General features: G+C 39.3%; 6 protein-coding genes and 2 non-coding genes across 9 annotated transcripts; 6 read left to right on the forward strand and 2 right to left on the reverse strand.

Moving 5' to 3' along the window:
- Window positions 1-24436: 24436 nt before the first annotated feature.
- nppc (natriuretic peptide C) lies at window positions 24437-25879 on the forward strand. The gene is made up of 2 exons (XM_063496398.1): window positions 24437-24529; window positions 25607-25879. Exons 1-2 carry the CDS (start codon window positions 24437-24439, stop codon window positions 25877-25879), a joined length of 366 nt encoding a protein of 121 aa, XP_063352468.1.
- Window positions 25880-32881: 7002 nt separating this feature from the next.
- On the forward strand, window positions 32882-40177 carry ncl (nucleolin). Its single transcript, XM_063495794.1, has 16 exons — window positions 32882-33058; window positions 34126-34227; window positions 34337-34442; window positions 34568-34699; window positions 35064-35318; window positions 35535-35690; window positions 35926-36009; window positions 36166-36289; window positions 36702-36838; window positions 36929-37055; window positions 37327-37463; window positions 37673-37802; window positions 38141-38274; window positions 38479-38605; window positions 38939-39219; window positions 39423-40177. Exons 1-16 carry the CDS (start codon window positions 33041-33043, stop codon window positions 39485-39487), a joined length of 2115 nt encoding a protein of 704 aa, XP_063351864.1. The 5' UTR covers window positions 32882-33040; the 3' UTR covers window positions 39488-40177.
- Window positions 34836-34975, forward strand: LOC134643928 (small nucleolar RNA SNORA57). Its single transcript, XR_010096438.1, has one exon. It is a non-coding gene; the product is annotated as a small nucleolar RNA SNORA57 (small nucleolar RNA).
- Window positions 38647-38773, forward strand: LOC134643920 (small nucleolar RNA SNORA75). The gene has a single exon (XR_010096430.1). It is a non-coding gene; the product is annotated as a small nucleolar RNA SNORA75 (small nucleolar RNA).
- A 7319-nt stretch (window positions 40178-47496) lies between the features above and the next one.
- On the reverse strand, window positions 47497-50202 carry b3gnt7 (UDP-GlcNAc:betaGal beta-1,3-N-acetylglucosaminyltransferase 7). The gene is made up of 2 exons (XM_063495992.1): window positions 50035-50202; window positions 47497-48861 (listed from the first exon to the last, which is right to left on the reverse strand). Coding segments are annotated over exons 1-2 (1227 nt in total). The 5' UTR covers window positions 50037-50202; the 3' UTR covers window positions 47497-47636.
- A 6187-nt stretch (window positions 50203-56389) lies between these two features.
- LOC134643304 (lisH domain-containing protein ARMC9) lies at window positions 56390-91880 on the reverse strand. Its single transcript, XM_063495606.1, has 27 exons — window positions 91864-91880; window positions 88466-88647; window positions 88013-88176; window positions 87685-87810; window positions 87300-87470; window positions 86793-86948; window positions 86585-86677; window positions 83602-83626; window positions 82917-83074; window positions 82507-82605; window positions 81757-81792; window positions 77569-77603; window positions 77356-77467; window positions 76962-77054; window positions 75824-75914; window positions 75484-75607; window positions 75211-75350; window positions 73669-73745; window positions 73102-73176; window positions 72052-72142; window positions 71437-71489; window positions 70647-70745; window positions 69985-70100; window positions 69198-69358; window positions 68359-68464; window positions 65342-65529; window positions 56390-57558 (listed from the first exon to the last, which is right to left on the reverse strand). The coding sequence occupies exons 3-27, from the start codon at window positions 88085-88087 to the stop codon at window positions 57536-57538; spliced, it is 2523 nt and encodes an 840-aa protein (XP_063351676.1). The 5' UTR covers window positions 88088-88176; window positions 88466-88647; window positions 91864-91880; the 3' UTR covers window positions 56390-57535.
- polr2h (RNA polymerase II, I and III subunit H) lies at window positions 88996-91555 on the forward strand. Its single transcript, XM_063495547.1, has 6 exons — window positions 88996-89170; window positions 89577-89669; window positions 90099-90182; window positions 90634-90727; window positions 90890-90973; window positions 91196-91555. Exons 2-6 carry the CDS (start codon window positions 89597-89599, stop codon window positions 91311-91313), a joined length of 453 nt encoding a protein of 150 aa, XP_063351617.1. The 5' UTR covers window positions 88996-89170; window positions 89577-89596; the 3' UTR covers window positions 91314-91555.
- A 1502-nt stretch (window positions 91881-93382) lies between the features above and the next one.
- On the forward strand, window positions 93383-105742 carry mfsd8l1 (major facilitator superfamily domain containing 8-like 1). Of its 2 annotated transcripts, none has more exons than XM_063496151.1 (12): window positions 93383-93760; window positions 98181-98366; window positions 98547-98609; window positions 99776-99895; window positions 100006-100085; window positions 100199-100529; window positions 100834-100907; window positions 101065-101278; window positions 101549-101671; window positions 101842-101972; window positions 103547-103661; window positions 103855-105742. In XM_063496151.1, exons 1-11 carry the CDS (start codon window positions 93685-93687, stop codon window positions 103625-103627), a joined length of 1479 nt encoding a protein of 492 aa, XP_063352221.1. In that variant the 5' UTR covers window positions 93383-93684; the 3' UTR covers window positions 103628-103661; window positions 103855-105742. The 2 variants fall into 2 exon arrangements, with proteins under 2 accessions (XP_063352221.1, XP_063352222.1); XM_063496152.1 differs by having other exon boundaries at window positions 103860-105742.
- Window positions 105743-144179: the final 38437 nt, after the last annotated feature.

Consider the following 144179-nt stretch of genomic DNA (forward strand, 5'->3'; position numbering starts at 1 on the left):
ATTCAATTTTGGTCGCACCAAATGCAAAAATCAGTAAAACCGTTATGTTACCCAGAACTTTCTATGGATTGTCTTCAAACTTCACAACAATGCACGAGGCCTTGGTGGGCATGAACACCTAAGTCGGCAGAGTGTTTTTTATTCACCACCACTATTTGCGCCCAAGGTCAAAGTTGAGCTTGAAAAAAAGATTTAAGAAACTGTATTGAGTAATCTATGAAAGGTCAAGGGCATTTTTTCCAGGACGACGCCCTATGATGTCACAATGAAGTTTTGCATAATCACACACTACATGAATATATCTTAAAATGTCAAGTTTTTGCAGCTTATAGAAGCCAAAGTTTTCTTCTACTACTACTCCAATCATATGGGTAAATATAATAAAATTCACCATTTTAGAATGGAGGGTCATAGGTCAAAGGTCATGGCCACACGAATTAGGTAAACGCTTTTTTTATGCTGACATCAGCATAAAATGTCAAAGCTTTAATACTCTTGTTTGTAATGCATCCACATTTTTGTGGAATTGTTTTGTTTGTTTGTTTGCACTGAACTGCCCATACAAACATTTTATAGTTAATATTTCTCTTTGTTTTCAGATGAAAAAGTTTGAAATAAACTTTAGCCTTATTAAAGTCTAATTTCTTTGTCATTCATTTGTTTTATTTTCATAGCGACCATATGCCCATCATCTCGTGCTTTCATAAACTAAAGCGTACCATCTTTTTTCACTTTTTTGTTGCAAAAAAAAGAATAATTCAGTCATTTCATCTTCCACAGCGTGTTTTTTCTCTTTTCTCCCTCCCCTCACCCCCAACCAGTCACGGCAGATGGCCGCCCCTCCCTGAGCTTGGTTTTGCACGAGTTTTCTTCCTGTTAAAAGGGAGTTTTTACTTCCCACTGACACCAAGTGCTTGCTTATAGGTTTTCTCTGTATTATTGTATGGGCTTTACCATACACTATAAAGTACCTTGACGCGACTGTCGTTGTGATCTGACACTATATAAATAAAATTGAATTGAAACCTGAATTTAACATGAATTTAATATATATCAAAATCATTCCATCTTTCATTATTTCCCCTTTGCTAATGCCCTTCAAAATGGGTCCTGATGCAGAATAGTCCAGAAACAAATTATCACTCTTAATTTGACAAAGCCTTTTATTCATTCCTACACTGCAGAAGCCTTTTGGGTGTTTCTCCCAACTCGAGGCACCACTATTGGGTTTCAAGCCCTTTATTTAGTTCAAATCAACATCCACACCCAGAACAAATGGTCTACCTCAGATGACTTTGAAAACAGATTACACAGGATGAGCCTCGGACTCCAACCGTGTCTCCTATAATCTTTGATAACGCTCCAAGTAGCCGCTTCATATCATGCGCCACAGCAGATCAAAAGTTTTCTTTTCATTTATCTTTTTTTTTTTCTTCTTTTTTTGCTGTAGGTCTCCTGTCCAGTCATCTAAGCAAATGATGTAGAATCAAAATGAATAGAAATATAAAATGTATTAATGTGGTACTATAGAGGGCCTTGCAATCGAGATTTTAAGTGAATACAAGACATATGACCTCTAATTTTTAGAAGAGCTAGTAATATCAAATGCATGAGTTAGCTAGCTAATTAGAGGCTCAGGTTTTTTGTTAAGCATTTCTCTCTAGATGCCAGTGCACCTCTTTGGCTTGCACACTTTGTGTAGACTGAACTTTATATTAAAAGGCTTGTATTGTGTAAGTACAACTTGTATCCGAACAATGGTGATTGTGCAAAAGTGAGCCGCTCCAAGGGGCTGTCAGTCAGACACAGAGAGAGAAGAGGAGGAACGTGGAGGAGGAGAAGAATCACCCTCAGGGAGGATACAGCGCGGCAGGAGACAACATGGTAAAGGCAGCAGGAACACTCTAAAAACGTGGCCGACTGCCAGGAGAAGTTTAGCGGCTCTCGGCTGACACAGCACTTTACTGTTACGGCCACACAAGCACACAAGCTCTCTCTGGTTGTGGCTTACATGGCTTTGCACTGAAATAGGCTCTTCCAGCCTTGTGCATGTGCACTGTGCACAGACATCAAGATCAGATGCAGTCAGACTTGACACTATCCTTAAAAAAAACAATATGTGCGCACTTGAACTGTCTAAATAGAGCTTGTCAGGTACTATGCAAACAGCCAGTGTTAGACAGACAACACAAAAACCCCTATATGAATGTGTTGCATTCATATAAACATCCTCTTCCTTCTTAAGAGTGCATATATTGGATTGCAATTACCTGCCACACAAGTTCAAGCATATATGGCTCAACTCACTATGATTCTTTTGGTTTGTTTCAAAGTGTCATACCTTATACTTATACCTTTTATGTCATTTCTTCTGAGAGACATAAAAGGTATAAGCAAAAACAACAGCTTAGATAGCCTAAGTCGACATTCAACAGGCCTGCTAGCCTACAGGCCAACCCCATGAAATGGTTTATGAGTTGCCAGGGTATGGTTGGATGGAAATTGCATGTATAGTATGAATTGTTTATAGACTGTGATTGATTGATGATCTGGCAACTTTGGTAACAAACCTTTGATTAAGAAAGCAAAGAAAACTTAGGAATGTGGATAAAGATTACTGAAGAGTTCAAGGAGAAGTAGCAAAAGAAGAAGGGACCAGAAGATGACCTTAAATTACATCATTTCCTTAGGGATTATTAAAGTATTTTGATTCTGATTTTGATTAAAATTGATCAAAAACTGTAGAGTTGGCACATATGCAGGACTATCACAATGATTTATTTTTGTTTTTTCATATATAATGCAGTGAGTGACAACTGTAACACGTGGAGCTAGGAGCTGTCTGCTGATTCTGTGATTAGCATGTTGACCCCAGCAACTCCTGTAGTTAGCATTGTCCTGTCACAGCAAGAGTGCTTAGGCCTTTTTTGTGAGGATTCAATATTCGCCCTGTACCTGCACTGGATTTCCTCCCACAGTCCAAAAGCATGCATGCTAGCTTACCTGGTGATTCAGCAGGTGTGGAGGCAAGTGTGCAGTTTCTTTGTTAGCCTTTTGAAGGACTGTTGACGTGTCCATGGTGTACCCAGCCTTTGGCAGCTGGGATCACTTCCAGCCCCCTTGCCACCCAAAGATGGTTAAGTGATTATGAAAATGAATGGATGGAGTGATTATAGACACTTAACTCACTCAAATTTTGTAGAGTTGTTTTAAGACAACGCTAAAGTAAATACTAGCTTTCCAAGTAATTTATCACCAATCTGACAATGCTGACAAGAGTTTTAAATGAGCCGTCAAAAATACATCCGACGTTTCCAAATATGTTTTCCCTGGCTGCCTGAAGATCATATTTTCATTACCTTTTTTCAAATCATAATTGCAACATTAATAGCTTAAGGGTGAAAGCTACTGCTTCTTAGCAGGAGCATTCAGAGGATTTGGATTTCTGTAACTATGCCCAATTGTCTGATCACTACACAGAAATTGTCAGTTTTTAAACTCTGACTACAAAAGTTCAAAAGAATCACTTTTACCAAAGACCAGCGTCGACAACATCAAAACATACAGCACTGTGCAAAAGTCTTAAACCACCTTTGATTTCTTTATGTTAGAAAATAGTTGTAGTCATTTATTGAAATGTGCAAACGTACATGGAAATACATTATGTAAGGCACAAACAGTTTGTGCAATTAGCTTGAGATTCACTATTTGGTTTTACTACCTTTATCCTTCTACACAACTTGAACTCTGTTAGGCAAGCTTTAATGCAAGCTCCTGTCATTTCTTTAAGCGGACCTCAGAAATGGTTCCACAGGACATTCAAAGCTCTTCTTTGGATGTTGGCTGCTTTTTCTTCCCTTCTCTCTCTCTCGAGATTTTCCCACACTGCTTTATTAATACTGAGGTCCGGGCACTGGGGAGGCCAATCCATGACTGATGGTGTTTAATTGTATGTTTTTATATCCAGGTGTGATTTTACTGCACTGGCAGTGGGTTTATGAGACTAGGATTCTGAAAAATGAAGTTGCTAATCAAATGCTTTCCAGGTGATATTGCATGGTGGAACAAAATCTGATGGCATGTTCTGTGTTCATAAGTCTATTAATTTTGACAAACCATGACACTGCACTGTGTTTTAGACATTCACTGTTGTGTCTCTCCTGACCTTTGACATGGCTATTGATGATGATTTGCTTTTTCAATTCAGTCCTTGTGTAATTTGGCATACCTCAGCCTGTTTCCCTTAATTAAGAATGGCTTCTTGACATCTTTCTACTGAGAGCATTTTTAATGAGGCTCCAGTGAACAATACATGAATCGACAGAAAGGGCCCAAAGAATCTCTCAGGTTCTGTATCAAGTCTTTGCTGAATTTGTTAATTTGTTACAATTTCTTACAGACATGACTTTCACATACTGTTCATCTACTGTGCATAGATTTTTTTTTACATCTGCCACTTTTTCTTTTATCCTCCACTTGTCGAGTTTCCTTCATTTGTTTTAAGATCACTGTACATTACACACAGTGCTGAAATACGCTGAGTTTTTCCCTAGTAGATCTTTGGGAATCACCTCGTCTGTGCCAAAAAAACAATTTAATACCTGCCAAAATCTGTTATCTGTTCATGTATTTAACTGAAGAAAAGCAAACAAATTATGTGTTTTGGAAGTGGGTGCTAATAACAACATGGCTAAAAATTTTATTTAAAATTAGTTCTTTGCTAAGTTGTCTAATATGCGTAGATACAACACTGGTTTAACCCTTGAGTTAGAAAATTAGGTGAATGTTAAGTAGCTTAAAAGACCATTTTTTTAAAAAAAAACCTTTTCTCTGGTTAATAGTTGAGGACTGGACTGAAAATGAGTGAAAAAGCAGCAAATGTCCAAAGAAAAAAAGAGCAAGAGAGTCTGGTTCCTTGGAAACAAAATATAAAGAAATGAGGGGTGGCTCAAGACTTTTTCACAGTACTTCATTAGTTACTTCATATTTATTTTTGATGGAAATTGTCCACAGTGGCAAGTTAGTGTATAGAGGACGAATAGAGGAAGTGTCCTACTAGCCTATAACTTTAGAGTTCACGTAACCGAAGTTGCTACAGACTAACCTCATTCTAAAGTGAACTCAGTCAAAGGTGATATGGTTTTCTTGCCAGTGAGGTAACGTAAGCTAATATTAGCTTGGAGAGACAAAGGAGCAATACTGTCACATAACTGGCTGATTACATGCCAAAGAAACCTGACTTCCACAGTGCTTAGAACTACCATCCGGTGATGTACTGTTTTAGGAAAGTCTACTTCCAGTGCTCCCTGCCAGCTGCTGGTACAGGGACAATAATTTTAGGGAAAGCGTCTCACAAATGTGAGGGCAGCTTCAGGTCATATCAAGAAAAGAGGTCTTGCTTTTACAATCACACATTCAGCATCGACTAAAATGTTTCCCTTCCGCTCCACAAGTATAATACTTATTTGCAGAACCGAATAATGATGATTTAGGGCGACAGGGCGATCTTGTGGTTACAGTGACCTGCACATCATGTAAAGGACAAGGGTTCAATTGCACTAACAGCTGTACATCCTGGCCGAAAGCCCTCTGGTAAGATGGTGAAACCGCTCACTCAGTCACTGAAAGTCACTCTCAATATGACTGCTTGACACATGTTAGCGTGTTCTGAATTAAGTGTGGGCTTTTTAGCATTCTTACAGAAAATCTAAAATGTTGGTCCCTAAAGAAACATTGGGAATCACAGAGCTAAAAGAAATGCTGATAGAATTTATCACAATGCATTTGTTCACTAGTTGTAAATAGCACATCTCATTAGTGAGAAGGGTACATTTTGTACAATTGCTTAGTTGTGAAGTAGGTGAAGGGTGATGTGAAAGAAACTGGGATGGAGGGTGATGATGTCTCTGTGATAGGCCACACAGCTGAATGTCGCAGTGGAGCATAATGAAAACAGACATGGTCTTGCCTGACATTTAATGTAAATGCTTTCACCTTTGTTTCTGAATAAGATGATGAATCCAATTAAAATCAGTATAATCAAACAATCACTTCTGGCTAGAATTGCAGTGTAGTGTACAATGTACCAAATAATGAAAAGAAACTCCTGGAGCTACTTTGCAGATGTTAGGATTCATGCTCGAGCCATAAAGTTTTATTTTTACAATGATAAGTAGGATGTCCAAGTGGTCTGGCTGTTCTAATCTCCTGCAAGGCGCATGGTATGTAACTGCGGATGGGTATGTGTCTTGTCTAGTTATTAGTTGTGATAAAATGCTATGTGATAAATAACGTATCTTTAATATTATATCCTGTGTACGCTGTCATTTACCCCTATGACATCTATAGGCTCCAGCTCCCTGAAACCCTGAACTGAAGAGAATGAATGGGTGAATTGTTATGTGATGTTTCCAGGTCAAAGCGTCTTCTGCTTTAGATGAGGCTCTTTCTAACATGTCACAGTGATTCACCCATGTGTTCATTTTAGGTTCTTCTTCATAAGCAAGTTAACAGATATTTTATATACAGCCTGTCATTTTAACAAAATATTCTGTGCCCTCTGGCCAAGAGTTTGTGATCTTTACCTTTTCACCATTAATCCAAATACAGGAGCAACATATGTTGTGAGGGATCATGTCAGAAATTCTTGTGGATGAGGGTTTTCTTGTATTTTCTTTGTCTCTGTTGCTCACAAACACTCAGTGTTACAGCAAATATTTAAGCCTCATGTTACCGGTGCTAATTAGCGATAGCTTTGTAGCTAACTACAAGGCAACAGATCGTTATCTGGCCACTAGGCCAGCTTCATTAGCCTTACAAACATCACAGGTATTTAGTTTTCTGTCTCTGTTTATCAAAAGCTAAAGAAGTGCTGCATGTTTTTTGTTTCTTTATTTTTTTTTCTTTTAGAAACACAGTCAGTACAGTCAGTATTTGTCCCCTTTCAGATTTGTTAATTTTCACATATTCGTCACAAAAAAATGTTTCAGATGTTTCAGCTCATCAAACAAATGTATTTAATTCCGTTTTCAAATAATGAATGAAGAACTAATGTGAAAAAATTATTACCCCCCATGTTAAATTTTTGGGACAGCTGAGTTCCCTTTCACTGACCACACTGGGGGCAATTTGGATAGGTTTGTTCCCTTAATGAATTAAATCATAATTTCAAAACTGCAATTTGTAATAACCCAAGTTATCTCTGTCTAATATTAAAATTTGTTTGATGATCTGAAACACAAGGAGGCAAATACTTTTTTTATTATTGTTTATTTTTTATAACTTAACATCACTTAAAAAAGATTTTTTTTTTAAACTGTCATCATTATAAAGATGTCTGGAAACTTAAGGTATTCTAACAAAATAACTGATTTGCTTGTACCTTTGCTGAGCAATGTCTGGAGAATTTGATTTTTATTTACATTTTTACATTTTCTATGTTTGATTTCCATGTGCCAATTCATGCAAAACAAAACACAAAGAAAAGCAAAAGCCAGGAAGAACTTGATCAGCTTAAACTGTTCTGAAATCACAGTGATTTCTTTAAAGCAACAATGTAACAAATCAGGCCGATGTGTAACATTCTGAAAGAATTAACTATAAGACACAGTTTTGAGCCTTTAAATTATTTTAAAGCTTTAAAATTGTGTCTTATTTTAAAACTTTAAAAGAATTTCATCATTAACATGTTTATGAATTGCTTAATGAGAGTGATATAAGAGCAGCGTCCCAGAAGATTTTGAAAGACTGTTTGATTGAAGTAATACCTTAAGAAAGGCATGTACGAGCAGATATACTGACTCAGCTATAGCAAAATAAACAGAGATCATATCTGTTTTTACTTCCAACCGATTTCTGCAAGTCAGAATATGCAGGAAGCTAAACTAGATTGGCAGATGTTGCACAACAAGGTAATCATTACTGTACTGATCTTACACATCAAAAGCCAAGCAAAGAGTGGGGAATAGATTTTTTAAGATGCAAGATTGATATCTACCTGTTATCACCGCGCCAGCAAAATGCCACATTTTAATTTCAAGGCCTAGGGGTCCTGCGAAGGAGAAAAAAAATTATATATAAAAAGTAATGATAACAAGAGTGGAGTCTGGAAGCAGTTCAAAGGATGCTGGCACTTTTTTTAATGTGTTATTTAAAGCAAACAATAAGTTAGTGTTCACATGCCCACGGAAGAGTTTACGTGAGGCTAAAAGTAACCAACAATAGCCACAGTCAAAAGCTAGTAATTAGTTATAGCATGTTAGCTACTGTTTACATATTTAAACTGTTTTGAATAGCAAGTGTCTGTGTTATTAGGAGAGAAAACCATTGTATGTTTTTGGTACAGTGACGAAAGCTTTGAAGTGGGTAAATGCTGTAGTATTCCAGTATCTGCTGAAACACACACACACACATGACTAAGTACCATTGCACCTTGAACACACAATCATGTACTGTATTTATAAGCAACACCAAAACATGGGAACTGCTCATGAAAGAAGAAGCATGATGTATAAGTTGGCCGAGAACAATTGTTAATTTTTGGAACTCCACCCACTGCTATTGATTTGTGCCTTTTGATTATCTGTTTGGTGTTTTATTAACAAATCCTTCAGATTAGCTGGTAATGAAACAAAGATGAATCACGAAAGGAATGAAAAGGAAATGTGGACGGGAAATGTGAGGTGGGCCAACGCCCTTGAGTATTATGCGTGGACTTTATGGCCATTACTAGTCCCTAATTTGATTCTGCCTTATGGAACAATCAGGACCGGGCTTGACTCTAAGGATGGCGGCTAAGGCCCAGCCAAAGGAAAAGTTCGTCTGCATAGCAACAGGTCGACCATGCAAAAACAAGCTCACCCAGACCCCTCACAGACCAGCTGACACATCGAGAGGAAAGAGATGTAAAAATTATCCTCCAGTTTCTTGGACAGATCAGACAATAAAGGGGTCTATATAAAAATACAGTATGGTAATCTTTTAGCGTTAACAGCTCTAACTTGTTAGAACATGATGGAAACCAAACTGAGCAAAATCATGAGACACGGTGTCTTTGAGAGAGATGGCCAAGAACTGATGCTCACTGTGGCGAAGCCCCAGAGATGTTGCAGATTTCTGCCACAGTAGAGAAGGGAGAAATGACACATCAGTGCAACTTCATGGTATTCAAAAGAGCTATGAAATATGTTATGTTGACAATGTTTCTCATCACTACCCTGGCCAGTTTAACAGCTTTTCCATGAAAATGGTTTTGCAGTATACCCTAGCTGCTGGAAGGCAGTCATGAGTTGCAGGGATTGAGTGTGGGCTAGGGCAAAGCACCATAAACTGCTAAACTTGTGATCCCAGTATGGTGATAAACCTTGGTGTGCTTCACTCCTTCCTACTGTAAAAGCCTGGTTAGGGTGTTACACCCAGCCAGGCAAAGACGGTGCTCTGCCCCTTCTCGAGCAATTATAGTACCTCCATTCGGACAAACCTTTTTTTTTATCGTATATTATACTACTGGTGTTTTTGACAATGCTTAAGAAAATATTTTTAACCAAAGATAGCTTGTATATGGCAGAGTTCAGATCCCTTTTACTTTTTTCATAAATACCTCATACAGACATAAAGTTTGATCATCTTTAAGATATTTTCAGACCTGATAGGATTGCACTTGAGGATAATTCAACTGATTTGATTTCACAGAAAATTGTGGTCAGAAGTTTGTCTACACTCAACATGGGCATGAGTGTATCACCATAATTTGGGGCTTTTAATGGTTTCTTTTGAACTGTTCTTTTTCCAGGGTGAAGTGATTGTACGGCCATCTGTAATGACTTTAAAAAGCAAAAACTGTGTGCACAAGTTTGACACAAAGTCAAAAGTATATATACAGACTCACATTTATACACATACTCCCACTAATATTTGATTAAATCCCCCTTAGCCAGTTGCACCTTGTAATAGCAATCAACAAGCTTCTGGCATAATTCTATTGTCGTTCATCTGTAGCGAGTGTAAGCTGTTCCACCGCTGTGTACCTCAACTGTTGTCCATTTTCTGGAGGCGGCCGTAAAATTTGTAAAGCAACTGATATGACTAATGGAAGCAATGCTGGGGTGAGTTGTTGAGGATATCCTGAACTTAGTTGTCGGTAAGGGCTGCTGTTTCTGTCACTGTTAGCTGCTGTTAGCCTCTGTTAGCTGCTGATTTTGCTGCTGTTAGCTGGCTTTAGTGCAACTTTCTTTGAAGAGAATCTAACATTTAATAAACACTTAATAAACTCTCACACGATATGAGAATGTAATCAACCTGTTTATCATGGGGAAAGTAATGTGTGTTTTTTTAGGACACTCAAGCCCAATGTTCCCTCTAATTTTTCATGTGTCTGAACGAACACACAAACTCCCTGAGCAGTCCCTTGGACCACTGTGAGCAACAGCAGACGTGTGCACTGTGGTCACGCCAGCATCGAATCCATCCAAGTTACATGGTTTATTAAAATAATCAAATTACAGCATTTATGTTAGACTACTTTTAATTAACTGGTTTAGCCCACTTACAATGAAAATTTTAAAAAATCCTGTTCATGACCTGTGTAGTATGTTAACACTATTGGAAGTAAAAAATAACTTGAACTCCAATTTTGAAAATACTTTTTTTCTTTCTTTCTTTTTTTTTTTTTAAGGTCTGACTTGTATTATGAGTATGAGTCTGTGGTCTGGGAGAGAGTCCTGTAACTCTCTGTCTGCAAAATACAGTATATAATGACCAATGTTGGGCAATTAATTATATAGTTACTTCTTCAAAAAAGTAACTGAGTTATGCAAACAACAAAGTTTTTTGCAGCTGTTTACCTAAAAATGCAGCCAAGGCGGGGTTTTTTAAAATAAACATTTAAAATTATTTACAGAACAATCAGCTGTTCTGCATCAAATTTGATGCCACACAAATTATTTGTGCCACTCCAAAAAATAATTTCTGTCCACTATGAGATAAAGGAGAACAACAGCCTGATACCTGCAGGCCTGACAACAGGAGATGTATCACTCCTGTAACACCTGTAACATTCAGCAGTCGCCTCATTGTTCTGACACACACAACAAAACTATTGACTACACTACACACTAACTACACAAGATTTGCGCTAAACGTCGAAAATCTCTCACATCTCAAAACACCACCGTCACCCCTAAAACTTCCCCCCTTTCCTAAACAACTAAATGCCATGTTGCCATATCATTTTTTGATTGGTCGACATGGTACATTTGTCAACCAATAGGAAAGGCTGGGGGGGGGGGTGTTTGGTGGTGTTTTTGCTCACAGGCGGAGAGTGGAGAGTGCTTTTGAGCGTTTTCCTTATAAAACGCCGTTTTTACCGTTTCTTCCCGCAGTAAATATAGACAACGATAGTATTCAGGAAGAAAACCAAACATTGCATATATTTTTATCATAGCTCTGGTTTTACGTGGCCTATCAACATAATTTAAAAACTGGTATAAAGTCCACACTTTTTCCGTCAATTGTTCCGTCTGTCCTGCTCACATCTCCAATGGTTGTACACGTTGTCATTAACGTGGCTTCACTCCACATCAGCCACGCCGCTTTGCCAGCTAAAACACCGGTGTCGGCACATAAGGACGCTGTCATAGCCTGTCAACGACGTTGATTAGCTGCGTATATACGAATGTGAATCGCATCATTGGCTGGACTATGGGATAAGGTGGCATCGTTCTAATCCCATACGGGAGCAGCCAGTCACTTACTGACAGTGTTGGGAAGGTTACTTTTAAAATGTATTCCATTACAGAATACTGAATACATGCCCCAAAATGTATTCTGTAACGTATTCCGTTACGTTACTCAATGAGGGTAACGTATTCTGAATACTTTGGATTACTTAATATATTATCATGCTGTTTACAACTACGTGAATGTACTATTGCTGTGATTTATTACTGTTACTGAAGGTCCGCGGCTCCGAACCGTAGTAAAGGGACATCTGGCTAATACGGTGGGTTCCGTGTTGGGCTCGTAGCTGAAAACTAGCTTTACTTTGTTGTCTGGGTCACTTTGCTAGCGAGAGACAGAGAGAGGCGTTGAAAGGCTGCTCCAACGGAACTTATTTTTTCCGGAGGAAAACACGAACACAGTGTACAGTTGAGTCTTAATAGCGTACTTACAAATGGGCTCGTCAGGCACTCTTCTTGGCTGCTGTGGTTATTATTATATTTACATGCTTCCAGCTCCCGTTTTTGCTCCGTGACAGCTCGGACATTTCCATTCTCTCCCTCCCTCGCTCACAGACACATAACGTGTATGGTAGTCCATTCTCGCTGCAGCACGGACTACACTGCCCATGAGGCTACATTCTTTAGGGCCATGCCTGTAGCATTCTGCCTTTTAGCTTAGCACAACAACAACAACAAAAAAGCGCTCTCTCACCCAGGAAACACGCAGAGAGAGAGAGCGTCACCCTGTAACCATGGCAACCGTAACGCTGCCGCCTGGAACAACAGAACGTAGCTGTCAAACAAACCCAAACAGTCCTGGCCCGCGACAATATGAAACAGGAAAGTACCGCCGTGTAATCCATTTATTTCAACAAAGTAACTGTATTCCGAATACCACCTTTTTAAACGGTAACTGTAACGGAATACAGTTACTCATATTTTGTATTCTAAATACGTAACGGCGGTACATGTATTCCGTTACTCCCCAACACTGCTTACTGACTAACACTGCAAAACAGAATTGTTAAAGTTTTCATTTTAATTTCAATTCAGGTTAGATTTTTTTTTTTTTTTTTGTGCGCAACGCAGATTTTCTGTGCGCAGAGACCGTGCGCAATTGCGCACGCGCGCAGCTTAGAGGGAACATTGCGTCAAGCCTAACATTAGCTGGCATAACGTTAGCTTATAACCAGCTGTTGTTGTTTAGCTCATTCATTGTCAGCTGTCTGAAGACAAGAAGGCCACATGTCTAATCTGCTGAGAATAAGCAAGTGGGACAATATTTGGAATATATATAAGCATTTCTATCCACATTTTCATATAACAGAGCCCTGACTTCTGTTCAGGAGATACTTTGCCTGTGAAGATTGGTTTAACTACTGCTGAATTGAGAAAGAAACTTTATAAATTAACAATATGAATTCAGCGACCTTCAAATGCCTTTGCTTCTGGATCAACTATCAGTTTACCTCAAGGCAGAATTAAATACCAAAACTTCAGTTTAGTAAAGTCGACCGTGTTGTATTTCGGTCACTGAAATAAGTCATTTTTTTTCTGGTGCTATGCAACTTCATGATGTAACTTTACTTGCAAGTGCTTTGATTCTACTTACCGTTTAATGATTTTGGGGGAGGGCAACACCCATAAGGCTCTATAAATTTTTGAGCTAAGCATGATATTTCATTCATGTAATTTTGCATGCTGACATGCCAGCAACTCCTAAAAAATCAAAACAAATTGTTACGCGTTCTATATTTTAACACTGACAACTTCTCTACTCCAGTTTAATTATAATTCTTGGGATTTTTTAACATATATAGTGCTTATGGCTAATCTGGATATGGAAAAACTGATGATTCAGTTCCAGTCAGACATAATGTTCAAAACTGTGTTTGACTTTTAATACAGAGGAAAAGGGTATCCAAAGGTCACGGCGCGACTCACTCATGGCCAGTCTAGTACGTGACCAGGGTTTGAGAGAAGATTGTTTAACACTGTTTGACGGCAGTCTGAGTATGCCTTTAATGTGGCAGGTCAGACACCCTTTCCCAGCTCTTGGGTTACTGTCTTCCCATCCGCTCTCATTTTAGGCTCAGCTATAGAGTACTGGATGAAAAAGATCTTTATTGAATTAGCTCCTCACTGTAAAGTTAACTGCCGTCAGACTAGGAACTTTTTCTCAGGTCTTTGGCCAACAGCTTTCTCTTGATGGATAAGGATCGCAGACCTCACTGCCTTCTCTTTTCAGCAGTATACAGTCATTCAAGGGTCGGTCATGTAATTAAATAAAGTATACAAGATCAAACAAGATTATATCTAGCAGGTCATACATATGCATTTTAAATGAACAGTGAGGCAAAGCAAGTTTATAAGCCAGATCCAGACTCCTAAACACACTGAATGTGTTGCGTTCACCAAGGCATTCACACTTACTCTTCCAAAGAACACAGAAGTCACTCTAGATGCAAATCAGACACATACTGTAAATATAAAGAGCCTGTATTTTGCTCTACATTATATTTCTCATTATAGACTTGTGTGGCCTCTGCGCAGGTCTATCTAACTTGACGTCAGAGATCACCAACTGAATAGACGACACATGAAAGGTAGGAGCGAAGGTTATTTTGAAAACCCCACTGCCAGACTGGCTTTGGTTTGTCTGATTTGGGCTGGACCTCACATGGTCACCACGTCACTTGTCAAATGTTTCATCTGGTTTGAAATTGGTCTGGTGTGCAAGTGGCTATAACAGCTCCAAGCTGCAGCTAGACTTGTAAATGCAGGTTTCAGTGAAAAGCAAAGCCATAATGGCACCTCATTTCCAGTCAGCCAGAACATTCTCTCACTTTTCCAGCTGAGTTTTTCACTGGAATCTGGCAATCTAGGTTAACATGGAAAGAAGTTCAGTGGTATGATCGATGAAAAGCAAAAACAAGCTCTTTGGCTTTTGACATATTTGTACAGAGAACATATTTCTGAGAACTGAGGACTTACAAGAAATATTTAATTTTTTACAGTATATAACAAGAAAAATCCATGCTGATAAATCTCTGCGAAACCCATGAAATCCAGCTGTATCGGGGGCAACGTAATCTAAGCTAATGCCCGTTTTATCTGCAGGTCTTAAGTAAATGCTTTTCACTCAGTTTGTGGATACTGATCAGCACACCCAAGTTATACATCAGCAATCCACATAATTGATCCCTTCAGCTTTTTTAAGACTCCATCACACTCAAGTGTTGTACTCTGCAGTAGCAGCCACAAAGCTTAGGTTATTGTTTAAGGATATGTATGCCAAAATGGCCACCGATAGGTAATTAAACCTGCTGCCAGATTCTGGACCATTAAAGCAAAAACCGACTGAAATCAGTGAAAACACTGTCTGAGCTTCTTACGTCAAACTAGGATTGATGTAAGACTTTCAGTATTTAATTTTTTAATAAATACCGTAAAAGAGAGCAAATTACTAGTTTTCGAAGTTCATTTTGCAAATTGAAATAATTACAGCATAGCTTTGGGCCAAGTTTACGCAGAAGCCTTTAACATCTCAGCAAATGCATTATTAATAATAGGACTGGCACAATAATCAAATATAAATGCTAATCTTTTTTGTAGATTTCCCTTTAGACACTAATGAGGTTATTCTACTGTTACCCTAGCATTTTTAAAACAGAGGACAGAATGGTTTGTGAAAGCTTTTAAGACCGTTTTGGAGTCTGATAGGCTTTTATGCTCATTTTCTTATTTTATTCAACCTTTATTTACACAGGCTTTATTTATCCCATTGACACCTGTTCATTGACCTATGGCTTTGAAAATGGCCATTAAGTAATTTCTGCACATTCCTATACATCTGGACATTATGGAGGAGAATTAGGGCCGCTGAAAAAAAAGTACTTTGGAGGTATGACATTTCTGTTCAGGATTCTGGGAGCAAAAGTCTGAATTCTGACTTTAATAAAGTAAGAATTCAAACTTTCAGGTCAACTTTTGTTTATTCTTACATTAGTTTATGAGGATACCTGTCATTCTATTATCCTGTGAAATCACTGGCAAATTGTGCAGTTTGAGAGTCTTTGACAAATCATTTAAAGTGGTAAAAAACATCCTCTAGATGTCGTAAAATGTTTTTCCAAGCCTTTGAATTTTCCTTTGCGGTTATCCCGAAACACATTCCTTGTTGTTTTTCAAGTAGGGTAAAGTAGTGATCTCACGTGAAGCTTCTGCAGATGTGGATTTTTAATTTAGCTGATGTTCAGTGACATCACCCCAGGGATGTGTTATGGTCTTTTAGAATAATTGATATATTTATTTTGTTGTTTGTTTTTTAGTTGTACATGAGTTCAACACTTTTTTTTGGTCCTTTTTTTGTCATCAAGTGAGCAGTGTTGAACAATCAGTCCAAAGTTTATATTACTGATCGAGATTTTACAGATTCCCTTTCCTTAATTCCACCAAAATCATCAAGGTAGGTAGTACACAGATGGATCCAACACATTACTGCACAAAAACAAATAATGGCTTGTAAATTGGGTTTTTGTTAACAAAGCACTGGATTTTGTGGTTGATGTTTCACCTGGACATTTTATTTTGAAAGTTTAGAAAATCAGTATTCTAGGATGTTTCCAGAAGTGTGTAGCACTTACTAATGGTGTAAGCAGCAGTTATTTTGCTTATGCAACATAATGATGCTAATGTGTGTACGCTGCTTGCACCCTTTTATTTGTATTAAGCTGCAGCCCTTCAATAAGGTGTCCTGTGTCCTGTGACAGCTTCAATAGGTTCCAGCCCCACCTGTGACCCTGATAAGCAGTTCTGAAAATGAATGGATGGTGTGGTGCAGCTGAGCACTGCAGCAACATGTTCTGTTGGGTTAAGAAAAAAAAAGGCTGTTAATGCTTTAAAAACCATATTCCTCATGACTCACTACAAGTTTTAAAAGCAATCACTAATAAATGAGATATTTGGGAAATATTGGTCTCTAATAAAAAAAAAAATTAATTAGGGAAACAGTGTTTTTGTGCAGTGGCATTTGTCTGGCAATAGGCAAGTCCATTTACAGTCAAGCAAAAGAAATTGTAACGTCGAGCCAAGATTATATATCTGTTTTAAAATGCCCTGTTTCCATGTGGTTTTGTCGCAGCTTGTGCAACCCAAACCCCAAACACGTATTTTTCCACATGGTTTGAAAAAGTGACACACCAGAGCTTTGAAATAACATGTCCGCCACCAAGTATGTGTGGTAATGCTGTGAACACTGGAATAAATGCTTCTCAAACAGCCTGTATATTATTCACTTTTATGGTTTTAATGGTAATAGTGACTTTGGCGATGGCATTAATAATAATAAGGGGATTATAAAACGTTAATAATTATTGAATTATGATTGTAGCCACTTATAACACGATGCCATGAGAATTTACATCTTTCCACGCTGAAATCACTGGCTCAGTATCTGGCCATGTTAGCAATTTGTGCATGTCCATTTACAGACTTTTCAACGGCTAAACACAAACCCAGTAAATTAAAACCCAGACAGCATCTTTTGTGGTCCAGAAAACAAAAATCTGGGTAAGAATAGCTTTTGACCTAAGAGCATTTTCATATGTTCTGTCTTCTTGCCTCCAGATTGGAATGTTTTTCTGACTGAGGCAATATGCCATGAGAGCAAAAAATTACACACAGTATTTTTGGCACACAACTTAAATATATGAATAGTAGGCCAAATGGCTGGCAGCGTCATTCTGTTACAAGAACTGCACTATTTCTGCATTTAAATCTTCACAAGGAACTTGACCTGTGTCTCTTGGGAATGCTTGGAATTGAGCGAAAATCTAAATTATAATGCCACGGTGGCTTCCCTGTGATATCACGAGATGCTAAATCCGAATCTAAAGTGACTGAAATTTTTTCCCCTTTTAGTCACCTCAATGTCTGCTCAAAACTCATCAGTATATTTTGGTTATGGAATTGCAATAAAGTAAAAGCACAAGTGCATGCTTTGGAATAGGCAATAAAACTCTATTGTTCATATGACTGTATTCCACTTGTGGTTTCTTTATGCCTTGTGTTTGGCTTCATGCATGAACAGCATTACACAATATGATGGAGGGCTTCCACCATTCTCTGGAAAACTCATCTCACATGCTGTGACACCTGTATTAGCTTACAAAAAGTTTGTTTTTGGTTGGGACATATAATGTACATGTTGATGTGACTGCTAAGGGTGCATTTTTACATTTTTATTTAGGTTATAAGTTTTCCACAAAAATATCAGGACTAAACAAATATTCCATGCAGCAAATTCACCTGATCCAGCCACAAATATAAGTTTTATCAAACAAAAGAGTTTCAAGTTTAAAGTACAGTGTGGCTCTGTCTGCTGAACCCAAACTGGGAGTTGGTTCCAAAGCACAGAGGTCTAACAGCTGATGTCACCACCTTCCACTGCACTTTTCAGAAGTAAAGCCCTTTTACTCAGATTCTCTACTGGGATAGTGTCGTTACCTTCTATAAGGTCTTCAGGCTATGATGATTTGGGTGCCATGTCATCTGCCGGCAAAGGTGGCGGTTGGTCTGACCGTTCATCAAGTCCAAAGCAGCTGTCATCTAAGAGTATTTCATGCTTCCATCTGCTGACAAGCTTTAGTGGAGATGCTGACTTCCTTTCCCAGCAGAATTCATCACCTGCCCACAGAGCCAATACTGCCAAATACTTGGCTGATCATGCTACTACTATGACTGACCAGCCAGCCAATCCATGCGACCCAAACCCCACAGACTGTCAAGAAGAAGACAATAAACACCTGACCCAAAAATACAGACGAACTGGAGGCTAAGAAAGCGACCTGATCACCTGCATGCCACGCCGCACTGATGGAGTATTTTGCATATTAGTAGTATAGTTTTGAGTATATAAAGTAACACACTTTTGATCATTACAGACGGACATTTTTACTCTAATCATTTGAGAAACTGGGTTTCTGATTTGATGAGCTATAGGCTATAGTCAATTTACACTTTACTTGTACTGAAGTACAAAAATGTACTTTTTCACAGTATTCAGATATTTATGATGATGCACTAGTGAGTGTGCTCCACAGTAAAACAAGTGTTAACATTTCTGAAATTATTACATACCCCTATAATATCAAAAACATCAAGCCAGGAGTCAGGAGACCCTACCTCCTGAAAAACTAGTTCATTCCAAAACATGTGTGTTTACACAGTCATCTTACGCATTTTGTGTACATTAGTCAAGTAGCCCTGTGTTGCCAATAAAGGCAAGCGTGTTTGTTGGCACATGCAAAAGGCTTCAGAGCACTTGTGTAAAAAGCATTAAAATTCCACACGCAATAAAACCGTTATTTATAGGACCATAACAGCCTTGTAGTTTGTCTTACACAAACCCAGAGGAGGAATCAAGACACCCAACCCTCCCATAGACACTCAGTGCAAAGGCTACTGCAACACATGGTCTCTCCATACGTTTGCCTAGCTTCCTGGTGCAAGTAAGTTAGGCTGCTTCATTTTCATTCAGCCACATCAAAGCTTAAAAATTTACTGAAAATTGAGCGGATAAGAGTTTGTGGGAAAGGCAGGGAGAAAAAGGGGGAAGTACAAAAGGACATAGCAAAATAGGTGCTCTCACTAACCCGTGTGATGTCATTGGGAAAAGTGTGTAACATTGTTAAACTGTACAAAAAAAGGCAAACTTGTGACACAACACTTGCGACATGAAGAAAGAATGTGTCATTCACTTGTTAAAATTCAAAATAAAGGGATTAGCAATCACTGAAAAATGTTTTGCGAAACCCAAAGATGTCATCATGGACACAAGGTCAGCAGAGTTCAGCTTCTCCATATTGCTGTTGTAAAAGTGGATTAGTAAAATAGTTTTCCATGCAATTGAACATCTTTACTGCAGTTACCTTGGAGTGTGAGTGGCCTTTTTAGCAGCAGTAGCTGCTAAAAACATATTTTTACCCTAGCGCCACTCGCATATAAGTATGCTATCACATATGCAATGTGATGTGATGCATGTGTGTTGATTAGTTTCAGCTTAAATTATTTTTTGCACTAAAGAGTAACATGTTTCAATATAAATGCCATCAACACTGTGAAAAAAACTAAAACAAAAAAAAAACTAGCAATAAAAGTTCAGATGTAACAGTATGAGTCATGTCAGAAAAGTACATCCTGTTGATGATTTAAAAAGCCTTCTTTATTTCAACATTTTTTTATAAGAAAGGAACTACCTTCTACTCTTTTAGTTTGTTTTTGGACTACATGAGTACAAATGTTGTGATGACAAATTTCATCTACATTTTTTTCTGTTACTCTTACTAACTTATTTTATTCAACATGGACCAGCAGTAAAACAAGTTGTGGGCAGGGTGCAAGGGGTGACCTGTGATGACATAGGTTTTCCTGATACAGCAGGATCTGGCAGTGGCCTCCAGGGGTGGTGTTAATAACCCTCTACACATTTTTCTGTGAAAAATAAAATAATCGCAAAACTAAGAACACCCTGTAATTTTAATAACTTGTAGAACCACCTTCAGCAACAATAACTTAAGGAACAGAAGTTTTCTGTAGGTCTTTATCAGCCTTTTACATTTTTGTGGAAGTGTTTTTGTCTCACTCTTCTTTACAACATTACATTAGTTCGTTTAGGTTTTTTGGGATTCATTTATGCACAGGTCTCTTAAGGTCTCGCCGCAGCATCTCAATCAGGTTGAGATCTGGATTTTGACCATGGCAAAGTCCAAACCTCAACCTGATGCCTTTCTTTTTAAGCCATTCTGTTATAGATTTGCTGCTGTGCTTGGGATCATTGTCCTGTTCCAAACCCCAATTTGGCCCAAGCCTTAGCTGTCAAACAGATGGCATCACTTTTGATTAGAACACTTTGGTATACAGAGGAGCTCGACTCTAATGACTCCAAGGTGCCCAACTCCTGTGGCTGCAAAACAAGCCCAAATCATCACCCCTTCACCACCATGCTTGACAGTTGGTATAAGGTTTTTGTGTTGATATGCTGTGTGCTGCCAAGTGTGATGCTGTGCATTATGGTCAGACATCTGCACTTTGGTCTCATCTGTCCAAAAGACATTGTTCCTGAAGTCTTGTGGTTTGTTCAGATGCAGCTTTGCAAACCTAAGCTGTGCTGGCATGTGCCTTTTAGAGAGAAGAAGTTTTCTCCCATCAGCTCTTCCAAACTTGTCTCTACTCTTTTTCTAATTGTACTATCGTGAACTTGAAGTCTACAGAGTCTGATATTTAGCTCTTGTTTTTTAATTTTTATTTATTTTAATTTTTTGCACTGCTCCGACTTCAGAGTCCTATAAAAACTTTCATTATATTTTTCTTTTTATAGCTTTATATAGCCAAAACAAGTCCATTACTTTCATTTCAAGCAATTAAGAGAACTTCTGCATGTAGTCAAGTGATGAGTGTAGGAAGTTTGTTAGATTGAAGGAAAATGTGACATTGTAATGTTTTTGTCCTGTCTTCGAAGAGAAGCAAAGTCTGGATGCATGTTGCTCTGTTATTACATCATATATCACTGGCCAGTCATCTTGTTCATCTGTTCAGTTTATCAACATCTCTGTTTTATGAGTTTATAGGGCAAAACCATATACTTTATATGCCTTATCAGAGTAACGTTGTCTAATTATACACACAGTATTTTATTTAGCCTTCATAGTCATAATCTTTAACACACACCATAAGTGATTATTATTATTAACGATCATTTTTTATGGTGTGCAACCAAAAAGAAAGCAGAGTATTCAGCAAAGGTTGAAACATGGACACCTAATGATGACACTGCTGCTGGCTGCCATACAAACATCGTTTTTGCTGCATGATTCAATGCAAATCCAACACACGTTCTGATTGACATTTTTTGGCAGGTATGCCAGCACTGCTACAATAAATATGACATATGTTCTGCAAAAAAATGCAGGTATACACTTTCCATATGCCAAATCTGCTCTAAAAAGCCTTTATAGGACTTTCAAATGCTGACGATCTGCTGATTAATGACTTTGTTTTACAGTATAGTATTGATCCAGTAACATGTGACTTTGAGGGGTATTCGCTTTTCGGCATAGCAAATACTGCCACTCTGTGTTCCAAAACAGATGGTGCTGCCTGAGATTTCTGCTCCACTATGTGGGGCCTCGACTGCTCCAGAAACACTCCACACTGCAAAAAGTATCCTTTTATTCACAAGGGTTTTTGTATTGTCTCAAAATGTGCATATATTCTTTAAATCGGTAAATTATTTCCAGTGGGGTGACTTTCCAGCTTAAACTTCCCTTGACAACATGCCGTTTAAGTTGTATAGTGATTGATTGCAACATATTTAAAACATTTTTAGATCATCATTGTTCTAACTGCATATCACCAATTAATAGTGACAGTTCTATGTATATCTTAAAGCAGGTCACACGGCATATGTAACCAACCGTGGGTGAGCTTACGAGTGTTAGGCAACTATACATCAATGTCAGGCTGTTTGCGGTTTACACTGTTTGAAACATGTATGGTCAAACTTTTAGATTTAACAAGGAACTACTCTCTCAACCCTGGAACTGAAGCAACTCGTGTATGTGTCACACTTCTACAGAAGGGTCACTCTCTCACAGAGTTCCTTTTTTTAAAATCCTGAGCATCAGAAACTTTTCTTGGACACTTCTAAGGTGTTTCCACCATATTCCCAGCCCCTATAGCCATCTCCTTTACTCAGTTCTGGCAAACCAGTCATTGCTGGTTGACATAAAACAGGTGCAGCAGTGCTGGACACTAAATTAAAAACTCTGGTTTTCTGCCAAAAGTAGACAAACCTGGTGCACATTGCTTAAATACAACTGCATTCATTTATATGTTAAAAAAAAAATCCCCAGCTGCAGATTAAAGCTAAATTTTTTACACATTTTAGTGCTACAGTAGTTTTTTCCGGTAAGACTTACTTGTAACACTTTAAACATGAAAAAGCATTCATTTATAGATATGATGTATAGAAGAATATAGCTTGAGAGTGCTCTTTGTTGATTGGCATTCTCTAAACCAATAAGAGGGGTTGAAAGGCTGCGAGCCATAAAGGCTTTATACCGACACCCATTCAACTGTTCTTCTCTGGACTTGTGGTAAAGTAACATAGTCTGTATGAAAACCCATTGTCACTCATTGGTTGAAGTCAGCGGCTAATGCCAATTCTTAAGCCTAAAGTAAGTATAGACATATTGACTTCTGTACAGTTTCACTCATTTGTGCAGAGTCACCCTCCTCCTGGTTTATAGAAGTATCGCTGGTTTAATACCCTGCATATTGACTACAATATGCAGACTCACAGGCTAAAATTTAAGAAAGCAGCAGCTTTTCTTAGTGACATGCCAACTTTGATTCAAGAACAGTATAACAGCATAAATTATGGCAGGACACTGATGTGGTAATCATTGCTTAGGGTTCATGTCTGTGCTTCTGTATGGTGCTTGGACACTGTACAGTTATGCTACTGAACAATCAGCCTCCTTTCTGAGTTGGGGGTGACTGTCTGAACAGCCCCACACATCCAGTGTGTATCGGAGTAGCCACAGTAGTTCTGAGATTCTTCTCTGTAAGTGGGCTACCTGATCTAAAGACAGAAAACAAATTGTAAGATACCGCCATGAAACACAAAACCATCTAATTAAAAGGTTTATGGGGAATTGCCATTACCATCCAGACACATGACATGACTTATAATGAGTGTCTCTGTTTTTTTATGAATCAGCATGAACCGTCTGAAGTTTTTTCGGTGTGAATCCCCCTTAGCTGATGTCATGCTCTGATGTAAATAACGTCGAGCAAATGACTTAAACTGGGTTGTTTAATAATTCCATCTCTGTATGTTTGCATTCCTCTGTATAATAATAATAATAATAATAATAATAATAATAATAATAATAATAATAATAATAATAATAAATAATGAAGTTTTACCCTTTAAAAAAATTTATGAAAAACGCGGGTCTTGAGTGGCGCAGTAACACATCAAATTATTTCTGGTAAAATTCCGCTTGGTGCCTTCCAAAAAAGTGATTAGATGAAGAAAATCACATTTGAATTTCTGGAAGGTATCTAAAAAATGACCTAATTCCTTTAATTCCAGTAGCAGACTCTGAATTTTCGCTTCGTTAAAGAAAACAGGATATGTCATCCACGCGCAGCATATTGTATGTCTTTTTAAGATGTTCCGCAGGACAGGCGGTTGGCATCCTAGAATTCATTTCACTGCCAAAGTCGCTCTTCAGCTCTTGACGCGCAGCCTTTGAAACCACCTTTGGTTTCAGCTGTTGCATCTCAGCCAGAAGTCTAAAAGCTTAAAGTCTGTGCCTTTTGATAGCTTATAGCCTATATCATTTTCTCTAACACAGCGATGACCGGAGCTTGTGTCATTCAATTAATCCCTGGCATGACGTGCTTAGAGGCAGGTACAAAAAACAGTGAATAGGCGAGGAAGGAGAACCATTACGCAGGTTTTCATGACATCACCATGGGCTGGCTATAAAGCGGCGAGGATTAATACACAGAGTTAGAGAAGCACTTGAGGAGCTTTGGAGTAAAAAACGGACTCTCCTTGTGTTTAGAAGCTGATTGGCTGAAGCTAACGTCCTTCGATCTGAACTGCAGCGCAGAGGAATCCCCGAACAACTGCTAGACTTGTCAAAATGAACTTGTCATACTTTGTAGCGTGTGGACTTATGGTCACCTTACTTTCAGTGAGGATGGGGGCAAAACCTTTAACTCAAGCGCAGCAGAAGGTAAGAAAAAGTCACTTGTATTGTTATTACTGACTAGGAGAACCTTTTGATTGGTTTGGACTGTAGCTGCTGGAAGCTGAATACTGAATAAGCAGCTGTTCTGTGGCACAGGTCCTCCAGGACAGTAGCTTTGCGCATCATATTTCACAATTTGGTTCTTGTTAAGCTGTTGGGGAAAACCTCTCTTTTTCCACACAGAGTAACACCCCTGTCCACTTGCACTTTATTTACAAACAGACGGCATGTTCAGTGACATGCAACCGAAACAGCCGGTGAAAGTTTGTTTCCGAGCATCCCTTTGATATTTTTAGACTTTAAATCGCCCATATGCGATTTTTTAAATGAAACCACATATGGGGAAAACATTAGAATTTTTAGTTTATAATAACTCTGAAAAGCTATTATACTGACTATCAACATCATTTTTGGAATTTTATGTATTTATTAATTGTTCTCAAAATAAGATTTACCAAACCAAAACAAAATTGTGCGTAAAATCGCAATTACGCATAGAATTGGCCAGAATGAATAAAGCTGACCCTTTAAAAAATACTCGTTTGAAATAATGTTGTAATTATTTGCTAAGCTCACTAAAACTTGGGAATGTTGGAGGTCTTCGTTACAGTCTACTTTACGAACAGATAAGTAAGCTACAGGCACCTGTTTTAAGTCTGTTTATTTTTTTTCTTCACTTTGAGAGCGAGGTGTCAGAGTCGGTAACTTAATAAAACAGAAGTACTGCACCCTTCTTCAGGGGTTTCCTTCGAGGTTTGTACCTCATGACTGGAGCGTCTCGTGGATCTTTTCCAAAGTTGTTTTTGGTTAGATGATACAAGTTAATGAATTCTTGAGTGCCGTGCTGTGAGAAAAATGCCAACGCGTCCCCCCACGGCCATTACGTTTGTGAAAGCGTTAGAATATATGCCAAGCTGAGGTTTACCTCAAACATTTAGCATATAATGACTGCTCTGTTGAAACGGGCACAAACCATAGATTTCACTTTGATCAAAAGCATTTGTCTTTGCACAATTTATTTGCCTGAGGGAGAGATTGTTTATTTATTTTCTTATCTTTCAGTCTCTTAGAAGTTTGCTGGGCGAGGAGCTGGCGGAGTTTCTGGAGTCGGAGGAGAGAGAGAAACGGCTCGACGCTGTGCGCACTCGGATACGGTTACTGCGCGATTTACGGATGGACACCCGGGCCAGAGGCATGTGGGCTCGTCTCCTCAACGATCAACCCCCAAACAGGAAACACAAATCGGGAAGCAAGAAGGCTGGCTCCTCGTCACGGAGTGGCTGCTTCGGACACAAGATGGACAGGATAGGCACCATCAGCGGCATGGGATGCTAGGGTTGGAGCAGCGCTGCAATGAATGGTGAGTGGTCGCACATACCAGTCCTACTTTAACATTATGCAACATTAACTGTAGCAGCAAACAGGGACATGTAAACAGAGCCCAAAAGCAACAGGGTGAAATGAAATGAAAGAGTGAATGCTGAAAGATAAGACGGAGACAAATTACAATCAGGGATTTTAAAAAAGAATGGCCTAGTTAATTAAATGGGCATAATAATCTATTTTTTAATATTGTATTTATTATAATTTCCTGTTGGTACTCCTCACAGTTAAATGATGATTTTACAGGATTATCTGTCATATACATAAGACACATGTATTTATGCAGCATTGCATGGTTCAGCTACATGGAAAATATTGTGGTTCACTAACCGCCTTTGACTTAGAAATATTCAATCTAGGGAAATAATCAAGCCTAAACCTTGTAGCATTACCTCCTAGAACAGGATAGTCTTAGGATAGTTTAAGTGGATAGCCCACTTAAGCTGATGTATGGGAAAGAAACCAGTGAGCATTTAGGAAGTCCACTCTTGTATCTGTGCACATCATTATGAATGATCCCATCTGCTTCTATAACACAAGAACAATATATCACATTTAAGAAAAAGGGCAGGGAGATATCGAGGACGGAAGTGGGGTTGCAGAGACACATTCACACACATATTTGGTTGTCAAGATCTTTCTTGGAAATGCATTTGTTTCACTAAGTGTTTTTAATATAAACTGAAAAGGGGGCTGTGTGGGTTAATTAAGTATTGGGGAATCTAAGTGACACATGATTAGTCCTGAGGCTTCACACCTTTTTTCGATTTTATGGTAAACTCTGACATCCCTATGGGGGAGTGTTAGTGACTAACAATGGGTGAGTGTGTTTTTCATTGGTTAACACCATACGGGTGAGTTAATCTAAAGTAAAGTGGTTAGATGAGAAGTGAGTTAATGAGTAAAGAACCAACAAGTAAATTTGGAGATTCCCTGACTGATACATGTATTACATTAACAAAAGATCGAATAAATGAACATGTGTTCATGAGGCTGACCTTGAAAGACTCTGTCTAACCTTTTGCGTTTGTTTTCCTCTCTTTTTCTAGTTCTCTGGACGACGTGTTTGTTTGGATGACAAAAGTTGAGTTTGTTCTTACCAGAAGGGGAAAATAAAGAAAAACTCATCATGATTGTTCTATGGTACGAAAGTCACCATGACCAGCATAAACAAAGACTTGGATGACAATACTACAAAATCCTAATATAGATATATATATATATATATATATATATACAATAAATATGCAGGTATATATACATATATACAGTACATATATGTATAACATACAACATGGTCAACAGATACAAACACAGATGCGTAGTACAACATGGCGGACAATGGTGTAAAAAAAACTACATACCGCAAAGCTGTATATTGTTGCTGCTGCTGCTGTACATTCATGTACTTCATCTTTCCCTGCATAAATGTATTTATGTTTAAAATCTATTTATATGTTTATAAAAAAAAGAGATATTTATAAATATGGATTTTATTTATGTAACATTTTGGAAATGGATGCAAACTGTAGGTCAATTCTGTTTGTTGCCTTTTTTTCCCATTTGTCTCAAATAGTTGTAAATGTTTTCGAAAACGATAAAACGGACATTCCATGTGCACTTACATCTTTGATCTGTGTGTCTTTGTGTGTTCCGTGAAACTAGTCAATTCTAGTTTGTGAGCATTTTCTGCCTGGCTTCTGGAGGTTTTGTCAGAAGAGAAACAAAGACTGCCCTGCTGTTAGATGGAGCGCCATTCATTTTTATTCAGTTCAATTCAGTTTCATTTCTATGGCGCCAATTCACAAAAAACAGTGACCTCGAAGCGGTTTATCTTGTAAAGACCCTACAATATTAGAAAGAAAAGAAAAACCAAGCAATCATTCGACCCCCTTTGAGCAAGCTCTTGTTGATGGTGGGAAGAAAAAACTCCCTTTTAATAGGAAGAAACCTCCCAGAACCAGGCTCAAGGAGGGGCAGCCATCTGCTGTAGCCGGTTGGGTTGGTGTTACAAAAGGCACACTTTGGTACAGAGAGCCAGAGTTTAACATTTACTAAAGATTTTATCCTGCTTGGATTTTGAAAAAAATGTTTCAAACATTAGCAAATATCTGAAACTCTGTGTTATCAGATAACATGTTTATATGAAACAATAAGGATTTGTTGGGTGCTGCATCTATACTCCTGCATTCAACCTGGCATGATTGTGCCCACACCGTCGAAAGCTCTTGCACAAATTTGCTGCACAAATAGAAGAAAACACTGAAAACTTAAATTTTGACTTAAAGTGATCTTTAGAATTCAGGCAATAACGCTGTAATCCCAAAATAACTCATCATGTTGACCACTAATTAAAAAGATGATAGGAAGTCACTTCCTCCTAATGTTCCTCTAATTCTTCCACACATTACATCCAGTTACCAGTTGGTAAATTTAAGAGTGATATTATTTAAAATAAGCAGTAAAATCACCTTATAATTATCCATCCATCCATTCTCTTATGCTTCTCCAATTCATCATGGGGAGGAGGGAACAGGATACATCCTCCACAGACAGCCAAACTGTTGCAGGAATAACATACTTTAGCATTATATAAAGATGATATAAGCAAAATGGCTTTTTTATCTCGTAGTTTCCAAACTAAAAGGCTTAAAACAAGACAAGCATATAGAGAAAAGCCCATATATGTGCGATATTAAAAAGGAAAACAAACACACCCAGATTATAATAAAGAAGCATAAAAAAGACAACAAATTGTGGTCAGTTGTGAAACCGTAAAAAGGTCCATTGCTCAAAGGTTTCATGGTGTAATTACACTAAAGGGGGTGAGAGCCAGAAAAATACAGAGAGAACACTTTACAAGCTAATTAATACAGTGAAGTCAATGTAAAAGTCTTTTCAAGGATTTCCTTTCCAATACCATGAAACATGATATTTATGGTGTGAGTGCTGTGAATGTGTGCATCTGACTTTGAGGTTGATACCGATTTGCAAACTGGAGAGATGTACAGCTGACAGAAGCAAACTGAGAGTACACGTGTACTGTGAAAACACATTTGCAATCATAAATTAGATGTGCTTGTCTCTTTTTTGTGAACCTATATTATTGACTGTAGGAAGGTCATATCCATAGTAATACAACTTTAAACACACACACATACAAAACAGGCTATGAGGTGGCCGGTGCTATAGAACTAAAGCCGAATTAAAGTCAATAATTAATTCACTGAAAAGAAAAGAACGTAATATCCAGTACTTGTTCAGAACAGCCTGCCTACCTAGCTGTTACACTACACACTAAGTGTAAACGCTACTCTGGAAAACACAAAGGCAACATGCCCACCTCATGTACCTGGTGTTCAAGAAACATGAGTCACATAAGTCTAAAAAAAAATAAAGGATAAAATAAAATAATAAAATGGAAGTAGTGTTTGGGGATCGTTATAACACCTGTCAAACAAAGATAAAAGCTTTTTGCACCCACCAACAACAAAAAAGAACATACACTGAACAACAGCAAGAAATATATCAACACTGCTGTGTTAAATTCAGTGTGTTCTGTGGAAGAGCTTCCAGTTAATAAAAGCTTTCATCAAAGGCCAGCATACAGCCCTACACGGTCACATTGCTATGTGAATTTGTTTACTAGTTTCAATGTTGTTATATTTGATCTTTAACCATTCTAAAATACAGCCACTGAATTAGACACACGTGTTCAGCTGCACGATTAAGCAATTAATTTACTGGTCCAATGACATGACATCAACTGAGTGCATTCAAGCATGTAGATATGTTAAAGACGTTCTGCTGAAATTCAAAGTGAGCATCAGAATGAGAAAGAAAGGTGGTTTAAGTGACTTTGAATGAGACATGGCTGCCAGTGCCAGACAGGTCTGAGTATTTCAGACACTGTTGATCTGCTGGGGTTATCCCACAACACCATTTCTAGGGTTTAAAGAGAAGTCTCTAAAAAAAACCATCCAGTGAGCAGCAGTTCTCTAGATGAAAATGTCTTCTTGGTGACAAGGGTCAAAGCAGAATTGGAGACTGTTTTGACCTGACAGGAAGGGAACAGTACCTCCAATAAACATTTGTTACAACTAGGGTATGCAGAAGAGTATGCACAACATATTGAACCTTGAAGAAGATGTGCTGCAGCAGCAGAAGACCGCAAAAGCTGCCACTCTTGTCAGCTAAGAACACGAAACTGAGGCTATAGTTCACACAGGCTCAACAAAAATGGACGACAGCAGACTGAAAAAATGTAAACTGGTCTGATCGGTCATCATTTGGATGGTAGGATCAAAATCTGGCATGCAAGCATGCATCCATCGTGCTTTGTATCAGTGATTCAGATTGCTGCAATGGTGAGAGGGATATTTTCTTGGAACATTTCGGGCCCCTTGTGTCCACCTGTGTATTGTTGCTGACCATGTGCATTCCTTTATGACCATCTTCTGAAGGTTGCTTCTAAGAGGATAACAAGTCACAAAGCTCAAATCACCCAAATCTGTTTTTCTCAACATGAGTTCATCGTATTGAGATAGTCTGTGCATTCACCAAATCTCAGCCCAGTAGAACACATTTGGGATGTGATGGATTGGAAAATTCACATCATGGATGTGATGCTGACAAGCTGCAACAACTGTGTGACGCTATCGTGTCAATATGGACCAAAATCTCTGAAGAATGTTTCCAGCACCTTGTTGAATCTATATCATGAACAATTAAAAGCAAAAAGGGCTCCGGTCCAACCTTGTACTGGCAAGGCATAACTAATGAAGTGGCATTGATGCAGAGGGATTGAATCTTCCCATTTCCTGAACATAGGGAGCCAGGGATACTCCTTCATGGAAAACATAACTAAGAAAGAAAATGAAAGGGCTGTAAAGTTTTTGTATTCTTTTAGTACCATATCACCCCATTAGGACTCTTCGCTCTCAGACTGCTGGTTTACTTGTTGTTCCTAGAGTATTTAAAAGTAGAATGGGAGGCAGAGCCTTCAGCTTTCAGGCCCTTCTTCAGCTTCCAATTTGGATTTGGAAGACAGACACTATCTCTGCTTTTAAGATTAGGCTTCAAACTTTCCTTTTGATAAAGCAAATCAGGTGGATCAGGTGACCCTGAATCCTCCCTTAGTTATGCTGCAATAGGTGTAGGCTGCTGGGGGATTCCCATGATGCACTGAGTGTTTCTTCTTCAGTCACCTTTTTCACTCACTGTGTTTAAACACATCTTTCTATTCAATTATTATTAATCTCTGGCTCTTTTCCACATCATGTCTTTGTCCTGTCTTCATCCATTTACCCTCAACCGGCCGCAGCAGATTGCACCCCTCCTTGAGCATGGTTCTACTGGAGGTTTCTTCCTGATAAAAGGGAGTGCCAAAGCACTTGCTCATAGGGGGTCATATGATTGTTGCTGAAAGACACTAGTGAATAATTGAACAAGAGTCAGAGTGACAGGAGGGTTTTTGCAAAGAGGCATACCTATTCATTCTGCAAATTCAGCACAGACACTGCTGTGTAGTTGTATGTACCTTTGTTATTTCAATATGGCAATTTCAGTAGCTCTTTTTCTTTTGTTGTTGTTGTTTTTTGTGGGGGTTTTTTTTTTTACACAAAACAGTTTTTTCAGTTATACTGATATGCTTTAAAACCACCAACAGTGGGACGACTGTAATAATTAAACACAGTCAACTACAGTTGTGATCACAAGTCCAGAATGTCACAGCACGACTAAGAAAAGGGGCAAAAGTTGGACAGAATGCAACATTTTGTACAGGTAGACAGGTAGAACAATGGCTACTCTGTGAGCTTTCTGACTACAAAAGATATTGAAGTTCAAGAGAATGGTTAGATTATCATTATTATCATTATTATTACAAAGAAGAAGGGACCAATAAAGTTACATTATCTTTCTCAAATCAAAGGTAGTTGTAATTCACTGAGACTAGTCTGTAAGACCGAGTGATGTTAAATCCAATGCTGCCTCTGTGTGGTGTTGAGGGTTAATTACTCAAATGTGCTCTTCATGTTGCCCTGGGAATCAGCCGGTTGGCTCCAGGATTCAACTGTGCAACAGAAAAACAATGTATGAATATTTATATTTAAAATTATCTACAATGTAAAAGTAACTTAATGGCAATTAAAAAGAGGTTCCTTCACTGAGGAAAAAAAAAGCCTAAATATTATTATTATCATTTTAAATGCACACATCTACCAAAAAGGCAACAAATATCTATTGCTTACATCCTTCCTGTGTGTAGTCATCCTTGCAAAGGCAAACTCTGAGCATGAAAAACCCCTGTGTAGAGGGTTTTTTTATTTTTAAGTACAGTTACAGTTACATGAAATACATGTACGAAAACTGGACTGAACTACTATGTATACCCCACTTTGAAGTAGTTAGATTATACTATACTATACTAGTTGGGAACTATCACTGTTTAATAGTGTAGCGTGTACCTCGTGGTGGACTACACGTGGTTGATAGTTTGGCAACCGTGCCAAACCACGTGGCCATGTAAACAGCTGCATGGGATATGTGACAATAAGCTGTATATGGTTTATGTAGCGTTTAGTCCGGGAACTTGCCGAAAATAGTTTTCTTTAAAATTTTAACTGTAAACATCTATAACTATACGTATATTAAAAACAAAACCATGATAATAATAATAATGATATAATAGCAATGTAAATAATACATGTTCATGTTAAATACAGACTGTCATAACATTGACTTTAAAGGTTAAACACGGTAGATTTGACAGTGCTGCCTCGTATTTTTGTCATGTATTTAGTGATATAGTGAGACGAGAATAGTTATACAGTATTTCCTTAGAGTAGTAAAATTCAATGTTTCCTGTATGTGGGGTGAGGCGCGGGCACGACGCAAATACATTAGCTTGTGATTGGTAGAGATAGTCATGTGGGCGGGTCGGCGAGAGCGCGCGAAGAAGGGGAGTACCGAGCGCGTCTTCGTCGTCTCTGTCTTTCCTGTCCAATGTCCCATCGAGTAGGCAGGTCCACGTGCATACATTAGCTATTCTTTTTTTAAATTCATCTTCAGACGTCCAGCTTCTCGTGTTTTATTGAAACACACAACAGCACAATGGTGAAGTTAGCAAAGGTAAGATTACGTCATTCTATTTTAAAATAGTGCGTGCGTTTGTGATAGAAAGAGGGCTTGTGTTTACGCACGAGGCCTTTAAGCAGAAGTTGGTGCGTTTGTTAAAAAAAAAGGGGGTGAACTCGCGGAAAAAGAAAATGTCCGCTCAGGTAAAGCAGCGATTGTCGCCTCTTTTTTTTTTTTTTTTAAATGAATCAACATGGTGGTGGTGTTGCCGCATTTACTACGCCTTTTTCCGTGTGCGATCAGCCATGTTTGTGCCTCGCTTTTGGCTTTCTGGCCTGCTAAGCTAAACCGCTGCTTAGTGTGGATTTCGTGCGCGCTCTCGACTTAAGTATGGCGTATAGAAAGACTAAAACAAAATCAATTTATGGCCAGCCTGCCAACCTGTACCAACATTTGTTAGAAAACTGTTGTAAAAACCGAAAATTTGAGCACGCGGCTAGCTTAACAACTAGCATTAGCGCATTCATACCCGGACTTGATTCTAATTTACTTCATTTTGTGGAAATATTGGTAGTTCTCGGTGTGAAGTTTAAATTGCCCCACTTAAACACTTTCTGTCATGTAACGGACTTTCTAGATAACTGTTCGGGATATATGTTTATATATATATATATATATATATATATAATTCTTTCTTTAATGCTTGTCAGCAAATGGTAAAATTACCCAGCATGCTAGCTGACCGACCTCTAGAGCTCCACGTGGGTTCTGCGCCTGCTCTGAGTGACACACGAGGCAAGCAACCAAAACCGAGAAACCCCATCGGCGCGCACAGTTATCATTTGAGTGGCTTATTTTAAACCCACGTGACCGTTTGCCGTTGATGATTTAATTATTGAACCAGCAGCACGGCTCTCCTGTTTTATATTTTAACCGTGGAATTCCACGTGGCCTAAAGCCCCCTCATGTTTGCGGACATGCTGCAGCGGGTGCCATGATTGTTAGACCCTCTTCTTTACCGGAATCTATGCTTGGCTACTTTTGTTCCATTTGATCCATTATTGTTGGGTTTCAAAAACATTGGTAATAACAATTTTTGCATTCCGGGATTTCTTTTGAAGGCAGCAAATAAGCAAGCAGCTCAGAAGAAAAAAGCCCCTCCACCCCCTAAAGAAGTGGAGGAGGAATCCAGCGAAGAGGACAGCAGTGATGAGGAAGAAGAGGTACGTAGACTTTGTCTCAAGTATTTTATGGCTAGAAAATAAAATGTAAAATGTGGTATTAACTGTTTTTTATTATTATTATTTTTTTTTTTTTTTTTAAACACTGCAGGCTCCTCCACCTAAAGCGGTGAAGAAAGCCACACCAGCCAAAGGCACCAAAGTTGTTGGAAATGGCACTCCTGCCAAAAAAGCAGAAAGTGAAGATGATGATTCTGGTAAGTAATAAAGGACCAGAATGAAACTAATTGAATGATACTCATATCTCACATAACCAGTATGTAGGTGTAATTTAGTCTGGACTTTAATATATAGAGATTGACCTACTATTTATTATATATAGACGAATCATCAGAGGAGGAGGCCCCCCCACCAAAGAAGACACCTGCAAAAGCAACTCCAGCTAAAAAAGCACCAGCCAAGGCAGCTGCTGCAAAAGCAGAGGAGTCAGATGATGATGATGAGGAGGAGGATGGTAAGGCTTTTGGTATTGTGTGACTGATAGTAATTGCCGTTGTACTGTGTTTTTAACAAAACTGTCGATGGCTTCATTTTAATCTGATCCAAGTATTTGTGCTAACAGTCTGGTGATGTAATGCATCGCAAAACATCCTCCATTTCTTGGCATGCATGTGGTTGTTTAGTACTCATGTGTGTAATGTACGGAGGAAAAACAAAGACAGCGCTATGTCTTCGGTACCGGTGTGTATTTTGCTGTCTGCCGGTCCTATCCTCAATCGCTGTTACAACCTAATGCCCTTTTTTGAACTCTAAAGAGGTTTTGTTGAAAATTTCTGCAATTAAAACGAAACAAACGAACTCGTGTTTTTCTTGTCTAGATGAATCTGAAGAAGAGGCCCCACCACCCAAGAAGGCAGCCAAGCAAGCTGCTAAGCCTGCAGCAAAGCCCCCAGTAAAGGCTCAGCCTGCAAAGGAGTCCTCTGATGATGATGATGATGATGATGACGAGTCAGAAGAGGAAGCCCCTCCCCCCAAGAAGGCTACTCCAGCAAAGCCTGCAGCCAAGGCTGCAAAGGCTCAGCCTGCTAAAGAAGAGTCATCTGAAGAAGATGATGATGAAGATGATGATGATGGTAAGACTGATCCTCACATTTCTTTTTTGTTTTTAACAGGAGCCATTGTCTTTGAAATAGTTAACACTGTATGATGATCAACAAGGGACTTAATACTGATCACGTATGATGTCACCTTTTGAACTATCTGACACAGTAATACTCGTTTTCAATGCACTTGAATTCGGCCACAGTTACTGTGAGATTTACGTCTTCGGCATTGATTCTGCTTTTTAGACTCTGAAGAGGAAATGGACACTACTCCTGCTCCAGCAGCCACCAAGGCAAAGAAAGCAGGCATGGTTAAAGCCAAGGAAGAGTCTGAAGACGATGAGGAGGATGACGAAGAAGATGACGATGAGGAGGACGACGATGATGAGGAGGAAGAAGAAAGTAAGTTTGGGAGTTTAAAAAAAAATAAAAAATTTTAAATAAAAATTAAGTGAAAGTGTTATTCTCCCAGTTTTTATAAAGTCACTTAAAAGTGACCACCACCCTATATTAAAGATGTGTGTGTGCTGTAATATGGCTTATGTACTGTACTTTAGTCTTTGTTGATGATGTGGACAGTGAAGACTCACTGCTCCACTCACTTGCTGTTTTTGTCGTCATTCTCCTTTCTGACCAGAACCCACATCCACACCTGCGAAGAGGAAGGCTGAGAGCAAAAAGGACACTCCACCTGCCAAGAAAGCAAAGTCAGAAGGACAGGGTAAGAATAAATATATTCTGCCTGTTTTAATAAGCTTTCTTTACGTTTATCAACAAGAGGCTTAATGCTAATCATAAAATTCTCCTTTATGTCAGCATAAATATCAATAATGCATTTTTACACCAAAAGTAATTGAAGTGTTTTCCTGTTTGCCAGCGTTTTCTCTGTTTGTTGGAAACTTGAACTCAAGCAAAGATTTTGATGAGATCAAGGCTTCACTGAGGAAATTCTTCTCCAAGAACGGCCTTGAGATCACAGATGTCCGGTTAGGAGGAAACAAGTAAGAATTACATTTAAAACAAATCATAATAGTTAATTCCTTCTGGTTGGCTTATTCTTGCCTATCAAAATGCACTCGTTGGGTATAAGTGATTGATTTTGAGTGTATTGCAAATATCAGCTGTGTTTGACTTGTTCTGTTTGTATCACCATGACACAGTTGAGATTAACATCTGAAGACAGTTTGGCTGCCATAGCCGGTTGATAGAAACAAGTTAATGGTTTACTTAGTTTGTTAATATTTAACAGTTAACCAGCTAAATTTATGGTAAGATATTAAAGTATCCTGTCATTGTAAATGGCATGACAGCGCCCTTGTTTTATTGGTAAAGTTAAAAAAAGAAACTGGTCTGTGACACTTAAATTCATTGAAGGTGGCATGTCTGATGTTGCTTGCATTTTTAACTCTACAGGAAATTTGGCTATGTGGACTTTGCATCTGAGGAGGACCTGCAGAAGGGCCTGGAGCTCAATGGCAAAAAGGTCATGGGCCAGGAAGTGAAACTGGAAAAGGCCCGCAGCAAAGAAGGCTCGCAAGACAGCAAAAAAGGTAATGGATGTCATGAATTGAAACATTTCTTTGTGGGTGGAAAATAATTTTGTTCCTGTACTCGCACTGACACTGACATATGGCCCACAGAGAAGGACGCACGGACACTGTTTGTAAAGAACCTTCCCTTCTCCGCAACGGCAGATGACCTGAAAGAGATCTTTAAAGACGCAGTAGAAATCCGGGTGCCTCCTGGCCAGAATACTTCAAACAAAGGGTAAAAAAAGCTAGGTTGTAAATGTTTCGTACATTAGACAGTGGTTGGGAAAACTATATAAGAAGCACAGCAATTAATAATTATTGATTATCTAAATTATTACTATTAACTCAGACTCTACAAGTTTGGACTGATAATCCTAGATAGCATAGTAAACAGTTGAAGTTATGGGCAGTAGTTGTAGAACATGAACTGCTGATTACGTTTCATCATTATCACTCAGTTCCTTTTTTTAAGAGTATGTTCCATGTTTTTGTTTTGTTTTTTACAGTATTGCTTACGTGGAGTTCAAAACTGAGGCTGATGCAGAGAGGACGATGGAGGAGACCCAGGGGTCTGAAGTACTGGGGAGATCCATCATCATTGACTATACTGGAGAGAAGAGCCACATGGGAGCCAGAGCATCAGGTAAGCTTGAAATATTTTGTAGAACTGTGAGACAAACTACTTGTAACAAGCAGTTCTAATAATTTCAATTATTATAATGCATAAGTATCTATACTCTTAATGAAAGTTTCTGTGTTTGTATGGCCAATGCCAGTTCTGCAAATGTACTGATCTATAGTGAACATATAACATAAGACGGCTGAAAAATGTTTCATCTTTTCTTTTTGTAGCATCTGAAGCGGCCAGCAAAACCCTGGTCGTGAACAATCTCTCCTTCAACGCAACAGAGGAAGTGCTGCAGTCCACATTTGAGAAAGCTGTTTCTATTAGGATTCCACAGAGAGATGGCAGACCCAAAGGGTGAGTGTCTGTGTGGCCACGGGTAACCCCAACGAGGGCTTTCAATCTTTAAAATGTAGTCATGGTGTGTAAAACACCTGCGCCTTCTCTTGAGCTCCTGTAAGTCTTCCTCATGATAGTACTTGGATTCGCACGAGAAGTAGAGCCAGTGCACAGTTAGAACAGGCCTGCCCACCTACATGGGTGTTGCCTATATCTGCTGTGCGACAATTACAGTAAACTTTGTAAAATGACAAAATTAAAACATTTTAACCTTAATAGCCCTCAGCAAGACATTCAGATGAAGTATTTCAAAACAGATGTTGACTCTTTTTCTATCGTTGTTCTTCTCTCCTTAGTTTTGCTTTTCTGGAGTTTGAGAGCACAGATGATGCTAAAGATGCTCTAGAAAATTTCAACAACACAGAAATTGAAGGCCGATCAATCCGACTGGAGTACAGCCAGAGCAGAGATTGGAACAGGGGAAACTCAGGTAGGTCATGAAACCAATCAGTTGTCTTTTTAGTTAAGACTCTGCCAGCTGTGATGACATCTTGATCTCCTGAAACTCTGTGAAGATTCAAAGATAGTCAAGTCCTGAGCTGATCTTTCCATGAATTTAAATTTGTTGAATTGTTTAGATTTGCCCAAATGGGTATTATTTTGCTTATTTACATGATGCCATCTTCTCTACCAGGTCCAACTAAAACCCTGTTTGTCAAGGGTCTCTCTGAGGACACAACAGAAGAGACCCTCAAGGATGCCTTTGAGGGTGCTGTAGCAGCCAGGATAGTGACAGACAGAGATACAGGGTCATCAAAAGGGTAAGTTTGAACAGGGGCAAACACTCCTTCTCCTTCGTCAGCACTTCTCTTGAGCACCGCTCTGTCTAACAATGACAGTGTACGGTTTCGTATGAGAAGGAGAGCAAAGTCGCAGTTAAACAGGCAGCTGCCTTAGTGGCAGTTGCCCATGTCTGATGTGAAACAGACTCGATGTGGTTTGAATTAGACTACTTTGCTCAGATGAATTATTTAAAAACCAGTACTTCACCCAACAAAGTAAAATAGTTTAATTCATGGCACTGCATTAGAATTACATTTATTAATTAGAATCATTTTCCATTATCTCGTCCCCTAACCTGTCTGGCTCTATAGTTTCGGCTTTGTGGACTTCAGCAATGAGGACGACTGCAAAGCAGCTAAGGAGGCAATGGAGGATGGCGAGATTGACGGCAGCAAGGTGACTCTGGACTACGCCAAGCCCAAGGGTGAAGGTGGCTTCCGTGGAGGCCGAGGTGGTGGCGGCTTCGGCGGTCGAGGTGGCGGCAGAGGAGGCCGTGGTGGCTTTGGCGGTTTTGGTGGTCGTGGTGGCGGTGGAAGAGGACGAGGAGGACCTCGTGGAGGTGGACGCGGAGGCGGACGCGGCGGTTTTGGAGGTAAGGGATTAAACTCCTAAACCTGTGGCTACTATGGTCTTCTTTTAACTGACTTACAGCTTTAAGCCGGTAGATTTTTACATTTGTTGTTCCAAGAGTTAACTGAAACAGAGCGATGTCTAAGTGGGCCTCTTTATCTTTGTTTTGTAAAATAGCTAAACATGCTGCCTGGTAGATTAAGTTGCCCGTCTTTCTTGTTTCAGGTGGAAGAGGTGGCGGTGGTTTTGGAGGCAAACCCCAGGGGAAGAAAATAAAGTTTGATGACTAAAGTCTTAGTCTATTTTACTTTTTGAAAGGACTCTGGTTGCATCAGTTTTCAGAGCTTTTGGACATTCCACAAAGCGTCATTGGTATATATTTAACTGTTAATGGGCATTTTAGCCCTTTATTTAGACCCCTCAGACCTTCCATCCCCCTTCTGTGCCAGAATGGTACTTCTGACCTTTTCAGCTTAATCAAGACGTGAATACTGAATGTCCTAAATGCAAACCTGCACCTCACGCCCCTGAAGCACACTTGCTTTTCTGGAGGAATAAAATGGAACGGATCAGGTTCGCTGTGAAAAATATGCTTGGTTTTGTCAGATACATTGTGTAAATTTAAACCGTTTGTATGATTTCGTTTTACCTTTTGTAAAAAGAAATACACTTGTATCCATATGTTTTGTTCTTATTTTGTCACTTAGTTTACTTTAGAAGCTAATTTTTACTGTAATGTGCAAAGCATATTTTGATAAGAGTTGAGTCCTTGCTCATGAGTTGGATGTTGAGAATGACAAATGTTCACATTTTTGCTTGTTTTGTGGGATGCTGCCGATGTCTGAGTTGCAGATGAAAGACCTCTAATCTATGTAACATAAAATATTTGTAGTGCATTGACTAATTTTTTTTTTTTTTTTTTTTTTCCCCCATCTGACGATTTTCAGACGATTAAAACCTTGTATGTGGTGATTTTTAAATGACTCTTGCAATAATTTGTCTTCAAAGTCATGTCCTTTAGACAGTGTCCACTTTCACTAGTGCTGATCAGTTTCTCTTGTCAATGGGATATGTGCAGACTTTATGTTGTCTCTAATTAAACCACTACTCAAAAAAAAAACAAAAAAACTTCAGTTCCAGCTAAAGTTATCAAACTATAGACCAATCTTCCTCTAATTTCAAAAGTTCGTAAAAAACTAACATAGTTTGAGAAGGAAATAATCTCTTTGATGTTTCAGTCCGGGTTTACTGACGGAAACACACCATAGCACAGAAACCATACTGGTGAAGGTTATAAATATCTTCTGGCCTCTGAAAGTGCACTGTGTACTTGTTCTGTTACACCTCAGTGCAGTGTTTGATAATATTAATCACAATATTCTACTACAGAGATCCTGTTAGTATTAAAAGATGCACTCCTGTGGTTGCGGTCACATATCTGATAGACAGTTGTGTATTTAAATTGGGAGTAATTTTATTTAACATAAGTTGGTCACAGTGTTCTGTGCTAGGATCAGTTCTATTTACATTATACATGCTTTCCTTTTACAAGGTAATATTAGAAAACAATGCATATAGTTTGATTGCTGTGTGGATGATACTTTTATAGTTTTATGTATCCATGAAGTGAACTAAAGGCTTGTCTTAAAGGCCTGAATCACCCATAAGTTCACAAGAAATTGAGGTTATTGTAATCAGCCCTAGAAATTGCAGAAACAGTTTAATTAGAATTACTGAATGCACGCATCATAAACAGGCTGTTCTGAAAGTGCTGAAATCCAAAGCACTAAAGCACAGATGAGAAAGAGAGATCCTATTTCTTCAATGTTGGTTTCTTTTTATTGGCCCCTTGTTAAAGACCTCATAATACGGAAATATCATAATCAAGCAATTCACGCTCAGACTGCTGGTTTACTTGTGGGCCTCCTTGTGGAAGAATCTCCAAGTTTGTATTCAGGAAACAAACCTTTCTGCTTTAAAGATTAGTACATCAATGCAGATGGCTGTCCGTCCCCAAGCCTGCTTCTACTTGAGGTTTCCTCCTATTACAAGGAGTTTTTCCTTCCCACCATTGCAAATTGCTCACTCATAGAGGCTTGCTCCATTATTGGGATTCTCTCCAATACCTTAGAGTGTGAATTGACGCTATTCACAATTTGTTACATTATTTTGGATGTTTGTGATCTGTAGGCCAGCTGACATGGGAATGAGCAGTTTTTTTTATTTGTTGTTTAACTATGAAACCTAAAACCTCTGGAATGTATGTATGGTGTTCATATTGAATATACAGAATAAGAAAGATCTGAATAGAAAAATGGGGTTTGTTGTGAGAGGATCTGGAGGACTGCAGAGCTAAGAGCCCTGACATTATGGCGTCAGGACAATAATCTCCCTTTTAACATCAGCAAGAACAAGGATCCAGGACCTCTACAGACAGCACTGTAGGAGGAAGGCCCCACAGATCCTCTCTTATCCCACTCACCACAGCCATACACCTCTCACACTCCTTCCATCAGGTAGGAGGTACAGGAGCATCCAGACTCGCAGCAGCAGATTCAGGGACAGTTTCTACCCACAATCTATCAGTTCTACTGAACTACTGAAATATTAGACAGTTGGTGCAATCACTGCACACACTGTACATGTAAATACATTACCTCTGCACTACAGCCACCACAGTATTTTTAGTAATTTATATTTATATTTTCTTTATTTATATATTTTATTCATGTTACGTATGTGTAATTTGGTTTTTTTGGTTTTTTGTTTTTTTAAGGGGCTATGACCTAAGAATTTCATTGCTGGTAGTGACGTGCCATTGTTACCTGTATATAACTAATTAAACTTGGACTTGATTTGATTGAGCTTTATCCCAAGAAGCTATAGCCTATGCATGATGACACAGTGTCACTAGATTATCCTCTCGGCTCTTAAAAGTCATTCGGGCTCCAAAGCAAAGTTTTTGCTAATCGTCATGAAAGTTAAGCGTTAAAGATTTCATCTCATAAAAGCAGATTAGTTTAAAAAGGATTTCTTTCTTTAATAATACAACACAACAAAGCATACAAACTGAACACACTGGGGCCAAGTTACTTAATAAATGTTTGTCTCCTAATGACCTGCGAGTATGAACTCTGCTGCTTTAAGCACGGAGCAAGGGAATTAAAACATGGATACCAGTCGCTCAGGATACAAAAACTCTTATTGTTATCTTTACACAGTTGATACCTGTGAAAAATGTATCGAAAGACTTGAACATTGTGACATTCTTTCAAATTAAATCAAATACACCTGTGGCTGTGGCAACCCCCCTTCTGAATCAGGGAGCAGCCAAAGGTAGCTCTAAGTCGATAAAATGCTTGTTGGGAACACTTGCGGTTTATTTTACCTCCTACAAAGTGGACAACAAGCACGATGAGGACTATGGGAATATCAGGCTTTGATCCTAAAATAAAACACCATAAAAAGATTCCAAAGAGTAGACAAGAAGGGGATTCTTTTGTCTGAGGATCACGTCACAGGAGTGCTTTGAATACATGTTGAGATACTGCTGTACTAAATAAGTCAACCACATGGTGCCGCTAGAGGGCAAGCCGACTGAAGCTGAGGCGCAAATAAGCCTGAGAGATTTGCACTCAGTACGAATCAACTCGTCTTAACACGCTTTACCACAGATGTAATGGATGTCTGATAGAAAGCAGTACTTTATGCAGATTGCCAAAATCATATAATACAGCAGCCAGCTTCGAATCTGACCCAGGGGTTAGGCACAAAAAGTGATTGCTTGTATTCAAACAGTGATACAGTTAGCCTATGTCAAACAAATCTCATGAATGATGTTAAGCCACTTTGAGCAAACAACACAAACAACATTCCTGCCACAAGCCAGAAGCTGCAATCAGATTTTAGCAAAGTGACTCCTGTGTATGCTTTATTTATCTAAAAGGCAAAAGGTGTGAGTGACATTAAAAATGTATTTTTGTTAAGGGCAGAAGAGGTTCTAACACATATAATATAAACGTTCTATTTTCTCTCTCCCCATCATCTTGTGTATCTTCAATGATCAACTATCAAATAAAGGCAAAAATGCTAAAAAAGTCATCTTAAGAAGCAAAAAAAGTTATGTAATCCAGGCAGGTAGGTGACAAAAACTATCAGCAAACAGCACTTCTATAAAGGACGGGCTGTTACTGTAACTCTGATCTCTGATTGTTCACATGTAAGAGGACTCGGTGCGACCTGACTCTGAGTTCCTGTGGCAGGAGTGTCTTTTGTCAGTGACACCAGCAGACAGGAGACGGCGCCATGCTGCCATCAGATGGCTCTCCCAGCTGAACAGGGATCTTTGTTCCTGTAGGTGCCTGGGCAGGAGGCACTGATGATGGCACCACTGAATACCTCCATTGAGAGGTTTGTTGTACCACCCCCAACCCCTCCCTGCCTTCAACACTGACAGAGGTCACGCTAGCGTTCCTCTGTGGCCTTGTGACGGTCGTCCACAGTGACTGCCGTGCTTTCTTTTCTGTTTCAGGACTCTGTTGTAAGCTTATGCGGACAGACAGGAAGACACATAAATAAACACTGAGTGTTATCTCATCTGATAATCAGCTAATCTAAATAATCTCGCTCTAGTTCTCTTCACTTATGTACAGCACTTACGTACAGCACAGATAATGATTGTAAAGATTGTGGGGTTTTTTGTATGCCACTTTATCCATCCAAAACACATATTTTTGAAAGAAAAGGTGCAAGCTTTATTAACTTTATTGTTTTTGTACAGTGTTTTTTTGTCTCAAATATAAGGCCCGGGGACCAGAATCGGCCAGGCAAAGCCTTCAATCTGGCCCACCGGAAGGCTTTGGGAAATGTGAAGGAGTGAATAGAATTTGAACTTTAAATTGCATTTTCATAAGTTGGACAGCTTTTTCTATTGACAAACACCTCCCCAACTGCCATTCATACTACACCAAAAAGTTAAGAAATACAGGAGGATTACAACCCAAATCCTAGCCTACCCTAATCCTAACCCAGTATCAATATTGTTCCACAGTACTGCCCTACAAACATCTATGACTTTTTCACTACAATAGTATCATTTTTACATTTCCTGGATGTTTGAAATACTGAAAAAAATGTGCTTGGTTTTTCATTCGTGGGTATTACGATGGCTCTGTTTTACTGCTGCTTTTACATCCTTAAACAAACACTGGGATCACCTCCAGTGTCATGTCTTACAGGAAAAATGTAAAAAGTCTCTGTAACAGGGTTTATAGGGCACTACCGTGGAACCGTAATAGTGACACTGACTGATCAGCACCGTGATATGCGTATCTGTATTTGCAAATTGTTTGCACTCGTGCCTGAGTGCAAATAGTTTCTGTGTGTGTCAAGGACGCATCAGTTTACATATCTGACTCACTGGTATGCTGGATAGCAGTTTCGATTAATATACACTGGTATACTGTTATATAGCAGTGTGATTTTCTGCCTTGGGCCAGTGACAAACACCTATTAGATATGCAGTTTATTTCCAACTTCTCAGCCTGTAGACAACTCTTAATCTAAGTCTATGCAAAGACATTCCCATCTTTCATTATGTCAATGCTGCTGCTGTAAAGGTCTTTGAAGAAAATAGAGGGTTGGTGTGAAGGTTCGCATCCCTGTCCACCTCACCCATTGGCCACGCTGACATCAAAAGCTTCCTCCAATTGATAACAGTCACTGTGGTGAGAAATTCACTTTAGATTAAAGTAAATGTCGGCCAGTGGTTGATAAGCCTGTGTTTTCTTTTCTTGTCACTTTGGTTGGGAAAATCTCGGAATGTGTGTTGGAAGTTCAGCAGAGCGTACTGGGTTTCCTGAATGTTTACCTCCTTTAGCGTTTCTCTCAGTGTAGAGGTTACAAAGGTAGTGAAGTAAGAATCGGTTGCTTTGCTGTGGCTGTTTTGCTTGCTTGGGTGCGTGGGCTTAACAGCTGAAAAATAGGAACACAATTAAAATACCTTTGGTTGTAGGAGGTTCTCACCATTTCCATTGTACATTGCAGTACAATCACTATTTACTGAACTCCGTGTAAACTAGTTGTCACTCCCTGTTCTCTATATGCAGTGTGGAAAATTAAAACTCAGCTATTGCTGAGTCCTATTGTCAGCTCATAGTCAATAAAACACACCGATACAGCAAATTCACAATGGGGAGATTTTGGTTCCGATCCTTTGTGGTTTTGACTTCCGATCACTCTGTTTAACAAAGGGGAAAGAGATAAAACTTAAGCTATGGTTTTTGTGCCGGTGAGTGTGTCCTGGTGAAATACAATATAGAGAAGGCAAATTCCATTTCTGCATGGCTTCTGTTGTCCTGAAAGAGATCGTGGAAAACAAGGGGGTATTTGTTTCCTTTTGTGATGCCCTCGTTATCTTTTTGTGAGATAGCTTCACTGCAGTGTAACAGTCTCAGCAAGCGGACTTGTTGAAAAGAGACGCGGTAATAAGAAGGGGACACGTGACAGAAAAAGTGGGAAATGCCACAAGTAGCCAGCGCATTTCTGAAGACAAATACAAAAGAGGAAAAAGGGGCACAAAGTTCAGTGAAAGCCTGAAGTGTTTGTAGTTTTTTGAGATCCTTTCCACCTTCTGTCAAAGATAGATCCTTTGGGGGTTGCATCAGGAAAACCATCCGGCATAGGAATCTGCCAAATCAGATAGGCAGGGTGTTACCTGCAGTGGCACACCCGTGTCATCAAGGGAGCAGCTAAAAGTCGTTTATTAACAGGCTAGAATCCAACCTGCTGGATTATACAGCACACAGCTAGTGGAAATGGATTGGGATTCATGTAGGGTTTTTTTTAGTCTAACTTACTACTTAAAGAGCTTTGAGCTTTGGCACAGAATACTATGTATTTTATGCCTTTTTTAAGCACTTTATCTTTCACACATTTATTAATTTTTATTGAGCATGTCTTTGGATCGGCCCTTAATCCCAACTCCCCTCCCAAGCGAGAATTCTCTACTGTAGGCACATTGAACGTCTAATGTATCTGTTAAAGTATATTCCTTTGGTTTTTACTTCCACGTAGTTTCTATTGGGAAGATCAATCCACTGTTGTTGGATTGATCTTATTTTCAGACATTTGATGTAGATAAAGTCAAACACAGTGTCAATTGTCATGATATTTATTTACAGATGGCATTCTCTGTACATGACGATTTTTACGTATATTTACATTATGTAGACACAACCACCACCAACCACAATCGGTCATTTACATTCCTTTATCGTCCGTTGCCTTAAGTTAAAAGTAAAAGGCAGGCCCCCCTTTTCTCGGGAGACGATTAAATTAACATGTCATAATGGTCGTACCAGCAAGAATTTAAGTTCACAGTGTCATTGTAAACCCCTCAACCAAATTCACGTCAAGTATATCAGCACATTCAAATCAACAGAAAGCATGTATGTAACAAGTAGTTTTTTCCCCCAGATAGTTAGCATATATGTAAAAGAGCTCCAGATCAAGTCAGCGAGTGTAGGGAATTCTACAGTACAGACAGTATCAATCTTACTTTAGGAGCAGGTACTGCATAGGAAGGAATTGACATGATATAGTGACCAAACGTGACCAAAGACAAAAGAGTTTTTGTCCAAATCATTGAGGTAGAGAGAGTTGTTTGTTTCTCTGCATGACATCCTTGTCCACATGAACGCAATGTGCAGCACTTTGAAGACTGCTAGCATAACTGCAGGCTGTACCCTGGCTCCTAGGGCGTCCCACTAATACTAGCTGCCTCTATATTTTTGATATTCACCCAAGAAAACATGATTTCCCACGATTAATCCAAAATAAAGACATAATATATAAAATAAAAGGCATTTAGGATTTTGTTCACCACCACAATTAATTGTTTTCACATTAGTGGGTTCAGTGTGATTTGGTGGTGTTGTGATTCATGACACAGAATCCAAGATTTGGGTTCTGTGTCAGGAAAATTCTAGATCATGTCAGAAGGATAAAGAGGAATAAGTCATTATTTAAAAAAAAGACACAAGAGAATAAAATACCACCAACTTAATGACAGCTTAACCAACTTAGTATGCCCATTGATTTAGCAGCACAGTTTGGTTTTCTCTGAATCTGTGTGCCGACGGGGGTTGGTCCTTAAAAATGCCAATGTAAGCACACAATTCTAATTCAACTTAAAAAAATAATAAAAAATAAAATAAGCTCTGTATAATTTACTTTTGATAATCCTCTTCAAGAAATTGCACAACTGCTCACAAACAGAAAATTCAAATATTGTCCTGGTTCCACTCCACATACAGCTTCTGATAAACTTTACTAGGAAGTTTGGCTTCTGCCTTACAGTGCAATGCACTTCCTCATAGCAGTCACTGAGGCAAGGCTGAGCTCGCTCGGTGCCGCTGTTCCCCCGGTGTTCTCGCCAAGCTATAGGAGCTCGACCTTTTGTGAGCAGACTAGGTCGCTGTTGACCAGATTCCACATGTGCTGGAGGTCCGACGGGAGCAGCTTGTGCACCACAATCATGTTCTTAAAAAAACAAGGTTCTCGGTTCAACTTGCTGTTCTTATTTTTCACCAAGCCAAACGTCTTAAAGGCGTTGTGTTTGACAGGTGTGACCTGAAGTACCTCCAGGCACATGCCCAAGAAGACATCGTCGATGGGGTAAAGCTCCAGCGTGTCTGCGGCCCAGTGAAGCCTACTCACGAGGCTTCCATCCATTAGGAAACCGCCTCCACCTGCGTATGGAGGGTAGTGCGTCTTGTTATACAAAGCCTGGGGGATGTGATATTTGTTGTCCTTTTTACGAATAGGCTTAGCTTTGAAAATCACATCCCCAACAAACAGGTTCTTTCTGTGGCTGCTGTTTTCCAGGTATTCAAAAATATTTTTCACGCTGACAAAGACGTCATCATCCCCCTTGAAGACATATTGCACGTTGTAGCAGTAAGTATGGAACCACTTGAGGAAATGGGTCTCCTTGAGAGTCAGGTTGAAGAAGCTATCTAAGAAGTCCCACTGAAGAATATCGTTGTAAATCTGGTCTTCATACTCCACAAGTTTCTGATGATTTGCCCTTTCTGCCTCATTGGAGGACTTACCAAGAAGAAAGAGGGTCTTTATCCTTTTGCCGTCCACCACCTGCTCTCTGCCCCATGTTTTTCGGATGACCTCCCTGCGGTCATACTGAGTGGCCACTGATTTAATCACCATCAGCAGATACACCTCCCCTGTGCACTTCTCAGGGTGGTTGAGGGTCATGGGGAAATATCGGCAATGCCGATAAAGCAAAAACTGCTTGAAACTGTCCTCGAGGTTCTTGAACCACTCGTGTTTAGAAAAGTTGACATTGGCGCTACAGTTGGAACTCTTTACATCCCAAGTTGTGGGCCTGCCATCCTCAGGGATTCTGGGCTTCTCTGTGGTGGTTGGAGCTTTTGGCTTTGACTGGTAGCTGCCAGACTTCCAGAAACTTTTTATCTGCAGGTATGAGTCAGCTCCAGATCCTGCTTCCTGAGCAGCATCCAAACGAGCGTGCCTCTCCAGCTCGAAGCTGATGCTCCCTCTCTGGACAACGGCCAACGCAACCACGGCTAGGAGAAACATGACACTCACCCTCTTGTACACTCTCCAACGATCTCTGCTATTCTTCCTGGGGGAAGATAAAAATCATGGGATTCCAGTTAGACACGGCAACATTATACCTTGTAATAGAGGGAAAGTTGAATATATAAACATTGTTAGTGAAAGGCATATGTGTGCAGTGTATACAAAGATTACCTCCAAGTCTTTATATCAAACAATGAGAGCTTATTTATTTATTTTTGCAGAGATTTGTGTATTGCAAAGTGACAGGTGTTCATTTAGGATTATTTATTTAAAGAAAATTTAAGAAAAAAACACATAAAGGCGAAAATCATCAAAACTATAACACGACACCCTCGGAGGGTACCTACATAACCCACATGTTGCTGTATAGACAGAGAAAAGACACACGGATTGTCAGCATACCCACATGTCTCCAGAGATTCATTTGTAGTTTTGTGTATGGCCTAATATGGAAAATGTAGTTGGGAAAGTCCTATGACACCTGGACAATTTTCACTTGAAACGTCATTTATATATTACACAACCTATAGAGGCTTCACTATTACCATGTTTCTAGAGAAAAAAAACCCCACCATAGATATATAACTTTCTATAGAAGAATAGTCATGAAATACGACTTATTTAACCAGCATCAGTGCTGTCTGTGGATTTTAAAAACATGGATTGTACTTCAGATTTTCTTCTATGCCAGGCTATATGGCTCTTTATTGCATTCATGATCAATAAGACACTCCTCCATTCCTGCATGGGCCCCTCTACTTCTGAAGATCACTATCTCCCCCCACCCCCATCCTCAAACAAAGTCACTCCTGAAGCCACACAGTCGACATACAGCTACAAGTTACAGACAGGTGTATTTGTTCTTAACAACATCAATAATAATAATAACAACAATAATAATGTGGTTAAGTCCTTAAAACTCTATAAGAGATCGATTCCTTTTGCTTTTCACTAAATATTGTGGTTTTTCTTTGTTTGGTTATTTCAAAAGCTAATTCTCAACGTTAAATTGTTGCTTTCTCCCTTTCTTTTCCTTTTCCTTTCTTCCTTTCTTTCTTTTTTCTTTTTTACTTATCTGACAAGCCTACTTTCTAATAGACTTTAAAGATACAGAAAATCAGTTGAAATAAGTGAAAAAGAGATTACGGTCAGATCAGACGAAAAAAAAAGGATAAACTATCCGTAATTAAATCTTTTAATAAAATGCGCCACTTACATTTTTCCTTGTGCGTCAGATTCTTTGTGATGATGTGCCGGCGATGATCGATTAGTTTTGGGTGTTTTTGTTGTTTTTTTCTTTTTAAAGGTAGAATGACTTTGCTTTATGTAATTTCCGCTTCTTGGAAAAAAGCTAAATATTCCTTTCCATCGAAACAGTCTTAAAGCATCAAGCGTTCCGTTTAAGAGAGAGTTTAAAGGTTTTCAGGGACTGTGGTGCGAATGTGCGCTGTATGGTCTGCGCCGCGGAGAGTGCGCTCAGGCGCAGAGATCCGCCTTTAAAAGCTCAGCCGCCGTTACGTAGCCTAGACTACACACACAACAGTTAATGAATGAACAGAGAGGGATGCATAGTGTCCACGACAGACCAATTAATCATCAGTCGACTACCCTTAAATCTGCGACAAAGCAAATATTGAACTTCTTGTCATTTTATTTACTTACGTAGACGTATGTCGTCTGTATGAGGCGGATGAAGAGTGGAAAGGCGGCTTGTCCTGATGACATATCTGTGAGGGTATGGAGAGAAGGCAGAGGAGTTTTTCACCAGTATTCAACAAAATTGTGGATTTCTGAGGAATGGAGAAGAAGCGTGTGGGTACCGACTTTCAAGAGCAAGGGTCATGTACAGAGCTGTAGTCGACTACAGGGGGATGAAACTTATGATCCATGCCATCACGTTATGGGAAAGGGCTGCTAAAGCTAGGTTAAGAAGAGAGGTGATCATCAGTGAGGAGCAATATGGCTTTAAGCTGAGAAAGAGGTCCACAGATGCAATGTTGGCTTTGAGAATGTGGATGTAGAAGCATAAATAAGGTCAAGAGGAGCTGCATGGTGTCTTTGTGGCGCTAAAGAAAGCATGCAATAGGGTGCCAGGACAGGAAATATGGTATCTGGAGAAAGTCTGGAGAGGTAGATGTATGCACTGGAGAGAAGAGGAATGACATGGTGGAGACGAGTGTCAGGGCTGATTTGTGACAGAGAGATAGCAGCAAGACTAAAAGAGAGGGTAGCAATGCTATGATGAATGCTTTTGAGGAATCGTGTGAGGGTTTATATTGTCCCTTTCCTGATCACTCTGGGAGAGATCAGGATAGACAACAGTAGAAACGAGTACATCAGAGGGACAGCTCAGGTTGAGAGGCTTGGAGACAAAATTAGGCTGGCGGTTGGACATGGATATGTTGAATATGGAGCTGTCAGGCAGGAAGAAAAGAGGAAGACCACAGAGACGGTTATGGAGGAGGAAGGAAGACCCATATCTTTTGTAACAAGAAAGATTTATCCAACTAAACTGTATATATAGTTTTAATTATTTATCTAAAGAAACATAAAGTGGTAGCTCGCGCCTTGCTCTCCTGTATGTTACAGCTTTGGCTCTGCATTTTCATATTCCACTTGTTTGTACCTCATGCCCTATAAAGACCGTGACATGCTATAGCAAAATAAGCCCTTTATACAGAACAGTAACCATTAACTTTGTCAGATAAATGCAGTAGAGTGAAGTCAAGTACAATACATAAGTCCCATGAAATGTCACACAGCTGAAAGAAGAAAGAATTCCTTTGTTTTTTTTAAGGCAGGTATTTGAATATAATTGTTGGAACCAGTGTTTTTGTTTACATCTGGCGTAAGTCCGGTAGAAATGTTTGCAAATAAGAATCAATCAGCTATATTACATTACAGGAAGTCTTCCTCATTTCTCCTCATTTTTACAGTCTTTTGAACAGCCAGAGAACTCAATTGTTAAGGTCCAACCTCCACTTGCGTTAATCTAATGAAACTCCCAAGATATCAGTTATCAGACTATTATTAAGTAAATCTGACACTAAGCCCCGTTTAGCTTTAGGTTCAGTGTGTTTTTTTTACTGATATTCTTGTTCTTTTCTATGGCTGTAGCCACTACAGAAGAATCGGTAAAAGCAAGTGATACACTCTGTCCTCAGTATTTTTGCATTATGATGTGGCCGAAAGCAGCTGGTTATCCCAAATTATTTATTCTAAACTATGTATTACTGTTAATAATTGATTAGATATCCCACACGTTTGAGCTTTTACCTTTTAAGTAAGTGTTTCTTTATTTGCCGTATGATTGAATCTGATTTACTCTCCAAAAAAAACCCCTCTCACCTCTTAGTGTACATCTCTTTTCCATGGGATAGTGTGGATGGGATTTTTTTGTATAAGCAGAAAAGGCTTTTTTAAAGCATTCCCACTTTAAAATCGATTATTTCAGGTGTATATAAATCTTTGGCCTGTCACATTATTCTCTAGGAAGGGCAAAATAAATAACAGAGCAACAATGATTTATTGTAATATTGCTTTATGGTTGTCCACTGACATCAGAGGAGGTGCTGGGGTCAATGAGGCAATGCAGAGCAAACTACACAGTTTTTTTTTAATCAGGTCTGTGGCCATTGACAGCCATTGTATGACAAAGAATTCCTTTTTCTTTTGACATCGCATACAAGTGATGCCTTTGATCCATTCTCAAGGAAAGTTTGCTTTTTGGATAAAAGCATAACTTTAATGTGAGTCACAAATCTTACTTACTCTGAAACAAAGGGAAAAATCCCAAATCAATCATTACATGTTTAATCAATAGATTAAATTAAATAGTGGCTGAAACTCTTGCTTGCAGAGCTGCCTTAACCAAAGCCGCTCTTAACCCTCGCTGTGGCAAACCGTGTGTTTCCGCCTCCTCGTTTTCTGGAGAAAGAACAACAAAATGTCTGTCTGCGCTTCAAAACAGGAATTTTTTAATACGAACACAGCTGTGATCCAAAACCTCTCCTTCCTCTGCTTTTCTCCCCATTTCCTGAATCCAACCAGTCATCCTTCTCGGGGCCATGTGCATCCTGTTGCCTGCTGGCTGTGTTTTTTCCGTTTTGATTTTTTTTCATGCCCCCCCACTCTTATGTGGATTTAGTCTGTAACAGTTCTGCAGATGAGTGAGGTGGATATGGACATCACAGTACCTAATCTTTTCCCCTGGCCACTTCGCTGACAACATAAGGACTGTCAGCTCAAGAATGAAAATAGAAGAATCAAATCTGCAATGCATATATATATATATATATATACATACATATATATATATATACATATATATATATATATATATATATATTCAATTTCAATCATGGATCACATCATAGAGTTATGAATCCACAGAAAGTTATCAAAGAACTCTAACACGATCACTGAACAATCTAATACCAGTAAAATGTGAAAAGAAAAGACACTACATGATCTAGATATAAAGAGCTTGCAGGGATGATTAGTCCATCTGAAAGCAAATATAATGTTCTCAAAGAAAGATTAAGGCCAGAGTTGAAAGGGTTAATAATTGCTGGAGTAGATTGACTCTACTTCCTGGCACACCGGTGCTCATTTATCAGAACACCATTAAGTTTCATTAGCCATGAAAACATATTGTAGCTGTGAAATCTTTGCCCTCATCCGGTAAACTTACACAATTTGACCGGCACTTTTCATATCTGTCCCTCACGTCAACAACCACCAACAACGGTAATTGTCAAAAATCTTTGCCGGCTCCTTTATGACTTCAGTCTAATTCTGCTTATGGCGGAATTAGAAAGAGTTGTGCTGAAAGGCCTGAGAAGTTGAGTGGATGAGAAAATGATATTCTTAATACAAAATAAAGAAAAAAAACTGCCAGTACTTTTTAGGGTTTGGGGAAGGAGAAGTTTAACACCTGAGGGACTTTGGTCTGTCGTTACTTTGTCAACTAGCTAACACCAATGAACATGCTTAGGAAAATATGTCTTCTTCCTCTTAAATACAACTCCAAGCTCCTCAGTCACTATAAAAGAATTTACTGCTGGACAAGAAAAAGGTGTCCTAAGGAGATTATTTATTTTCTTTCCTTCTTTTTTGCACTCAAGTCATCACTTGAGGACCTTTCTCTCTAAGAAAGGATAGAACAAAGGAGGTGTCACCAAGCCATGTTATAAATGCCACTTTCAGCCATGGCTACAAGTAAACACTGGGCTCCCCTTTATAGCCAACCAGACTTCATTAGGCTCAGTAAACACTAAAGTAAGGTCAGATTCATTTCACTCTACGTTTTTTTCCATGCTTTGCTGATTTTGCTGACAAAAGTGTCTACTAATACTGTATTAGTGCTGATGCACCTCCTGTTTTGGTTAAAATACATGACTCATTTAGACCTACGGAAGCATACCAAAGAGAAAGCTGACTGAATGATATTAATTATATACTTGGTGTGATTTCTTTTTAAACTGCTGTTTTCAAGGTCAAAGTTTGAGCTTCACCACTAGCTCCACCTCGACTCTGCCTCGCTGTAATCGTGGCGTGATGGGTTTTTTACTCTAGCCAAACTGTGAAAAAACACTCAGTGGTACTTTTCAGCTGTTATGAGTCACTAATCCCGTGCCCTGCCTCCTTCTTGATAAAGACACTCTGTAAACCCAAGACCCTCTTGATGGTAGGCCAGCACCTTGAGCGGCCTCTTGGCTGCCATTGGTGTTTGTAAATGGGTAAATGGGTTGTATGAGTAAACCATTGAAAAAGATTTGTTGAAAGGTTAAGAAGGTGAGATTTTTTTTGTGTGTCAAATACTGTTTGCAATCTTAAAAAATAGACCCCCATGCACGAATCCAGAAATGCTAAAGTCACCAACAGACAGGTCACTCTGGGTGACTGCAGATATCAGAGAGTGAGATTTAAAGTGTCCTTGAAAACCTGCAGCAGGGATTTGATCCTGTGCATACACAATAACAAAAGTTTAACTGGTTTCACAGGAATTTCCCAAAGGTTAAACATGTAACAAAAAGTGGGAATTCATTTTTTTAGTCTGTTTGATTCACACTTTGTCCTTTGGACATTACAATGTTTGGTATGAATGTTTCTGTTGATATCTCATCTCTTCTAATACTGTGTCAAATAAATCGAATACAACAAAAACAGAGAGCTTCATGTCTTTAACAGAGCAACTGCGGGGGTTGACTTCACGCATGTGTTCAAAGGAATGGGACAGGAGGAAGCAGGAGGTGGGGGAGACACTGGGATGCAGTCTCTTCTTGGCTGGCGTCACTCCTTTATCAGCAGTGCACATGGCTCCCTGCTGATAAACACAACTAAAGAGGGTGCCAGTGATCCTGATGACATATAGGGCTGTTTAGTAGCAGAAGTGGGACTTTTTTGAGCACAAATTTAAAAAAAACTTTGTCAAATTATATATATATATTTTTTTTCTTTTTTTAAAGTACACTATTCATTATTATGACAGAACCTGTTGTGAACAACTATGTTGAAAATGTCTAACGTTCTTGGACCTTGGACATGTCACCACAGTTTCCATCTGGTAGCTTTCCATAGCTGTTAGCCCCCCCCCCCGCCCCAAGTTTTTATCCATGCTTTTGTTATGATAAAGAGCAGCAGCTTCCACTCTGTTGCAATTGCAGCTGGTCAGTTCCAGCATGAGTGAAGCTTTCGGGGTTACACCTGGCAGCGACAGTGCGTCAGTCTGTCATGTGCGGTCCATTTCCTCGCATTGTGCTCCTCCTCGCTGGCAGCATTCGCAGCTGAATCGGTCAACTCTCATGAGATAGCATGGAAGGGGTATAAGGAATTCCCATCCAAATTTATCTTTCAACAGCCTTTATATTCCAGAGGTGGACTGACCATCTGTGTTATTAAATAAAGTCCTGCCAATATCTTGACAAAAGTGGACTTCATTCTGTGTTATTTGTCATGTACTCTAGTGAGTTGTGTAGCTCGGGGGCAGGAATGACATGTTCCCCAGAGGGCAAGGACCCATCCTATTGTACCGTTTTCCCATACTTCTTCCCTGTGCTGTCGTCACAACAGAGTATGACAACAATAACGCCATCAGTCAATACTTCACTTAAGTACGGGCACGGATACAAGGCTTAAAAATAGGGTTTGGAGAGGACAGCAGCTCAGGAGGCAACAGATCACTGTCTGGCAGGAATGAGTCACAAGAGCTCTTACAGTCACATGTTTGATATAAATGACTGCCAATAATAGCAGCCCGATGGTAAGCAATTTCCCCGTACGCCTCCCCTTAACCCTCAACCAGTCATGGTAGATCTCTGGAGGTTTCTTCCTGTTAAAAGGGGGTTTTTCCTTCCCACTGTCACCAAGTGCTTGCTCATAGGGGGTCTGTCTCATTGTTGGGGTTTCTCTTTATTACTGTAGCATCTTCACCTTACACTATAAAGCACCTTGAGGTGACTGCTGCTGTGAGCTGATGCTGTTTAAATAAACTGAACTGAATTTAAAGCAATGGTGAAAAAAATGGCAAGTAAAAGAAGCACTGGAGTGATTTTGCAAACTGCTGACTCGTCACACATTTATTTAAAACTGCTTGAAAGAATATTATCAGTGAAAATGCACTGCAACAGTAATGTCTCACCATAAATACACATAACTTACACAGGCAAACGGTGCAAATAGACAAGCAACTAAAGCTGAATTTAAGACATTAACACAAATTCAAGTTGTTTTTTCCCCCCGTCAATTAGAGTGTACATGCTACCTGTGTGTTGAAAGTAAAAAGTTCTGGATATCATTTAAAAACATGCACAGTCATACTAGGACTCGTCTTTCTTGTACAATCTTTTGTAGCATCTGCGAAACAGGAGCCGCCACAAAGAGCTATGCATTTGTGGTAATGTTCTACATTTGAAACACAGCTTGTATAATAATTTATTCATGTGGACAGACATCTTCTACCATAGTTAAAAATCAATACAGTACATTGTGAAATTCACGACGATTATTGATTTACAAAGTCGAGATGAGAACTTTCAGCACCGGCTCTTGTACTGCTCTTTGCAATGGCGTTTAAGAGATAAAAATGTCTCTGCTGTAATTTTTAAGCTCCAATCCTCCTCCCTCTCGCAACCCTGGCTGCGTTTGATCTGAAATCTTGAGCTCATGTCCAAAATGATGACAATTTATCCACGAAAAGAGGCACCTCGGGGAATCCCCCCTCAAGTAACGAACATGCCAAGTAAGCAAGTAGGATTGAGTGAGAGCAAGAGAGAGGAGTGTTATCATATTCTGCCCCAACTCAAAGCGACACTAGACTTCGGAGTTAAAACACCTGAATCTTGTTACAAATAAATTCTGCCGTAGTCGGAGGGTGTCGCACACATTTTGTGTCACCTTGAGGAGAAACTGCAGAAACTCAGGGCCAACAGAGACTGTCAGGTGCCCAGAGTCGCATGACTGTGGGTTGTGTTTATTGTCCAACGTCATATCAGGTTACAGAAGTCTGCGCTGAAGCCGAAGGGCGAAAAGAGAGAAAAAAAAACCTAAATGCAGAACCACAATCCTAGACATTGTTCCACCCAGTCCAGCTCCTCCTCTTGCCACTAAGCCTCGACCGTCTCTGTTTGACCCTGATCGTAACCTGGTTGGATGATGTTACAGGAAGCCCGATGCTCCTGGGAAGATAGTGCTACCTCGTGGTGACAGCTCCCTCCTCACCTCCTCTTTGATTGCCTGCCTGAAGACAGAGGGAGAAGGGAAGGAAGAAAGGTTGATAGGTTGATGAAGGGGGGTAAGAGGTAGAGAAAGCGGAGGACAATCAGACTTAATTCATCAGTAAAATGAGAACAAAATTAAGCTGCTTTGTCACCAATGTATACAAAATGTAGTTGTTAAGCTTCTGTCACTGTGTAAGAAATAGCATAGCAAATGAAAGATTTAATCCAGACCTATTTAAAAAATAAAAAGGACAGTGCTTCTTCTTCAGCTTCTCTGGTTCTCAATCGGCTAGGACATTTTCCAAACACGTAACCGAGGTTATTATGGTTAACTAAAAATGAACACTTTATTTGAGAAAACATTTTAGTTAACCAAAATAAAAGGAAAACAGTGGAAGTTTTAGTTGTTAGTTTAATATCATTTTGTTATAACTTGCCTGATGAGGCTTTGATGGACGCACTTACTGAGACTCCAAGACTGTGAGTCAATCGCTTTCAAAAAGTTCAAGGTTTTTAATTGTATTACCTACTCTGATTGCTCTAAATATTTCCTCTGACATCTGCCGGTCATACAACAGTAATTAAAAAGACTAAAACCAATAAAAACTGAACTGAAATGGGCAAACCGGCTCTGGAAACCAACTGAAACTAAAGTGAGTTTAAAATAAAAATCTAAACCTAAACAAAAATAAAAACTTAGAAATCATAAAATTGTAAGAACTCTGCTCTTAACATTATGGCTCAGCAGAAACTCCTATCCTTGTCTCTACTTGCTAAGTGGGTGGCCCGTTAAACCACACAAACATCTTTTCTTTACCCAAGGGAGCCTTTCTCTCAGTCACAGCAGATATGCATGCTAGAAAAAACAAAATGAACAAAAAAGCCATCAGCCTGAGGGGAATCTTGCTCAAATGTGTGGTTGTTATTACACAGATCACTGAACCCCCCCCCCCAAGACAATAGCTTGAAACATGCCAAAAAGCTTACTATACAATACAGGTTATTTTATATAGCATGTCTGTTTGCTTATTGCCCTTAGAGATGAGATGTGATTAAGTGACAAACATCTGATATTCGCCAGACCTCAGAAGTACAACACACTCACAGAAGGATGTGGTGGCTTTGAGTAGCTAATAGGTGCCCTTACAAACTTCGTGGTAAGGGCACCCATCGTAAGAGCCGGAGGTAATCACTCATGAAATGCAATAAGGATGCATGAGAGCATGGAGAGATGTTATCGGCCAACTAAGAGCACCAGATCATCTCTGCGCTGACTCCAGTTCTGTGTGTAAGACATGAAATTGACAGCAAATAAAAATGGACCCAATATCAGGCCTGACAGTGCAGTGCCTCCAATAAAAGCTAACTCAATTTGATTTTCCCAATTTTCATTTTCCCAATAAGTGCTTACTGTGTTTTTTGTTTATAGCCATTGTTACGTTCTGCATGATAAGCCGACTTATGATTCGGACTACTGGCCATAATGGGCAAAACATTAATGCAGATTTATAAGGAAAGTCTTAAAAAAGGGGCATATTTTATTACAGGGGTCGGCAACCCTGGGCACGCGTGCCACAGCTGGCACGCGAAGGGTTAACTGATGGCACGACCATAGCTGGACAGGCCATCGGGCATACCGGGCATTTGGCCGGTATGCCCGATGTGATTTTTCATTTTTATGGGCCGATGATTTTTATTTTTTTTTGTAACGGTATAAACAATGAAAGGTGGTGGATTGGCCAGATGCTGGTCGATGTGTAAAAATAACTCAGGATATACAGGAGGAGGAGAGACCCGAGGCGGCCGCCGGTCCGAGTGTCAGGTGAACTGAACTTCAGGTAAGAAGTTATGACCTGCAGTCTATCTGGGTCAGATATAAACCAAGTTTAGGTGGAGTTTATTTTCATTGTGCTGACTTTTTACAGTCAGTTACAATCACTCGTACTGCGTACTAGCTAGCATAAGGTTAGTTAGTAGAGTTGCCAACCGTCCCGTAAAAAACGGAATCGTCCCGCATTCAGAGAAAATATTACGAGTTTCATTTGAGGAGAAAAGGAACACAGTTTGTCCCGGACTTCAGCTAGAATGGGAAAAGACGCAAAGGTGGAGTTATTCTGTGTCTTTACGCTGCAGCTGTTTCTTCTTCTCTCATTCTCTCCCCCTCTCTCTCCTGTTGCTACTTCAATCATGAAACTAATCAATGATCAGCTGATCGGCTTTTCTCTCTTGTTTGTTTATCGCCCACTTTGCGCCAGAAAGAGGAAACCAGCGGATGTGGCGCTAAACAACAGCAGCACGTTTAAGCTTGATCAGCTGTTGTTAGAATTTATTTAATATTACTTTCTAGTATCAGCTGATGTTTGCTGGAGCCACAGCTGTAAAAGCTGCTGGTCATGATATCGGTTTGGATATGTGGTGAGAGGGAAACATGAAGATGAAACCAGGAGATGTCCTTACTGAATCATCAGGGCTGAACAGGTGATGGAGAAACAGGTTTACCTTTTAGGTGACATGAATGAGTTGAAGGGAAGTTATGAACTGTTTCTGAGAGACAAATAACACCAGGATCCTTTTCTAAGTAGCTGACAGCTGGTAACTGTGCAGGGGCGGGTCTAGCAAAGTTTTGCCAGGGGGCCAGGTAGGGCATTAACAGGGAGAGGGGGGCACAAAGAAATACTTTTCTTTCTTATTCTCATTTAAAATGTCTCACTTTTAATAAATAATTATCTGAATCTTACAACCAAAGTTTTTATCTGACGTAAAATGTATAGAAATCATACATATACCAACAAGACAGTGTACATCACTGTCACAGCGTTTGCTTTCATTCAAAGGCTTTATGGCTTTTCCTATAATACCTGGTGGGCCGGTCTCTAGTCAAAATGCCCGGGCCAATATTTTGTCCCAGTCCAGCCCTGGGCACGACACGCAGTCAATTAATCTGAGAAGGTGCATTAAAAAATAAATGGCCGGGCCATCACTACCTGGCAAGTTTAACTGTCTTCAGAACATTGCAGAGGCCTTATTGACAGTATTTGGCTCTACATATCTGTGTGAGTAGATTTTCTCTCACATGAAGATTGTCCTCAGGTGGCCGTCTGAACGCTGGACACTCGGAGACCTGTGTCTCTGAGTGGGAGAAAAGAGATCACATTAACATGTGTATCTCTGTATTAACAAACATGCCATATTGGCCCAGTTTATTTTTCTTATCATAGTTGTGAGGAGACCATCAATAGCATTTGCATTTTCTGTTGTACAGTTCATTTGCTGTTATGGAGTTCTTGTTATGGATAAAAAGTAGGGCTGCACGATTAATCGTTAGAAAATCGCGATCTCGATTCATACTTATGTGCGATCTCATTTCCAAATGACAACGATTTCAAAAAAAAAAAAAAAAAAAAAAAAATAGACGACGACGATTGTACCGCATTTTGATCCGGGACGTAATCTGCATGAAAACAAGCGCTCACTCTTCCTGCTCAACAAATGACAAGGGCGGAGCCTTATACCACGTGATACAGAAGCTGTGCTGTGATGCTCACATTGGCAGGGAAAAAACAACGGAGAACACGTCAGGGATGACGAGAAAGTGACAGGAGAAAATTCGTCCCGGTCAACCACCCAAACATCAATAACGGGAACCTTATACAGCGCTTCCCCATACCCGTCGAACTCCCGCAGGCACAAAGAAATTACGGAGGCTATTACTTATCACCTGACCAAAGATATATCAACACTGTGCAAAACGAGGGATTTAGGAAAATGATCAACACCCTAGACCAGGGGTCCCCAATCCCAGTCCACGAGGGCCGGTGTCCCTGCAGGTTTTAGATGTATCCTTGATCCATCACAGCTGATTTAAATGGATAAATTACCTTCTCAACATGTCTTGAAGTTCTCCAGAGGCCTGGTAATGAGCTAATCATGTGATTCAGGTGTGTTGACCCAGGGTGAGATCTAAAACCTGCAGGGACACCGGCCCTCGTGGACTGGGATTGGGGACCCCTGCCCTAGACAAACGCTACACAGTGCCGTCCCGCAACTATTTTTCTATTGTTGCACTACCTGCTCTATACACGCAGTGTCGAGCAACGGTGGAGGAGGAATTTCAAGCAGTACAACATTTTGCGGCAACCACAAAATGTGAGGCATTTATTGTTTTTATGTTTATTTATTGTTTTTATGTTCAGTTTCAACTGTTACGAAGTTGATGTGCAGTTAATAAGTGCAATAAATATTTATACTGGAAAAGAAAATCGTGAGAGAATCGTGATCTCAATTCTAAGCAAAAAAATCGTGATTCTCATTTTATGCAAAATCGTGCAGCCCTAATAAAAAGTGTCTTTTTTTTGTTTCAAAATAGCTGATAACTATTCGCTGATAGCTGCCAGCATCTGCGAACAAATACAATTCTATAAAGTTCTTCTATATAGTGTTTAACTGTTAATATAGAGCGTTATTAAATTTATTGCTAATGCAATCATATGCCACATTGACTTCTGAGGAAATTTTCGATGGCACTCATCATCAAAAAGGTTGCCTACCCCTGTTTTAATATATAGAGACTTCTGGCAGAGACTAGTAAGAAATGAAAGAGTGGCAAGTGAAATTCCTTAGTGGAACTGAAGCAAAAATTGCTAGAAACCAGTGCAACATTTTTACAGTTAATTTCCTTTAGCCATTGTGTTGCTGTTGTCTTGGTAAGTAAGTACGGCATGAAAAACTGGATTTTCAGGCCTGGGAACACCAACACACCCAGGGGTTTCCCGACATGTATGGTTGTGTTGATATGTGAAATGTAAAACTGATGTTACACAAAGATTTGGTGATTGTGTAGCAGAGATTTAATCAAGCAGTAAATAATTCACAATGCTCTACATGTTTGGTTGTGTGGGGTGCTACAACTCCATGACAGTCACCGGTTAATGCTTTCATCATTTATATAAGATATACCTATTTTCCTTTGGTATGGTTACCAATTTAACTGCCAGATATATGTATTAATATCAGTACTGCTAGGGGTGGTGTCGAACCCGAATACGGTATTCGGAAAGGCAGAAATAATGTGTTTTTTACGAATAATTATTTTGAACAAATACTTTAAAAAATATTTGTATTCGGGAACAAGGAAAAACTTTATATCAAAAAGCGGAGTTTCCTTATGAGACTGCAGAACATCACCGGATGAGTGAGTGACGTGTCAAAGAGGTGAGTGACACAGGCTGCTCCACACAGCAACAGAGACGGCTCGGCTGAACTGCATCACGATTTTTGTTGAATCGATTTTTTTGCACCTCCAAATCTGAGACCATGGTTCTCAGCCAGAAAAGGGTGGAGTGCCCACTCCAGGTTGGGGATGAGTTCCTGCCCCAAGTGGAGGAGTTCAAGTATCTCGGGGTCTTGTTCACGAGTGATGGGAGAAGGGAGCCGGAGATAGACAGACGGATTGGTGCTGCGGCTGCAGTGATGCGGACGCTGCACCGGTCCGTCGTGGTGAAGAGGGAGCTGAGTGTAAAAGCGAAGCTCTCAATTTACCGGTCGATCTACGTCCCTACCCTCACCTATAGCCACGAGCTGTGGGTAGTGACCGAAAGAACGAGATCGCGGATACAAGCGGCGGAAATGAGCTTCCTCCGAAGGGTGGCTGGCCTCTCCCTTAGAGATAGGGTGAGAAGTTCAGCTATCCGGGAGGGGCTCAGAGTAGAGCCGCTGCTCCTCCACATCGAAAGGAGCCAGCTGAGGTGGTTCGGGCATCTGACAAGGATGCCTCCTGGGCGCCTCCTGGGTGAGGTGTTCCGGGCATGTCCCACTGGGAGGAGGCCCTGGGGCAGACCCAGGACACGCTGGAGAGATTATATCTCTCGACTGGCCTGGGAACGCCTTGGTGTTCCCCCGGATAAGCTGGAGGAGGTGGCTAGGGAGAGGGAGGTCTGGGCTTCTCTGCTTAGGCTGCTGCCCCCGCGACCCGGCCCCGGATAAAGCGGAAGAAGATGGATGGATGGATTTTTTTGTACCTTAACTGAGTTCCAGAGGCAGTATATAACTTTCGTGAAGATCGTTAAAAGGTTAAAACAATGCTTGTGTAGTTGTCACTTATTAACGGAGCTGAAACTCCCCACATGGATTTGCGGAACCAAATAAAAGAGTGTTGCTGCTGCTGAGCCATCTGGCAATAACATAAATAACGTTGTTTTCTTTTCAATGACGTTCCTTGTTACATGTTTATTGCTGGATTTATGGAAAAACATCAATTAATATTGCATATCCATAATTATTATAATGGATATAATTAAAGAATACTTACACTATAACGTTTGTTAGAAGTGTAACGCAAAACCCCCCCCAGATTTTTACGCTTATTTTGAATTTTACTCAAATAAAAATACAAATACTTTTCCCTCCTCAACAAATACAAATACAGATACAAATACCGGCTGCTTTGCACATCTCTAAGTACTGTTTTCCATCATAAACTGAAAATGCATGCTCAATAAGACTCAAATAAGTAGTGTTGTGTAGGGCTGTTCGATATAACGATATATATCGGATGACGATATAAAAACGTCTATCGTTTCATTTTACGCTATCGTTTGTTTCGTGGTGTCGCAAAATAAACCGTTTACGGCAATATTTTTTCATCGTTTTGATGGTCACTGTAGTGGCTATATTAATTTTTAAAGTTCTCTCTTTCTCTTATAATTAATATAACCACACTACCGACGGACAAGCGCCTGTTTTTATGCGTTGTTGTTAGCAACAACAACGGTAAAACCATTGCTTGTCTGCTTGTTTATTTTCCACATAAACCTTTCACAATAAAGCTCAAGATCCTGTTGAAACTTTTCAAAATAAACTGAATCACGTGAAAGAGTATGCAGAGTATTTACAGATGAGAAGCAAAAAAGAGCCGTCAGGTGCTAAAAAATAAACCTTAGACTCAAACGTTCGAACAGGCTTTTCCCCGCAGCACGCCGTGTAATAAATATTCAGAAAGAAAAACGGCGGCCGTTACAACTTATGTCTAAAAATGTATAGTTTCATGCATCGGTTAAAACACTTGACTCCAGGTACACGACGCCCAGCTGGAAACACTTCACGCAAGTCGAGCTGCCCGAGATTCACAGAATTTACAGAAAATATTTGTGATTTATATCGTTATCGGGACGATAGATGTCTTATATCGGGATATGAGATTTTGGTCATATCGCACAGCCCTAGTGTGGTGCTGATATACTGGTCGATTTCAGCCATCTGCCAGTACACTGGTATTGATATTTATAACAGCCGATAAGTATACATTTTAATAATAAAGAGAAGACAGAAACACCATTCAACCATGCTGTAAGTATTGATGTTGGGAATTTGTTTCAGATTGCACTCTGGTACTTCGCTGTTGGCAGGGTTAGGACTGCAGATCGGCTAACAAAAATGAGTTGATCTGCGGTGGGACAGAGCGTAACTGACCGATTTTTTTTGTCAGCTTATCTTACTAAGGGTGGAAAATAAGTACAGATAACAAATGTTAGGGATATATGTTTATGATTCCTGTGTTTGCAAGAAAAGAAAAAAAATCTGGGCTGATGTGTCAGATTTTTTAATCGCCACATATCTGTATCGGTTTTAAAAATGCAATATACTGTTGCTTAAAGTGCATCTACAGCAACTCTTTTCTGAGAGTCACTGAACATTCAAATCAGTGCTGGCCACCATCTAGAGTGGTTGGCAGAGTAGATGAAGTAACCAGATGGGGCCAAAATCTGCCAGACTGGTGTTGATTTCCCGCTCTTAGCATACGCTTACTTCCATTCCCGCCTCCTCCTGTGGAGCTGGCAGAGCCAGGCCGGCTGCTCTGCTGCGGCTCAGACTGTGAGAACTGGGGAGCCAGGGCCAGGCCTCTACCCCGGTGAGCACTGTTCTGGTTGGTTGCTGCGTCAGGTGTACGGGGAATCTTGGGCTTACTTGCAATTGCAGGGATATAATCATTTCTGCTGACAGGGACAAAAACAAAAAAAGAATATAATCTGTTTTTGGTAAAAAAAAAAAAAAAAAGAAAGAAAGAAAGAAAAGAACATTAACAACAATCTGCCAGTTAAATGAGTCACTATAAATACCATGACAATTATACAAAGAAGGATAAAACAGAAAAAAACCCTGAAACTGGTAGGATGGGAATATTTAACAGTTAAGTTAGGAACGTGATCTATAAGACTGTGCAAAAGTCTTGCAACCCCTGTCATTTCTGTATATTTTACAAGGAAAATGGGAGATAGGCACAGCAATAAAGTGTAACATGGCATGACAGAGTTTTTCTCTGTCATACTTTATATGTATGAATATTACAACAGGGCACAAGTTCTGACTGGACATGCATCAGTAAATCCTCATTAGTGTTAGCTTTCCCGTTTTTCCTTTCTCTAAAGCCTAAACACATGTAGGGTCATGGTGGTTTCCATAAAAACAAGAAAAGAGGAGCAATTATTCATTTTTAGGTCTATTTGGACAACAGACAAGACAATCATTTAGTCATTTTTAGACAATCAGTGTTAAACACACTAATATAACAGAACATATTTAAAATGCCTTCCTTCCATTCAAATTAGACATTTTCTTTTTTTTGCACCTAATTTGCTTTGTGCACCTTCTTTATGGTGTAATAGAAACCAAGAAAAGATGCCGCGGTGTCTGAGAAACAGGGTCACAAGTGAATAAATGTCTTCAGCGTCCAGTCACAACCTCTTCTAATGTTCTTATCAGGAAAGAGCTAAGCGACCTACATCCTGTTGAGCAAGCTCACACTTATCAAATGGATCGATTTCATTCTGGTTTCTGTTCAGGGTAGTCACATTGGCTCCAATATCTCTGATAAAATCTGGTATAACTAAGCGTTACAGTGTATTGTATTCCCGTAAAAATGGGTGGAGGTGCTATCCTTGCATGTTGAGCTCTGTTGAGAAGCAAAATGAAATGGGTACACATTTTACATAACTTTTCATCAGTCTCTAAAATTCTTTTTAACAAGTCTTGAGTCTGAGTCCCGACAGCCTGACTCTCCAGCAGGTGTTACTCTGTATTAGGGAATCAGTTCATTAGCCTAAAAACAATTGCAAACACACACATCTGCTCTTTTGGCATTTGCCAAACTATCGTGTTGCTAAGATTCTCTTCAGCTCAATATGAATGCCCATTTCATCTCACTATAAAAGTCTTGCTTTCCAAACTGGGGTGAAACGAGGCTACCGAAGTCAGACTCAGCCAGGTAGAGGTGTTTTACGTTCCTGGGGGGTGAGGTGTGGGGGAGGCGAGGGACGACTGAAGCAGTTTCCTGGGACTCATTATTGTGGGTGGGTTTCAGGAGTCAAGTTCCTCTGGGATTTAAAGGAGAAGAGAAGCAGGGGAGGTTTGATTGAATGGGTCTCTTTGTGGGCACTGCTCGTTTAAACGCATGTCACAGTCTCACAGACCAGCTTGGCAGTGCTGAGTCACCTATCGGTGTTGAGCAACATTCTTGCCAAATCTTTCCACAGACACACACACACACACACACACACACACACACACACACACACACACACACACACACACACACACACACACACACACACACACATACTCTTACAGGAATCTCTGCAGTTATGTGGTGGTTGTTTTTTGTGCTCATTCCTTAACAGCATCAGATCAGGTCTGGTTCTAGTTCTCAGGAAAAATTAAGCCAAGAATATTTTTAACATGTTATTGTTGGCTCAATAACTTTTTTAAATGTAAATTTAGTATTTATATATATATATAGTATATATTTCTCTATATATACAGAGCGTGTAAAGTGCCCAAATGTTTGCTTTTTGAGTGATTTTTCTTTCTTTTTTTTGTTATGCAAAATTTCAAATGTTTTTGGGGTTTCTTTTTAATCATCTTGTTATCTGTTATTTTATTGGCTGCTCTTTCTGTCATTTTCAATCGATCAATCAAAGAGAAAAAAAAAAGTAAAATATTAAGAATAGGATTTTAGCAGCACAAACGTCATCCGCAGAGAGCTAACAGCTTTTTGGGAAAAATCAGTGTAAACAAATCTGATAGAGTAAAAATCCAAAGTGAAACTGTTCATATTTCCATCGATATGTGCAGAGGAGGTCAGAAGAAAGGAACAACAGTGAACATCTTCTGCTTGGCCATGGTTTGGGGGCTCATCCAGCTGTGTTGGATGATCTTATTAAAAGAGATGGAATTATGAACTCAGAAAAGCACAGTCAGATTTTGCCATCCGGAAAGCATCCGATTAGCAACAGCTTCATTTTTTAGCATGACAATAATAATAAAAACACTGCCAAAGCATTAAAAGCACATCTGGATAGAAAAAAACACATAACAGAAATGAATATTAAGTCATGGATTGGCCTCCTCAGAGATCGAAACTCAACATTAATGAAGCAGTCTGGGATTATCCAGAGAAGAGCTTTGAAATGTCCTTTCGGATGCTTGGACAACTATTCCTGAAGTCTGCTTAGAGCAATTACAAAAAGGAGAGTTCAGTCTCAGCTGAAGAAGAAAGATGGCGTGTTTTTGCCTTTCATACTGTATTTCCATGTATGACTGCACTAGAAACAAAAAATAAAAAATTAGGGGTCTAAACAGTTTTTACAGTCTCTCTGTGACTGTTTAAGTTCAAACTCTGATCAAAAACCACAAACTGATTAACTTTGACTGTCGTTAAACTGTTGCCGTTTTATTCAAAGAACTGCAGTAAAATTCAACACAACAGCCATGTTATACATAAAGTATGAGCGTGAGCGCGCTCAGTTAACATTTGTGTGTCAGTATACCTGGCAGAGTGTCCGATGTGGTCCTCCTGGGAACATCCTTTTCTGGCTCTACCTTCATACTGCCTGTCCAATTCTGACTCCTGGGACAACCGCCCACACTCTGAGTCTGAGTGGGAATGAAACAAGAGTGTCAAAAGACCAATTTTAGAATGTCAGGCCTTCAAATGGAAACAAAAGTCATAACTTTAAAAAACTAAAAAAAAAGTAGATGGACAGCTGAACACGATCAAACACACAAGCACACTTGATACCATCAAACTAAGGTCATTAGCCATTTGGTGCCCACCCACCGATCTGAGCCATGGTCTGAGTAACTCTCATCACTCAGGCCACTCACACACATACTCAGACTGAGCACTGCAACCTGTCCTCTAATGTGTGCCTCCCTCCTGTTTTGTATATACTCCTCTTGTCTACTATTCATTCCTGCTGTCCTACTATTTATATTTGTATTTCAAGCACCCACAGTTTCACTGTACATGTACAGTGACAATAAAAGGCTATTCTATTCTATTCTGCTGAGTCTTTATCCCTTATGGTTTGTGAGGAAGTTGCAGGAACTTCCTTCTCTGGAACTACCTTTTGTTGCTTGTGGACACTGGGCACCACATCAAATACATCTAACACACAACCAAATAAAAAGCAGCAGGTGGAAGGGAAATTAAAGATTTTTCCACAAAAATCCACAGAGCTTCTACTAAGTGTGAGTAATCTGAGCGCAAACATCTGATTTACAGCCACGGCTGTTAGACACGGTCAAAGAGTTATTATTTTACTCTTTCGAAATTCTACTGCTACTCCTAACTTACATCTGAAACTCTGAAAGTTGAGTCACCCACCGATGCTCTGGCGTAGGGAGTCTGCGGTGCTCGGCCGACTGCCGGAGCGTGTAGGAGGTCGTGAGTTGTATCGAGAGTGTGGCAGGCTTCCTTCCCCGCTCTTCTGTCTGTATTCTGTGTCTCTGCTGGTCTCGCCTCCCCGACTGGCGGGTCGATAATCACTACACATAACACAAACACAATCTCACATTAAGAACTTCCATGAGGATATTGGTGTAAGTAAGATGGCTTTTAACTTAAAAACAATTTGTCTTGATGATTCCACTGACTTTCATCAGTGCTAGTTCTCCATATTTGTACAGCTCTCTAACAGTTAATATTTAAACTGTATAAATACAAGGTTAGGCTTGTTTCTCTAGCTTGGTGCTCAGAGCAAGGAAATTACCTTGTCAAGGTCAAACAAGATGCTTTATAGCAATGGTATGCACTCATTCCAGTTCTAGTCTACTGCGGCTGACTCATCTCTTCAAAGTTGATGCTTTGCAAAGAAAAACATCAAAATCTTTATCTATGTATCCTAAAGAAATGGTTGCACAATTATCAGATTAGTCAGCTCATAAGATCTATGGACTACTGTGAAGTGATCAGCCTTTAAAGAAATGAGGCCTGAACACCATTATCTGAGATCTAAAGATCAATGTTTATGGTGGTTTGTAAATCACTTAAAGAGAGGCTGCCGCTGCACAGTTTCACATTTTATGGTCCCACAGACACCACAAAGAAGTGTTTTAGCTTAAGAGTGAACTTCAGTCTGGATCTTATGACACCGTTTGGTAATTTAACTTACCCCACGCCGATATTACGATGAGAACTAGGGGTGACTGGCCGCTGTAGCGGCTCATCAGCAGCTGGCTGTGGTAGAGGGGTTGGCTTCCTTTTCACTTTAGTCATATTGGTCATGATCTACACAGCCACACACACAATAAAACAGTAACATACCAAACACATTTCCATCATGGAAAAAAGTGTTAATAGGGAAAAGAGAGATTAATGTGATGGAGTGCTGTAACTGTCCAACACGTAACTTTTTCTCACTGTAAACTTGACTGTGTTCTGTCCGGCGTATTAGCCGGTCATGAACTCATAGCCACATAAAACAGATGTGCGGTACCTTATCTAATCATGAGGTAAAATATATTCCACGCTAGCATTTAGGAACCAAATAGCAAAAATGATTACAATTCTGTGAATGCACAGACCTATGCACTGTCCAAAGTTCAGTGCACACTGTGATAATGTCATATCCTGTTATTGGTACAATAAACAAAGTTTACAAGCTACTTTGCAACTTGCCTGTAATACATGTATATATATATATATATATATATATGTACACTAGTACCCATACTGTTAGTAATTCGTATTCTTGATTAGTGTCAAAATTTGAACTCTGCGTCTTCTTAGCTACAAACAATATGTTTATGGTGAAAATGTGTGTTTTGCTCTTACTCCCAGGTACTCAGTGGTGAGCAGGCTTTCCCCAGACAGTTCCCTGTGCTGTGGCTGAAGAACTTCCTCTTTATCAATGTCGATCTCCATTAAATCTTCCTGTCACAATGTAAAGACAATAAATCACTTGAGAAAGAATTTGTGTGCAGTGTCCAAAATGCATATTGTCCAAACATGCACTTAATTTATGTTTAAGCATTAAGCAGCATTATATAAAACACCCACAGGGTTGCTGCAGGTTGATTTTTACCGGGTTACATTGGCAAAGCGTAACTTCCTCAGACTGACTAAAAATTAACTCTCACCCATTAAGTTTTTATTTAAAAAGCTTGGCACCATTCCACAAGGCTCTGACAAGGGACCAGTGTATTCTGTAGCTTTGAGACTGCCACTCAGAAACAGGTATTGTACAGTACGTATCAGTTCACCATTGTGGGCAGGGAAACGGATAGCAGCTATAAAAAAACAAAAAACAAAAAAACACCTAACTCGAGATTACAGGCCAGAACAAGGGCACTCACACTCAAGGAACTCTCATGGGAACAGGAAGAGAATGGAATATACACAGACTGTACTTATACACACACACACCCCAGGAAACTCCTGTAATTCATTTACATTTTAACTTTTTAGGTCCATCATTCCCCCTCATACTTTATTTTCTTTGTTTAGTTCTTTTGATATGTGCCAGTTAATATGGTTCAGTGGTTTTGTTGAATTAATTTGTAAACGGGCATTTAATATGATGATGGAAAACACCAGCACACTGATGTTTATCAGGCGGCCTTACGTCATTGTCATCCTCTTCCTCCTCATCATCAGACTCTGGTCCTTCCTCTTCGGCTGGGTGGAAAAACCACAAGGATTAAAAAGCCAGCAGATTTTCCAAAATTATACTTCATAAAAAAAAACTATAGTTTCAAATGATAACTAATGTTATGAAAACTGGGGATCTGAAACAGGAAATGTAAGATATCAAGTTTCATATTTACATATTTTGTTTTTCCTGCATTGCTTATAATAATAATAATAATGATGGATTGCATTTATATAGCGCTTTTCGGGGCCCTCAAAGCGCTGTACAATTCCACTATTCATTCACTCTCACATTCACACACTGGCAAGCTACAGTTGTAGCCACAGCTGCCCTGGGGCAGACTGACAGAAGCGAGGCTGCCATATCGCGCCATCGGCCCCTCTGACCACCACCAGTAGGCGGTAGGTGAAGTGTCTTGTCCAAGGACACAACGACCGAGACTGTCTGAGCCGGGGCTCAAACCGGCAACCTTCCGGTTACAAGACGAACTGCCAACTCTTTGAGCCACGATCGCCTTGAGTCGCTTAAGTCGCTTACTTTTGGACTACCAGTTTATCATCTACGTTTTTAACAGTAAATTTCACTAACCTGAGTTTAGCTGTTTAATGATGAATTCAATCTGTCTGTTAAGGTTTGGGTTCTCCTCTTTGATGTAGCAGCGGAGAATCTCTTCAACGCTCTTCACACATGAGGGAAAGACACACAAAACATTCAAAAAATATGTATGCAAGTATAAAATTACAGTATATACATATATACTGTCAGAGAATCATTTCAGCAAGCAAAGAAAGACACAACTCAAGCATGTATATACATGGGTGATCTCAGTGGAGACTCACACTGAGACATCAGTTCCCTCTTTATTTATACACTGCTCCTTCCTAAAATATGTCAGGTCGGTGCCCCTTGTGTGTAAAACAACTCCTTACAAGGTGATAAGCATGAAACATATGTTCAAACAGTTAAAAATAGGAACTGGTCAAGCTTATCTCAGCAAACTCAGAACAGGTGAGGATTCCTGTGGTGGCTTTCCTCATGCAAGCTTTTGTCATGAAACACAGTAAAATAGGAGATTTAAATGAAGCTAAACAACTAGGGATTTTTAACTACAATAAAGCAGAATACATATAAAAATCCTTTAACATATACATATATATATAACAATATTTGGCTAAAGCGTGTGAAAGATGAACATACCTAAGTGACACTGTGATGTCACTCGTTGCTTTCTGAAAACTAATTTCAAAACACTGAGATTGCATCCGTGTCCATTTTGGCCTTTTATAATTGATTCTGATGAAAAAATGGCTAACTAATTAGCTAAAATTTGTTAGTCAATACACTAGATAATCCTCATTTTTGAAATGATAAAACGATTAAGGTTGATTAAGGTGTGCTGACCCAGGGTTCCCCACTTTAAAAGAAAGTATGTTTTAAAGGTCTCGCTGATCGCATTGACTTCAGTTTGCAGACCTGGAAGCTGCGTCCATCTTTTATACTTTTTGTGATTGCAACTCCACATTTTAACTACACTTCCATTTACAACTTTCTCTGCCTATTAAATGAACACCTGTTGTTTACCGAGGAAAGTGAAGAGGAAGAGACATGCAAACTGCAAAATGCAAACTGCTATCTCACCATCTCTCTGGCTTCCTGTCGCACAGAGGGAATGCACAGGATGCTGTAAAGAGCTCCATTCACATATGGCCAAATCTGAAAGCGACACAGACACACACAACCTCTATCTCTATGGTCTCAAATACAGCAATTAGAGATGTGTGCCCACAAAGAGGAACTAATGTTTGTGCTGTGGATAAGCTCTTTTTTTAACAACCTGACCGCTAACATAAGTAAAATCAATGAACTCTGTGCTTTCTATGTTTTATTGATGTTCCTGTAGTCATGGCTCACTTATGCCAAGACTGCAAGACATTTCAAGGGACATAATTACACAGTGTAACACAACAGTAGAGAGACTGTTAATTTATGAATGTTGGCAGTTTTAGTTTATAATATGCTAGCAACTCGTGTCATTTTCTATCCTTTAATGGCATTAATTCTGCACTTTCCACCTATTGCATGCAGTACACACTGTTTGTTGTGTAGCCTGTATCAGTTTCAACCACGAGAAATCTGTTCTGCTTGCACACTGCAACCACTGTGCATGCAACATCTGTGCTGTGTGTTGGCAGATGTGTATATCACCTCGTGGTTCTCATGTCCAAGGAGGTCAGTCAAAACTTTTAGCACATGCTTGGCGTTTTCTGCACACTTCCTTTTTCCTGTAAAAAGACAACCATCCAGCACACAAATTTAGCAACGCTTTTTCTGTGTGCAATATGATGGGACTCTTATTTGATTTAATACATATAAATCAGGTTAATGACTTCCCAGTACTTATCCGTGTAAGACAATACAATTACTGATAAATCAAATGTGGAACAGTATTTCATTGTGGCATTCTACATTGAGCAGAACTACAGCAAATAATAAAAACATGTTTTGGGAAAAAAGAAAAGAAAAGAGGGAGCGCCTTAAAGCGATACATCCTAGATATGACGTAAATGGAAGACAAATAATTGTAAAAACAAGAGTGCAGTGAAAACATGTATTCAGAAGGACCGAAAAGCTAAACGTTTGCTTTCAATGCAAACTTAGACAATAATTAACCTTAGTGTACCAGCAAAAAAAAGAAAAAAAGAAAGAAAGAACAGGAACAAACCTAGACCTTGACTCGTTGTGGCGTGAAACAAGATCATTCTGATTTCATGATAGCATGGACTATTAATAAGCTCTATGAATGAACGTTAAAGTATAACCCATGGTATGTTTGAGAAGACTTATTTGACTTGGAAATTATTCACGGACAGTGAAAAAAAACAAAGACACAAAAAAGCACACAGAAAATCAACACCAGTCTTAAAGTAAATATAGCATAGTAGCATAGCGTAGTAAATATAATAAAGCCAATCATTGTTTAACATGGATGAAAGACAATAAGGAAATTGTAAGCCTGGGTCAAAAGTCAACTGATCAGAAAAAAGTTTCCTACAGTATGGCTTAAAAACAAATGTGTTTATTCTTTAATGCCCTGTAAAAGCCTTGAGCCAGCTCTCCCTCTCACCTTCCTTTATTTGTTTATCACATTTTGCTTCTACAGAGTGAGATTGTTATTTTATTTACTTTATAGTAAGGTATAAAGTCCAGTCTTTATACCTTGCGATTTTCAGAGGAATGATTTTTTGATTTGTTGGTGAAGCCACTTAAACACTGACCTATGAACCATTCACGCATAAAGACAACTTGGCAACTGTAAATTCTACTTTGAGGGATTTAGTTATTAGCATAATTTGTTCCTATTTCTTCAGTTCAGTCTTTAGTTGGTTACTGATGTGATTCACAAAGAGTACCCATTTCCCATTTTCTTGGCAAAATAAAAATATATTTGGCAATGGCCAGAGCTGTCTCTCAGCCTCCTAGCAGACACACCTATCAATTTCAAAATCCTACATCTCCATGTTCTCAAGTTATCACATTCACAAGATTTTTACAGAACACGATGCGGTCACTGAAAGTGGAACTTGTCGATACATCGGATTTTTAGTAAGTGCATCTGTGGTATCAGTTTGAAGCTCCTACGTCACCTCATTCTCATGTTGTCGCATTCACAAACTTAGGTGTCCATGCCGCCCGTCTGGTGTTCGCATTATTGAGCTACATTTGTGTTCTGCATGTTTTTATGTTTACCCTTTGTTCGCAAACACAGGTTCATAAGCAAAGCTGCAGAATACTCCAGGTTGTAGTCACTGAGGCAGTCTGAGTCCTGGAGCTCATCCACTAGCCAGCCAATCAGATCATCTGCAATCATGGCTGTCTGCTGACTCCTTCTAACAGGCGAGACATGATGTATGGTCAGATATTCATGCTTGTCAAAAGGACAAAAATTGTGACATATTCATTTAAAAAACATTAATCGAGATAAGAAAGGATTTAGAAAACCCTAGTAATTTTAAAAACTACCTGAGGCTGAGTTTCTGCAGGGCCACAAGGACATTTTCCCGAGTAAGAGATTCTTTTTCTTCCTTCCTGAGTGTTTCTGTCAGATGTTTCAGAAGAATGGGGATTTGGGAGAGGTAAACACGACCTGTAATAAATATCAAAGGAACATCTTGAAAGCATTCACAGCCATTCTAAAGTCTCCTTTTTACAAAATGCTGTCTACAGTTACTGTTTAGCTTTTGTGGAGCATCATTAATAGTTTTTCTTCGAAACGGAAAGCCAGTAAGGTCAAGCCATCAGGAATCAGCTTACAAAGTAAATGATGATGCCTAATGAGCTCTAATGGCAGCTTTAAACTTACCCTCTGCAAGGGAAGCAAATGCATTGATGAGACGAGCCATGTATTGACGGACAATCTCGTTTGTTGATCTCATTAAATGAAGCACAGTTTTCTGAGGAAACAAACAAATGTAGGGCAAGTTGTGTACTGTGACTATTCAGTTTTTCCACTTGCCATTTTTTGAAGAGTAAACTTTCTTAGAGACAAGGACTATGAATTTAAACATAAAACACAATGTAACTTATTTGACAAGTAGCATCTTTTTGAATGTGTCCTTCCCTAATGTTCATTTTTGCAACACTTTAAAATTAAAGGCATCATATTTATGTACGCTGACCAACACCTCAGTTAAATGCAGAGAGTCTTCCAGCGTTGCTACAGAATTCAATTCAATTTTATTTATATAGCACCAAATCTCAACAACAGTCACCTTAAATGATTGCAGAGTCACTTAGATATACCTAGAAAACCTTGAAACGTACACAGGAGTACAAAGATTGAAAGCATTTATGAAAGGGTTATTCACTCTAAAGAGATTGTATTCAGCATAGCACCTGAAGCTAAAGGCTAGGTGAAAAGAAAATGACAAGAGAAAAGAAAAAAAAGAAAAAAGAACAAAGCGTGTCAAAAGTCTTTCATGAGGGTAAAGTTTGGGACACAATCTGAGCTTCTCAAAGGAAAGTGCTTATTCTGAGACTGGGAACCATTTCTAAATGACTCACCATTGGCTTCAAATGATTTCTTAATATAAAATAATTACTAAACATTTGATAATGTTAAGATCATAAACAATGATTTTCTTCCTCTAAATTTAAATATATGACTTACAGAGCTAAACAAATTGACAGATTAGACCGCCTGTCATAAAAACAAGATGACTGTAATATTTTAGAAATCTGTCAAAAATTTGTTTACAAGTTTGATTGCCTTTTCCATAACCTCCAGCTTTGTCATGAAAGTCACCTTGTAAGGATAACATAACCTTTTTGGGAGCGAGTTATGTTCTAAGTGTCGGTTTAAAATTGTCTGGAAGCGCCACATTTCTATGATTCTTTTATTTACGGCGTGTTTTAAATTTGCACGTTCACAAGTTAATTAACAGGCCCTCTGAATGAACTTTGTAGTGTTAACATGCATGATAGTGAAGCTATAACTCCACCTCTTTAGTACTGTAGCACTCCAGAAGATCATTGCTGATGTAAGCCTGAAGCACAGTGTCTCTCTGTTCACCAGGGAGTGAGCGGGTGAGTCTCTAAAAAGACATTAGAAACAGATCCAACAATCAGCACTCAAAAGTCTAATCCAAGTAAATATAAGTGCCACTCTTCTTTTGTCCAGGTTCACAAACTGCCCAAGTTTCTGGACGCCCCAAATTAAAACTGTACTTAACACATTCTACTCTCTGAGGATGAAGACGGACAAATACACTGATTCTTAAGTGATAAGCAAGTGTTGGAGCCAAACAAAGTCACAAGGAAGGCTGATGAACAGATAAATACGAGATATCTTATTACTAAGGAGAATGCTGGAGATAATAAACAGAATATGCTCACCCAGCGCAGTGCTTGAAGTAGCAGAGACTGAAGTCTCTCTGAGCCTTCGATGAGGTCTTTCTTAAGCTTCTCATAGTCTAACGAGGGCAACATTGGCACATCCTTTGGTCTCCTGGTGATTTAAAGAGAAACGAGATAGCAGCCTTGCTTTATTGTGGTTTAATGAAACTGTATGATTGGTACAAAAATGATGTCTTCCAAACGAAGACTTACTGTGGTGCAATGGACGCTCGTAGCATAGAGGAAGCCTACAAGAGAAAGCAGAGGGGAAAAAAAACAGAGATAATGAGAAGAAAAAAGGAGGATCTTTAATGCATGGTATTATTTTACAATCTGACTTCATTTATCACTTTAAAGTGTGCAAAACATAACACATGCGACATTAACCATATGTTACTCTTACCATCTGGTCCATCCAATCTAAGATAATCAAGTTAGCTAATGTGTAAATATGTCATTAGTAGCTTTTAAGACATGCATACATCATCATGCGTGTGGTACATGCTGAGTACTAGGACATACAGTATTACAGTGTTTGGCAATATTATCTATGCAGTAAGAGGCCAAGAAACAGTACCAGAAAGGGTAGGTTAATACTTCTGCATTTGTCACACATTAGTCCATCTGTGGTTTTTTTAGGTGGCTCCAGAGTGTAGCGATTGACAAAGTCATCTAACAAGTGAAAGACCCCCACTTTGACCCCAGGAGAAGAAACAAAAACTTGATCACCGAGGAGGTGTTGTTGTGTGTAAGTAATGTGAAACTGACTATTAGAGTTTTTACTCTGAGGGTATTTTGAAAACCCCTGAAATCCAATCTAAAGAGGAGGAGGAGGCTGGACCTATGGTGGGAGAACCATAAGGTCAGAACACTGATCCGTGTAAACGGAGGTATCGCTTTGTCTGGCACACTAAAACAAAAAAAAGAACAGAACAGTGATACCTGGCTTCTTTCCCAAGTTCCTTTCCCCCTAAACATTTGGTGCCCATGTACGCATGATAATATGTTGCCCTGGGACATTTGACACTGGCGCGCCAAGCAACCAGAAGGTCATATTTAAAGCGACAATCAAATATGCTGTTTAGTAAGAAGAGAACCATAAAGCTAAACAAAGGTACTTCTGACAACAGCAGATGGCTGGCAGAACAGAAATCCAGGTTTCTGCGAAGACAAAGATGGAGGTTTTCAGTCAATGCCACCAAAGAGCCAATTATATGTTGAACCTGAAATCTAGTATTTGCATTGAAGCACATACAAGCTAAATTTTAAAACGACTAATTTCGACTGCGTGGTGGCAGGAAGGTCAACTATATTTAAACCAATAATGTAAGCTGCGACCCTAAACTGAATTAGCAGTTTTTAGATGCTCTTTTTTTGATCCTTGAAAATTAAAATGACTCTCTCCCCCTTCATCTAGACAAGTCATTCAACCTGCCCAAATAAGTGGCTGGGAACTTTACCAAGATAGCTGCAGAATGGGGAGATTTGCTTGCAGCAGGACTTTAATGTCAAAGTTTTACCTAAATTTTGAGTCCTGATTTGTTTTTAAATTCTTTGAATAAATGAGAAATGCTTTTTATCTCCAAAAGTTGAATCTGTTCATCTGGACGTAGCGTTTTGTGGGAGAAACGTTTCGTCACTCATCCAAGTGACTTCTTCAGTCTCAGCTGACTGCAGGTTTCCCCAAACCTTATAAACAGTACATTTGCATAATGACTGAAACCAGCCCACTGAAGGAACAATGGGCTGGGAGGTCAGTTCCTTAATCATAATTATGCAAATTCCCATGACCATTGATCAACAATCACTGACCAAAACCCACTGATCAAAGAACACTGATCTCGTACGACGTTACATCTCTCTTCACTTGCATCCCAGTCACGGAAGCGTTGGAGGTAGTCCGTAAGAGATTACAGGATGACACCAACCTCAGCAACAGGACCACTCTCAGCATCGACCAAGTGTGTTTGCTTTTGGAACTGTGTCTTCATTCCACCTACTTCACATACAAGGGTCAGTTCTACAGGCAGAAACATGGGTGTGCCATGGGCTCCCCAGTTTCACCCATCGTGGCCAATTTGTACATGGAAGAAGTGGAAAAGAGGGCTTTGCTATCCTACCCTGGAACACCACCAAGCCATTGGTTCAGATATGTGGATGACACCTGGGTGAAAATCAAATCTCAGGACGTACTACATTTCACGGATCACATTAACTCGGTGGACCGACACATCAAATTCACCAGGGAGGATATGAAAAGTGGCAGGTTAGCCTTCTTAGACTGTGAGATTTCCATCAGTAATGGGGGACATCTAAAAGCTGACGTGTACCGTAAACCTACACATACGGATCAGTATCTAAGGTTTGACTCTCATCATCCACTGGAGCACAAACTGGGTGTCATCAGGACGCTACAACACAGAGCAAACACCATCCCCACTGACACAGCGGCCAGGCAAGCAGAAGAACATCACATCAAGAAGGCCCTGAGTAAATGTGGTTATCCCAGCTGGACTTTTGTCAAAGCGGGAAAGGCACCTAAAGAAAGCTCCAGTCGATCCAGGAGAGAAGGACAACCGCTGCCCAGGCGAAAACCTGTAGTGATCCCATATGTGTCAGGAGTATCGGAACAGTTGAGACGCATTTTTTCTAAACACCGTGTCTCTGTGGCTTGTAAACCCCAAAACACGCTGCGCCAAAAACTTGTCCATCCCAAGGATCGGGTCCCCCGACACAAACAGAGTAACATAGTGTACGTTGTTAAGTGCCAGGAGGATTGCCAGGATTTATACATCGGGGAAACCAAACAACCTCTAGCGAAGCGGATGGCACAACACAGAAGAGCAACCTCATCAGGCCAGGACTCTGCAGTTTATTTACACCTACAGGCCAGTGGACACTCTTTCAATGATGAGGATGTACACATCCTGGACAGGGAGGAACGCTGGTTTGAGCGCGGAGTCAAGGAGGCCATTTACGTGAAGAGGGAAAGACCATCTCTGAATCGAGGAGGGGGACTAAGGGTACATCTTTCGCCATCTTACAACGCTGTGATTGCAGCCATTCCCCAACTCTCTGTCAATGGTACTCATGGCCATTGATCAGTGTTCTTTGATCAGTGGGTTTTGGTCAGTGATTGTTGATCAATGGTCATGGGAATTTGCATAATTATGATTAAGGAACTGACCTCCCAGCCCATTGTTCCTTCAGTGGGCTGGTTTCAGTCATTATGCAAATGTACTGTTTATAAGGTTTGGGGAAACCTGCAGTCAGCTGAGACTGAAGAAGTCACTTGGATGAGTGACGAAACGTTTCTCCCACAAAACGCTACGTCCAGATGAACAGATTCAACTTTTGGAGATTTACTTTCCTGGATGATTGAGAATGCATCAAAATGCTTTTTATGTTTTTTCATCTTTTCAGTGTGTCTTCAGGATATTTAGATCTGTTTTTACACTGTGGTTACAACCAAAAATCATGGATTGTTGATGCTATTGTCTAACTACAAGACTTTATGTCTTGGTCCCAACAGCAATAAAAGAAAGATTGATAATGTACAAAGGCAAAGACTCTGATACTGAGGATAAATTATGGCCTTGCACTCACATACATTAAACTAGCAAGCCTAAATGAGAAAAAATACTATCCTCAAAAATACTTTATGAAGCTGAGCAGGTATGTTGACCTGCTTAGCTTTAAACCACTATGTAACAGTGGTTTAAAGTAAAGTTTACTAGCTGTGGTTGCTCATTTTTTAATGTGTAACTATAACTAAAAACAGCAAATTTGATATGTTGACCCTGAGTGCCTGTTTTTAAGGTTGTTAAGAATCCTACATGAAGTGTTCTTGTTGCTGCCTTTCAAATAGCTGTAATATAACCTGTCCTGTTTGAGAACCCGAGCACGCGAGTAATCCTTTTAAATCAAAGCACCCTGTGATGGCCATTCTTGTTCTGTCATTTTATATGGCTATAATCTAAAAAACGAACAAAACAAAAAATAACAATAAGCATAAGAGAAGAAAAATGAAACTGAGAGATAAGTTGAGAGCTAAAAGCTAAAATGAGAGTTGAGAGGAGGAACAATGACTGTCATCTTTTGGGAGCGAGTGAATGTCATGATGACGTATGCCCTGAGAGGCGTTTGTGTTTGCCATAACAAGTGGTCTGACAAAAGGTGTCATCCTTACTGCAAATAAAGCCAAACATACTTTTAAACTGGGACAATCTAGTGGGAATGCACATATAGTCAGGAGGGTGTGATGAAGAAATATGTTAGGAGGTCATGAAGGACATAAAGACAATAACAGGAGGAAAAAGGGAGACACCGAGGCAGAAACTAGATGAGAACTGGGGACCTGAGCAATAAGGAAATGTAAAGATGAAAATATATGAAACTTACATAGCCATCATCATAGGGACTCATAGAGTAATATCCCTTTGGGGACAAAAGCATCACACAAGCAAAAAAAAAACAAAAACAAAAAAAAAAACACACACACAAAACACAGAAAAAATGTTGTTCAGTTCAAATAGAAAGAAACAAGATTTCACAAGCCAGAGGTCAACACCACAATGAAGGCCGCTGACAGCAAGCATGATTGTCAAGCTGTGGACAGTTTTTTAGGTCAGTTGGGAGCTTTTTTACAGCCTTTTGATTATCGGTGGCACAAAAGAGGCAGAAAAAGAGGCTGAATAACAGCAGCAAGGATTTAAGATTTAATGTAACTCTGACCCGTCTGGACACCTTTAAATGTCGTCTTTATGGGAGAAACACAGTTACATTTCCAAGGCAGATGATTACGTAAATGTCTGTGACTGGTTATTGGAAATTTGTGTCGTGTACATTTGACTTTCCAACAATGACTGTATTTATTCAACTCCAGGATCCAGGAACCACTCACTCTAGCATGCACACAAGAGAATGACTACACAGCTTACATAAAAAGAACAAAGATGTCTTTTTGTACAGAATGCAAACACTCCTTAAGTGCACTTTTCCCCGATTGTGGCTTTTATCTCCTCACCGTCTGCTATGCATATTCTATGCTTCAATGAAATCACATTAAGTTGGGGCCAGGTGTTGTTGTTACTATTCTGAGGCGTGAAGAAGAGGGAAGGAATAGAGCTAAGACTGTGTGCTGCAACTCACAGTGCCTGGCCTGGTGAAGTCCGTGCTCTGCACCACACTCTGTCTCATCTGGCTGCTGAACAGGCGAACACACACATTCTGCAGGTACTCGGGGGAGATCTGCAAAAACAAGGCACGCTCCCCTGAGCTTTAAAATACTGTTTGTGCGAGAAGAGCAGGGTACTAAGAGTGTATTCCTGTTTTCCAAATATTAAAATCTTTTCATATATATTTTTAATCCATTTTGCGCATCAAAACATTTTCTTGTTGGCGCTCACATGCACACCACTGGACTTTGCATATGCAAAATTTTTGTTTTTTTTTCTGTGTGCACGCATTCTTTTCTAACTCGTGCCACACTTATGTACTCCGTATCTGTTGCACGTCTGACAGAATGTATGCTTGTTTGTCCCACAATTAGCCTGCCCTACCATCTTTCCGCTGACTGTGGCCTCCAATGAGTCAACCAACTCAGCAGTGATTCCAATCAGGTTATGGTAGTCAGCTTGCATCTTGTTGAACTTCCGTCCGTAGCTGGTGATGCGGCGATCCGATTCAGCCAGCTGGAGCTGTAACTGCTGCGTGGCCTCTGTGCATTCACCCAAACAAACAGAAAAAGACGGAGACTGCAGAAACCAACACTGGCTTACATGCATTAGGTGAAAATGCCTGTTATCCTTTGAGATGTCAAGAAAATAATTTAAAAATTAAACAATATTCTGAAATGCCATTTTTAATCAACCTCTTCAACACCAATCTCAGCATTGACTTTTCTACTAACCTTTATCAATATTTAACATAATGTTTTTTATCCATTAGTGAGAGCACTGTAAGTGTTATTACGTAAATAATACTTTCCACATTAGACAAATGAATCAAGCAAAAAACCCTAGGCAAACAGATGTATAATGGGTGACGCTGATATGACTTCTTTATCTGTAGTATTAGTTGACCACTACTGATTAATGAGCAGGTGTGGCCTTGAACCTTTGTTCCCTTTGAGATTATGAAAAGTTGAAAGAAAGCCAAAAATTATAGCACATATTCGTTGAGGTAGGGGTGAAGAACTGCAAACTGCAATGCACGAAAAGGTAGACTCTGTGATGGGGTAATTACCTTTAGTACTCCTTCCACTCTCCTTCTGCATGAAGCTGGTTAAAGATCACATACTTAGAGACAAATCAAACATTTCTCCTGTATTTATTCCCTTGTTAATGGGTTCATCCAGAATTACATACAAATGAAATAATTAGTAAAAGGACTGCAGATGTAACTAGTTAATATCTGAAGCCACAGTTATGCTTCCTGTGTCCGCTTGAGTCCAAGTGACGCAAATTTCATCATGAGATGCTGAGCATGGTCCATGCGGACATCTGTTTTCCTGAAAGCAGCACAGACTTTACATTACAACATACCAGGGGTCCGTTCTTCGTACCTCGCTTACTACATCCAAGATCAAATGACACATCCAAGATCAAATCATCGCGCTAACTTTGAGCTCGCTAATCCGGTTCTCCGAACACACCTGTTGTTGACGATTAGTATAGCTGGATGAAGTAATCTGAGATCACTGGGTGGCTTAAAAGGGGCTACGCATCGATAGTAGAAACATTGATCGGCAACCCTCTGATTGGTCAGCGAAGATGTGGAAGGAGCGCGCTCAGTATTTCACGGCAGCAGACCAAGAACTCTTGATTGAGGGATATCAGGAGTTTCAGAGTCTAATTAAAACGCAGGAGAACACTGCAAAGGCTGCAAAAGCAAGGAGAGAGGGCTGGCAGAAAGTTGCTGACAAATTAAACTCGTAAGTGATCCATGATATTACATTATATCATGTGATATTATATTATACCACATTATATTATATTACATCATATCCTCTTTCACATTAGAGCCACAACAGGACCCACTAGAACATGGGAACAAGTAAAAGTGAAATATAAGAATATTCTACAGAATGGTAATATTTATCGCTTATATTGCTTTTAGTCTCTTGAAAAGAGACTAAAATAAAAATAATAAAATAAGACTGAAATAATCTGTTTGTTTGTTTATAACAGCAACCAAGAAAAGGGCAGAGCAAATAAAGACAGGTGGTGGTCCTGCACCACCTCGTCACACCCCTTTTTGTACTGTGACATTTATTGACATTGTGGGGTTTTTTGTGTGTAGTTTGACATAACACTCCATCACTTTTACCTGTTTCCATGCAAGGGGTGACTGAAGCATGCACAGTAAGTTGGGAGATATCTATCTATCTATCTATCTATAGAGAGAGAGAGCGAGAGAGAGAGAGAGAGAGAGAGAGAGAGAAAATAATACCCTCACGGGAGAATCGATATCTCTCTATGAGCACACTGTCGCGCTGAGCTAAAGGATCCCGTCTATCCCGCAATATACGCTGAATTCTGAAAACCCTCCTTATCAATCTTGCACCTTCCGCAATGGGTTGCTCGCGTACAAACGGACAGGACATGGCTGCGACAGACTTCCCAAATCCACCTTCGCTTTTATAGCCGTGGTCTCTCATCTTGATTGCACGTAGTAATTTACTATTACTACTCTAAAATATGAATTACATCTGACATAATCTACTACATGACATAGAATGATTAATAGTACATTTCCCTTTTTTTTCGGAAATGACCTGTATGCATCTGTATGAAATCAATAACAGAATCACATGCTGCATTATCTTTAGTTACATTGATAATATTTATTTCTGGTAAAACAGTGGCGAAATATCGCTGTTCCTTTCGTATAAATGAAGCGGACATACCTGAGTGGCCGCGATCTAATCCTGTTTACATAAAGTAAGCCTGCTCCCAAGCAGGTTTACGATTACGGATCTGTTGCTATGACAGCAAGTCCCGGATGAGCTTCGGAGAACCGAATGATCCAAGATCACGCGAAATCGTCAACAATCAAATCCGGCTAACTTACTTAGCGAGGTACGAAGAATGGACCCCAGATGTGCATGCACCCCAGGCAGCAGACAACAAACAACGACAACTGGTTGTGCTCCTACTTTCACTTAAGTACCCTATAAATGTCATGTAAGCACATGTAAATGTTACTAATTGGCTGAGCCAAAAAACACTGATGCTCAAATGTTCCCACTTTTGGTGTTAATTTTGTATACACTAGAAACATTTTTTTTAGCCCACAGCTTTTTATTTTACAAAGCTTTGAAAGTTGGCCAGTTTAGTTTCACAAACATGTACTCAGCAAAGTCTATGTGGTGGGTTTCCAGTATCCCAATAATTCCATTACCTTTGCCTGCCCTTCTACTCTGAGGTTAGGATAACTTTGTTTCTTTCTGTGCATCAGCTGACTTGACAAAATCTAGAACCCCAGTTGGGGACAATGGTTGTCACGACGGTTGTTATCAACTTTCTCTTTTAAGCCGGGTTTTGTGTTTCAGATTGTGTGTGCGTTCTCCAAAAAAAGTGCACAGTTAGAATTACTGTAACTTTACAGTAAGTAGTAAGTAAGTAAAAATGTGGCAATTCTAGATTATTTTAAATCGAAACTGACTTTTAGTTCAACATAACTCACTAAACCGTCAGTCTCTCTTCGTGGTCCACCTCTCAGGTTGTCACATGATCAAACATGTTACAAGAGACTGGTTGTTAAAGAATTCCTTATTCACCTACAGAATACATTTTTATTCTACATTTAAATGTGCAGTCCAGCTAAAGAAGGCAAATTCTTTGCTCCTCATGGGTTTATGTTCTACACATCATACATTCCCTCAACGAAATAGCTTGATTTTTACTGTTTGCTAAGTTTTATAATCTTCAATGAAGGCTGTTAAAACTACCTAACCTAATAATCTGTTTATGTAAAAAGCTGGAATTGAGAATTTAATTGACAAAAGTTACATTTTACTTGACAACCGTTTACCTGTCACGTGGGTTTGTGCAATGAATGAAAATATGAATTTTGTGACTATTAGTTTGAGATGCCATCCTGTTGGATTTGTCGCTAATGCCATCTCACTGAAATTAAAACAAGACAGACACAAATCCATTTATACATCTGTACTCTGATGGTTTTCCCAGCAATGGCTCATTAGTGAGGCACAGTAGAAGGATACATATAAAGTCATCAGCCTTGGGCTGTTAGATGGCTTAAGTATCACTGACAGGAACTGCTCCAGCTTATCTCTCAATTTTGGCATCCAGGAAACCTAAAAACATAAAACACAAGTTAAATATGAAATATGGTGATGTTCATTCTCACAGTGTGACTTAGTAACTGTACTAGATGGTAAAAAGCAAGGTAATATTCTATAAGTGTAATACCTGGAACAGTTCTTTGAAAGAAGGGTGGACAGTGGGATTGGGAACAAAAGGCAAAGCATAGTAAGGCAGAAACTCTGTGGTCTGGCTCAGAGCTTCTCCTCGAGTTTCCAGGTACTGCTTGAAGAAGGAAACCCTCTCTTCAAACTCAGCACGGTCCTTGAGGTAGATTTGAGATTTCCATCAAAAACAATTCATGAACAAAATTTTTAAAAAATAAATAACTAAATCTGGTAAGCTTAAGGGGTCACTTAAGAAGACGCAATACATCTTCAATTATGAATGCATGTTTTCCTAAAAGAAGCATAAGGTTTTTTAAAAATCTGTATACATAAATGAACTCAAACTCCAACTGACTACATGATGAAAGGTATTTCACACTGTAAGAGATCCACAAAACTGTTGCCACAAAGGGGGGAAAATAAGACTTTGGCGCAGCTTAGTGGACATATGAAAAACAGCACATAATGACATAAGTATTAATAGACACATACACATATAAATACATACATTTTCTACAGGGTGCCTCCTCAGTGGGTAGATTGTAAAGTGGATGTAAAGGTAGAACTCCAGTCCCTGGGCCTCAGCATCAGTGTCTTTAACTCTGGGGGGAATATTATCTGTCCACAGTTCAAAGAACACCCTGTGGTCTCCATCATCAAATGAGCTTAGAAGGTCTTTCTACAAAAGTCACATTTTTTGTGGTTTATCGCACAGTAATAATTGAGTCATGATACGTACATGACTATTACAGATCTTTACAATTAATACAGACAAATACATCAATTTGAAACTTGCTTTGAGGTTGCAATATTTACATGTTAATTAGCATTTTGTAGTCAAATAGTCTTTTCCACATTTTTCCATCACACCTCCACAAAAAATCAAAATGTACCTGAATGGCACGTGTCTTTGAGTCATTGAGCATATTCCCTCGAGGTTTTGAGGCGAGTTTGCCTTTCCTTTTGCACTCCTTCTCAAAACTGTGAAGAGTCTCTTCAAATTCCTCAAATTTAAGGTACTACAAAGAAAAGAAAATAATACAAATAAACACACGTGACATACCACCTCAATCAAAGAAGTAAATGTAACTATGCTTTCAGTCATCTATGCATAATTTATTGTAGAAACTATATATGAAAGTTGTACATTTCGATTACTTCACTTCTATTAATGCTCACTGCGATTTGCATATAGCAGTTTACAGGAAAAAAACGTGCTACCTCCTTAATCATCCCAAGAAGATCGGCTTCATTTGCCAAGATGTCCCCCATCTTGGCTGTCTCCCTGGAACTCATGTGAGTACCGAAAAGCTTCAAAATATCCGGCAGCAAAGAGTCCAACTTTCATTCAATAACGTTTTCGCTCCGAGTTAGCATTTTGCGGTCTGTTTGAATTGGACAGCACAATCGTTTGAGCAACTTCCACACACAAACACAGAGAGAGAGAGAGAGAGAGAGAGAGAGAGAGAGAGAGAGAGAGAAAACATCTACAGAGATACGACTGATTGGCAGTTTTACTTTAGAATCTAAAATTCAAGCACATTTGCATTAAAAGTGAATTATTTTCATCACAGTAAGACATCAGAGACTGCGTCAAAATGTCACAAGCTAGCTAATAAGCTAGCTCATCAATTAACGTTATGTGACATAAAGAGAGCACATTAACATCATTACCTCGTTCGCATATCAGGTACTTGGTGAATACATTTCATTGACCCTTCCGAGGCGCTCACGCGTAGAACCGTCCATTTTTGTGAGGATTTGTGGTCTTGAGTTGCAACTGTTGTTAGTTAGTTAGCCATTCGCTAGCAACAGTACACAGACAGGACGCTAAAAACACCTAGCAACCGAATAGACTGGAAAGAAGAGGCAAATGTCGTAAACAATGACGAAAGGATGCTATTTGGTTCATAGGTATTCTTTGCAGATTATTGTGATTTTCTTTTCCTCTTTTTAACCTTATAACAATAATACGGTATCTCATGAAAACCCTTACTTTTTAAACTAGCTGGAAAACCTATATATTTTTCTAATATTAACGTAGAGAAAGAGCAGATAGGCAGGTATTTTTTTTAATTATACGTTTTATTTTTTTGTCTGTGGTTGAAAAAATTCGTCTATCAGTCTTTATCTAATTTTGTTATATGTTTACATTTATATTTTTCCTTTTCGTATTTCAAACCGGAAGCACTTTGTATGTCAAAGGTTGAGCACATTGTTTCTGCGCGGTACAGTCTGTTTGGGATAATAATGAATGAAATTTTGATTAAATAAGACATCTAGCGCAAAATTAAATACTCGCTGTCGCAGACTGAAAATCCGAGTGAGCGCGAGGCCATTGTATTTACAGTATAATATCAAAACTTCATCGTATTTGAGGTAAGTCTTTGCAATCGTGTGGCCAATATGCTAAGGCTAACAATTAGCATGAATGAGAGATGCTAAAGTTCAAGACCTTAATACTTTGGCTAACTGATTCAGCAACAACAGGTGTTAGATTACTGTTACATGGTCAAAAACAAATGCACGAAATATTAAGGCTTGAAAGTTTTTTTAAGTTGTGATACACAGTTGTCTCATTAATGGGTCATTGGTGGTTAGGATTTTTCAGATGTAGTTAGAAGAATAGACGGGGGAAAAACACAAGCAAACACAAGTTTCTGTGAATTTCAGTGAAGTGTGTTTCTTGTACTGCCAGGGTGGGTTTCAAGTCTTAGTAACGGTTTTAGTCTAATAAATGTGGCTTCATTTCGTGTTTTTGTCTTTATTTTCCCTCTTTTTACAGGCTGACAGACTTGGAGAGAGATGGCTGGAATTCTTTTTGAGGATATTTTTGATGTAAAAGATATCGATCCAGATGGCAAGAAGTTTGACAGAGGTGTGTGAAATATTAAGAAAAATGTGAAATTATAACACCAACCAACAGATAATTGCTTGTTTTAAAAATCTCTAGTCTATACTGCCCTACTAGTAATTTCAGACACAACGGACAGATTATTAGCCGTTGACCCACACTCTTTTAACGTAATTTGATCTTGATATAGATAAAGTTTAATTTAGAACCCAAGTGCAGTTCTTCTTAGTGGAAATGTGTTGCGGAAAGGGATCTGATATTAAATATTAAACCTTTCAAGTATCCAAGAACACAACTTCTGGCCAATCATGAGCCAGTCTAACTTTGATTATCAACAAGAGGCATTATTTTAGTTATTGTTGATCTTCTTTAACGTCATTTAATTAAAAAAAAACAAAAAACATACAAACATATAAATTATCTAATAGAAACTCTTCAACTGTTAATCTGCAGTATCTCGCCTGCATTGTGAAAGTGAATCGTTCAAGATGGACCTCATCTTGGATGTGAACATTCAGATCTATCCTGTTGATCTCGGTAAGAAAAAAACTTTTTTTTTGTCCCTGTGTGTTTTTGTGTTTTTTAAAAATTGGAAGTCATTTGTTTGTTAATATGTATCAAATACAATGGTGTAAACCGGTCCTATATACATTATAATTATAGCAAATGACTATGTTAGCTTTTTAGAATATTTCATCAGAATAAACTGGCACTCTTAAAAAGTAAAGATTATACTGTAATACTTTTAAAAAACTATGATTGCTTGTTAATGTATCCCCTGACTCTCTCAATATTTGACTTTTTCACGTGCAGGTGAGTTGTGTAATAGCTGTATAATATTTACTCAACCCAAAGGAACCCAGCTCTATGAGTAAACCTTTAGCGAAAGCCTTGAAGAACCATGTGTCAGAATTGCATCTGTAACTCAAAGTGTCCAAATGCACAATATGATAAAGCCAGTTTGTTATAATATACCTCTTTCATTAAGGTGACAAGTTTAGACTGGTGATTGCCAGCACGTTATATGAAGATGGAACACCAGACGATGGAGAGTACAATCCTCAGGATGACAGACCGTCTAGGTAAGACAACTGCTTCCAATTTAAAGTTTTAATTTGTGTAACTCTAGCCAAAAAATGCTGTTTTGTTGGCATTTTTAACAATAATAACATCGTTAGTACTTTCTTACGCCTATAATTTAGAAAATTACTTTCACACTCATTCCACTTTGTTTAAATTTCCAGAGCAGACCAGTTTGATTATGTGATGTATGGGAAAGTTTACAAGATTGAGGGCGATGAAACTTCAACAGAAGCTGCCACACGTCTGTAAGTGAAGTGCTTAGTTTTCTGAAAATGACTATATGTCATGTATTTACTGAAATTCATAACCTGCTGGAACAAAACTGTGTTTGAAACAGAGAAGATGACCTTTCTGTGAAACTATTTATGGAAATGAGATACCATTTGAATTTGCCTGTGTGATAACCTTTCCAAACTCTGCTGTTGGTTTGTGCTATTTCAATTTGTTGTGTGTTCTTCTTGTTTCAGCTCTGCTTATGTGTCTTATGGAGGCCTCCTCATGAGGCTACAGGGGGATGCCAACAATCTTCATGGCTTTGAAGTGGACTCCAGGGTCTACCTGCTCATGAAGAAGCTGGCCTTCTAAAACACACCTGTGGTCACCCACCCATGATTCACCAGTCAACCTTAAAATTATACTGAACTGAGTACTGAAAACATGCATATTTTCAGGTCTGGAGAATCTACAAGGAGGCTGTTGGAAACTTTTATTTTGTTGATTCTCATTCCTCCATCAGGATGGACTAAAGACTAAACACTGTGGCACATAAGAACAGCTAGCGACTCCACCTGCAGACAAACTGTAAATAAAGTTTTCTTTTATACACACTGGCATGTTTATTCTTATGTTTATTTCCTTATATCTTAGCAGCTGCTATCAAACAAACATTTAATTATCCTTGTACTCGACAAGAAGGGTGAGTCTAACATTATTACACAGGCATCATGTGTGCAGCTATAATTGGGATGGAAGATGGTTCTATAAAGAAACAGTGCTAATTGAATTAAGTAGGTCAGAGAACAGTGAACTTTCAGGTTTGTAATTACAGTTCCAATAAATCTGTTGCAGTTTTTGGCTCCATTCATTCCCCCTGCAGACCCAAAATGGGCCACTTATCCTCAGCCTACCTACTCACAACAGCAAGAATCCATGTTGGCTGATGTCATTCTGACTGCACAGGAGGCAACAAGGGATCCACAACCACAGAGCAAAACCTTAAGCATATGTAAAAGGAGAAGCACACATAATTAATGCCTAAAGATTAGGAAACTTTAAAACTTCCTTTTAGTTTTAGGAAACTAAAAGGAAGATTTAGCAACTTTAAATAATGTAACCCTACCTCATGTGTGGGACTTCACAGTGTGACGGGCAAATGTTCTACATGCCAACAAACTAAAATGTGAACACACGAGAGACAGAAAATTTAATCAAGTGTACACAGGCAGCTTTTTGTATGGAATGCAGGTTTTTCTTCTAATGGAAGTCACAAGATGGGGAACATTTTTGTCTGACTCAGACTTGAGTTTAGTGATGCAATAAAGGAACGATGTAACTTCTCGGAGGTCTTCCGCTTTTCCTCCTGCTTGGCATCTCCGTTTTCAACATCCTTTGTTTAACAAATCCACTATCCCTCATCATCCCGTGTCTCTCTAACTTCATCTCCAAAAGACTTGACGTGAGCTCTCCCTCTGATACACTCATTTCCTAGCTTGTCCATCCCGGTCACTCTCTATGAAAATTTTAGCTTTTCCAGCTCCAGGTTTATGTCAGTGCCACTGTCCAAAGTTATACATCATAGCAGGTCTCACTCTCGTCTTATAAACCTTCTTTTTCACCCTTGCTGCTAGCCTCCTGTCACAAATCACCCCTGACACTCATCTCCCCCCACTTCAACCTGCCTGCGGTCTCTTCTACTCCTAAACTGCATTAATCAGCATGATTGAATCCACACTCATTAGTGAAATTAATACTCAGTCCAACAGGTTGTCTAATAATGCGCATATAAGCAAGAAGTGAAGTTCTATCCTGGTCATCTATAGATATAAAAAAAACTTTATTTAGATGGTGCTTCCACAACAAATTTAAGAAATCAAAAAGAGTCTTGATTCACCTACGTGAGGCTTAAAACTAGAGGTGGAGGTACAAAAGGCCACATTTACATTTCAGGTCTCCAAAAAACAGGAAAAAAAACTTTTTCAAAAATGAAACACTGAAAGGCATGTTTTGTTGTATTAATATTTATAGAATTTGAAAGATGATAATGATTAATGTCATAAATCATGGCACTCTGCTCTTCCCTTCATAAGCTACCCTTAAAAGTTGAAAGTATCGGTATTGGTATCGGCAATGCTCGCCTTGTATTTTTTTGTATCAGATCGATACCAAAATCTGCAGTATCGCACAGCACTACCATCATGTATCTTGTTAAATGGTCTTGCAACAGAAAGAAGAAGAGGGGAAAAAAACAAAACAAACCTTATACTCTAATGTGTGCGTTTATTATTCAATCTATGAAAGCAGTTGAAGTTTCAGCGGTTACGACTGTCAAGGTGCGGGAAACCGGAAGTTGTGTAGGATGGCTTTAAACTGCGAGCTGCTGTGATTGGTTGTTTCCCCACTGCCTCGCTTTTGGCAGTTTGAGGGCGAGTGTTTAGTAAGCTACGGCTAGCATCAATCATTGCGGAGCATTCGCCCGGCTGGTTTAATTACAGACTTTTTACATAGGAATGAACTTTAATCATGACGAAAACACGAGTTTTCCATACGATATAAGTGATATTAGCCTTGCAAACGCTGTTCAGGAACAGTATGCTCTGCTATTTGAAGCATTCTCCAGCTGTTTTCTGTAATTGGAAGCACTGCTCTAGGCATTATGTCGGCGGTGTTTGGTAGGGAGACAAGAAGGGAAATGTATGTTTGAAGTCATACAGAAAGAAGAATTCAGCAGTCAGACATAATGGATAACAGACGGGAAAAGAAGCTGACATTTATCACCATTGGACTTATTTTTCTTCTTAGCGGCGTGGAATATGGTAAGACTTGTTATTGAATGGGGTAAACATGGGTAGATGACAATGACAAAGAAATTGTAACAATTGCAACAAAACAGTTCTATAAGATATTTTAAGTGAACAAAATGGACCGTTTTAATTATAATGTAGGTGCAATGACGCATGAGTCATAAAGAGACAAAAGGATTTTTCAAAACAGGTAATTTCTTTATTTTATATATACCCATATCCCCTTCATATCATGTTTACTACAGTCTATTTAACAATGTGTGCGAATATATTAAACATTAAAAAAGACTACATTTTCAATGAAGGTCATCTCTACAGTGCATTTGTGATAACATAAATGTTTATAAGTATCCCAATATATAAGATGTATATGTATTGCATAGGATATATAAAAATCAAATTATTAGAAGAGTTGGACATAATAATATGTTTCACTGTGTTTATTTACCACATTTGCATTGGCATTTAACAAAAAAAATATGTTCTGTGTTCCGTGCTACAAAGTTCTATGTTACACACTGCATTATAAGTACCATAAGCTTAACCGGTTATAAATACACACACAGACAACTGTAAAAGAATAGATTATAAATCCAAGCTTCAAGCCATACAATTGTGAGCTTTAAATGAAGTGAAAATAAGTACAAATATAAGGTTGTTATCAATTTTATGATTCTGTAACAGCAAATTGTTTTCACTATTAACTGGTGACATCCAAAGTCTAAAGCAGAAAAAAGGAAATTCATTGTCCAGAGATGCAAGATTGAGGTAGTAGAATAGAACAGAATAATCCCTTAATTGTCCCACAAGAGGAAATTTGGTTGTATCAGCAGCAAAAAAAAAACCCCACACATATACAAAAAGAACAGGACACAGAACAGAAAACAAAAAACACAATTTTTACATATTTACATCATGGACAATAGTTACCAGAGCAGAGTACAGTACAGTTGTTAAAATTAGTGTACAGATGGTGTGCAAACAGAGCAGGATACTGAAAGATGTTTAAATAGTTAAGAATATTTAGAATAATTAGAAAAGTGCAGATTGTGTATTGTACCTGTTCATTAAAAAGTAGACATGTAACTTCCAATAAGTTAGTGTATATATAAGCTGAGAAAAGTAATGTGCAGTTATAACAGTAGAAGTTGCTACAGCACTGATGTAAACATCTATGTTTGTTGGGAGAAGTTTTGATTGTACAGTCTGACAGCTGCAGGGAGGAAGGATAGTATTGGGCAAACTCAAAGGTAAGGCGATAATATCAGTGTAAATCTTTATGTGATGTAAAAATATTGCAATATCATTGCGTCACCATACATTTATGTTCCCTGGTGTGCGCAGTAATGAGAGAACCCCAGGCTGATCTGTGAGTAAGATCCACGTGTGTCAGCCTCCATTGATGAGTTAGTGCCTAAAAATGGAACTACTTGAACAATCTCCAACAAAGCACAGGACTTAGCAAAATGTGTAAGAAAACTGTTCCTGTGGAAATAATAAATATGTTTCACCAGATGAGACCATAGCACAGAACCATCGAGTACAACCAGGCGAAGCGTGAGATAACCTGTGACCCAAATGTATATAAGTGACTCAGTCCAGCATGATTGGAGCACTTGATAACACCCCACATGACTGTGAGAACAAACAAGGAAATAACTGATTACTGAAGGAAAATCTCAGGTAGAAAAGATTTTTGCTTTACTTTGCGACAATATTGGGCAACTCCCAAGGAGTTACAAGGTTAAGTTGACCTAAAATCTTAAGCAGTTAATTTACACTTGGACTTCAAATTTTCAAGGGAAACACTAGCTAGGTGCTGAGGCTGGAGCTTGATCACAGCAAACTGAACAGTTGGTTAAGTATTTTAACACCAGTGGTTTTACTTGTAGTTCACTTAATGTTTGCAGATCACCTGTGTTTATTTAAGAGTGATTAATGTAAAATAGGATCATCTACACTACAGTTTGACATTGAATATTTAACTGCACATCTTCTTCCCCTCACCCCAACCGGTCTCAGCAGCTTGCCACCCCTCCCTGAGGCTGGTGCTTCTGGAGAATTCTTCTAGTTAAAAGGAAGTTTTTCCTTCCCAGGGCCATCTGATTTTAAGGGTTTTCTATTATGTATTATTATTGCAATATAAAGTGTATTGAGTTGACTAAGGAGCTTGGAAAGAAAAGCGTCTGGACTTCTTTAAGTTGCTTGAAGACGTTTCACCTCTCATCCGAGAAGCTTCTTCTCGGTGGGACCCACACCCGCTTTCACACCTTGGCTCATGTGATTAGAGGATCACCAGGGGGTCCTTTGTCCCTCTTTGGGGGGATACTCCCACTGGGTTTAAATCTGGGACTCTCGGCCATTTGACCTTAGAACTGAAGAAGCTTCTCGGATGAGAGGTGAAACGTCTTCAAGCAACTTAAAGAAGTCCAGACGCTTTTCTTTCCAAGCTCCTTAGACTACGATGACCTGGATGACTGAGAACCTTCACAGACATATTGAGTTGACTGTTATTTTTTTGTATTTGACGCTATATATATATATATATAAAAAAAAATCAAGCTGAATTTAACTGGTTGGACATCATCATTGTCTTTATGCAAACATCTTAAGCCATTATCGCAACTCGGTCACAGTCACTTTAAAAATACAGTCAAAAGAACAACTGACAACAGACATGAATACAGGTGTGCCCTGTGAAACCATTGCGTAATCCAAATGTGTTTAAAAACTTCCACCTTTAAGACGTCTATACATAAGAACAGGTTAGGAGCAATGTGGCAACCACAAATCAAAGTCAATGAACTTAACTAACCTCTTGCAAAAAGGGTGAATTAACGCATAGTTGATGTGAAATAACTGCCATGTAGAGTAAATAATTCTCAAATGTGGGACAGATAATTAAAGCAACTACACCAGTGTGAGGAAAGAATGCAGTTGACTAACTGGATGAGTAGTTGTGAACAGCCTGGAAAACCAACTAGCCAACAAGGTTTCAGCTATATGCATCAAGCAAATCGCTTTACACAGTTAGGTCAATACGTTTTTGGACTCTGCTCCACTTTAGTTGATTTTAAATCAAACATTCATGATGTGACTGAAGTGTAGACTTCCAGCTTTAATTCAAGGGGTTTTACCAAAATAATAATTAACTGATTAAGAATTGCAGCCATGTTTAGCCATCTATTTTCAAATGCTAATGATTAATTGGGAAAAGAAACATTATTTTTAATATCTTGCAATCATACATATATTTGAATGAAAATGCTTCCTGGAGTGTAGAAACTATAGACATCACCAAACGCTGTGTTTCCTTCCTCAAGATGCTCTGACAGGCCTTGTTGTGAGTCTTTCTACCTCCAGTTTTGTAAAACCATGCTCTGTTGGGGTGAGATCAGATGACTGACTTGGCCACTGAGGAATATGGCATTTCTTTGCCTTCAGAAGCTCTTGGTTTGGTATTGCAGTATGCTTTGTTTCACTATCCATTTGCACTGTCAGCCGCTGTCCAATCAGTTTGCAGCATTTTGCTGAATGTGCTACTGCTACTTCTATCAGCAGTCACATCATCAGTAAGCACGACTGACCTAGTTCCACTGACAGCCTGATTGTTAATACAGAGGGGTTTAACAATCAGAAGGTGTCTCTTGATTGTAGATTTTGACAGACACAGACCTACCTCCCCTTCTGTGGTCTTTCGGGCCTTTTGGGTTTCTTTTTTTGAGCTAATTCATTCATTCTTTTTAAGAATGAACCAGATATTTTCTTTGATTTTATCAGCTTAGTTTGTCCTGATGTAACGAGGGAATAGGCCTCACCTGGCAGTGAAACTGCTTATCAGTCAGTCAGCTACTATGTACCTTTTCACTTCTAAAAATGGTACATTAGGTATAAAAATCGGCTGTAATTTAGGTCTGTGCTTCAATCAAATCATGTTTATTTGATTCCACTGTGGTGCTGTATAGAGGCTGTTTATAGACAAAGAAATGAAAAAGAGAGATTATTGAATTATGTACAGATACAGAGGTTTTGCTTTTTCCTGACGAGCAATATATAAATATACAAATAAATGATAAATTCCTAAAGTTTATGAAAAAGAAACATTCAGTTTTGGAGCTTTTAGTTTTGTCACTTCCACACACAGTTATCTCTGTCAGGGCCATATCCCTGAACAACAAGGATTTGAGTAGTAATTTTCTCTGGAATTCTCAGAGAGCGTGCTTTATTGTGTGCCATCTGGCCCAGTAATTGAATTTTGGATTACATTTGGTCAGCATTATCCTTTGCCTGTGTGATAAATAAAGCTCTAAGCAATAACAGCGTGATGTATCCATCTTTTGTCTTTTAGTTTTCAGACTGTGATGAATCAAATATGTATGATTTCTTAATGGTAAAATAAAAAACAAATTTCCCCTCTCTTCTCTATCCACAGCTGTAATTTTGCCCACAATATGGCGTTTCTTGCAGACTCTGGATGCAGCACCTTACTTTCTGGGATTGGTCCTGTCAGCATTCAGTCTGAGTGGCCTACTGTCTGGACCACTGTTTGGCCACTGGTCCGACAGAACCCGATCAACAAAGAAGATCATATTGTTTGCCAACATCTTTGAGATAGTTGGTGAGTCCACAGGTCTTGCATATTTTCTAACACTCAGCAATCCTTCAAATAGGATTCACGTTTGAACCCCAGTTATACTGGGTACTTCTTTTGTACAAGAAACCAAACATAGTTTTTTATTCAAATCTTATGACAATTATTTAAGTCGATTCCATATTTACTTTTTATCTTTTTTTACAGGTAATTTTATGTACTTGATGGGATACTCAAAGTGGCTTCTGCTGTCAAGCAGACTGGTAGCAGGTGAGTCTATAATAAGTAAACGTAGAACTGAGAATCATGTTGTGGATTTAATGACTACAAATATGTTAGTCATTCCGAAAAGCATGTTAGTTTAGAACAGTTTAAAAAACTTGATTATAAAAGTTTTAGACTGAAAGTACTTCAGTAATTAGAAAATACTGGGATACATCATTTACTGCAAAATATAGTCCCTGCCTTTGTGATAGTTTCCATTGACACTCGTAAATCCTTAACTTGTAGGTCACTAATAGTGTTTCAAAGTTCAACACTGCGTTCTGTTTACAAGCTACTTTAAATTGAGTCTTAAGGTATGTTTGGTGAAATATACTGCTGAGTTTGCAGCCACTGAGTGTGTTATGAACTGGATATGAGACATTGTTAAGACTTTGTCGAGGTTGGACATAATAGTTGCATAACTGCTGTCACTTTGTTGGGGTAATCTGGAGATATTTCAAGAATGCCAACTGTTTCCTTCTTGTCTAAATAGTTCATGTTCACAGTTCTTATTTGGAGCTGTGTTTTGGGTCATTGTCCCATTGTAGGAGGAAATTGGCTCCATGTGGCTCCAATAAATGAACATTCAATGGTACGGCTTGTACTGCAAAAAGTGATAGCATTCCTTTATCCCGTACAAATCCCTCTCTTAACCAAGACATTCGTGGGAGTCACTTAATAGAGCTGTTAAGAGAAGTTGAAGACGTGTAAGGTGTCTGTTTGTCAGAGTAGAAACTTGTTTTCTGGTTTATCGGTTTTTGCTGTTTTATCTTCATTTCTTGCAGTTCCTCAAAGTCTTCAAAAATTTATTTTCTTGGCTAGTTTGAGGCTGAAACACCCAAAGTTCTGGTGACTCAATAAGCCAAATACATTTCACCTGTCCCAACATAAGTGAAAAAAAACATTTTTTTTCCAATTAATTATGCTTTTAACATTTAAAACTTGCAACTGTTAACACAATATGCCATTTGTGACCATTTAGGATAACTGAATGCCATGTTAAATAAAAAACACGTGCTTTTCTTTGTTGTTTCTAAATCACTCCTGTCACTTGACTGTTAGTGAAACATGATTTCTTATCTTTTTTCCCACTTTACAAAAAACAGTTTTACCTGGAAAAGAGTAGCCCAAGTTGATGTTTTTGGTTTTTAGTTGGTTTGTTTGTTTCCCAGGCATCGGTGCAGGCGTTAGCTCGTCCATCTTTGGCTTCTTAACCAGAAGCACGGCCCCAGAGGACCGTGCCACTGTATTTGCTGCTTTCATGGCATGTCGGCAGGCTGGACTTGTGATTGGTCAGTGCTTGTTTGCTTTCTTGTGACAAACATTAAAGATTGTTTAGTTATTATAAATCTTAATGGTTTTAGGTGGATAATATTCATGTAGTATCCTTTGTTTAACACAGGTCCAGCATTTAACATCTTTCTGAGGTTGTGTGATTTCCACCTGGGTCCTTTTGTAATCAATAAATACACTGCGCCCGGGGTAAGATTTAAAACATGTCAGTATGCATTATAATAAGGTGTTTTACATTTTTCACGCATTTTTTTTGCCTCCATCTGTGGAGAGCAGTGACCTTGTTCATCCATCCCTTGCAGCTGTTTATGTGTCTGCTGTGGATTCTCCTTCAATTCGTGGTTGTTTTCCTGACTGTGGACCTACCACCCGTTGAGAAGAGGAAAGCCAGGGATAGTATGACGCGAAAGAACCAAGAGGAAGAGAATGAGAAAAGCCTCGTGGAAGACGAAGAAGAGAGCGATGAAGAGGGAAAGCCCCTAATAGTGTCTCAGGAGCTGATGGGGTCCTACGGCTCTGTCGTGGCTTCCAGTCCACCCAGGAACACTACGCTGAATCCGAATCCTTCACCTGACTCTCCTGTTTCACCAGCAGAGTCTTCGGGTGTCTTTAAGAATTTCAGCATATCTCGAGGTCAGTGATTCACATGATTATTGCTGGGTGCCTTGCCTGTTTGTTCATCTCTTCTTCTATCCTCTTCTTAAACAGATTGGATTGCCTTCTCGCTACAAAGCGTCTTAGTTTTATCAGCCTTGGAATGTGCAAAATATATCTCTTACAAGTGAAGTAGCACAGTTTGTTTGTTGTTGTTGTTGTTTCTGAACCTCCTGGTTATGAAATAGATTTTTGTCCCCCTTCTCTCTGACTTTGCTGTTGACCAATGTCTCTTTCCTGCGTTTTCATGTTTTGTCTACATGTTTCGGTTTCTTTGTATCAGAGTTCCTGAGAGAAGAGGTGATTGTGCTGCTGGCTGCCCAGTTTGTCACCTTTTTCAATCAGACAGCGCTGGAGGTGCAGATTGAAACTCACATACAAATTAAATGATCTGTTTTCAATATATCTTTTCTTGATTTTTAATCATTTTAAACCCTGTGAGAGCATACAAACTAAGTTTTATCTTGCCAACAAACATGATGAGACTGAAGGATTTAACGGGTTGTGTCCTCAGACCATGGTGACTCCTCTGACGCAGAAATATTTCAACTTTGGGGAGCTGGAGAACAGCGTGATGTACTTTCTTGGTGGTGTAGTGGTGATCGCCGGCTTCCTGTTTGTGCGCTGGCTGAGCCGCCATGTGACAGAACGGGTGATCCTTGCCATTGGTCTGTGCATGTGCAACATCTCCTGTGTCTGGTGCCTCATCTTCTTGGCTAAGCCTCTAGGTTAGACTCAACTGGAAATTATTATTTTTTTATTTGTTTGTTTTTTGCTTTAGCATCTAACTCTAATGAATGCTGTTCATCTGGACGGAGCATTTTCACATGTAGAACTAGGTCCTTGGTCTCCCACTGAGATACAGTCAAAGTAATGCTTTCTTTTTACACATATATAATATTTAATCCTCAAAAAAGCTTTCCTAAAATCCATCTTCGAAATGTGTCATATATATTATTCACCTTTTTCCTTCCTTTGACGTTTTGTGTTTTCTCTAGGTGGCTTTGCATGGCAGCTGACAGAGTTCATCATTGGGGTATTTCTGCAGATTTTGGGTTTGCCGTTTGTGTCTGTTGCGCAGGTTTCTCTGTTTTCCAAAATTACAGCTGAGAAAACACAAGGTGAGAAACTGCACCATCTACTGGACAAGCAAAGGCATGACAGGGTTCTGAGGTTGTTTCGGGGGAAAAAATTAGTATATCAGTGAAACTGACTGCACATTTTAAGGCCTTATAATAACCATATAAGTAAGCCCTTTAAACCGTTTTGTGCTGTGTGGGGTATTTTGCAGGTTTCAGTCAGGGAATACGTCGTTCAGTGGGGGGTCTAGCCACCATTCTGGGCCCACTGTGGGCTGGAGGCCTTACCGAGAACATGTATGTCATGATGGGGATGATGACGGTACTGCTGGTCCTGCTAACGGTAGGCAACAATTACAATGACAAAACCATAAGGCATCCTGTCAGAGGTTAAGTGTAAACTGTTGACTGAAAGGAATTGTATTTATATTGAGGGCAAAACCTGAAAAAATAAAATGATGAAAACATGAAAACTCATTTGCAATATTTTTGCTTTTGAAATTTTCTTTATACAGTGTAAATAGTACATTTGGGAAGGTTTAGGTTATGTGCTTCTCTTCTTTTCCTACATAAAAATAATAAAAATAAAAATAATACATAATACACATTTGTGCTTTTGTATTGCTTTACTTTGCCTAAATACTTCTCTCTACTTTTCATTTATTAGGAATGAATAATGCTACTAGCTTGAGAACATAATGATTAATCATCACATTCCTTTTTTACGCAAACCTTGTTCTTGCACTAATGTGTATAAAATTAACCCGTTTCTAAAATTGAGACCCACAAAGTGTGCAAACGTGCATTTCTGTTTTATGTCAAAAAGTGATGTTTCTCATCAGTGACTATCTGTTTAGAACAAATAAAAACCTAAAAATAGGTTTTAAGTTAAGAAAAGGAGATGCACGTTGGCATGTCTAGCCAGCAGCAACTGGATTAGGTAACAAGCAAGCACAACAATATCCTTTTAATGAAGTACAGGCTCACTTGTTATGAAACCCAAATGTTTAGAAGCAAACAACACAAAACAAGGCAAAAACAACCAAATTTACTCCATCAGTTCTTCACAGACCTTTCTTTCATTATTTTCTCTGTGAAAAACATGGAGCTCTACCTCCCTGACACATCCGATGTAGTTTCTCAGTTATCACAGCATCAAATGTTCAGTTCTTTAAAATATTTAAACTTTTACAGATACTACCAAATGAACCCAAATGAAACATTCCCGCTTCAAATCACATCTGTAAAACTCCAGTTTGGATTTAGGACACAGACACTATCTCTACTTTTAAGATTAGGCTTCAAACTTTCCTTTTTGATAAAGAATATATTTAGGGCTGGATCAGGTGACCCTGAACCCTCCCTTAGTTATGCTGCAATATGCTGCTGGGGGATTCCCATGATGCACTGAGTATTTCTTCTTCTGTCACCTTTCTCACTCACTATGTGTTAATCAACCTCTCTGCAACCTCTCTTAAATCATACTTGTGATTAATCACTGGCTCTCCTCCACAGCATGTCTTCTATCCTGTCTTCCTTCTCTCACCTCAACTGGTCTCAGCATATGGCTGCTCCTCCCTGAGCCTGGTTCTGTTGGAGGTTTCTTCCTGTTAAAAGGGAGTTTTTCCTTCTCACTGTCGCCAAAGTGCTTGCTCATAGGGGGTCATATGATTGTTGGGTTTTTCTCTGTATGTATTATTGTAGGGTCTTTAACTTACAATATAAAGAGCCTTAAGGGCGACTGTTGTTGTAATTTGGCGCTGTATAAATAAAATTGAATTGAACTGAAAATTGAACTCAGCTTAGCAACTGCTAAATGATAACGACACCAACTAACAGACAATCTTTCTCTCAGCGACCTTCCACTTCAACATGAGAATAAACGTTTCTTTAAAAAACGTTTTTTGTCCATTGCAGATGATGCTGGTCTACTCATACAGCCGACTGGTGGAACCTGCTGCACAGGGGCAAATGGACAATTCGGAAAACTTTAATTAGCAAGTGGCTGTTAGAGGAAAAGTGGTTGAAGGAGGTACAGTTTTATTTACAACCATAATCTATGTCTTGATGCGATTCATTTCAATTCAGTTTTATTTATGGTAGTATAGTAAGTTATTGTGAGTATAGTAATATACTCACAATATTACATTTTAGATGTCTAGAAAGTAAATGAAAGTCTTACATACTGTCTTCTTCTGTCTCTCGCTCTCTCTCTCTCGTTTAAGAACAGTGGGAGCTTCGCGATCTGTACTTTCTGTCCCTCATCAGTCTCACTTTCTGCATCAAGACCATCATGTAGAGTAGTATCACGCACCAGAAGCACAAAGCTCATTCTGTAAGGGTTGGATTTGTCTGTGCAGAGGCTGATCTGATGCTGTTTAGTTCACTATATTTCCTATGGAAATAAACAGAGTTCTGCTGTTCATGCAAGAGTTGGATAAAGAGGTTTGTACCAACATCCTACCTGTGCTTCAGCGCATAAAACATCATGCTAACTGTTAATTTGATGAATATTCCAAATATTTTACATTTGCATCAGAGGACCATATATGAATATATATTAAGCACTGACATGATTTGCATTATTCAAGGTGTTTAAAGTTTTGTGACCATTGTGGGATTAATTTGCTGACTCCCTGAATTTTTTTGAGGGTATTGAAATCCAAGGAATTAGGAATTACAGCTTCTTAAGCTTTTGCCCCCTTTTAGTTTTTTCCAGGGAACTAAAGGTAATTTGCTCAATGGACCTTTTTCATGGACAGGTGTAAACTATTCTTTCATTATTTTTTGCATTAGTTAAACAGTTAAAAGCTCCTAAGTTGATTTCAAATGCAGCATTTGGATTTTGAATGATGCGTGTGAACTTGGAATCAACAGAGATGAATGTTGGATAGGTGGCAAAAACAACTCTATTGCAGATATAACAGCAACATTAGGATTTGCGAAATCAACAGTATGATGCATATATGAAAATAAAGATACTGGTGAGCCACAGAAGACATTAGCAGTAGAACAGCGCACAAGCTTTTCCGTGTCACTGTCATTGACTGGCTAGTCTGTATCTGGAAGACTTCACAAGGGTAGACTTTATCGGCTTCAAGAATAGAAAGGCCAAAATCTAAAATGATGATTTTTATTTTAATTATGATTACAATAATTTTTACAATTACATGGTGCCTCTGAAGACAGGGGACTGTAAATGAACATCGCTGTAATTACTCAAAGACATAAAAGCTTTAAAGACTTCAATTTCATCTCAAATCTGTTGTAAAAAATTATAACTGAAAAAATATCACTGTCTAAATATTTCCTACTGAAACTGAATGATAGCTTGACCTATTGACCTTCTGTTGTGATAGAAAATATTAATATGTTATTAATGCCAAAACAGTACAGTACATAGCATTTTAAAGGCAGGTCTTTTTGTCTGAAATAGCAGAGTGATTTAGAACTTAATTTTTTTTTCTTTATTATTTCTAGGCTTTCTTAAAATTTACAATCATTTAATTACAGTTGATCAAATGAAATATTCAACTTTCCATTGATGACACTGTTTTACATTCTTCCCATATTGCATTTATTAATTTAACAAGCACTTATATATGTTTTTTAAATCTCACAGTCAGTGTGACAATAATTAAACACTAAAGGAATCAGAAATACTTATAACAACTAATACAAAGAATCATTTTTTCTTTGGAAAGCACTACGAAGTACACATTGCTAATATCATGATGCTGATTTCATATATATTTTCAACACTGGTGGGCGCTCTTAGTCTTTGTTCTGAAATATTTCATTCTTATTACTGCATGACTGGTATGTGATCACAAGGAGTTGAGTCCACTGTTTTGTTTTTTTAATGAACATCAGCACTGTTAGAGTTGCTTTAGGTACAAGGCGGTGCTAAAACAGGCACTACACTTTTTGCAGGCATTTATGTTTTTTGTCTCGTAATAATTTCTTCACATTTTACACCAAAGTGATATTATAAACCAAGTCTTCTTTATTTCATATTTATTTTTCATTATTTATTTATTTTGTTTTGTTGCCTCGCAAAATGTACATGACCTTCTTTGTATCCTTGTCTTTAAATAAAAAAGATGAACTTCACTATGTGAGCTTGTGTTTATAATTCTCCTAATAAGTGATGAGTTTGGGTATAGTCACACAGTCATTTTGAGAGTAGAGCAAAAGAATTGGTTTTATAACACATTTTTGCAATATAATATATGACAAGAAAATAATGTTTATATAGGTATTTATTTAGTTTTCTATTATTTAAAATGTATATTAATTGCAATAACAGTATTTTGTCAAGGTCATTTGTTTTCTATCGTTTACAAGTCAAAGAACATTTTTAAAAATAGTATCTTGTAGTTTAATCTCTATATTTTAATTAAACAGTTTCACTGAATTTTAGTAGGTTACATCATCATCATCATTTGGAGGCAATGAGGCAATGAGCCCAACTGAGTGTTGGTATCCCAAATTAATGATTTAGTGGAAAATGCTTGAGTTGATTTCTAATTGAAAGCACTGTTAAATAAAATCTGGGAGGTTGTTAAAATACATTATTCTGTAAAAAACCTATTGAATATTACTTGTTTGACTGCTTTAAAATTGATTTTCCGATTAAATAATACTGCGTAAAATATAATTTTATATGCATTTTTATTTCAGCTTGTCAGGTTTCAGAACAAATAAGTCTACTAATAAATAATAATATTTGACGTTCATATGAAATTAATCTTTTTTTAAATTTAAACATTTGTATCAATTTTATTTATTTATTTACCCTTGAGATTAAAATGTATTTTTATAGTTGTCCTGGTCAAGAAGGCACACCATTACAAAGATAAAAACATATACAAATCAAAAATAATATTGAATACACATATGCCAAAAAATAAGTTGTAATAAAGCAAAAATAAATGAAAAGACACGAAATTAGAAGGTCATCTAATACAAAATAAATATTACATTCAAATTCTACTTTCTTCATACCATTTATTTTCTTGTGCATTTAATACACTATAAAATAATTTTACCAGTACATTTAATTTGTAATTATTAAATAAAAAAATATTCATATAGTTTTGTAACATAGTTTTAAAAAATAATGTAAAATATATATGACATGTACCCTATTTCCTTGTCATTCCTAAATCTGTGCCTATAATGAAGGCACATATTTAGAAATGTACATTAACTGGTAATAAAAAGGTAATATTATTCATCTACCTGTCCATATTTTTGGTATTATAATTTGAGTGTGTGTGTTTTAGTGAGAAAACTGTAATACATATTTCACAACTCTTTTGTTGCCTTCACATTTCTGTAGAATTTTGCAGTTTATGAAATATTTGTATTTATTTATTAATTTACTTTTTAATAATCATTTAAAATTACTGCAAACACATTCATTTTGTTGTAAACTAATAGCAGGCCTTCTTTGTTGGTCCATTCAAGACAAAACTTGCTCTAAATCAGAACGTTTTACAAGCTACTGTTGAAATGAAGTGAATGTCACCCCACTGGGGGCCGCTGTGACCTTGGCACAAGAAGAACCAAGAAACAAGCGTGTAGGTGAGGCCTTGCTCATGACGACATGCCTTCCGCTTGATGACGCGATGGCGAGGAGGCGTGGCCACGTGTTGTGAACTCTAGTTGAACCCATTTTGATGTTGGGCGGGGCTGGCTCGGAAATGTTACGACACAGCGCCAGTAACAGAGATATTTTGGGGTTATCCTTTTCTTTTTTTTCCAACTCCACTCACCACACACACAATCCCCAAACACAGTTAGCCTGCAGCGGCACACTGACCGAGCAACGACCCTGCATATCAGGGTCAGAAGTGTAGAACACGTCGTGTGTCATATCAACAATTGTCGGGGTAAATTTGGCTTGCCCGCTCCTCCTCTTTCACTACCAGTCGCAGACATATAACCAAATTCCCCGATGATAATGGACACGTGAACTTTTGGTGAACTGTATTTTCTCGACTGGGGCAATGAGGGCAAGTAGGATTTAGTAGGACTTTGTTTGTGTTGTTCTTAGTACAATTCCCCAGGCTTGATCACTAATCGACATCCACAAACTGAGTGAGGATGGTGTAGGGATGATGCTCTGTGACTCTGGGGGCCTTGCGGGACCCTGGCATACATATTTTACATGTGTGAGAGCGGACAAAGCATTACCGCCGTATCACCATCCACTTTCCCGCCACATCTTCTTTTTCTTGTCGTTTCACTTGCACTTTACACAACTTTCAAGAATAATACCTTCGACGAGATTTTAAGACTTTCATGAAGCGAGGTGACATGGGTAATAAATGAAGAGAAGTGCTTTAAAGCTTAAACTTAGCCTTTGAGTTGCCAAGCGCATGAAATATTTACTTTGTGCACTGGTGTCACAGATTCCTAATGTTTGTGCAAAAAAAAAAGTTCGAGCCACAGTTAAATCAAAATGATGGCACTGACAGAAACCTGTGAAAGTCTCTGAGTGTCCCTGCAGGGATAGCACTTGAATCCTGTTTTAATAATACATTTGTCCTTCCGAAGAGGTGCGACGTTGCAAACGCAAGACAGTTTATGGAAAAAAGTGAGCGGTTTGAAGGGGCTCGAGTTGTGGGTAAAAAGGATGGGCTGTGACAAGAGTCTTCCATAACAAAGGGTAAAATGCGCATAAAATCTCATGCCGGAGCTGGGCTTTAGAGTCGCTTCTTTAGTTCAAAAGGTTATGCGAGGAGTAGAGTTGTGTTTAGTTGCTGTCTGAAATTGAACTCCTGGAGAAGATTTAACTCCAGATCCGTCACCCGGGGCCGTCTGACAGGCAGACTTTTTCTTCCCCACTGGTTTTATCAGGGATGCAGGGTTGTGTAATGCTCCTTCTAAGCGAATGAATAATTAAGTCTGCGTAGCCTATAGCAGGGGCACCCAGGGATGTGTTGTGCAAGGGAGCCAGCTGCTATTGCACAGAGAGTTCTGTTTTGCCAAATAGGTCACGCTTCAGTCATCCTCAGTTCTGAGATTTTGATTCTCCCCTCTCTCCTTGATCTTAAAGCATCATACACTTACTTTGGATTTGGTCTTTTTTGACCTCTGACATCCCACTAGTCTTGACCTATGTGGCTGATGAGAATAAAGTAGCACACGTGGGATTAAGAATACTTATGTTACATTTTGCACCGTTTGAGAGGGGTGAGTTTTCACACTCTATGAAAAGAATGTTAATGTTGCCTTGCCATTGAAGCGCTGTCCTCCTCACTTTTATTTCCAGCATGCATGTCATTGAATTTCAAGTTCTCACATGCAAATTTTAGTTTTAAATTTATTTTGTTGACAGCTCTATTCTGGAGGAATATAAATTAGCTTATTTGTTGAAGGGAGACATTGGTAAATGGACCTTTTAAAGTTGTTTTTCTGGCAAAGCACCAGTGCACAGAGATGAAATACCTTGGGGACAAAAGGAGCTGCCTAACAGAGAGAGAACAAAATGTCTTTGCCTATTATTATGTTCAGAAATATTTTGTTTTATTTCAAATTTAGAACGCTAGCTTACATTATTATAGAGATTGTTATCTGTTCAGTAACTCCATTACTCAGATTTTACGTACCTGCTTTTAGGAGATATTTTCATATCTTAAAGTCACAAAAATTTTTATCTCCAATTTTATCTAACACGTGTCACTGTCTTAATTTTGTTCCGACCGCGGCTAGCCCACATCCGCACTCAGCCGTCCAGCTACCTCCGCCCTCATGTGTCCCCTCTGCCTTGAGAGGAGAGAGATTACTAGCCCATCTGTATCTCCAGAGCCAGGCCACGCTAAGCCGATGGGAGCCCTGCTCAGCAAGGCACCGCCACAATTGTTAACCCTGATTAACTTGATGTGGTGTTCAGTAGAGAGAACAGTGTGAAAATCCAGCGAGTACCATGACCTAGTGCCCTGCCGTTGAACCTAGAGGGAATTGAGCAAACTTTGGGGAGGGTGGATGAGAACTGGAGCCAGGAAAAAGGATGAAGAGCAAAAAAACAGACTAAAATAAAAAACAGCGATTGTAGAGATGGAACTGGCTGGAAATCTTTAGATTTCAGGTAGAACAGATATGTGCCTATAAATATCTTTCTGTTTCAGTGCACTTGAGTATCAGTTACAATACAGACTCCAGCAATAAAGCATGTATTGGTGTAACGTTCTGTGCCCCTGCGACGGTCTACTGTAAAGGCACTGTTTACTGTAGAACACCCACTCAGATTATGATTTCACAGAGAAGGCAGTGTAGATTTATGCTACAGAGCATGAAATGGTGCATAATTTAAAGATGGGGACATACATATAGAATATAAATACACAGAAATACATGCCTTGTTTGCTTTTCTACATAAATTAGTTTGCTCAAGTCTCCAAGGCAAAACAGACTTATGCTTTGACCTTTAACATACTTGAAATTCAGATGAACCCTGTTCTCAAGCAACATTATCATCATCCCTCATTTCATTTAACATATTTGTATATAGCATGTCAAATAATTATTTCATTCAGAGCCCGGTCAGATTTGAACTTTAGCATGAACTTTTCTTATTTGTTCATTTCTGGCTCATGGATAATGGCCTATTATATGCTTTTCAGCTGAATAGCCTTTGAAGAATTTCTCATAAATGAGCCTGAAATTATTACTTGTTTGCATATCCAGATGCATCTGCACATCATTTTTTCTGTATACAGAAATGCACCAGTGCCAGTGGCAGTTTAAACAGTCAAGGCACATTAAACAATATACATTCAAAGGAGGTTACATTGTGGTATTCTGTGTGTTGTGATGGGGATGCGTTAAGAAAATAATAACATGTTGAAACCCATACCAGCCTCTGCAGAAGCCTGCATTGCTTAGCTCATGGCCCTTTCCCCTTTGACCCAATGATTAAGCTGCTTTTGGCAATTTAAGTTGAGAAGCAGCTTTGCAGCTGCAGTGACAAATCTGTCCTAAATGAACCTCTGCTTTCACGGAGGCTGCTATTGTCTTATCTGCAACGCATGGACGCTTCCTAGTTCCCCAGTGTCTTTTACTACACTACTTAAATCAGAGGTGTCAAATATAGAGCCCAAGGGCCAGAATGGGCCCAGCAAAGACACCAGTCTGGTCTACTGGATGGCAAATATGAAGGGGGCAAAAATTTAGGACATACTGTTGGGATGTGTAGTTAAACCTCTTTACAGTGAGTTTCACTGGTCAACATATTGTAAATATTCTTACAGGAAAACTATGTTTTCGGAGAGGATTTTGTGGATTTGTGTCAGTTTAAGTTTTCAGTTGACGTGATAGAGGTAAATAAATAGAGGGATTGCAAACTCATATAACAAATGTTTAAGGTGTCCGTTTATTACCCATGAAACCAAAAGAAACAAAGTCTGGATTATTGCTCATATTAAGCAAGTTTTAAAAAGCGCTCACAAAATAGTACAGAGCTGATCAAAGATAACTTTGGCTACATCTACACTAGCCCGGATAAATTTGAAAACGGCGTTTTCGTCTGAAAACGCTCCGCGTCCACACTATCATTTTCAGTCGTTCTCACTAGTGATGTGTCTGTCGCGAACGAAACGGCTCTTAGAGCCGGATGTTTGACGTGAACGACGCGAGCCGGCTCCTTGTTGGGAGCCGTGGGTTTTTTTTCTTTCTCTCATCCTCTCTCTCACACTTTTTTCCCTTCACTCCGCACGCGAGCCTTGCGCTTTGCGCTGGGAAGAGGGGGGAGGGGCGGTACTTACACTCGCAGTAGCACAGGAACTGTCCGGGAGACAGAGAAAGAGAGCCAGGGACAACAACGTCACATTAGAAAGGTATAGTAATCATCCACAACTATTTTCAGTTGCGGATGATAGAGGAATCAGAAAATTTATTCATGCAGGCCCATATGACAGAGAATATGCATCTTCTTTTTGTTTTCATATTTTAATTTATATTTAATTGTGTTGTGGTTTGCAGTGTTTTGTGTTGTTTCACTTTAAATTTGTTTAAAAGGAAAAAGCTGAAAATTTAAATAGTTAAAAGTTGAAATGTGAATAGTTGGTTTTTGTATTATATGATTTATTTATTACATTTTATGTGGAGTGAATAAATAAAAGTATATTTACGGTGGCCCCTAGAGACAAAGCACGTACAAACTCCAAAACACGTACGAACTCCAAAACACGTACGAACTCCAAAACACGTACAAACTCCGAAGCACGTACAAACACCAAAACACGTAAAAACTCCAAAACACGTAAAAACTCCATAGCACATAAAAACTCCATAGCACGTACAAACCCCGAAGCACGTACAAACTCCAAAACATGTAAAAACTCCAAAACACGTAAAAACTCCAAAACACGTAAAAACTCAGAAGCACGTACAAACTCCGAAGCACGTACAAATTCCAAAACACGTACAAAAGACAACAGAAGTGCTCCAGAATGCTAGGCGCAGTGTTGAGCTTTTGTTACCTAGTGGCTACACAAGCCAGGAAGTACCAACGACTGGATTTGGTGTGTGGTAGTAACAGGTAAATTAACATTTTTTTTAAATTATTTGAATATATATGAGTGCTTGTGTATAAATACACAAACAATACATACAGTGGCTTGCAAAAGTATTCGGCCCCCTTGAACTTTTCCACATTTTGTCACATTACAGCCACAAACATGAATCAGTTTCATTGGAATTCCACGTGAAAGACCAATACAAAGTGGTGTACACGTGAGAAGTGGAACCAAAATCATACATGATTCCAAACATTTTTTACAAATAAATAACTGCAAAGTGGGGTGTGCGTAATTATTCAGCCCCCTGAGTCAATACTTTGTAGAACCACCTTTTGCTGCAATTCCAGCTGCCAGTCTTTTAGGGTATGTCTCTACCAGCTTTGCACATCTACAGACTGAAATCCTTGCCCATTCTTCTTTGCAAAACAGCTCCAGCTCAGTCAGGTTAGATGGACAGCGTTTGTGAACAGCAGTTTTCAGATCTTGCCACAGATTCTTGATTGGATTTAGATCTGGACTTTGACTGGGCCATTCTAACACATGGATATGTTTTGTTTTAAACCATTCCATTGTTGCCCTGGCTTTATGTTTAGGGTCGTTGTCCTGCTGGAAGGTGAACCTCCGCCCCAGTCTCAAGTCTTTTGCAGACTCTAAGAGGTTTTCTTCCAAGATTGCCCTGTATTTGTCTCCATCCATCTTCCCATCAACTCTGACCAGCTTCCCTGTCCCTGCTGAAGAGAAGCACCCCCAGAGCATGATGCTGCCACCACCATATTTGACAGTGGGGATGGTGTGTTCAGAGTGATGCGCAGTGTTAGTTTTCCGCCACACACAGCGTTTTGCATTTTGGCCAAAAAGTTCCATTTTGGTCTCATCTGACCAGAGCACCTTCTTCCACATGTTTGCTGTGTCCCCCACGTGGCTTGTGGCAAACTGCAAACAGGACTTCTTATGGTTTTCTGTTAACAATGTCTTTCTTCTTGCCACTCTTCCATAAAGGCCAACTTTGTGCAGTGCACGACTAATAGTTGTCCTATGGACAGATTCCCCCACCTGAGCTGTAGATCTCTGCAGCTCGTCCAGAGTCACCATGGGCCTCTTGGCTGCATTTCTGATCAGCGCTCTCCTTGTTCGGCCTGTGAGTTTAGGTGGACAGCCTTGTCTTGGTAGGTTTACTGTTGTGCCATACTCCTTCCATTTCTGAATGATCGCTTGAACAGTGCTCTGTGGGATGTTCAAGGCTTGGGAAATCGTTTTGTAGCCTAGCCTGCTTTAAATTTCTCAATAACTTTATCCCTGACCTGTCTGGTGTCTAAATCCAATCAAGAATCTGTGGCAAGATCTGAAAACTGCTGTTCACAAACGCTGTCCATCTAATCTGACTGAGCTGGAGCTGTTTTGCAAAGAAGAATGGGCAAGAATTTCAGTCTGTAGATGTGCAAAGCTGGTAGAGACATACCCTAAAAGACTGGCAGCTGTAATTGCAGCAAAAGGTGGTTCTACAAAGTATTGACTCAGGGGGCTGAATAATTACGCACACCCCACTTTTCAGTTATTTGAGTGTAAAAAATGTTTGGAATCATGTATGATTTTCGTTCCACTTCTCACGTGTACACCACTGTATTGGTCTTTCACGTGGAATTCCAATGAAATTGATTCATGTTTGTGGCTGTAATGTGACAAAATGTGGAAAAGTTCAAGGGGGCCGAATACTTTTGCAAGCCACTGTATATGCTTTCAATTGTGTAATTTAAGTGATCTAGGTAGCTCTGTTTTGGAAGTTCAGTTAACGCTAGAAATGTGTTTTGGAGTTTGTACGTGCTTTGGCATTTGTACGTGCTTTTTGGAGTTTGTATGTGCTTTCTCTAGGGGCCACCGCATATATTTATATATAAACATATATAAATAAAACCACTTTTTTTTTTTTACATTAGTAATTCCTTTTGTGCATAATTTTATATTATTGTTAATAATAAATTAATTAAAGCAACAAAACAACCTGAAGAGCCGGTTCGGAGCCGAAAGAGCCGGCTCTTTTTAGTGAGCCGAGCCGAAAGAGCCAGTTCTCTTAAAAGAGCCGGAAATCCCATCACTAGTTCTCACAGAGTTGTGCGTCCACATTGAAACGTGCGAAAACGTTTACATTCCAGTACTGCGCATGTGTGAAACGCAAGACGATTCGACCTGCCTCATTTCTGTCTGCCGTCTATTTACTTATCGGCTCTTTGAAACGTCGCCGCAAAATGTTGAGGAAAAGTTTTTTTAAATGGACTAACAATGAGGTGGAGTTGTTGCTGCGAGTAACACAAAGGTACAAAGTTGCAAAAGCGAGTGAGAGTTAAAGAATTTGAAGAAAAGCTATCTGAAGCATGTACAGGCTGATATTAATCTTTAATAGGGCTGTCAAAATTGAGCGCAGACAAAACAACTGCTGTATAATGTCCTCCGCTATCTTAGTTTAATTGGTCACATGACTGCATCACATGACTAAAATGTGTCATCATTTTCTAAAAGGCTCCGAGTTTGCTGTCCACACTGCGACGCAAAAACGGCGTTTTCAAATGTATCCGCTTTGGAGAGTGTTTTCAAAACGCTGTGTTTTGCTTGACCGAAAATGTCGTCTCAGTGTGGACGGAGGCCCAAACGGAGAGAAAAAGATGCGTTTTCAGACGAAAACATATTAGTGTGGACATGGCCAAAGATCAGATTCTTTTTGACCTGCAGGTGTGATCGCACCCTGAGCTCAAGAGCAAACTGTCAAGCACATCACTTTCAAAATGCAACCAAGTCTTGTGAGATCTTTGTTGGAGCTGTTTTTTAACAAGGGGGGTTTCTCAGCCTTTTCCGTGTTAGACCGGGTGGGTGTTAAGAGAAAGAGACAGGACGGGGAGAGAGAGAGAATGTGTGAGGCAGGAGGCAGCAGAAAGGAGGGTCTTGGAAACAAGCTTGACAAAGGAGTGACCCAGGATTAAGCACGGTAGACAGTAGCAGTTTGATTTGATTGGGCAATGCTGTGCTGTTAAATCGCTCATTAAATCCAATTAGTGGAGGGTAGTTGGAGACAGATTTGGGGGTTTGTAGGGGACGGTAGAGCTTTAGTCTTTTCCTGAGCAGGATTGCATGCCAGGGAGAGCAGGTGACAAACTCCAGCTCTGAACTCCTGACCTAGCCATGGGACTCCCTCCTTTTTTCTCTCCTTTTCACCCCCCTCCCTTGTTTTTTTCTCGGCTGTCCACTCACAGCTTTCGTCCGCCTTCATACCGCTACGCTGAGGTGTGATGGTGATGGGCATATCTGTGACACGGCTGATGTCAAAGAGCAGTCAGTCCTACTAGATTTACATGTCGACTTCACTGTAAAGCCAATTAATGTCCGATCAAATCAAAAACAATTAAAGCCAGAGTGTTGCTCTCATGTGGTGCCAAGAGTCACATCAGAGCAGTGCCAAGACAAATGCCACACAATCGCACGGTATAACACCACCCGGCTGTGGCCTCTCAATAACCTCTTCAACATCAGACATGGATAAATGCCTCTACCCCTCCTGAATTTAATAATTCCCGAAACTTGATTCCCAACGTAATCTTTTTCTCCAATTTTCATGGTCCATAATGATTTTGCCCCAGAAATTGAGTGCAGTGGCTTGAGACACAAACAAACAAGTAGGGATTTAGAGAGACTTTGACATAAAGTCTCATTTAGTTGGCTGATCTGTGAAGTCATTGATGCTTTCCTCCCAAACTGTCACAACACTGCTTTTGTGATTCACATTGTTTTTCCAACTTTCACTCCACTGTTTGGCCCTTGATGTGTGATTCATGTGCTGCATCTCTGCGTTCTGTCCTTTGCATTTCCACCATGTCAAAGTTTTTTAACATCTTTGGAAGGTTCCTGCTTTCTTGATTTGTTTGTGTAACTGAATTAACAATGGGTAAAAAAAAAAATAAAATAAATAAATAAATATCTATATATATATAGATATATATATATAGATATATATATATAATATGTGTGTGACATGGTGTTACAGCTTTATTCCACTTTGTCAGTCACGTCTTGTGTAATTTTAATTTTCAGATTTTTTACACTCTTCGGTGAAATCCAAACAAGACTAACATTTTGAGTGTGACACCTGTTATATAAACATTATCCTGTGGTTGTTTTTATTATAATTATTGATAATATAGAGTCATTCAAGGAGCTTTACAAGATCAAATTAAAACCCAAAATAAAAAAAGGAATAAAAAGGGCAGAAATAAGACCAGTGGTAATAAAAGTCCTAATAACAGCAACAACAAAAACAAATTACAACAATGGCAACATAACAACAAATTAATGATGGTACAGCTACCATAAAAGCAATCGTGAATAAGGGTGTTTTTATCTTCTTTTTAAAAATAGCTCGGGCTGATGACGATCTAACCTCAGTGTGTATTTACGTTCCAGCTATGGTATTTACATCTGTGCACTACTAGGTGATCAGACTGTGCAGACATACTGGATCCTTTACACGTCTCTGATTTTTATATTTAGGGTCCAATTTATTTAATGGTTGAGAAACAAACAGAAATAATTCTGTTTTTTACTGTTTTTGCTAACATTGTAGCAGTAGCATTTTTAATTAACTTTAATTGTCTAATAGTGTTTTAGGAAGGCCAATAAAAGGAGCATTGGAACAGTCAGCTCTGCAAGAAATAAAGACATAAATGAGCTTCTGCAGATCTTGCCGGGGTGCATAATCTCTCGATTTAGCTATATTTCTGAGATACCCAAAAGGCTGATATAATTGCAGCTTTAATATATATATAGTTAGTGAAACTAAGGTCCTCATCCATCATTACACACATATATATCACACACACAAGTTGCACACGAGCATCTTTGTTTCTAAACAGCAAAATCTCAGTTTTGTGTCTTTTTAACTGAAGGATTTACTTATTTATTTGTACAGGCAGGTTAATGTAGGTGGAGTTTCTGGAAATCTTGTAGATGTCTAAACAGATATATTTCCATATTTAAATAATTGATCTTTTATCCATTTAGAAGGAGTTATGTGTCCCAGCAGTCTCCAAACTGACTCTGCTCTAACAGTGGGAAGATGGATGGGCTATTCATTGATATATTTAGGAATTAATGTTAGGTTAAAAAATGTGGATGATATGTCGTTACATAAAGACGGTGAATAAATACAAGAATGGTTAAAACTAAGGATTATTCCCAAAATAAAGTTGGAGCGTTAATACGTGAGGTACATCTATTCTATTGCTTTTTAAATCTTTTAGCTCTTAGTGGGAGTTGCACTTGCAATTTACATCTAATTACAATACAAAAAGCTCAATTTAAAGTATACATCACTAAGCTTCTTGAAAAAAAAAAGGAAAATGTAGCTGTAGTCTCGGCCTGTTTGAGTGCTAAAATAAGTTAGCGGCTACAGTGCATCACGGCTAACAGACTAGCTAGCTATGAACCGTGAGGGTTTTCAGTTAAGTCAGACTGTGTCAATTACTGTTGTCAAAAGACTCTCGAAATATGATTTTACTGCTATCAGCTGCACAGTCTCTTCCCAGCTGTCTTATTGGCCTTGGGCTTAAGGAAGGGTGAGGTTGTGTTGCACCATATGAGAAGTCAAAGTTAAAAAAAAAAACATCTGTGCTTTAAACTCCCCCTCTGTTTGTCAGTCTACCAAAGTGTTACATAGAATTTTTACAAAAACATATTGTGTAGCGTTTGGCATCGGTGTTATTGATACTACAGTTTAACTACAAGCAGTGTCAGAAGTGCAATTAAAAGTACACTGATAATAAATCCACAATGTTGGGGAAAATACATTTCTTCTGTAGAGCAACATGCAACTCTTACTTCTTGGAAATATTTAGATTCAGTTGTGTCTTCATCAGCTAAATGGAGATGAATGGAGGCGAGGTGTCCTCCAGTAAAGCAGCACATCTCTGAAACTGACGATATCTTTTTACTGACAGGATAAATTGTTTATATGTTAAATTAATGCAATTTAGTTTAATATTTTTTAATGCAAAGAATACAGTTTAATTTGATATATCTACAACTCCACTGTATGTTAAGACTGTAAAACAGAAAAAAATTACATATTAAAATTATCAGAATTAAAAATGTTAAAACTGAAATGATTTGTGTTGGCTTCAGGAGCTGCTTTGGTTATCTGCTCCTGAGAGCAAAATAAAATACCGCACGCAGAAACACGTCTAGGTTTGGTCATTATTACTTCCTCTCGAGAAGCTATAGCAAAGTTACAAGTTTTTGGTTTATTTTGATGACTGTTGAATATTTTAAAAAACCTATTTACAAATATAAGAAACAATGGGCATGTGTACTTTTGAACATTATATCTTCTATCCTTTCTGTATAATTAAATTGCAAATATTTAAATTACTGATCTAGCATCCAGTTGCTTACATATAAAAAAATTATAGCAGTATTTAAATAAAATAAGATATTAGACATTAGAATTAGCAAGATTTCTGAGCATACACTTCTTTTTTAAATGGTTTTGATAGTAAGTAGGCAGCGAGTGGACACTAAATCAAGCGATTTTTTTGTTTAATATCACACAAAGTTTAATAGTTTTAACATTAAAAGCACAAAGAATCAATTCGAGTTAATATCAAGGTTTAAAAGAAAAAAACCCATAGTATAAGTAGTTATGGTCTAATATTCCTAAAGGAAGTGAACATATTGTAACTAAAATTTCTTCTTGTACATCATATCATTATTTTAATATTTTAACATCAGACTGTTCAAGCTCCAAGTTGCTGTGCATTTTTCATGACACCTGACCATTTATACACATAAAGAAATTCATAACAGCCACAGCAAATTTTTAAATAACAGTAATTTCCCTGATTGACCTAATGCTGCATAGCCTTTCTAGTTAAATGTAAAACACATGGAGCTAAAACCTTACATGCCAAAATGAATAAAAATGGATGCCAGCATTTAGGTCTGGGATCAGTGGGCAGCAGGGCCAAGGTGAAAGTGGCAACTCAGGGCACACACACACAAACCTCGACAAAACTGGGCTCACTGTGCCTCTAATGCATGACTGTGTGCCCCAGTTACATCTGGATGTCCACTGAGGAACTCCTCCGGGCCTTCAGACTCACAGTAAAAGTCAGCAGAGCCTGTGCAACCTTTTCCTGACCTCTGCCATTCTGCTCGCTGGGCTCTTGAGCTTCTGCCCGGCTGTCTCTTACTTTTTTCAGCACATAACACAGATCAACACAAGATCTGACAAAATCCTGCTTATGTGCAGCATCACAAACGACCAAGTGAGTTGGCTTGGTTTCGCAGCACATTCACCGCGCTGTTGCGCCTTGATGTATATTCTGTTTCTCAGTACGTACAAAGATGGCTAAGGGGGGCAGTTATGCCAAATCTATTTGTCAGTCCCTCAAGACAAGCAGAGACAGCTTCCCTAACAGGCTCTTAGAGCCCAGAATAGATGACAACTTTGACACTGTTGTATGATGTTTCAGTAGCACAGACGTGGAAGGCGGACTGCCTAGACTTGATGTACTGGAGGGTATAAGCCAACAGACGTATAAGAGGGGTGGGGGTGGGGATCTATTTAAAAACAATCATAGCTGTGTATCCACTGTGGGCTAAACAAAGGATTTGGTCTCATTAACTTACAAGTGTACACAAAAGCAGCCTAGTTCTTAAGTGAACATGCTGTCAAGGAGGCCGCTGAGAGGCAATGGCCCATTTTTTTTTTTTTTTCCCCAGTGCGTGCCCCTCCACTGCATTATATGCGTGTACCGAGCATGCTCATCAGCATCTTCCCTCCATTCCCCTTCATCAAGTCCATCTTGCTGGCGGTCATGTGGATATGTCAAGAGAAAGAAAACAATAATCAACATTGACAAACAGCCCGGGCTGATGTTCCACAGAGCAGAAGTGATACCAGGAGGCTGGACACAGCAAATTATATTCCAAAAATACATTTTCCTGCAAATTCAATGATAATAAAAATGAAAATTTTGTTTCCTGGCTCAGCTCAAGCGTCACAACAATAATAAAAAAAAGAATAACATTGCAGGTGGTGATTTAAAACATCAACAGACTTCTGTTTTCTTGTGACTTTTCTTTATTTTATTTGTACCAAAGTGTTTAGTTTTAATCATTATTCTTTTTGTTTATGCTCAATATATTTGTTTATTTATTTTAAGGGCAGCATGGAACACAATTGCAATTTCTGTTAAATTACTCCCTTTTAAAATAAAATGATAAAAAATGAATAACAAATGCTCTTTCAAAATAAAGCCTTCCCATGGTTTAAAAAAGCACTTTCTAATAAATAAAAAAGGCAAAAAAAAAAAAAAAGAAGAAGAAGAAGAAAAAAAGCATAGACAACACATAAAATCTCCAAATGTAATAACTCTAAAAACACTTATTTGAATAAGACTGCTTTGCTTGTTTCACTGCTGGCATGAAAAACACAAGTTTAAAATTTATGCTGACTAAGACCCACAAATCAAACTGATCTCTAGACTTGTTAATTAAAGTTTCAAGGAAGATTTAAAAGGAGAAATTTCTCTGTAAAAAGTGACAAAATAATTCATGACCTTCAGTAGAAAGTCGTGTATTCCCTAAAGTAAAGTTCTTCAGACTGCTTTCAGTATTCTTTCTGTTACATTTTACAAGCTGACAGCTGCACTTTGACACGGTCAGCCTTTAGGAAGTAAAAAAAAAAAATAGAAGCAAATTTACCACCAGATATTTTCAAGTTGGGATTATTTTTCTTTTCTGCACTTTCGAAGACCTGTTCAGAGTCTCTGTTGTATATTTTATACAGTTTACTTCTTAAACCTCAGCGCTGGTAAAATCCGTGACCGGAGGCTTTAGGCTATATTTTTTTGTCCGTTTCATTTCCATGAATGTGGTGTCTCAGAGACACTTTGAGGGAATTTCTTCAAATTAGATTATGATGGTCAAAAATAAAGGTCGCTGGAATCTCTCAAAACACACTTTTGCTCATAGCTCAAGAATCCATGTGCTCGTTATCTTTCCAAACTTTCCAGCAAACATTAAATAAAATGTGATATTTTTACATTATATTCCATTTACATTTTACATCCATAGGTCAATATTCAACTTCATATTGTAATAAAATAATGTAAAATGTACTCCCAGCTTTGTATTCAACAATATTTTTGAAGCAAACAGTTTTCCCTAATAATAATCCATAAATTAAATATAGGTAAATAGATTTTTTTAATTTCATGGACTATGTTTACATTAATAAAAAATAATGCTGTTAAGAATTAAGCAGTAATTACAGTCCCTAAACAAAGGCTTGTGCATGGGTCTGCTCTCCCTGTCCCCACTTGACACAAATATACAAACATTCATTTATTTAGTTTATTATAATCTATCATGAATTTACTGGTAGCGGTTCACATGTAGACAGTATGTAGACATTTATCTTGACTGGACAAAAGCAGTCATATTTTCTTCTAATATAACTTTTTATTTTTATGTTAAAGGAGTAAAGAAACAGTAAACGTCTCTTTACGATTATGAAAAAAACCAAAAAACAGAATGACAGAAAGCTGTACTGTTGGTGGAAATGAGAGAGGACACCCAGAATGACTACTGAGGTTAGAAAATAGTACTTCCTTACATTTTCCTCACATAGATAAAATAGCTTTTATTTTTCTCTGAGCTTCAAACCTTCAGCTAAGAAAACACCGTCCACTGACGTCACCACCAACTGGATAGGGTGCTTCAAGCTAACAAACAGAAGCTCTCGTCTCATTTAGAGTACTGGGCATGTGTTTAAGCTTTGTTATCAGGGAATAAAAAAGAAGTTAGCTGTTAACGCAGACACTGTGAACTCTGAGTGACATCGAGTTCACAGAGAGGTTATTGGTTCAAATTAGCTGAAAGATTTGCAGGGCAAACTGATGCTATTTTTTTTTAAAAATATGACAGGCAACTTCCACTAGGGGGCAGTATATTACCTCAGTTTAGCAGAAGCTGCTGTTAAGAGAAGAGTAATGAATGAATAGAGCAGAGAGTGAGAGAGATATGACCCTCTGATGAACTGCAAATCTGCTGGGAGCTCAGCGGGGCATTGCTGACTGGTTAAATGCCAACGCTCCACCTGCAAGAAGAGAACAATGACAATGATGCATCTGTATGCGTGTGAGCGGCCGCGAGCCTCTGTCTCTGAGTGTGTGTTTGCATGAGTCGGCCGGCGCTTACACGAGCGTTTGGTGAGATTTTGGGTGTGGCTAATCATGCTAACATGCCGCCAGCAGTGCAGCAAACACAAAGTCCCCCACATCCCCCACATTTCAGATGTGTCCACCGTGATATCCCTACTCATTCCTAGACGTGAAGGCCAGGGAAAATTTCCCTCCCAGATTAAATTAAGACTATTGAAGCCTTTTTGCTGCCAGATCACTTCTCTAAACAATTCCTTGGCCCCTCTTTTCTCTGTTCACTTTATGGAGGGGATTCTTTTTTTTTTTGCATCTCGGTTTTGGCTCTCTCCTGTACTTTTCCTCCATCGTTTTATTTCGTATCCTAACAAAAGCCAGGACTGCGAGGCACATGATTAGACCCCCACTAATTGGTATCAGATTCACAGGTTTGGATCGGCGCTGTGCTGGCTGGAGTCGATGTATTGCTTACATCTGCACAGAGAGCGGGTTGCTGAGAACCTGAGTGTGTCAAGCTGTTTGGCCAACCATCAGTTTCCCCTCACAGAGTCATAGGCCTGCCATCACGCACAGCGCTAGGGGCCAGCGTGAGTTCCAAGCACACACGTATGGGAGCTTTCAAGTGCAAGCCAAACTCTGATCAGAGGACCTCCATATTGACACCTTTCATGGTTTGTTAGCACCTTGACAGTGAAGAAACAGGACAGCTGAGATAGCTGCAGTGTGACGGGAAGAAACCAACCGGCGTGGAGGGAAAGCTGTGGTTAACGGAGGCGGGGTGGACATGGGGATTAGGGAGCAGGGGGTCTGCCATATTTCCTGCATTCATAGCCCCCAGACATAGAAACCCGCATACACAGACCCTCACACAAAATATAAACATAAAATTCAGGCACACACACTCGTACTTGTTGGCACTAATGCGCTCTGTCGGTGCGCCTCATGTTTTCGGTGTGTTTTTGTGAAATGAAGGACGACTTCGTGCCACCGAATTTGCTTTGGCAAGGCACTGCAGTTTGTTTTGACTTTTTCGCCTCGGCATGAGCTGGCAACCAGTGGAGGGCAGTGGCTGGGGTGGACTGCAATGTTGAGCAGAAGTGATGGCGGTAGCAAGGAAACGAGAATGAAGAGGGGAAAAAGAACAGAACATGGGGACATGTGTATGCTCACATAACGCATCTGTCTTCCCTGAGGGACGTCCTTGACCCACAAAACACTTACCTAGCGTGTTGTCAGTGGCTAAAGGATGATTTGTGACCATTAAGCTAGTGGAGCGATAGCATGCTCACGACAGCACACGGCAAACTCCTGGGACCCTGCCATTGGATATGAGCAAGCCACAAGGGGTTTCCTGCCAATAGTCTGACAGCTTCTGCCCACCCCTCTTTGGTTAACCCCTTATTTAACCTGACAAGTTCACCAGGAATCCATGTTTGTTTATCATAAGGGGCCTGTGAAGGTGAGTGCAGGGCTGAGGACTGGACACACAGCTGTGCTATTATACCAAATCTAGTCAAGTAGCATGAAAGTAGCAGTAGATCCAGGGCAAGCCCAAAGTCTATTTGCACTAGTTCTGATTTCCAGTGCTTGGTCCGTGACTGGTTGGTTGGGGAGAGTGCTACGCTGATATCTAAGGGATAATAGTGAAAGGTTTTCAGTGAAGTTTTAGTAAATTTGTGATATAATACTGTATGAAGAGGCCTGTAACATAATCAGCGTGTGCTTGCCTTTGTATTGTTTTAATGTAAGCATATCCCATTGGTGCCATATATAATAAAGGTCATTATAGTTAACTAAAACTAAACTAAAACTGGATGTGACAATTTATATGAGATGTAATTAATCTAAATAAAAATAAAAACTACCGTCTTGTAAGACATTAAAACCAACTGAAATGAACTTGGGAAAACTATAATAAAATTAAAATATAGTAGAAATTTTATTTCTTTATGTGGAAGTTTTTGTTAGGTTGATACAGTTTTATCACATCTTGCCTGCAAAGGCTTTGATTAATGTGTTTGTTGAGACTCCAGATGTCTACAAGACTGAGAATCAACTGCTTTCAAAAAATTATGTTTTTTTTAATTGTAATACTTGTTTTCCTAAACATTAGCTCTCACATATTCCCTCCATACCCTAAAAAGACTAAAAACTAAAAAAGAATAAATAAACTGAAATGGGGAAGGCTGCTCTGGAAACTAACTGAAACTGAACTGAATTAAATACAAAATGTCAAAATAAAATAGAAAACTAATTAGAAAATAGAAAACCTGACAACAATTTAAAACTAAAAAAAATACTGAGGCAAAAAGAGAGTCTAAGTTATATCAAAGACTTTGCAGGTCATGAAAAGTTCTAGCACTGTTGCAGTTGATGCTGGCTGATAGCAGTCATAAATAACTTAGCATTCATTCGTGAGAGCAGAGCGCAATACTTATTCATTCTGCAGAGCTCTCGAGTTAGTTGGATGAGTAGACCTGACAACTTTCTTGTTAACTATCTCATCTCAGATTTCGCTCATTATACCCCCTGCTAGTATTCTCCAGGCATCTTCCTACCAAGTTGGAGACCTTTTACTGCTTTCCTGCAGCTTTGCTGCCATTTCCCACTGGTGCTTCTCCTAACGCAGTTTTCAGTCAGTTTCCTGTTGCTCCGCCTCCGTTTACTTATCGTTCCTCTGTCAGTAGGTGATGGCAGCCACCGCCCTGGGGAACAGAATGTGAAGCTCCAAGTAATGGGAGAGGACTTGAAAGTGATTTACAGTTGAACTGGGAAGGGCTGAGATGGGTTGACGTATGCTGCAAGACAGATGTAAAAATCTAAGGAGCAGAAGACTTTTTGGACAAACAGGATGGGGAACCCACGCATCCAAAAACTAAAGAAAACAGACAAAAGATTTCTTCTTGTTCAAAGGCAGATAGAGATCTTTTGTTCCATTAAATTTATTCCAAACTGTAGTGTTTGGATGTTTTGTCAGATTTTTTGTTGTAATGTCTTATGATTTTTTTCCAACCATTTCAGAGTTGAAGAGAGAGAGAAAACCAACTCTGTCTGTGATTCAATATCGACTTTGAGATGGTGACTGCTGCCCAGTGCAACACTATATCTGCTTCGTCACTGCATGTAGAAACACCCTTGCTGAAGAAAAGCAACTTGGATTTGTTTTAATGTTACATTTTGCTCCTAATATCTGCAATCTAACAGTTTTAAAGAGCTATGAGCTATATGGTTATTTGCAACAGTGACTCGCCCCAACTGATTTGGCCAGCTTTTGATTCTAGCCCACTATCAGATAACCCAAAAGTACAAGTCTTTAACTTTAATTTGAATGGACATTTTCCCCACTCCATGGCAGACAAGTAGGAAAAAGGGGACTTGTGGAAATGTATCGTTTTCATTTGTTTTGACCGACATTCATTTCACTTGCTCTTTAATTAAACCATAGTCTTCTAAGAGTAATTGCAGTGCCACTTTTTAAAAGCTTTTGGGTGAAATACAATCCTGTAGCCATTTTGCTTAGCTGGAGTCACCTTTCCTTTTTGTCACGTACCCCATGGCAGTCCTCTCGCACTCTGAGTCTCTTCCAAGTACAACAACCAGGGACTGGTTGAGGGACCATGAAGGAAATAATGGTATAACCTGATCTTTCTGTTTTTCTTGTCACTTCTTCACCCCCCCCCCCCCCCCCCCCCAGTGTAAGTCTCTCCCTCTTCCCTGCTAGCACATCCAATCAAATTATAACTGCATGGACGTGAGGAGAACTGCTGTTATGAGGCCCTGCGTCTCTAAATTCAACGAAAGAGAAAGAGCGGAGTCGGGAGTTTATTGCCATCCCTTCACCCCCATTACTTCCAGTAATCCCCAGTAGAAACCGAAGAGAGGAAGAAAGGCCAGCGCCTGGTGCCCAAAGATGTTATAATAACAGAGAAAAAGAAGGGCTTTGAAAGTGACTGGTGTGCATTTGCATTTGTGTATGTGGACAGCTCACCAGTTACACTCATGGGTAACAGATGGTGCCTTATCATTGGCCAGGATCGGTTGTGCACCACACATTCCTAGACATGCCGGTAATGCCTTTTGTGATGTTCAGTTAATGCTAACTTCACGTAGAATTACACACCAAATTGCACTTGGAGCGTGCTTATTACTCCAAGCATTATCAATGTTGAGCTTGTCAAACAAAACACACCGGGGTGGGGGGTGGGAGGGGGTGTTGAGATAATTGCTGTCTAATTATTGAAGCTCTAGTACCTTCTTGTGTGCCACAATCCAAGCCAGCGAACGATGCTATGAGGATGACCCATGTGCACTGTCGAATGAGTGCCCATCGTGCAAACACACTTCCTCACCTGGCCACCCTACAAACTGGCCTTTTAGCAGCCCCCTCCCCCTTCACCCTTTTAATAATGCCCTTTTATTCTTGAACATGTTATTAAACACTGTCACTCAGGTTAAATACCAGGAATAGTTGGATAAGAGCCTACACAAGGATGAGGGGATGCTGTACGGTGGGGACATTAAGAGCGGGGGGTGCGGGTACATAAAGTACCCTGAGTGATGGGCCTGGGAGTCCATAAATGCTGGTGTTGTGAATAGAGAGCAAAGGTAAAAGCTGGGAGGGCGAAGGGAGGCTGGAGGGAGGCCAAGTGCATTATGGTTAGGGTGAGGAGTTCAGACTGGAGTGCAGCAGGGGGGCCAGTATTCATTCTGACTGCACACAGTGATGGCTGGTCAGCAAGGATGGTGATTGACACCTGGTAGGGTTGACTGGATGACTGACAAATGCAGTGGGCATGTTAAAGTCTGTGGGTGGAAAGATATTGTTGGTGTCCTGGGCATTTCTACGAGAGCAAAATGAACAGATGCGTGTGTGAGCTTGCTGGAGTATGAACATATGTTCTAGCGCATGTATTTCGCCCAATACATTCATGAATCACAGCTTCTCCAATCCACATCTGGACTTGTTTTTGAAAGGCAGAAACCTCAGGTAATGCTGCACGTTCTGCTTGATGCAACAGTGATACTGAGTGTTAGTCAGTTTTAATTTGATTTACTAATGCTGCAGCATATTGGAAAATATGCTTATTTGTTTTCTTTTTGAAATTCAAAAGAAAAAATACCGCCTATGAGTGTGAACACAAAATATGAAACAAACTCAAAACTGAAAATGTATTGGGTTTCGACAGTCGGTCAAATAAGCCTAGTAATGTGACTATCAGTAGACTGCAGTCAGCTGAATTTTGTTTAATATCCCCTCCAAATTCAAGTGCATAATACTAGCTACGGTGGCCGCTGTAGGACAAACAACTCTGGCTGCCATTCATCTGTAATTGTCGTACATCACGGAGGTAGAGAATTTGTCTCGCTGGTAACTCAGAAAATAACCTGAAGCTGAACGTCCTTAAAACAAAAGAGCCCATAATGGACTTCAGGAGGCACACACAGTTCCACTCCCCTCTCCTTATAAATGGAGAACGTGTGGAATCTGTCTCCACCTTCAGGTTTCTGGGCACCCACGCCCATCGCCTGATCCTCCAGTCTCAGGAAAACCAGTGCCACCATAGGTGACCTCGAGCAGCCTCCCCACCACCTGTTTTGACCCCCTGCACTCTTGTAAGGCACCTCAGGTCAATCAGGTCCCTCAGCTCCAGACTGACAAACTGTTTCTTCCCTTGGGCCATTTGGGAGCTGTCCAGAGATGGAAGAATCACATATCCAATGTGCTGACAATAACTCTTCTGTTGATTTAGTTTATGCTGGTTTTCATATGTTAGAGCTCTGACTTTAGGTCATCAGATGAGGCTTGAGGTGAGGAGGAAGAGGATGAGGTGGAAGTAAGGGTGGAGAGAGCAGTGGTGGAGGAGGCAGATGAAGAGAAGGAGGAGAAATACATAATGATAAAGAGATGATGAAACTGTGCATGTAGAAATGTTAATCATATATAGTTTAAAAGAGCTATTTTTGTGATCTTTAAAGTAAAAGTAACTTATAATGCATACTATATGTGGCCTTATATGGTGCTTTCCTACTCATTCACAGACACACAGATAAAAGCACATGTATGAACATGTGCTTTTATCTGTGCCTACGCTAACACGGCAATCGTGGCTCAAGAGTTGGCAGTTCGTCTTGTAATTGGAAGGTTGCCGGTTCGAGCCCTGGCTCCGACAGTCTCGGTCGTTGTGTCTTTGGGCAAGACACTTCACCCGTTGCCTACTGGTGGTGGTCAGAGGGCCCGGTGGCGCCAGTGTCCGGCAGCCTCGCCTCTGTCAGTGCGCCCCAGGGCAGCTGTGGCTACAATGTAGCTTGCCATCACCAATGTGTGAATGGGTGGATGACTGAATGTAGTGTAAAGCGCTTTGGGGTCTTTAGGGACTAAGTAAAGCGCTATACAAATACAGGCCATTTACCATTTACATGCACACTCACATAGATGCGTCGGGGCAACTCAGGTTTCAATATCTTGTCCAAGAATGTACTCATTTAGGATGTACTCAGAAGTGATTTTAGTGACGATCAATAACAATATGCCGTTTGTTTGACACAGTGGTATGTTTAAAAAAGGCTTAATGCATGTCTTCCATTAGACGTGACCACTATTAATTTGTGATAAATCTAACTTTAAGGTCAGCTGGGCCAAAACTGCAAGACATTTCATCAATGGAAACATCACACTTTATCTAAAAAGTGCCTAATTACCCCAACAAAGTTATAGTTAGTAAGACGTTTACAAAGTCTACATAGCAATGCTGCCCTTGTAATACACTAAAAGCTGACAGATTGACTGATGGTAGTACCAAAGTGGCCTTGTTTTGATATTTAATAGCCCTAATGATCCTCTGTGAAAGACAAAGGGTATGATAAGGATTAACCAGGACTATGACAGGCTTTGCCTGCTGGTTACTGGGAAGAGTGACAGACTGATGGGAAAATGAGTTTCCAAAGCATTAAGTAAGTAGCCATAGTTTGTTGTTGTCACCAGAGTGCCACTGGGAATGTACCGATGCACTCACACTAAGACACACAGGGATCACCTGCCTGGAGACAGGCTGGATTATGGAGGAATTAGGGGGCACCGTGTGTCTTGGCACCAAACTGTGGTCCTGTTGTCGTCGGCACAGTATCTAATCTTATGCCAAAATACACACACTTACACAGTCTCACAATGGAAAGCACACAGATGACCGAGGACACACTGGTATGCACACAGGCATAAGGTAGAAAGAGACACGCACAAGCGTACACACATACAGCAGCTCCCAGCAGTATAAGTGTGTCCCCTATCCAACAGTAGCAACTGTAACAATGAAAAGGCTTAGCGCTGCAACAGTAGTCCCCCTGAAGATTGACATATGAGACTACTGTTAGTACAGTGCAACCATTCACAGCCTCAAAGCTTGATAACGCTCTTGTAGCCAACAGTAACCTGCAGCTGTACACTGTTATAATTAACAGCATGGCCTTTATATGAAAAGCAAATCTTTATTCAGCCTTCAAGTGACAAGCGTATCCAGCAGGTTTTCATTTGAAATATATAAACATTTGATTACAATGTGCGGCAGCCATGCTTGCAGATCAATCTCACATCAGATTTTGAAGAAATTGCAAATACATTCTCCTGAAGTGATACATTAGGAGTTTAAAAAAAAAAAAAATCAGCAAATTAAGTTACAGAAACTTACAGTAAAATAATATCCCAGGCAAATTAAAGCAGCGTTCACAGAAATAATCTTAAATCACAGCTCACATGCTGGCTTTTTCCAGAGCTGTCAAAAAGCATTTCACGGTCTAACTGCAGATGGGCTATCTGTTATGGAGATTGCTCAGTTGTCATCACACAGCCTACAGTAAGTATGGAATGGTGGTCACATGATTATAGGCTGTTATGTACTGGGGGGTACTGGTTTATTAACTTCCATTATTACTGTTTTTTGTTTTTTGATTTCTACTATTTTATTAATGACTTGTAAGTGTTGCCAATTTCTCAAAACTGTCTCTAACCTCCCTCAAATTGAAAATGAACATTTCACTCTGTGTGAGAAACTGTAATTCTACATGAGCTCATTTGCCTGGCATCTCAGTGCGAGCTGTAAAGCATACAAGGCATTCAACAAGGGCGACTTGAACTCTAGATTAATACGGTTATGCAGGCCCACTGCAGCTGGGTGTTAACCACTCATCATGCAAGTACACGTTTAAGTCATGTTCGTGTATGGCTGAATGCTCATTCATACTCTGCAAATGCACATATCGATGCAACAGACACAGTAAATCAAATAGCATTCAGAGCTATGCCGAATCACCACACACACACACACGCTTGCAGACTTACAGTACACCGAGTCATGCATATCTCTCACACCCTCTGCCAGTTGTCAGTCACTGCCTTTGAGCGCAAGGCCTGAGGGACTAGATTAAATCCTTCTGGAGACAGGATGACGGGTACGTGGCCTGTCCCACACACACACACATTCACACAGACTGAATGACTGCATGTCCTCTGCTAACTATCTCTAAATTTTCAAACTCAGTGTTGCTCTGACATTATAATTGTGTTTCTCTGTAAACAGCTACAAAATCCTCAATCTTTAATACCAATCAAACCAACTATTATTCAGCTGTTGGTGAAAAAAGGCTGGAGATGAAAAGGCCTCCAGTAAATATTTTTGTTGTGCTTGCCTGCAAATAAATAAAAGGCAAACTAATGTGCAGTTGTAAAAAATTCATCTCCTCGACTTCCAGGGGGTAATATAATCAAACGGCCGATTCAGTCTTTATCTGTATAACGCAACAAATCACAAATTATAGGCTTGATGCTGCTATGCTTGACGGAGCCGTAAATTCTCCATTAGATGCTCATAATACCAAAAGCAATTTATATATATATATATTTTTTCCATCCTCTTAAATTGCATTTAGAGCATCTGGAAATCAGTGTGAAAGACAATGTGGGAGCATTATTGTCAGGTGACTCGAGTGACTAAATGTACGAAATTACCCAGTTGCCGTGTTTGGATTTGTGCTGTGTTCCTTCACTGGCTGTCAACAAAGTCTTGGCAGCTGCGAAAAGTGCAAGAGCACATTTTGTTTTTGGTTGTGACATCGCAAAACCGTCGCAGCTAGGCAACCGCATGTTAAAAAGCCTTAAGTTTCCATGCTGGACAATCTGAGTTATGCAAGGGCAAAACAGATGGTGATGAACTGGTGAAGTTGTTTGGCACCACAGTTTGCTATTTTTTTAATGCACTCTTTCGTTGTTCTTGAACGCCAACATCAACTGTCCTCCTGGCTCTGCTGCGAGTGGCCGTAACAGCTGAAATAATACGGCACTGACAGAATTATGAAGGGTTTATGGCCTAGTTCCTGCAGTGAACCCAGGGTGGGTAACTGTGGCCTAATGCAAGGCAAACCCGACTACACGATTGCAATGAGGATCTACAAATGAGCTTTTCTTTTTCTCACCAGACAGCAAACGCTGCTGTGTGTGTCTGTGCTATTGGTTGTTATCCTTCGTCTCCATTAAACATAGCTGAAGTGACATGTTCGCCACCACATACTTTTTGAATTATGGGAAAGACGATACACATTTCAATCTGCCGAAAACCGGATGGCGCTGCATAGTTGCTCTGGGAGCAAGAAAGTATTTTATTGACAGATGACATAACGTTATGGCTCCCCCCCACCATCTCTTCTCTCAGATGAAAACTATGCTGTGGATTGATGGCAGCAACATCTGAAAAGTCCTCCTTTTTCTCGCCCAACAGGCATTAACTGAAGTGCTCCCAGAAGAGGGAACTTTCTGTCAAAAATACTTATGTGCCAATATATTTATGGCACTTACGGCAGTATGTTTCTCCCGGGGAGGAAAAACGGTGTGAACATTTAAAGTTGCATTTTTCTTCCACGTTTAATGTGTAATTACCATCCAATTTCAGAACAGACCTCCAGACGCTCCTGTGTCCTTGGGTTTGGAACTCGTATGTGTGACTCTGCAACATCCACCTACTGTATTATTATGTTTTTGATGAACCGGCCATGTGGGCGCAGTCCAAACTCAAGGGCACAGCCCATCTATCCACCATCTGTCAGCAACTTGTCATCTGGCTTTAGTAATTACACCAGTATAAATATGGCCAGGAGACAGCAGTTTGACAGCTGTATGAGATCTGTGAGATCTCTGTGGAGTATATCCCCGAGTTAAAAACCTAACAAACTGTGGAAAGAACCCCAAAACAAATCCAAAAAATCCCACGTCAGGTCTTGAAGCTTTCCTCTCAGGAAATGGCTTTAGCTCTTCACTTAGAAAATGCTCAGGCTTCTCACCTTCAACATGATTTTTTTGTCCAGACCAAACAGATGCTATACTCTTGCAATTGTTGTATACATGCATTTGAATTTAATTAATTAATAACTGATTTAAAACTTTAAGATTTTTGTTCTCTATTGATTTGAAAAAAAAAAAAAAAAGGTATTTTATATTCCCTCTTTGGTTTTTACTGTTGGAGCAGAAGGGTGAACCCATCAAAAGAACACGGCACAATAGGACGTTTTTTGAACAGGTTAAACAGTTCTTTTCTTTTTCTTTACAAAGTGATGAAAATGTTTCAATTTTTTAAATAATACAGGTAAAAAGAAAAGAAAAGCCATTGTGTATAGGTCCCGAGTGTCTCGCTGAATGATGGTGCAGTGTTATTTGTCAGGTCAAAGAGGAATGTTTTTACTTCACATTCCAATCTCAGATTTTCGTGACTTTTTTTGTGTGGGTGAAAAGCTTGTGTCTTTGAACCTTCAATTGCCACTGCATCTCAACGCATCAGTTAGAACCGTTTTCGTTGAAAGAAAACACGACTTCTTTGAAGAGGCATTTAAAGCCTCCACAAAGCAACCAAATAGCGAGACAGCCAATGAATAAAGATGACGAGGGGACAGTTTTATGCATGAACATCTCTGACCGGCTAACCTATGGGAAACAATTTGTGGAAGCAATAAAAAAAGGGGGTCTATAAAGCACTTTAGGGAGATCAAGGAAACAGACATTTAACTCTGAACCTCAGCAGGGAGGATAAAACACCTTAAATCTTCTATCCTGAACACTCCATTTTAGAGTCCAGATTGATTCTATCTTTATGTCTCGGTAGTGGTAAAAGATTAAAGTTGTCTGCATGCTGTGTGGGTCAGGCTCTAGGTGGTCTGGCTTTCTAGACCTCACAGACATTAAAGAACACAGATTCTTCTTCCTTGTGGTAAGAAGCCCTCACAGTAGGAGCTTTGTTCATTCTATTGATTATTCCCGACCAGTGCAGGTCTTTGACAGCAGAAAATACATCGACACAGGGGCTTTGGTGGTTCATCTGTGGAGGAGCTACTAGATGTTTACAGTCAAAATGTCAGCGATTCAGGTGATACACGCACAGACACACATACGGTTGTGTGCTGTGCAAAAATCTTGAGCCACCCCTCATTTCTTTATACCCTGCTTCTAAAAAGCCAGAATTTCTTGCAATTTTTACTCATTTTCAGTTTTTATATCCGACTATTTTCACAGGAATTTGGCTCGTGAGCACTGAATTATGACTCGTTCAAGCATTAAAACAAAGCAAACACCCAACTCAAGGGATGAACCGGTGTTCTGGCTACACAAAACAGGCAACTTTGCAAAGAACCCATTTTAAATTGTATGTTTAGGTACTTTGTTACTAGCAGCCCGTCACAAAAACATTACTTGGTGGCATCAGCAACAGATGCCACCAAGCATGTCCTTAAAAATCTTTAGTAAACGGTACAAGTAGAGGACAAAGAAGAAGTATCAGGCCTAAAAAATGATTTAAAGCAGATTAAATATATACATGCACACACACATATATATCAAAAGAATGGATCCCTATGATAATTGACATAAAAATGTCCTCTTTCCTCTTTAAGGCATCTGTATCTGCTGTATGTTTCAGTATTTCAAGGGGAGGGATAAAATTACATTGCATGCAGTGAGGTGGCACACGCATTTCAGCGCTGACTGACGGAGCAGGTCAGCAAGGTTCCTCTGGGAAAATTGAAGACACGAGCCTCTGCAGGCTACTTTTGACACTGACTGACAGGTGAACACGGCGCCTTCTTACCTAGAGGCTCCGGTCTTTATGGTGCTGATAAAGGGGCCAACAGATGGCAGGCCAGTGGAAATAGGATGTTTTCACCCAGTAGAAATGTACAACCAAGAAAAAGTCATGACCTCCAATCTATCAATTCACGTTTCTGGGCATGACTTTACTCTTATATTTGTGTCCCGGAGCACCACTTTTCTTCTGTCCTGTAAGTACTAACTACTTATAAGTACTAATTTGTATGTTAAATTGGTATTTTTTCACTTTTAAAGTGTGAAAAGGTGATTTATTTCTGAACTTAAAACAAAGAACGAAGTCAGACTCATAAAGGGTTGCAGCTATTGTTGCTTCTTCTGAAGGTCCATTTTCTTGATTACCATGACAACAAATCCCCTACATAATAGCTTTCTAACTATAGCTAAGTATAAGATAACCTTTAGAATGTAGTAACAGAAAATGTGTTGACTAGATTATTTGAGCTTTTCCCTTAATTTTGTTAATAACTGCTCTGAAGTGCAGCCTTGTGGATATGCCCAATAATGGATGACATTTCTTTCTCTAAGACTTTTTTTTAAACATGAATGTATCTATTCAAGTGAAAGCAATACATTTTTTTGCCTTCCAGCTTGTGCACAAACTGCCTTGACATGTCACACCAACTTTTAGTGTGCGCAAAACTTAAGGGAGCAGAAGATATCAGCCACCACTATCGTGCATGTAGGAGGATATCACTTATAGGTGATGCTGAGCCTATTTCTGCAGTTAGAATTGAGTAAAACTTGTTCCAACCAAGTTTGCCCAAGGCTAGGCAAACATAATGTACAGACAAAAAAGCAGGAATCGGAGAATCTTTTGGATTTACTCTCTCGAAAAGGTTACGTAGTCTTGAAGAAAAACAAAAAATGATCAAGCCTGTCTGTAATTGTAATACTGTGATACTTTTTCCCTATATGCTGCCTTTGCTGTTTTTTTTTCTAGCTGTGCTGTGAATCAAGTCATTTTTTTCTGTCTGCAGCATCAACTCTAAACATCCAACCAATGCAAAGCTTAATGTTCAGGATTTTGCCATACAGGCTAACTTTCATTTGCAATCTATGGCATGTTGATGGTTTGCACAAGTACCACGGGCATAAACCGAAACTTAAAGAGTCATGGATGTTTTTCCAATATTTTTCTTCATCTTAACGCACCTGTGCACCTACCCATTACGCACCTATTTCGCTCACAGCGCATTTCCCCCTTTATTTAAAATTTCCCTCCTGCACTCATTCAGCCTAAGTGCAAGTAAACACACCAACACGCATCCCCCTGACACGCCACAGACTCACACTTCAATATTCTTCAAAGATCTCAGTCTCCGATAAACAGATGCCGATTCATTCTGCCTCCCTCCTCTCCTAATTGTATTTACCCTCCATCTTCTCTCCCACTGTTTCTCACCTCTGTTGCCCTTTTCTGACTCTTGAATTCTCACAACTTACCGTCTTTCACTTCTTTCCCCATCAGCACTCTGTCTCTTTTCCCCCTCCTACTCCTGCATTTGTTTACCCGTGAGTGCTGACTGCTGACCTGGCAGCCCTCTGCTGTCTCCCCACCACCTGCATTCTGAGCCGTAAGAGGCTAAGGACAGCAGGCAGGGGGGAAACTCTTAAGTCTTAACCTTAATCTGATCGAGGTTTTCCTTAAACGGCTTTTAACTGATTTTGTGTATCTGTTGCATCCCTTATCTGGGCAATTGTCCCTTGCCACGGCAGGCAGGTTAAACTCATAAGCCGCGCTTGAGCTGCTGATAGAAACCTGCCCACAACTAGAGTGCAATTTGGTGTTTTGGGAACTTTTAACCTCTGTGATAAATAGGTCATTAATGATTTTGCAGTGTGGGACCTTTCCCATGTTTGCCCCTCTAATTCAAGTCCATTATGATGACGCTAAGTAAAAGCTAAAATAAAAGTTGAAAAAAAGTAAAGAAGTAATGGATGTTTAGCTTTGCTGGATGATAGAGCCTGTCAGTTTGTCATCTGGTCTGCTGCTTTTGTCCAAACAGAAAAACCTCAATAACCATCAGATAGATTGTAATGACATTTTTGTACACATATGGTTTCCACTTTCTTTCGTTTTCACTTAACTGGCACAACATTTCAGCAGATGTTTATGGTTACTGAATCACCAGATCTATAGCACGACTTGCGCTAAGCTAAGAAAGTGAATACTGATAAATGTTGATTTACATTGTGTGCACCAATATCAATACTAGTGAGCTGTAGTTATATTTACTTGATAGGTATATGGTTCAAATTCAGAAAAAATAGATATTAAGCATATTTATTGTGTGTTTGTGTGATTAGCGCGCACCATAGGAATAAATGTTAGCATGTGCTAACTCACGCGGCACATTTCCTGGACTGACTGATTTCTCTGCAGTCTGCAAACACGCAGACTGCTTTCTCTGATGACCACAGACTCATCACGAGTAAATAAAAGGCCTACAGTGGTTTCCTCTGAACAAGTGTGGACTGTTAGAATAAAAAAAAGACGGGTGTAGCTTAGCGCCCCAGAAGCGACTCATAGCAGCAAACAAAAGAGTAACAATAACAAGAACCGCAGCCCCTGAGAGCCAGTTTTCTACCTGAATTATTTATGAGACCAATATGGTGAAAATAAATATTTATAAAGGCTGCAGTGAATGACATAAAAATAATCAAATATGGCAGACCTTTCGTTTGCAGTGATTGCCACTTTTCCCTATATAGGAGCATGTATTGTATTTGTGTTTCAGCTTTTCTCTCCGTCTCTCTTGCAAAATCGTAAACATCAAAAAACGTTTTTTTCTTCCAATAAACACTTTAAGGATGTAGCTGGAGTTTTCTGCAGAGTGGATTGTATGTCTTCTTTCCCATCTCACGCCACTGCCATCTCTGGCCTGCGCTCGTCTGAGTCAACGCCGCAAATCAAGGCTGCCAGCTACGTGCTGGAGAAAATTAATCTTTCTAATTGAATGAGCATGTTGACTTGACTAGCCATAAAAAAACTCACGAACACTATATCTTTGTTTGGGTTTTTATAGACTTTTACAGACTTCGACATCCTGCTGCTGTGTGTGCGGAAAAAAAAAGAAAAAAGATTTTGGATGGACAGCCAAGCTGCGACCGGCAGCTTGGGGGTAATGAATCTGTTAAATCATTCCCTCTCTCTTATTAAGACCACATTAAAAGAGGCCAAAATCTGGAGCAAAGCACATAGAAAGGAGGAAAAACAAACCACTCAACACATAATGGATCAGTCCCCCCCTTTTTTTTATTTTGGGGTGGGGGACTAAAAACAGGCTGCTCTTTTTATTGCCTGTCAGCTCCCAGCCCTACTGCAGCAGGCAAACAGAGATGAAAAGAGGAGAAAAGAGGGGGACATTTCTGTATTGAGAAGTTAGAGAGGCTCATCCGGACGTCCCGGGTGAAGCATGAGAAAGAGAGCGAGAGACAGGAAAACAGACAGACGCGGAGAGAGACAGGCGGGGTTTTAAGTGTGGGTGGTTTCTGATGCATTTAAGCAGGATGTTTTTGTGTGCGCATGTATGCAAAGGTTCTTTAAGTATGAATGTGTGAGTGTGTGTTTACAGATGAATCTTGGGAGGTGGGAGCTGGAACACTAAGCAGACCCACTATTGTCAGTTTTCACCCAAAGGCTGCCAGGAAAGTTTAAGCTTTATCCTGTTTATGTAGAACATTTCCCATATTAGGTATGAAAGATGAAATATGAAAGACAAAAATGCAAACTGTTTAGTTGTGATTATAGCCTCTGTCTGACATGTACCCGTCCTATCACAAAGAGATGTTATAAATTAAAGTTTGTGATATCTTTTTCTTGTTTAAACAGAAAACGGACAAAAGCTTGGTAGTAATGAGAGCTCAGCAACGCGACAACATGAGACATCCTGGATTCAGAGCCCTTATTTATAAGTAATTAAAAAATACATATTATGGCACAGCTGCATAGCATATCTGTAAATTGTTTCCTGCATTTAAATTTGGTGATATTAGATAAGCTTAACTGTGCAGGGGTGTAGTTTTACTGGAAAACGTATCTTGTCATGTTGCAAAAATCTACAAATACTGTCACCTTAAACAACGAATACAAATTATAAAGGAAAGCTTATTTGTAAATTCCATCTGTGTTGGACCTCTTTTAATACACATGAGGAGGTGCAAGAGATGACACCGTCAATCCCAGCTCTTCCAGTGTGAGTTTCTTCCTCTATATGCATTTAAAAAAAAAATGAGACATCCTCCAAGATGGCACGCTGAGGGCAAGTGAGGACACATAAGTTAGATTAAATGAGAAAAGCCCATTGTTTAATTTGCAAATTTAAGCTAGTAATAAACACCTAGATGACATTTTTCATAAGGGTTTTTAGTGTGTATTTTTATATTGATGAGTAATATTGCTGTTGTCATATGTTGTGTTACAGTGATTGAGAAGCTAACAAATATACAACAGTGAAGCAAATGTGATGCAGTGTGGCCATGAGTTTGATATGCTAGTTGAAGGAACATCAGCTTTATTGTGAGAGGGGTTTTTTGGTAACATTTTACTTTCGCGAACTTCTGTGTGCTTTTTATGTGCGAGCAAATTTGTGTGATTTAATGTTACTGTCTGTATTTGTGGAGCCATAACCAGTGAACAGTCAGTTTTAGAGTCCACCATTTAGCTAAGGCTGCTCTACAAATTGATCAATTGTTCGGCAAAATTCTCCACAGAAATCATTCTAGATCTGCTTTAGTAGCATTTACATTCACTTTCAAGCCAGCACAAGTCTCAACTACAGTACATGATAGTCTTAATAATTAATAGGCACATGTACGATTACTGTATGATTCCTTTTGTCTCTGCATTTCTCTGCTGCATATTTGTGAGTTGCTTATCTCATTAAAAAAATAGGATTAATTTGGAGAATGCCCGAAACAGCTGTCGAGAAAAAAAAAATAAACCAACTGGGTTGCCAGCTGTGAGACGCTTGGCCTGTCATGCTCTCCACATGCTCCCCGTGCCAGGTTAACAGGACACAGAGCAAAGTCGGAACATCAGGTTTTTTCCATCATTTCTCTCCAGCTTTGCTCCATAAACATCACTGAAAGCAAAAAAGAAACGATTTGCATGCCATTAGAGGCCAAAGGTGCACACTGATACCAAAACTGCACGACGCTTTGCAGGTACGGTTAACAAACGTAAGAAACCAGCATCCAGTGTAAGATTTATGCCACCGCTGCCCAAAACTAACAGTGTCGGTAATTACTAAAATCTTTTTTGTTGTTTTTGTGATGGTTAATCCATCAGTATGCACAGACTGTTGTTTGTTTGTTTTTTTCATTGCCAAATTACAGTTATTGCATTCCTGAACAGGGAAAAAAACGTTTTAATGGTTGAATGTTCTGCTTGATTAATTTCTAACTTCTCAGTGAAGTCGAGTATTCCTACATTCAGTTCAGTGAATTTAATAATTTTTTAGTTTTAAATACTTCTAAAATATTTGTGTTTTCTTGTTTTTGTTGTATTTAAGATTTTACCGAACGCAGTAAATTCTTAACTACAATGATGTGTTCGCACGTCAGATTAACAATAATTACCAGTAATAAATGTGATTATAGTTGGATTGAGTTGGGTTGGGTTTTACAACATTGGAGCCAAAACATCTCCAACACATCTGTGTACTGCAGTCTACTATGTGGCACAACAGTGATGACTTCATTTCAATAAATGACGCCCCACCTGGAGATGCAATCATAATAACTATAAACCTTTTTTGTATAGCAGTCTTCAAAACATAGTTACAATGTGCTTTAGAGAACACAATAAAAAGATCACATTTAAAAATACACAAAGGTAAAATAACATGATGTAAAACCTGGATAAACATTGTGAATACACTTACAGTGAACTACATAAGTGCAAAAATAAAGAAATAACATTGAGGGAATGAGAAGTATTTTACTATATAAACAAAAGCAGAATGATTTAAACCATAGATACTGAGTTTTCCTACATTAATTTCCTTTTGGCGTGAGGCGGGCTATAGAAACAGGTAGGACCTGAGGTTTGACCTGAGGACTGCAAACAGTGGCTCTTTTCATAACATGTGACTAAGTCTATAATGTAGGTAGAACCCAGCCAGTTTAAGGGTTTAAAAGTAATTAATAAACCTTTAAAATGGGTAGCTGCAGAGATGTGATTTTGTCTCTTTGAATGGGTTAGAAGTCTGGCTGCTGAGTTTCTAACACAAATGCTGAAAATGGGCCAGGGCATAATTGTGTGAGTGAATTATACAGTGGTCCCCAACCCCCGGGCCACGGACCGGTACCGGTCGTTGAGTCGTTTGGTACCGGGCTGCGAGAGTTGAGGCTTGGGTATGAAATTTATGGTTTTCAGGGTTTTTATTGTTAACTTGGTTTCCCTGGGTCATTTCCCGTGTGTTATGAATAAATTTTCTTTTTTTTGGTACCAGTACTGGTTTTATTTTGTTGTATTTATCTGCAACACCTTAAAGGCCGGTTTTTGATAATATTGTCGGACATAAACCGGTCCGTGACACAAAAAAGGTTGGGGACCGCTGGGTTATAATATACTCAAATGCCAAAATGACAAAAACAGTTTAATGAAGCCAGCAATGTTGCAGGCATAGCTGGACTGGCCATCGGGCATACCGGGCATTTGCCCGGTGAGCCGATGGTGATTTTTCCGTTTTTATGGGCCGATGTTTTTTTTTTGTTTGTTTTTTTTTGTAACCGCATAAACAGTGAAAGGTGGTGGATTGGCCAGATGCTGGTCGATGTGTAAAAATAACTCAGTTGTTTGGTGGTGGCTATGGCGGAGCTTCCACAGAGGCAACAGGTGGATGAGGGAAAGGAGAGGCAGGAGGAGGAGAGACCGGAGGGGGCCGCAGGTCCGAGTGTCAGGTGAACTGAACTTCAGGTAAGAAGTTATGACCTGCAGTCTATCTGGGTCAGATATAAACCAAGTTTAGGTGTAGTTTATTTTCGTTGTGCTGACTTTTTACCGTCAGTTACAATAACTCGTACTGCGTACTAGCTAGCATGACGGAGTTTCTATACAGCTGGGTGGGTGCTATGATGTTACTGATAGTGAACTTTATTTTATTTATAAGGTTAGTTAGTAGAGTTGCCAACCGACCCGTAAAAAACAGAATCGTCTCATATTCAGAGAAAATATTACGCGTTTCGTATTGAGCTGAAAAGGAGCACAGTTTGTCCCGTACTTCAGCTAGAATGAAAAATACACAAAGCTGGAGTTATTCTGTCATTATGCTGCAGCTGTTTCTTCTCTCATCCTCTCCCCCTCCCTCTCCTGTTGCTACTTCAATCATGAAACTGATCAATGATCAGCTGATTGGCTTTTCTGACACAAGTCCCGTCTCTTGTTTTTTTATCTCCCACTTTGCGCCAGAAAGAGGAAACCAGCGGATGTCGCGCTAAACAACAGCAGCACGTTTAACCTTGATCAGCTGTTGTTAGAATTTATTTAATATTACTTTCTAGTATCAGCTGATGTTTGCTGGAGCCACAGCTGTAAAAGCTGCTGGTCATGATATCGGTTTGGATTTGTGGTGAGAGGGAAACATGAAGATGAAACCAGGAGATGTCCTTACTTAATCATCAGAGCTGAACAGGTGATGGAGAAACAGGTTTACCTTTTAGGTGACATGAATGAGTTGAAGGGAAGTTATGAACTGTTTCTGAGAGACAAATAACACCAGGATCCTTTTCTAAGTAGCTGACAGCTGGTAACTGTGCAGGGGCGGGTCTAGTAAAGTTTTGCCAGGGGGCCAGGCAGGGCATTAACAGGGAGAGGGGGGCACAAAGAAATACTTTTCTTTCTTATTCTCATTTAAAATGTCTCGCTTTTATTAAATAATTATCTGAATCTTACAACCAAAGTTTTTATCTGACGTAAAATGTATAGAAATCATACATATACCAACAAGACAGTGTACATCACTCACAACAATCTTTGTTTTCATTCAAAGGCTCTATGGCTTTAATACCTGGTGGGCCGGTCTCTAGTCAAAATGCCCGGGTCGATTTTTTGTCCCAGTCCAGCCCTGGTTACAGGTGTGTGTCTAACAAGAGCTTCTGGTGAATGGGTAGGTTGTGTGAACCTGCATGAACTGAAATTTAGCGTCTCGCATACTTTTTGTCAAGAATGCTGAGGCTGAACTCACAAGCAGGACTCCAATAGTGCAGTCAAACAGGGGTTTATTTACACACCAGTGAAATAATGTACATATATACAATGATGGGAAAGGTTGGGGCACTCAAACTCTTCTTCGCCTTTATCTGCTCACTCTAACACCGTGACCACACTTACTCACACTCATTCAAGTCGGGTCCAGGGAACACGGGAAGTCTAAATGAAGAGACAGAGAAACAGGTGTCAATACAGCACAGGGAAATTCACAGGTAAAGAGCCAGACACACTAACACAGGTGGGTTAACACTCCAGCGAGGAGCAGTACTCCAACCGGGCCTTAAATCCCATAGGGCCTCATCAATAGCTGATGAGATGCAGGTGGGTGCGTGGGCGGAGGTCAGGAACCACAGGAACACAGACGCCGCCCTGGTGATAGTGGAAGGAATAGCACTCCAGGGTGGTCATAGATGACCCCTGACACTTTTTCGTTCCAATTCAGTTTTCCAGACGATAAGTTAAAAAGGTGGTGAGGGCTAAAAATATTTAGTGAACACCTGAAGATATTTCAGTGCTTGACAAGAAATCTGGTTTAAAACCAATTCCCAAACTGAATGCAATTCTTTGTTTCTCTTTCAAACTGTTCCTGTGTATAATTAACTCGCGCTTCCCTCTCCCTCTCCACTTCTCCACTTTGTTTTCTTAACAACGGCTGTGCATCTCTGAGTTAGTCATCAGCCCACACATGACACTTCCCCATATGCTGGCACTGCTTGTGCAGATGCTTTAATTTCTGTAGACTGGCTTTGTTGATTTTACCAGCCGCACACAAATTCAACACTTCTACAGTACATCCTCAAAGCTGATTTGTTAGCCTTGCAAACAGTTGGTACTCAGTTAGCACTGAGACATAACATTTTGTTACTAGAACAAAATGTGTCCTTAGTACAGAAAATTCTAAAACAAAAACTGCTGTTTAATAGCAACCCATTCATTTTAGTTTTGGATTACTTCGATGGATCTGTTCCGAGTTCTTCAGGTAATTGACAGATAAAATCCTGTGTGTGATGTGTAAAGAATCTAGTCTTTAAATGCAGTGCTACCATTTGTCCTCTAACATATTGGTTCGCTAAAATATACAGTTTTAACTAAATCAATCCATCTATCTACTTTTTGTTTTTGCTTAGTTTTTCAGGCAAAGGTCATTAAATTGCAAACCATGTTGTTTTGTTCTTGAACATGCAAATTTGGGCACTTTGGTAGAATTTAACAGGTGGCCTGGTACCAGAATTTCTAGTCTTTGGTGACCAATCATTCAGTGTTTTGTATTGTGTATTTTTTTTACTCATTTGCAAGGCATACAAAGAGTAAACACACTTCCTCCTGACAGCCAAATACTAAAATCTGCGCCAGATGGCAGAACACAGTACACAGTCTTTAGCTTATCTTCAGGTGTGGTCCAACATTTAATAGCTTTTGCTTTCAACTGTCACATCTTCACAGGTATTGTTTATGTTGTGTATTGTTT

Source organism: Pelmatolapia mariae, linkage group LG15 (genome assembly GCF_036321145.2).
Source record: "Pelmatolapia mariae isolate MD_Pm_ZW linkage group LG15, Pm_UMD_F_2, whole genome shotgun sequence".
Taxonomy (NCBI): Eukaryota; Metazoa; Chordata; class Actinopteri; order Cichliformes; family Cichlidae; genus Pelmatolapia; species Pelmatolapia mariae.

Coding starts and splice junctions, on each gene's coding strand:
- mfsd8l1 (XM_063496151.1), top strand. CDS start 93,685: ATGGATAACAGACGGGAAAAGAAGCTGACATTTATCACCATTGGACTT. Junction 98,610..99,775: donor GTCAAGCAGACTGGTAGCAG/GTGAGTCTATAA, acceptor TTTGTTTCCCAG/GCATCGGTGCAGGCGTTAGC. Junction 100,086..100,198: donor ATAAATACACTGCGCCCGGG/GTAAGATTTAAA, acceptor CATCCCTTGCAG/CTGTTTATGTGTCTGCTGTG.
- polr2h (XM_063495547.1), top strand. CDS start 89,597: ATGGCTGGAATTCTTTTTGAGGATATTTTTGATGTAAAAGATATCGAT. Junction 90,728..90,889: donor CAGGATGACAGACCGTCTAG/GTAAGACAACTG, acceptor TTAAATTTCCAG/AGCAGACCAGTTTGATTATG. Junction 90,974..91,195: donor ACAGAAGCTGCCACACGTCT/GTAAGTGAAGTG, acceptor TTCTTGTTTCAG/CTCTGCTTATGTGTCTTATG.
- nppc (XM_063496398.1), top strand. CDS start 24,437: ATGAACTTGTCATACTTTGTAGCGTGTGGACTTATGGTCACCTTACTT. Junction 24,530..25,606: donor TAACTCAAGCGCAGCAGAAG/GTAAGAAAAAGT, acceptor CTTATCTTTCAG/TCTCTTAGAAGTTTGCTGGG.
- LOC134643304 (XM_063495606.1), bottom strand. CDS start 88,087: ATGAGTTCCAGGGAGACAGCCAAGATGGGGGACATCTTGGCAAATGAA. Junction 65,530..68,358: donor CACATCGGACACTCTGCCAG/GTATACTGACAC, acceptor TGTCCCTGTCAG/CAGAAATGATTATATCCCTG. Junction 57,559..65,341: donor AGGAGGAGGCGGGAATGGAA/GTAAGCGTATGC, acceptor CTCTGTCTTCAG/GCAGGCAATCAAAGAGGAGG.
- ncl (XM_063495794.1), top strand. Junction 34,228..34,336: donor GCAGTGATGAGGAAGAAGAG/GTACGTAGACTT, acceptor TAAACACTGCAG/GCTCCTCCACCTAAAGCGGT. Junction 38,275..38,478: donor TTGGAACAGGGGAAACTCAG/GTAGGTCATGAA, acceptor CTTCTCTACCAG/GTCCAACTAAAACCCTGTTT.